The 144,179-nt window shown below is 36.2% G+C and overlaps 3 protein-coding genes across 8 annotated transcripts; all 3 read right to left on the bottom strand.

The window, feature by feature from the left end:
* Positions 1-61,898: 61,898 nt before the first annotated feature.
* LOC149786608 (uncharacterized) lies at positions 61,899-81,240 on the bottom strand. 6 transcript variants are annotated; one of them, XM_089977110.1, is made up of 10 exons: positions 79,289-81,240; positions 77,402-78,973; positions 77,030-77,228; positions 73,878-73,972; positions 72,219-72,296; positions 71,392-71,540; positions 69,718-69,875; positions 66,442-66,720; positions 64,335-64,455; positions 61,899-62,565 (listed from the first exon to the last, which is right to left on the bottom strand). In XM_089977110.1, the coding sequence occupies exons 2-4, from the start codon at positions 77,571-77,573 to the stop codon at positions 73,951-73,953; spliced, it is 393 nt and encodes a 130-aa protein (XP_089833236.1). In that variant the 5' UTR covers positions 77,574-78,973; positions 79,289-81,240; the 3' UTR covers positions 61,899-62,565; positions 64,335-64,455; positions 66,442-66,720; positions 69,718-69,875; positions 71,392-71,540; positions 72,219-72,296; positions 73,878-73,950. The 6 variants fall into 6 exon arrangements, 5 of the variants coding, with proteins under 5 accessions (XP_089833236.1, XP_089833233.1, XP_089833237.1 ...); XM_089977107.1 differs by lacking the exon at positions 73,878-73,972; XR_016424990.1 differs by lacking the exons at positions 77,030-77,228; positions 77,402-78,973; positions 79,289-81,240 and adding an exon at positions 75,750-75,844.
* A 59-nt stretch (positions 81,241-81,299) lies between these two features.
* Positions 81,300-104,801, bottom strand: LOC149786607 (cadherin-5-like). Its single transcript, XM_089977112.1, has 6 exons — positions 104,530-104,801; positions 96,889-97,020; positions 95,763-95,912; positions 94,193-94,412; positions 89,014-89,080; positions 81,300-81,404 (listed from the first exon to the last, which is right to left on the bottom strand). Exons 2-4 carry the CDS (start codon positions 96,925-96,927, stop codon positions 94,293-94,295), a joined length of 309 nt encoding a protein of 102 aa, XP_089833238.1. The 5' UTR covers positions 96,928-97,020; positions 104,530-104,801; the 3' UTR covers positions 81,300-81,404; positions 89,014-89,080; positions 94,193-94,292.
* Positions 104,802-105,015: 214 nt separating this feature from the next.
* On the bottom strand, positions 105,016-143,868 carry LOC149786606 (uncharacterized). Its single transcript, XM_089978230.1, has 12 exons — positions 143,750-143,868; positions 133,887-134,029; positions 132,923-133,081; positions 131,437-131,496; positions 129,966-130,087; positions 129,521-129,556; positions 125,859-125,960; positions 115,817-115,921; positions 110,671-110,802; positions 109,230-109,346; positions 105,994-106,093; positions 105,016-105,234 (listed from the first exon to the last, which is right to left on the bottom strand). The coding sequence occupies exons 3-12, from the start codon at positions 132,993-132,995 to the stop codon at positions 105,086-105,088; spliced, it is 996 nt and encodes a 331-aa protein (XP_089834356.1). The 5' UTR covers positions 132,996-133,081; positions 133,887-134,029; positions 143,750-143,868; the 3' UTR covers positions 105,016-105,085.
* Positions 143,869-144,179: the final 311 nt, after the last annotated feature.

Here is a 144,179-nt window from a genome sequence, read left to right as displayed (position 1 = left end):
CAGGTACGAGAGTAACGAACTGTTAATTTGTTGATTTCAAACAACAGAATGTACATTCTATACTATTTAAGAAACGATGCATATTGCTCAAGCACTTTCCATGACGATACCATCGAAGAAGGCAGCGTTGACAGCAAGATGGGTTGCTAACGGTACATTGCGGAGACAGAATGAACCACGTATTTGGTATGGGTAAATTCACAAGCTTGTATTCTGAAAATAATACCTTACAACTTTAAATCTTAGTAGAATTTTGCAAAAGGTGAGACAAAACTTATGAAAAGCATGGTATTGTCTTGTGGGTTAAACACCGTTGTGCAGTATGTCATAGGCTTTACATGGCAGCCAGTATATTTAGTGGAGAATAAACCTGGGAAAAAAACCAGGGAAGACTCCAGGAAGAAAACCAACCGATTGGAAATTACAGGCTGACGTTCGTACATACCGCCGTAAGTCCAGCAGTGACTCAGTCTCACGCCGTCAGAGGTGATCTGATCTGTAAAAGTGACTGACTTAGTCTAAGAGCAAACTTTGGATTCAAAACTTACATGTTGACTCATACTATGAAGCAGCCGTAGCAGAATTAACCATTGGAATGACAAAACGTGACATATATCTGAAACCATTCATTTATTCTAAGATATATATATATATATATATATATATATATATATATATATATATATATATATATATATATATATATATATATATATATATATATATATATATATATATATATACCCGTTCTAGACAGCTGTCCTGATAGCTTCTTGGTAAAATCTAAAGTGTAAATATTTTGCTCCCATCTGGGTGACTTGTAAAATGTATACCCGTACGAGACAGCTGTTCTGAGAGCTTGTTTGTAAAATCTAAAGTCTATATATTTTGCTCCCGTCTGGGTGACTTGTAAAATCTATCTTTTTCACATTACCTATACTACCATTGTCATGGTTGAATTGCCTATACAGATATCAGTAAATTCTGGGAACAATCCAAATGGGAAATAATTGTTAACTGAACCGACACATTACAGTAGCAAGCGACAACACATTTACTTAAAATAAAGTGTACTACTCCGATGATTAGAATCAAACATACATAGATAATATGCAAGCATTTTTTTAAACAATAATGGATCTTTTCTTACATAATGTTTGAGAATAAATTCGACAATACTGTGACAACAAATCAGAGAGCAATTTTGAATCATATGCTTTGCGTTAAAAAGAAAAGATTTATCATAAAATAAAAACGTTATATTGATGACTGTGGTAGCTTGTAGGACACACGGTACTAATTCAACTCCAATATTAAACATATGGAAAGTAGTTAAGTGGGATACCCTAGGGACAATGGGACTTAGCATTAAAAAGACCCCTGGGACACTCTAGGGACAATGGAAATTTAACATGGAGAAAAATCGTGGGTCACTCTAGGGACAATGGGAATTTAACATAGAGTTTGGGTCTGTCTAGGGACAAGGGAAATTAACATGGGAATAGAGTTTGGGTTTGTCTAGGGACAAGGGGAATTGAATATGGGATTTTTTTTTTTTTTTTAAAAAGTTTTTTTTAAATTTCAATTTAAATTTAAATTTAGAAAAGGGGTAGGCAATGGAAAGGCTATCTCTTTTCGAGAAATATGGCTGGCCCTGAAAAGGGCCTTTGGGTTGATGTTAATATTAATATTAACATAGATGGCATCTGTCACATCTTCTTCTTCTTCTTCTTAAATTCCTTCTAACTACCGGTCCATACACAAGTACCCTCTTGAGACATCCTTGTCTTTCTATGTAAACTCTCCTCATCCATTGACTAGTATCTGTCCTATCAACAACAGTCCACTTGGACCTGACATACATGAGCATGTCCGTCCTAAACATCATGGAAGACACAAGGGTGGATGACTCAACTGTGGTCCACATCTTGAAGCGACGAGAATAGGTGAATCAATGCAGTGAACTGTGCTTATTTATAGGTACAGGAAGGATTGAAACGGATTGAATTCATTCACCAATCCGAACACGCGTTACAAAATTCAGTCAGCTCGCATCCAATCCGAAGAGAGCAGTCTGTGACGTCACGTGGTCTATATAGATTCGTTAGCGCTTGTGTGCAGTCAATCTATGCGACAGTGATTCAACATGAAGGAAACTCAGAAAACGATCCATTGGGGTGCACCAGCAGGGGAGACTGCCCAAGGGAACCCGGACTTACTTTCAGAAGAGGTACACTGGGATTTTGTGGATTTTCTTACCTCGCAAGAATTTGTTCCAGAACCTTCGTTACCTTCTTCATTACCGCAAGTGGAGAATTTCAGACAGAGACAGAAAGAAGAATTGGAGAAATTTATGCAACGACAAAAGGAAGCGGAACAAGCTTTTCTCCTACAGCAACAGCAACAGCAACAAGAAGAGGTAAGAAAAAAACAACAGCAACAACAGCAAGAAGAAGTAGCAGCAAAGAAACAAGAGGGTGAAAATCAAACGGCTACGGTACTGTTGGACATTTTAGCGGAGTTAAGAAGTCTGAAACAAATGTATCAGACTTCTTTATCACGACCGAAGAGAATACGACCTTCCCGAGCTAAACACGCCAACCCTGTGACTAAGCCTGTCGTACCACCCTTAGTGATTTCAACCCAATCATCAGAAGTAGGCCTTGGCCGTGGCAAAGGCTTAAGGCAGTTAAAGTTGATTGGTTAAACTCACCCCTACACCAAAATAAAAAGGCCCTTTTCAGGGCCACCCACATTTCTCGAAAAGAAATACAATTTCAATTTGCCAATAACTCAAAAATAAACCCCACCCATTTTACCCTTATAGTACGTGTCTGTGTATGAGTGCGTGAGTGTAGCTTCTTATTTTAAAATCAAAACTCAAAGACACTTACCTTATATCATTCATGTATTCTTTTATCCATTTTTTTACAATCCAATTCACAATTCACCACAGAACACTTTAATTAAAAGTTCATTGACTTCTTCTTTCTCCTTGTTTAGTCTCTCTGTTTTTTTGAATTTCTTCACCGTTTTTACCTCATTTTCTTCCCTTCTTCTTTTCTTCTCCTGTTTCTTTTTCTTCACCTGTCTTCTTTCTTCCTCTTCTTCCTCTGAAGAATCCCTCTCTTCTTCCGAAGAATCCCTCTTTTCTGCTGAAGAATCCTTCTTTTCTTCTGACTCCTCTTGTTTCTTTTTTGGGCAATCTGGAGACCAATGTCCTTTTTCTTTACAATAATAACAGGTATCTTGACTTTTGTCTCTTTTAGTCCCTGTTTTTGTTCTTTTTTGACGGTCTGGACACTCTGAAGACCAATGCCCTTTCTTCTGACAGATATAGCAAGTATCTTGACTTTTATCTCGAAAGGAAGGAGAGTAGTCCGTCGGCTGGTCTGAAGAGAATTTTCTAATGACCCCTCGCAAAGCTCTGACGAAACGTTCCATCTGGGTAGTCTCTTCCATCGTTGTGCTCGGCTTGAGAGTGAAATGAATAGTGAAAGGACAAGACACACACCCTTTTTATATACGCTGGTTTGCCAAGACTATAAATTAGTCTGTGGTGTTTAAACTTGAGTCATTTGACGTTTTGCACTCAAGATGAAACGATCCCATTCATTCGAGAAGAAAGAAGAAGAAGAAAGTAAGAGGCAGAAACGTGATCTATCGCCTCGTACCAGGGCTGAAATCTTGGCACAAATTCATGCCAGTGATTTTGAAGAGGACATGAGTGAACCAGAATCCGAACCCTCTAAACCAAGTTCACCACCCTTAGTCAACCCTGAAAAGTACTATTCCATTCGAGAGACGGAAAAGCGCTCCTCTAGAAAATTTAGAACCACGGCTTACACCTACACGGTGAAGTTTAAAGATTTCAAGGCCGACGTACCCTTGGAGAAAGCAGAAGGGTTTATCACCGAGATGTGGGATTCTTTGCTCACCTCACTCAAGCGACAATGTCAACCCAAAGAAGACGATCGCTTGACACTATCCATAGATCACGACGGTTTGAAATCCCCTGTTTGGATCGAGTTTAGCAGACCCGCAGAACTAACCCCTTCCAAAGTCATGGACAAGATTCAACACGTACAACAATCTAATGACCAGTTTGACATCACCGATGGTAAAGCCACACTGAAAATGGCTCACGTCTCTCTTCCTCAAGGGACAGGACGCAGAAAGATGTTATTGGTGGACGACCTTCGCAACACCAAAACAAGTCTCGTCCGAATTAACAACCCTCAAGACCAGATGTGCTTAGCCCGTGCCATCGTGGTGGGACGAACCTATGCCAACAAGAACGACACGGTAGAATGGAAAAGAACCTGGGAGAACATTCGAAAATCGAACCGAACCAAACAACGAAACGAAGCAGAACTCCTGTTGCAACAAGCTGGCCTGTCCAAAGACACACCCTGTGGCATTCCTGAGATGCAAAAATTGCAAGATGCCCTAGCTCCACACTACACCTTGAAAGTGCACCCTCAAGAAATGCGCGGGTCTCTGTTGTTTCGAGGCCAAGACTTTAAGGACGGAAAATACTTTCATGTCTATCATCACGATGACCATTTCGATACCATTACCAGTATCACTGGATTCCTTGGATACGGTTATTATTGTGAGAAATGTGATTATGGTTATAACAATCGAGAGCAACACAAGCATTGTGGATTGAAATGTCCAGGATGTTTGGCCTCTCCACCCTGTCTGAGCGAAGAACCAGTGCCTTGTTCAACTTGTCTGCGTACGTTTGTCAACCCTGCCTGTTACCAGCAACATCTGAAGACGCAAGGTTCACAGCAGAAATGTGCTTGTCAACTCTTGAGATTGTGCCCAACCTGTGGACAAGGCATACTTACCAACAATGCCAAGGCACACGTATGTCGAGGAAAGAAAAAATGTCACATTTGTCACCACATCGTGGACTTGGAACACGAATGCTACGTGCAAAAATACCAACCCCCACCAGAGAAAGAGGACGGTCACAAGAAGAAAGGCAATTTCATCTTTTTCGATTTCGAATGCATGCAAGAGACTGGCATTCACATCCCTAATTTCTGCGTGGCTCATCGAGCGTGCGAGAAGTGCATTCAAGAACCTATCTTCAGTCATTGCCCTCACTGCAGCAAGATTCCTGGAGGGCGTGAAAAAATCTTTCGGGGACCAAACACGTTAGCCGATTTTGCCCAATGGGTCTTAGACCCCATCGACAAGACGTGGAGCCAAGAGGACATCGAACGTTACGGAGATTGTCATCGTCATGCCACGGTGATGGCTCACAATTTCTCCGGATACGATGGACAGTTTCTTTTGAGGTACTATACGGAACATGGCACCGAACGTCCTAAAGTAATTTTGAACGGAGCCAAAATCATTTTCATGCAAGTGGGACAAGTACAGTTTAAAGATTCGATGAGTTACTTGGCCATGCCTTTGAACCGACTGCCTAAAACGTTTGGAATGACAGAAATGGCTAAAGGGTACTTTCCACACTTTTTCAATACGGAAGCCAATCAACATGCTGTTCTACCCCATTTGCCTGAGGCTCACTATTACGACCCCGACAACATGCGTACCGAACAACGAGAAGCTTTCTACGCTTGGTACCAAGCTCACGCCTCGGACCCTTTCGACTTTCAGGAAGAAATGTTAAAGTATTGTCGTTCCGACGTGGGCATTTTACGGCGTTGCTGTGGAAAATTTCGAGAACTGTTCATGGAACAAGGAGGGGTCGATCCTTTGAAAGAAGCTTGCACCATTGCCAAAGCGTGTTCCTTAGTGTACCGCCAACAATTCATGCCTGAAAACACCGTGGCTGTCATCAGTCCTCAAACGACCCACTATGTCAAGCGTCAATACTCGGTCAAAGCCCTACGTTGGTTACATTACTTGTGCGACAAGGAAGACAAATGGATTCAGCATGCCCGCAACGGAGGAGGCGAAAAGACCATCGGAACGTATTCGGTCGATGGCTGGGACTTAGAAAACCCCAAGATCGTGTACGAGTTTAACGGTTGCTTATTTCACGGATGTCCCGTCTGTTACCCTGACCGTGGCACTAAAAATCAGTTTTTGCAACGAACCATGGAAGACTTGTACCAGGACACTTGTCAGCGACGCCTAAAGTTAGAACAGCAAGGATACCAAGTGGTGGAAATGTGGGAACACGAGTACGATCACCGTTTGAAAACCGATAACGAGTTTAAACGCCTCGTGGAAAGTTACCAGTTCATGGACCCGCTGAACCCGAGGGATAGTTTGTACGGAGGAAGGACCAATGCCACCTGTTTGCTGTACCAAGCCGACGAAGAGAAAGGAGAAGAAATCAAATACTTGGACGTGTGTTCGCTGTATCCCTACGTGTGCAAATATTGTCGCTTTCCTGTAGGGCACCCGCAATTGTTCACGGAACACATCGACCTGAAAAACATTCGACAATACGAAGGCTTGATCAAGTGTAAAGTTTTGCCTCCCACGAACCTATACCATCCCGTCTTACCTCACCATTGTCAAGGCAAACTGATGTTTCCATTGTGCCGTACTTGTGCCGAAACGTGCAACCAGGACCAACCTTGCCATCACAGCCAGGAAGAACGTGCCTTGACGGGAACCTGGGTCAGCGTGGAATTGTTCAAAGCTCTGGACATGGGATACCAACTGTTAGAAGTGTACGAAATTTGCCACTTTCCCAAGACACAACAGTACCACAAGGGTGACCCTACTCAGAAAGGCATTTTCGCCGACTACGTGGATGCCTTTTTGAAACTGAAACAAGAAGCCAGTGGCTATCCTTCCTGGTGTCACACTCCCGAAGACCAAATACAATTCAAAGAGAAATACTACGCACAAGAAGGCATCTCTTTAGACCACATCGAAAAAAACGAAGGCAGGCGATCGTTTGCCAAAGTGATGTTAAATTGCTTGTGGGGTAAAATGGCACAACGACCGTGTTTACCCAAGACGGAATATTTGACAGAACCTTCCCGCTACTTCCAGATGATTCACGACAAAACCAAATACATGAAACACGTGGACGTCGTTCGAGAGGATTTGATCTTGGTCAATTACGAAGAAGATCTGGACTTTGTACAAGACGACCCTTTTGGAAATGTCATCATTGCGGCTTACGTGACAGCTCATGCTCGCTTAAAATTGTACGAAGCTTTAGAACTGTTAGAAGAACGCGTCCTGTACTTTGACACGGACAGTTGCATTTACATCCATCACCCGATTCAACAGCACTCTGACATCGAAGGAGACCGTTTAGGAGCCTGGACAGACGAGCATCCCGACGACAAGATTCTAAGTTTCGTCAGTGGTGGTCCCAAAAATTACGGCTACGAATACCGGGACAAACAAGGAGAAGTGCACACGACGTGCAAAGTGAAAGGACTGACTCTGAATCATCGTACCAGTCGAGTGGTCAACTTTGGGGTATTGAAAGAAGCCTTGCTATCGAGAGAGGATGGAAACTTTAAAGTGACCACCTATCAACCGAACAAGATTGTACGTTTACCCACTCACCACATCGTCAGTCGACCCTTGGAAAAAGTCTATCAAATTGTATACCAGAAGCGAGTGCGACTTCCCAATCACTTCACCTTACCGTACGGTCACGTCGGTATTGGTCTGTATATGAAAAGGAACCCTAGGCAAGATCGATAGTTCATTGTTCATTGAAGTAACTTACCATGTCGTTGACGAAGAAGAAACCAGATTGGTTAGGAGTCAAATGTTGGACATCACCGAGACCAGGGTTTTGAGGCTTGGACACAAGAGGTGGACCAGTATGCACGAGAGTTATTCAAGGAAAAAAGTTACTTTTCAACCTGTGTTAGTGACGGTGCCAGAAGAACCCGTCACCCAGGACAGGACTGTCGTGGACAGGCCTGAAAGACCCTTTCGGGAGGACACTTGTGTGACCTTACCCCTACTATAGAACTGGTTAGAACTTTACCCAAAACATGTTGTACAGACACTTGTGTTTATTCCACGTTCATGGTTATCATGTGCCTTTTATTCTTGTACTTAAGCCTTTGGCTTTTATGCATTTTTGTCTTTCGTATTCATGTTTGAAACATTCAATAAACGTGTTCTGAAAAAGTATATAAACTCTTGTCTTGTTTGTTTTTTCGTGTCACAAGTGACATTTCTCACACCATGGCTAACTCTGCTGTCTCTGCTCCCTCTTCCTCTACTGTCAAAGTCATCGACGAACACTTAGATCGTGCAGTTGGGAGGCTTTGTATCTTCGCCATCCCTTTAACATGCTCATTGCTGGACCTAGCGGTTCAGGCAAAACCGAATTCGTCAAACGTTTGATCGAACATAAACATCATTTGATCGATCGACCCTCTCAACGAATCGCGTGGTGTTACAAAGAGTGGCAATCGGCGTACAGCCTCTTGCGAGAAAGTCAAGGCGATTCCATCGTGCTTGTGGAAGGCATTCCTAAAGAAGACGACGGCATCGTCTCTGACTCCCGTCTAACCCATTTGGTCATTTTCGACGACATGTTAGGAGAAGACGAAGAAGAAATTAAACTGTGGTTCAAGCGCAAAGGGCATCACCGTAATGCCAGTGTCGTTTACATCACCCAAAATTTGTTTCAACAAAGTAAAGCCCATCGCACCATTAGTCTCAATGCGCATTACGTGGTCTTGTTTAAAAGCCCTCGAGATAAATCGCAAGTGCAAGTCTTAGCCAAACAGTTAGGAACGCCTTGGCTGACTCAGGCGTACTACGATGCCACTCAAACTCCACACGCCTATTTACTCGTCGATTTGAAACCTACGACTCCCGAGGATTTGCGATTTCGTACCCACTTGTTTCACCACTGGTGCCAAGACGGAGGGCCTGTCCTGTACACGTCTCCGTCCTCGACTTCATTTCACTCCCCATAAAAAAATCTATAAAAACCTCAGACCCTTTTTTCGTCTGTCTCACTCTCAGTGCGAACATGACGTCCCTTCAGTCGCATCTTCCCGTCAAATTGATTCGTGCCTTGTATGGCATCAGTCGAGAAAAAGATCCACAAACACGAGCTCGTGCCTTAGAAGCTAGTCTCAAAGAAGTCTTACGATGGTTCACGGTGACGGCACGTCAATTACTCCAAGGAATCATTCAGATTCCTCATCAAACCAAACGCTTTTTCGATCGAAACAAAGTCGCTTTGGTCCAACTGGCCGATCCCCGCATCGACACTCAAACCAAAAAACAAATCATTTTGAAACCTGGAGGGAGCGGTACTCTAGGAGGGGTCATCATTCGCTGTCTCTTAAGATGGGATCCTAATGCCCCCAAAGTTATCCCCAAGACAAAAGTCCAACGAAGCCCCAAGAAGAAAAAGACCACGTCCCCAAGGAGAACTTCTCCAGTGGCAGGACCCTCCTCTTACCAGACACCACCACCCCGGAAAAAGAAAAGAAGCCCCCAGAAAAAGAAACAGAGAAAAGTCCCCAGAAATAGAAAAGTCCACAGAAGAAAGCTAGTCGCAAGAGAGGCACTTCGGCCAGGACGCAACCTTACACTCGCAAACCACGATCTGCCACGGCAGTGACTGCGTCTCCGGCATCCTCACGTTTGTCCACTTTTCCGTTGATGACACCAGGAACTGAAGAGTACTTGGAGACGTTGATCACACCAAGAACTTCTCCGTTGATGACCCCCAAAAGAACTTCCCCAGTGGCAGGACCTTCCAATTTAGTGGCAGTGGCTGCTGCTCACAAAGTACCTTCTCTCAAAATCAAAGTTCAAGAAAGATCGGGCATGTTACAAAGTTTACTGGATTTGTCCAAGCAAGAACTGGCTCGATTTAGTCCGTTACGTACCCCTGCACGACGTGTCATGCCTGTCCTCAAACTAATACGACGTAAAGACAATCAGTGGCGACGCGTTCCAGTATAAAAAAGGCCTGTGACCAAGTCGGGTATCAGTGTTTTTTCGGTGCTCCTGAAGACTCAAAGATGTCACCCTCCAGAAAACCCCAAGGAAAGAAAAGGAAAGGACTGCCACCACGTTTAGCCAAAAATGGGGACATGTTATCTGTTCTGTCCAAAGCTTCTCCACCCCTACGAAAAAAACTCATTCAAACAGCCTCCAAAGAGGTCATCGATACCGTGTGCGAATGTTGTTTGAACGTTTTGAAAGGCACGATCCCTTTGTCCAAACACCAGAAACAATGCTTAGGCAAACATCGTCACGTTCTTCGCCAAATGGTTCAAAAGAAAATTCCCATTCGTCAAAAAAAGAAGATGTTAGTGCAACGTGGAGGTATTTTACCTCTCTTGTTAGGCCCCATACTGAAAGGAGTCTTGGGAACCATGTTGGGAGGACTGGTGGGAGCAAGATAAAAAGGCCTCGGAAGTTCCAAGATCTCAGAATCGACCCCTGACAACCCCATGGAAGGACGAAAACTAGCTTTAGTACCTTACAAACGATGGATGGAATACCATCGGTGGCAAGAACAACACACCCCGCATTTACCTCCCAATCCCCATTTGAGCGAGATGTCCCAGTTACAACACGAATTGCAGTCCTTGATGGATCGCCAAGATTTGTCCGAAACAGAAAAATCGCAAAAGTACGGTCAACTCTTGCAACGACTGCAACTCTTTCACCAGAAAGCTTTAGACGAAACAGCTCTACCCACTCTGAAAGATTTTAAGACCTTGATGAAAAGTCCAGCACCATCACCAGTACCAGTACCAGTACCACCAGTACCCGTGACCAAGACAGAAAAAGGAGAAGAAGAGGAAGGGTTTCAAACTCCACCAGAAAAAGTACGCAAGTTAACAACACCACCTACCTCCAGAATTGGATGGATTAAAAAGATGATGGCCACCCCTTCTTCCTCACAAGAGAAAAAGAAAGTGAAGACAGAAGTGAAGACAGAAGTGAAACAAGAACCGATATCCCCCGCTCAGACATCCTTCTCCTCTTCGACACCTATTGCTGGCCGCACACGCAAAGCATTGCAATCCAAGAAAATACCCCAAGAGAAAAAGAGTAGCCTCCTCCAAGAGTGGGTTTCTTATTAACACACCAACCAACACACCAAAAATAGAAAAAGTCTTAGCCAGCATTTACTACGATCCCTCGCATCCTGCAGGTTACGCAGGAGTTCAAAAATTGTATCGTGCTGCCAAAACGCGACTGAAAAGTCTCCGTTTACCTCAAGTGCAACGATGGTTACAAGAACAAGCTACCTACACTTTACACAAACCCATTCGACGCAAGTTTGCCAGAAGTCGCACCCGAGTGGAAGGCATCGATCATCAATGGCAAGCCGATTTAGCCGATGTCTCTCATTTGGCCAGCTACAATCGTGGCTACAAATATTTGTTTTGTGTCATCGACGTCTTTTCCAAATTTGCCTGGGTCGTGCCCTTGACTTCCAAATCGAGCAGCGAGTTAGTGCGAGCCCTGCAACGGGTGTTGAAACAAAGCGGTCGTCACCCTCTTCGATGGCAAACGGACAAAGGTACCGAATTTCTGAACCAAGCTTTCCAAAAAGAATTAAAGAAACGTGACATTCATTTTTTTACCACCGAGAATCCCGAAACCAAAGCCAGCATCGTGGAACGTTTTCAACGCACTTTGAAAGAACGCATGTGGAAATATTTTACGCATCACCACACTCTGAAGTACATCGACATCTTACCGCACCTGGTGCAAGCGTACAACCAATCTTACCATCGAAGCATAGGACGTGCCCCGCAAGACGTGACTCCCGACAACGAAGTGTTGGTGTTTGAGGGTCTGTTTGGTACGTCCCCGACGAGGGCTGTCCCCGAGAAAAGTGGAATGTTGGCCGTAGGAGATTGGGTGCGCATTGGCAAAACCAAACGCAGTTTCGACAAAGGTTACTTACCTAACTGGACGACCGAATTGTTTCGCGTCACTGGACGAGTGCATGGCCGTCATCCTGCCGTCTATAAATTGGAAGACATGAACGGAGAAGTGCTCAAAGGAACGTTTTATTTGCCCGAGTTACAACGTGTCACCAAAAAGGAAGACGACGTGTACGACATCGAAAGCATTCTCGAACGCAGAACCCGTAAAGTGGGCAAACGACGTGTCAAAGAAGTCAAAGTATGTTGGAAAGGATATCCACCCAGTTTTGATTCTTGGATCGACGCTTCGCAAGTCATCGACTATGAAAAGAAGTGACCATCATGCCCTTTCACACAGCAGACGCAGCTACGTCGACCACTCCTCCTTCACCTAGTTCTTCTGTGCAAGATTTACAAAAACAACCCTTGTGGGTGTGGTGTGGAGAACGTGTGCCTAAAACGCAAATCGTCTTTTTCTGCCAAATCTTCGTGGTGTATTGTGTCATCGGGGCAGCCATCGCCAATTTGAGTTTGCAACAAGGAGACAAACAATTGTGGACCATTTTATTGAGCAGTTGCATCGGTTATCTGCTTCCCAATCCCTCCCTGAAATTCACCTCGAACGGGAACCCCGGGAACCTTGTGTCCAGTGCCAGTGCCAGTCACCACTTCAACCACAACCAGAACCCCATTTTAGACGGAGACACGCCTCTGACGTCCAGTAATATCCCCTCGGACAGCCACAGAACTCTGGAATTATGAGTCACCAAAACCAATTTTACTTAACCTTACCCAGTGACAGTTCCATGGAGGTGTTTCCCAAGAACACGTTGTGCTGTTACACGGCCAAATTACCTCAAGCCATCCAGTTAGATCACGAAGCCCATTGGGAAGTGGCTTTAGTAGAAATGATTCACCCGACCCAAGTCCTCAATGTCCTTCCCAATCAAAAGTTTTTTGATGTGGAAGTTCATGACGAGCAAATGCAACAGTGGATGGATAGCAATGTCAAATATGACAAGAAAACCCGTACACAAAATCAAAAGTACACCACCTATCACTTGTTCATTCCCCCAGGCTATTATTTTAGTGGTCAACATTTGGTCAGCACCATAACCTCCAGGTTTAATGTCGTGTTTCTGAAAGCTTTTGAGCATGTCAACAAAAGTGTCACCATGGACTACCACAAAGCAGCTCTTCGCTTCTTGATGAAATTTGAACGAAGTAAAATCATGTCCATTTTATTTTGTCCTGAATTGTTTGACATGTTGGGCGGAGACATGGACATGAGAAAGACCATGATGAAGAAAAACGAATTACCCATCGTTTACGACAACGAGTCTTTTAGCAAGTTATTTCGTGCCCCGGTAGAACTGAACCAAGGACTGAATTTGATGTTTGTGTACTCCGATGTGGTGGAGTATAACGTGGTGGGACGCACCTCCGTACCGTTACTGCGTGTCATTCCTTTCAAAGTAGATTCTGCCACGGGCGCTGACGAGGAAGGTGGAAACACTTACCACGTCCACCGCGAATTTGTCCATCCTCACTATTTGCCTGTCAGTAAGTCGTATTTGGACACGGTCAACATTGCTATAAAAGGAGATCTGGGACAAAATATTCCATTCACCAAAGGAAAAGTCACGGTGAAACTCCATTTTCGAAAACGGTTCTCTCACGACTCGTAAGTAAGTCATGTATGCAGTGTACGGAGGGGTTGCTCGACAGCGAGGACACGGCTTAGGAGATATGTTAAAATCGGCCTTTCGTTCGGTGGCCCCGGTGTTGAAACCGATGGTGACACGCGGATTGCACGCCTTGAAAGATGCGGCACTGACACAAGGCAAAGAATTTCTCCAAAATGTCATCATCGACAAACAAAACCCTAAAGAAGCCTTCATGAGGGCAGGCAAAAATGTCTTGCTGCAAACGGGCAAAGACATTTTAGGCCAACGAGAAACACCTATAAATGCCCTGCACGCTACCGAGTCAGGCATTCAGCAAGGACAAGGCAGAAAGAGACGACGAAGAAAACACCCTTTCACCAGACTTCAAGCGAGAAAGGCCAAGAAAAGAAGAACCGTTCGAGACTTAGACGTTTTCGATTATTGAGAAAAGAGACAAAAAAATGATGCACCGAGAATCTTGCGCTTGTTCCAAGACGGAACTGGACCTGTTTGCCATGCCCCCCACGATGATGACGATGCAAGAATCCCAGTGGGTGGAATTTTACCCCGTCTCCTCACTGACCGATTCCGCTCCCATCGAGTTTGAAATCAAAGGACAGCCCGAAGATTACATCGATCTGAATAGCAGTTACTTGTACCTGAAAGTCAAAATTCTAGATAAGACTGGAGGTGCTATAGACGATGAAGCAGTAGCTCCCGTCAACAATTTCATGCATTCCTTGTTCAGTGGAGTGGACTTGTACTTGAATAACAAACTGGTCAGTAGCAGCATGGATACTTACCCTTATCGTGCCTACCTGGAAAATCTCTTGACGTACGGAATAGATGCCAAGAACACTCATCTCAATGCCTGTGTGGTATGGGAAGCTGACGAACCTACCAAGTTTGAAATATTGGAAACTGATGAAAAGAAAGACAACAATGATGGATTTGTAGAACGAAGAAAGAGAATCACGGGAGTCGACACAAGTTTAGAACTGATGGATCGTTTGCATTTGGACATGTGGTTGCAAGAAAAGTATTTGCTGAACGGGGTGGATGTCCGTCTGAGACTGAATCGTAGCAGTGCCGCTTTCCATTTGATGGCTGATAGTGACGGTTACAAAACCAAAATCCTAGAAGCCAGACTCTACGTACGCCGTGTGGAAGTGTTACCTAAAGTGGGAAACGACATCAGTCAGACGTTGAGCAGAACGACCGCCAAGTATCCCATACGACGCGTGGAAGTGAAAACCTTCACCATTCCCAAGGGACAGCGATCCATGATCGAAGATCATCTGTTCCAAGGACAGTTACCCAAACGTTTGATCGTTGGTATCGTCGAGAATACAGCCTTCAACGGAGCTGCCGAAAAAAATCCTTTCTACTTTCAACACTTTGGCGTGTCCAAGATCGAAGTCAGTCGCGATGGCAAGACCTTGTGTACCCGACCTTTCGAACCTGACTTTACCAAGAAGAATTACTTGAGATCGTACTTGTCCCTGTACGAAGCCACCGGACAGTTAGGAACCAATACCAGTCACGGTATTACGTACGAAGATTATGCAGGAGGCTACGCTTTGTGGGCTTTCGATTTCACTCCAGACCAAGGCAGCGACGAGGGACATTTCCACCCTATAAAATCCGGCCAGATTCGTGTGGAAATTCAGTTTAAAGACCGAATTCGATAATACCATAGAAATCAACAGTTTGAGAGAAGTCATCCTAGATTACTAGAAACCATGGAAGACTGTTATCCCTCTTTACCTAGTGGAGAAACTTTTAGTGATTCATTGTTGTTAAAAAATGTTAGAGTTGTTGTTGTTTAGTGTTAAGTGATTTTTGAATAAAAAATGTTGTGTTTTGAAAAAATTGTTTGATGCTATATTGTTGGATTATTGTTAAAAATGTTAGAGTTGTTGTTTAGTGTTAAGTGATTTTTGAATAAAAAATGTTGTGCTTTGAAAAAAATGCCTTTGTCTTTTGTTTAGCTATAAGAATGTTGGATTGATGCTCTTTCATTTCTTACTATCCCTCTCATGACACTCACTAAACGTTGCGGCTCAAAAACCGTGTGGGGGATGTTTTCCTTCACGTCCGCGCTTTGACTTAAAGAACCGGGTTGTTTCCAGTCTAACCATCCATTGTTGACTCATCCTCCTAAGAAGATGTGCTCCAAACTAGCTAAACTCAACGAAGTCTACGTGAATTTGCATAGGGTCAGACACAGTCTGATACCGAAGCCAGAAGAAATAGAGAATGTGAGAATGTTAAAAATCACTGAAGACCTGATAGAAGAGCTCTTCAGAGAAGAAATGAACAGGGAAAAAGAAGAATGGACAGAGAAGTACAGACTTCAGAGACAGCAGCAACAACAACAACAAGAGCAGCAGCAGCAGCAACCTGAACCTGACAGAGGCTTTGTCGATTGCCGTATCGACACCAAAGAGTTCTTCTTTTCTTTCCGAAGAAGCAGACCTATCGCCAGAAAGTCTATCCTCAGAGGACATCGCATTCTTAGAAACTAAAAAAAGAATGCCATAGCAAACAAAAAAAAACAGCCCTTTTCAGGGCTACCCCAATACTCTAGAAAAGAAATAACAATCGATTTGCCAATGTGTGTAGGTAGAGTAGTGTGAAAATAAACACTAACTCTTTTTTAAAAAATGTGAGGGTATGTGTTTGTGTGTTAGTAAGTGCTTAAGTAAGTTGGTATGAATAGTAGATTAAAATCATGTTTTTTTGGTGTTTGAGGTGTATATTTGGAGTTACATTGGATTGCTTTGCGTATGTGGATAGTCTAATGAAGTGATTTATACAAAATTTTTAAATAGTGATGGGTAGCATAAAAAAGTGAGTGAGTGTTTCTTTTAGGTCCGCGCGTTGTTGTTTTTGGTCATGATGTAGGTAACATCAATTTTATGTTTTTAGGGGATGTTTTCGTTCACGTCCGCGCATTCACTATAAATTGAAACTCGTTCGGCAGTCTAGCTACCCTTGTTGATTGATCAACACCAAAAATGAACACGAGACTGTCTAAACTGTTGGAACTTCATGTGCATCTGGAATATGCTAGGCGCCTGTTGAATGAACTGGCCGCGGAAGCCATTGTGGAGGAGGGAAGGATAAGAGAGGAGGAGGAAAGAAGAAAAAAAAGAAGAGGAGGAGAGAAGATATAAAGAAGAAGAAGAAGAGGAAAGAAGATACAAAGAGTAGGAGAGAAGAAACAAAGAAGAGGAGGTGGAGAAGGAAAAGAAGAGAAGAAGAATAAATTTCAGAATCCCAGAGAGCGAAAATTGGGATTCTGAAGCGACATATCCTGCCTCTGCTCTCTCCCCCAAAAAAGTAAAAAGTAACTGGGGGATAAGATGTGTATGTGGCGCCAGGCCTGGAAGGTGCCACCATTAACCAGGTGTCCATGAAGTTCCAAAAAAAACAGCCCTTTTCAGGGCTACCCAATACTCTAGAAAAGAAATAACCATCAATTTGCCAATGTGTAGGTAGAGTAGTGTGAATATAAACACTAACTCTTTTCTAAGATAGTGTGAGGGTATGTGTTTGTGTGTTGGTGCTTGTAAGAGCTAAGGTATGTTTGTGTGAATAGTAGATTATGGGTTTCTTTATTGTTTCTTAGCGTATGTGGAGAGTATAGTTTGGGTTTTGTAACCGCTCACGTACGATTGTGTGGATAGTAGATTATGGATTTGTTTATTGTTTCTTAGCGTATGTGTTTGTGTATTTGTGTTTGTGTGTTTGTGATTGTGTGTTTGTGTTTGTACCCGCTCATTGAGTCATCCACCCTTGTTTCTTCCATGATATTTAGGACGGACATGCTCATGTATGTCAGGTCCAAGTGGACTGTTGTTGATAGGACAGATACTAGTCAATGGATGAGGAGAGTTTACATAGAAAGACAAGGATGTCTCAAGAGGGTACTTGTGTATGGATCGGTAGTTAGAAGGAGTTTAAGAAGAAGAAGAAGAAGAAGATGTGACAGATGCCATCTATGTTAATATTAATATTAACATAAACCCAAAGGCCCTTTTCAGGGCCAGCCATATTTCTCGAAAAGAGATAGCCTTTCCATTGCCTACCCCTTTTCTAAATTTAAATTTAAATTTAAATTTAAAAAAAACTTTTTAAAAAAAAAAAAAAAAAATCCCATATTCAATTCCCCTTGTCCCTAGACAAACCCAAACTCTATTCTCATGTTAATTTCCCTTGTCCCTAGACAGACCCAAACTCTATGTTAAATTCCCATTGTCCCTAGAGTGACCCACGATTTTTCTCCATGTTAAATTTCCATTGTCCCTAGAGTGTCCCAGGGGTCTTTTTAATGCTAAGTCCCATTGTCCCTAGGGTATCCCACTTAACTACTATGGAAACACCATCATATTCAAATTTCAATGATTTAAAATTTCTGGGTGCTGATGATGAGACCTATACATATCCATGCACATCTAACCTTGGTGCAAGCGTATGTGTGGAGAACACCACATGACCCGCGGCATTTTGTTTACATATATATGCATGGAACAAGTGTTATTGATTCTGCACCAAATGAATCAGGTGCTACTTTCATTATTGAGTACTCCTGAGTCAAGCCTGTAAAATTGCTAAAATTGCATCAGTAGAAATTTGTCTATATTTATTTTACATTACATATAGGATAAGCTCTCAAAGGATAGTTTTCCTAAAATTTTAATTTTCATAATTAACCAATTATGGACCACCAAACCCGTAAATACTCTATTATTTGTTCACCTATTTCTAGACTGGTTCACAGTTCTTCCGTATAATTAGTACCGTGTGTCCTATAACCAGATTCATTTTTGTTATAGAAAAAAGTTGTATTTTACTCATTGATATTGGAGCATAATTGTAAGAAAGAATTGGTTATGCTTGTGCATGGATAATAGTGCAATAGCATTTTATGTGATACCAATGTATATAGCTAAATTGCTTCCGCTTTACATGTTACTGTGTTGTACTGTACTTATTAGTGGCTTATTCTTGTTATTAAAATAATTGTTTTCTGCCTTTGTATCTTCATGTTATCTTTCTATGGCATGCATCCTACACAAAAGAAACACAAGCATGCTGACATCAGCAAGTATGATATCACAGGGTATCAAATTACATGACGCATTGTATTTTCATCTCTCACGGACTATAAGACAAGTTTTAAATGTTTTAAATTTCAAATTGCATTCCTTTTCTTGCTGACTCTCACAGAAATAAGATGCAGTGCATCCCTATTCACATCAATCAAACAAAATCAGGTCAAAATGATAAGTGGCCATTGCCCTTTTGTGACTAAAACAAATACACACACCGATGAAGCATCAAGAGATGCTGACATTCCAAACTTATTTAAACTATCATCACATGTGATTCATCACCCCAAATCTTAATAAAAAGGTATAAAAGCCAAAGAAAAGTTCCGTAAGCTTTATTATACTGAATAATTAAATAAGAGAGTGTTACATTTTAGTATAAAACTATGGGGAATGTTGATGAAGCAAAGAATAGACAGAGTAATTTCTTCAAGCCTGGTAATGTTCCCTACAACAAGGGGGAAAATGTGCATCAACCCAAAGGACACAGCAACATGAGGTCTATTGCATAAGGACAACAAGAGACAAATTTGAAAAAGCTATCCAAAGTTCCTATAATGCTTACATTGATGTTGGAGACAGAAAGTGTTTTACAAACTGTTGCGGCTGAAGCTATTAAGTAAAGTGGAGCTGGAGAAATGTGTGAAAACCTTTGCGATGCCAAGACAAGTCCATGTCTCTATGCAATATGCAGACACTGATAAAACTTATCACTGCATAAACTACTTGTTAAATTTAAGTAATATAATTGAATTTCATATTTAAGTTGTCTAATACATAAATATATACCTACATTTACCCAAAACTCATAAAAAGTTAAGAAAGAGTCTTAAATTCATTACTGTGGCTACTTTCCACTATACGCAGTGTTAAATTACTTACTTTTTAATTAAAAGCTGCATAAAATGCATAAAATATTGAAGAAAAGAGAAACAAAGCAAACCATGCAATCACTCAATTACAGTCAAAGGGGAGGTAATACACCTTGATTTGGCAAACCAAATAGCAAGCTCTAATTTACAGGTAAATGATTCCTTACTATTACTTGATAGTAAGTGCAGAGCAATGTTGGCTTTATAAATAGCTTTTCTTTCAAATATGAAACCATATTTCTGACATAAAGGTGGCGCTCGCCAGATAATATGTACTTTTGAGAGAGTGACGTATGTATGGTGAAGTAGTTCGCATTTAAAACATGCACATTGGAGAGAATGTTGGCATATCTCTATGCTACATTAATGTAATGTGGATGATATTTCTTTTGGATATTGTACTTTTGGAAATTTTACATGATTTAAGTACACTGCTAACTAAAATGACTGCTCCCTTGTGTTAAAAAATTACTCTTGATTTAGTCTAAAGTGCATTATACATAGCAGCTATTAAGATAGGGAACATGAATTTTGCCAGACTAGACAATACCAGCTTCTGAAAGCGCAATGAATGAATTATGCAATACATAAAATTTTAATTTTCATAATTAACCAATTATGGACCACCAAACCCGTAAATACTATATTATTTGTTCACCCATTTCTATACTGGTTCACAGTTCTTCCGTATAATTAGTACCGTGTGTCCTTTTGAAATGGTTTGCGAATTTGACCATTGCGACAACGTGTAATACTTTTCTCTTGTGCACTACACCTAAGTTTCCCGCAACTCTTCTAGGTGATTTTGTTATAACGCCGAGCAGAACTAGAGGATAGAATGGTATAGCTTGTCAAGCTTTCATAAAAAAGCACCTGTCTGGTGCCCCCCCCCCCCAAAAAAAAATAAACGATTGATTAATAACAATAATAATAATAATAATAATAATAATAATAATAAGAAGAAGAAGAAGAAGAAGAAGAAGAAGAAGAGAAGGATGAAGAAGAAGACATTTTTTTCTACAATACAAATATCTATTCACTTCCGAGTCATTGTATCTATTCACTTCTAAGTCAATGACATTTTTACATAAATTGCTAAATTATTGAGCTCCAAAACCTGAAGCACTGGCCAGTAAGGATGAACACCAAGACTAAAATAAAGCATTGATAGCAAAACAGCAGACCTTTACAGATTACACAGATTGTAGTACCGATATCAGGAAAGAATCGCGATCGCATTGTACATTTCACACTTCCTTTACTTATTTTTTTATCTCAGATTTCTTTAAAATGTTAGAAAACTTTGAAAATTGCAATTAAAACACGAATACAAGTCTGTACAATCACAACTCTTTCTCATGCATCCAATCTCAACAGAACTTGATGTGGCAGTTTTTATAGCGTTTACGGAGACACTCTCGACTGAAGTACCCCAGGCGATTATCTGTAAACATCAGGTGTACCGTAATTGTGACTCTTTTTTTCTCTTTAATCGTAACATTTTATTCATCATCAGTTTTACTTTTTGTTTGTATTACATATATCTTTTAGTGAACATTCGTTAGTTTAAGTTTTCTGATATTTTCAACATCTTCAACATGAATAATTTATGTATCTTTCAAAATTACTGTGACTTTACCTAAGGATGAAGATTTTGTAGCCAGTGACCTTGGATTATGTACTTATATAATGAAATCATTGCCATTTTGTTTAAAAAAGAGAAAATATATAAATGTGCAATATTTATAGATTTCACATTATAGTTTCCGGACCCGCAATGGAGAGATAGATGCTCGATTGCTTTTTCATGTAATTTTCTTACAAATGTTCAATTGCGCCATACATTCCTGTAACAATTGTAGATATAATATTGCAGTAAAAATCAAAATCAAAATTTTGTCCTATATGTTGTATTAAATCAAAACGTTTGAACTTTTCGTCACAAGTACAGTTCCATAATTGAACGTTTCTTTAAGCATGTATTTACGATTTTTATGTTATTGTTTTCTTTTCTTGAATGTCAAATAAAATCATTTGTTCTTATAAGACCTTTTGATAATCACATAGCTGATCTCGAATCGTAACACCGTGTTTACAAAGGTTTGGAAATTATGAATTAACTTTGAGAGCCATTGTGTGCAATTGTGTTGTGTTGTAATTTTTTTGTGTGCTGAAAAGTGAATATATATGTATGAATGTTTTATCGTTCGGTGATTATTTGTTGCTGTTATTGTATAATTTTTTACTATATTTTGCTATTAAATGTATCTGACAGCCATCATGTGCAATATTGTTTCAGTATTTTGTATTAGATTTAAATATTCATGTAATGGCAATAATTCTTGTTATTATTAACACATTTATAGAGTTTATTTGTCTTTTGTTGCTTATACCAGTTAGACATGAAATCGTTTCTTCTTTTGACTTTCTATCCCACCATAACAAGTTCTGTTATTTTGATTTATAAATAACCTCTTAATTCTCTTTCAATTTTGACAACTTTCATTGCAACCACAACTCAATAACGGTGCCTGCAAGGCACATAAGTAGTTAAGTGGGATACTATAGGGACAATGGGACTTAGCATTAAAAAGACCCCTGGGACAATATAGGGACAATGGAAATTTAACATGGAGAAAAATCGTGGGTCACTTTAGGGACAATGGGAATTTAACATAGAGTTTGGGACTGTCTAGGGACAATGGGAATTTAACATGGGAATAGAGTTTGGGTTTGTCTAGGGACAAGGGGAATTGAATATGGGATTTTTTTTTTTTTTTTTTTAAAAGTTTTTTTTTTAATTTAAATTTAAATTTAAATTTAGAAAAGGGGTAGGCAATGGAAAGGCTATCTCTTTTCGAGAAATATGGTTGGCCCTGAAAAGGGCCTTTGGGTTTTTTCTTCTTTTAACTTCTTAACTTTTTCCACCATCCTCTTATTTTGTCCATCATTCCTTTCTTCTTTTTCTTTTCTGTTTCTGGTATCCAGTCCGGGTGACCCATGGCTCGGAACTTGGCCTGTATTTTCATCCAGTTGTTATTCAGTTGGTCGAATTCTAATTTCTTCTTCTTATTCTGTTCTTCCTTTCTTTCTTTAGTCCACCTTTCCTTTATGTTTTCTACTTCTTGGGTCATCACTTGTTTCATTATTTCTTCTCCTTTTTTCAACCTGTTCAGTCCCCTCTTCATATATGACAACTCCGTCCAATACACTATATGTTCTAGGAAGCACCGGACTTGGATGACATAATCCAGTGCTTCCTTCAAACTCCCCACTCTTACATAAAGTGGGTCAATAAATCCTCTTGATTTGTTGACTTCATCTTCTATCATTCCTTCTATTATATGTCTGGCGGCCTTTATACGTTCGACTTGACTGGTTACCAAGTGTTCTTTATCTTCATACTCCCATTCCTTTTGTATCCTTTCTATAGCATATTCTGCATCTATTATCCAGAAATAGATATGCCTCAATTGATTAAATAAATCAGTCACTTGCGTCATCTTGTCTAGATTATTCTTTGTAGAATGGTTTGAACGACGAATACTGTGGGTTCTTATACGAAAAGCGCGGACGTGAAGGAAAACATCCCCACTTTTTCATTTCATATAATAAAACCCAAACTATACTCTCCACATACGCTAAGAAACAATAAACAAATCCATAATCTACTATCCACACAATCGTACGTGAGCGGGTACAAACACAAACACACAAACACAAACACATACGCTAAGAAACAATAAACAAATCCATAATCTACTATCCACACAATCGTACGTGAGCGGGTACAAACACAAACACACAAACACAAACACATACGCTAAGAAACAATAAACAAATCCATAATCTACTATCCACACAATCGTACGTGAGCGGGTACAAACACAAACACACAAACACAAACACATACGCTAAGAAACAATAAACAAATCCATAATCTACTATCCACACAATCGTACGTGAGCGGGTACAAACACAAACACACAAACACAAACACATACGCTAAGAAACAATAAACAAATCCATAATTTACTATCTACACAATCGTACGTGAGCGGGTACAAACACAAACACACAAACACAAACACATACGCTAAGAAACAATAAGCAAAATCCATAATCTACTATCCACACAATCGTACGTGAGCGGTTACAAAACCCAAACTATATTCTCCACATACGCTAAGAAACAATAAACAAATCCATAATCTACTATCCACACAATCGTACGTGAGCGGGTACAAACACAAACACACAAACACAAACACATACGCTAAGAAACAATAAACAAATCCATAATCTACTATCCACACAATCGTACGTGAGCGGGTACAAACACAAACACACAAACACAAACACATACGCTAAGAAACAATAAGCAAAATCCATAATCTACTATCCACACAATCGTACGTGAGCGGTTACAAAACCCAAACTATATTCTCCACATACGCTAAGAAACAATAAACAAATCCATAATCTACTATCCACACAATCGTACGTGAGCGGGTACAAACACAAACACACAAACACAAACACATACGCTAAGAAACAATAAACAAATCCATAATCTACTATCCACACAATCGTACGTGAGCGGGTACAAACACAAACACACAAACACAAACACATACGCTAAGAAACAATAAACAAATCCATAATTTACTATCTACACAATCGTACGTGAGCGGGTACAAACACAAACACACAAACACAAACACATACGCTAAGAAACAATAAACAAATCCATAATCTACTATCCACACAATCGTACGTGAGCGGGTACAAACACAAACACACAAACACAAACACACAAACACATACCCTCACACTATCTTAAAAAAGAGTTAGTGTTTATATTCACACTACTCTACGTACACATTGGCAAATTGATGGTTATTTCTTTTCTAGAGTATTGGGTAGCCCTGAAAAGGGCTGTTTTTTTGGAACTTCATGGACACCTGGTTAATAGTGGCACCTTCCAGGCCTGGCGCCACATACACATCTTATCCCCCAGTTACTTTTTACATTTTTGGGGGAGAGAGCAGAGGCAGGATATGTCGCTTCAGAATCCCAATTTTCGCTCTCTGGGATTCTGAAATTTATTCTTCTTCTCTTCTTTTCCTTCTCCTACTCCTCTTCTTTGTTTCTTCTCTCCTCCTCTTTGTATCTTCTTTCCTCTTCTTCTTTATATCTTCTCTCCTCCTCTTCTTTTTTTCTTCTTTCCTCCTCCTCTCTTATCCTTCCCTCCTCCACAATGGCTTCCGCGGCCAGTTCATTCAACAGGCGCCTGGCATATTCCAGATGAACATGAAGTTCCAACAGTTTAGACAGTCTCGTGTTCATTATTGGTGTTGATCAATCAACAAGGGTAGCTAGACTGCCCAGCGAGTTTCAATTTATAGTGAAAGCGCGGACGTGAAGGAAAACATCCCCCTAAAAAAACATAAAATTGATGTTACCTACATCATGACCAAAAACAACAACGCGCGGACCTAAAAGAAACACTCACTCACTTTTGTATGTTACCCATCACTATTTTAAAATTTTTTATAAATCACTTCAATAGACTATCCACATACGCAAAGCAATCCAATGTAGCTCCAAATATACACCTCAAACACCAAAAAAACATGATTTTAATCTACTATTCATACCAACTTACTTAAGCACTTACTAACACACAAACACATACCCTCACATTTTTTAAAAAAGAGTTAGTGTTTATTTTCACACTACTCTACCTACACACATTGGCAAATCGATTGTTATTTCTTTTCTAGAGTATTGGGGTAGCCCTGAAAAGGGCTGTTTTTTTTGTTTGCTATGGCATTCTTTTTTTAGTTTCTAAGAATGCGATGTCCTCTGAGGATAGACTTTCTGGCGATAGGTCTGCTTCTTCGGAAAGAAAAGAAGAACTCTTTGGTGTCGATACGGCAATCGACAAAGCCTCTGTCAGGTTCAGGTTGCTGCTGCTGCTGCTCTTGTTGTTGTTGTTGCTGCTGTCTCTGAAGTCTGTACTTCTCTGTCCATTCTTCTTTTTCCCTGTTCATTTCTTCTCTGAAGAGCTCTTCTATCAGGTCTTCAGTGATTTTTAACATTCTCACATTCTCTATTTCTTCTGGCTTCGGTATCAGACTGTGTCTGACCCTATGCAAATTCACGTAGGCTTCGTTGAGTTTAGCTAGTTTGGAGCACATCTTCTTAGGAGGATGAGTCGACAATGGATGGTTAGACTGGAAACAACCCGGTTCTTAAAGTTAAAGCGCGGACGTGAAGGAAAACATCCCCCACACGGTTTTTGAGTCGCAACGTTTAGTGAGTGTCATGAGAGGGATAGTAAGAAATGAAAGAGCATCAATCCAACATTCTTATAGCTAAACAAAAGACAAAGGCATTTTTTTTTCAAAACACAACATTTTTTATTCAAAAATCACTTAACACTAAACAACAACTCTAACATTTTTAACAATAATCCAACAATATAACATCAAACAATTTTTTTCAAAACACAACATTTTTTTATTCAAAAATCACTTAACACTAAACAACAAGAACTCTAACATTTTTTAACAATAATCCAACACTAAAAGTTTCTCCACTAGGTAAAGAGGGATAACAGTCTTCCATGGTTTCTAGTAATCTAGGATGACTTCTCTCAAACTGTTGATTTCTATGGTATTATCGAATTCTGCATACAGGATGACGTTCACCGTTTCATCAGGGTCTCGGTCTTTAAACTGAATTTCCACACGAATCTGGCCGGATTTTATAGGGTGGAAATGTCCCTCGTCGCTGCCTTGGTCTGGAGTGAAATCGAAAGCCCACAAAGCGTAGCCTCCTGCATAATCCTCGTACGTAATACCGTGACTGGTATTGGTTCCTAACTGTCCGGTGGCTTCGTACAGGGACAAGTACGATCTCAAGTAATTCTTCTTGGTAAAGTCAGGTTCGAAAGGTCGGGTACACACGGTCTTGCCATCGCGACTGACTTCGATTTTGGACACGCCAAAGTGTTGAAAGTAGAAAGGATTTTTTTCTACAGCTCCGTTGAAGGCTGTATTCTCGACGATACCAACGATCAAACGTTTGGGTAACTGTCCTTGGAACAGATGATCTTCGATCATGGATCGCTGTCCCTTGGGAATGGTGAAGGTTTTCACTTCCACGCGTCGTATGGGATACTTGGCGGTCGTTCTACTCAACGTCTGACTGATGTCGTTTCCCACTTTAGGTAACACTTCCACACGGCGTACGTAGAGTCTGGCTTCTAGGATTTTGGTTTTGTAACCGTCACTATCAGCCATCAAATGGAAAGCGGCACTGCTACGATTCAGTCTCAGGCGGACATCCACCCCGTTCAGCAAATACTTTTCTTGCAACCACATGTCCAAATGCAAACGATCCATCAGTTCTAAACTTGTGTCGGCTCCCGTGATTCTCTTTCTTCGTTCGCGTGTCACCATCGGTTTCAACACCGGGGCCACCGAACGAAAGGCCGATTTTAACATGTCTCCTAAACCGTGTCCTCGCTGTCGAGCAACCCCTCGGTACACTGAGTCGTGAGAGAACCGTTTTCGAAAATGGAGTTTCACCGTGACTTTTCCTTTGGTGAATGGAATATTTTGTCCCAGATCTCCTTTTATAATTATGTTGACCGTGTCCAAATACGACTTACTGACAGGCAAATAGTGAGGATGGACAAATTCGCGGTGGACGTGGTAAGTGTTTCCACCTTCCTCGTCAGCGTTCGTGGCAGAATCCACTTTGAAAGGAATGACACGCAGTAACGGTACGGAGGTGTGTCCCACCACGTTGTACTCCACCACATCGGAATACACGAATATCAAATTCAGTCCTTGGTTCAGTTCTACCGGGGCACGAAATAACTTGCTAAAAGACTCGTTGTCGTAAACGATGGGTAATTCGTTTTTCTTGAGCATGACGTTTCTCATGTCCATGTCTCCGCCCAACATGTCAAACAATTCAGGACAAAATAAAATGGACACGATTTTACTTCGTTCAAATTTCATCAAGAAGCGACGAGCTGCTTTGTGGTACTCCATGGTGACATTTTTGTTGACATGCTCAAAAGCTTTCAGAAACACGACATTAAACCTGGAGGTTATGGTGCTGACCAAATGTTGACCACTAAAATAATAGCCTGGGGGAATGAACAAGTGATAGGTGGTGTACTTTTGTGTACGGGTTTTCTTGTCATATTTGACATTGCTATCCATCCACTGTTGCATTTGCTCGTCATGAACTTCCACATCAAAAAACTTTTGATTGGGAAGGACATTGAGGACTTGGGTCGGGTGAATCATTTCTACTAAAGCCACTTCCCAATGGGCTTCGTGATCTAACTGGATGGCCTGAGGTAATTTGGCCGTGTAACAGCACAACGTGTTCTTGGGAAACACCTCCATGGAACTGTCACTGGGTAAAGTTAAGTAAAATTGGTTTTGGTGACTCATAATTCCAGAGTTCTGTGGCTGTCCGAGGGGTTACTGGACGTCAGAGGCGTGTCTCCGTCTAAAATGGGGTTCTGGTTGTGATTGAAGTGGTGACTGGCACTGGCACTGGACACAAGGTTCCCGGGGTTCCCGTTCGAGGTGAATTTCAGGAAGGGATTAGGAAGCAGGTAACCGATGCAACTGCTCAATAAAATGGTCCACAATTGTTTGTCTCCTTGTTGCAAACTCAAATTGGCGATGGCTGCCCCGATGACACAATACACCACGAAGATTTGGCAGAAAAAGACGATTTGCGTTTTAGGCACACGTTCTCCACACCACACCCACAAGGGTTGTTTTTGTAAATCTTGCACAGAAGAACTAGGGGAAGGAGGTGTGGTCGACGTAGCTGCGTCTGCTGTGTGAAAAGGCATGATGGTCACTTCTTTTTATAGTCGATGACTTGCGAAGCGTCGATCCAAGAATCAAAACTGGGCGGATATCCTTTCCAACGTACTTTGACTTCTTTGACACGTCGTTTGCCCACTTTACGGGTTCTGCGTTCGAGAATGCTTTCGATGTCGTACACGTCGTCTTCTTTTTTGGTGACACGTTGTAACTCGGGCAAATAAAACGTTCCTTTGAGCACTTCTCCGTTCATGTCTTCCAATTTATAGACGGCAGGATGACGGCCATGCACTCGTCCAGTGACGCGAAACAATTCGGTCGTCCAGTTAGGTAAGTAACCTTTGTCGAAAGTGCGTTTGGTTTTGCCAATGCGCACCCAATCTCCTACGGCCAACTCTCCACTTTTCTTGGGGACAGCCCTCGTCGGGGACGTACCAAACAGGCGCTCAAACACCAACACTTCGTTCTCGGGAGTCACGTCTTTCGGGGCACGTCCGATGCTTCGATGGTAAGATTGGTTGTACGCTTGCACCAGGTGCGGTAAGATGTCGATGTACTTCAGAGTGTGGTGATGCGTAAAATATTTCCACATGCGTTCTTTCAAAGTGCGTTGAAAACGTTCCACGATGCTGGCTTTGGTTTCGGGATTCTCGGTGGTAAAAAAATGAATGTCACGTTTCTTTAATTCTTTTTGGAAAGCTTGGTTCAGAAATTCGGTACCTTTGTCCGTTTGCCATCGAAGAGGGTGACGACCGCTTTGTTTCAACACTCGTTGCAGGGCTCGCACTAACTCGCTGCTCGATTTGGAAGTCAAGGGCACGACCCAGGCAAATTTGGAAAAGACGTCGATGACACAAAACAAATATTTGTAGCCACGATTGTAGCTGGCCAAATGAGAGACATCGGCTAAATCGGCTTGCCATTGATGATCAATGCCTTCCACTCGGGTGCGACTTCTGGCAAACTTGCGTCGAATGGGTTTGTGTAAAGTGTAGGTAGCTTGTTCTTGTAACCATCGTTGCACTTGAGGTAAACGGAGACTTTTCAGCCGAGTTTTGGCAGCACGATACAATTTTTGAACTCCTGCGTAACCTGCAGGATGGGAGGGATCGTAGTAAATGCTGGCTAAGACTTTTTCCATTTTTTTATGTTGGTTGGTGTGTTAATAAGACACCCACTCTTGGAGGATGCTACTCTTTTTCTCTTGGGGTATTTTCTTGGATTGCAATGCTTTGCGTGTGCGGCCAGCAATAGGCGTCGAAGAGGAGAAGGATGTCTGAGCGGGGGATATCGGTTCTTGTTTCACTTCTGTCTTCACTTCTGTCTTCACTTTCTTTTTCTCTTGTGAGGAAGAAGGGGTGGCCATCATCTTTTTAATCCATCCAATTCTGGAGGTAGGTGGTGTTGTTAACTTGCGTACTTTTTTTGATAAGTTTGAAACCCTTCCTCTTCTTCTCCTTTTTCTGTCTTGGTCACGGGTACTGGTGGTACTGGTACTGGTACTGGTGATGGTGCTGGACTTTTCATCAAGGTCTTAAAATCTTTCAGAGTGGGTAGAGCTGTTTCGTCTAAAGCTTTCTGGTGAAAGAGTTGCAGTCGTTGCAAGAGTTGACCGTACTTTTGCGATTTTTCTGTTTCGGACAAATCTTGGCGATCCATCAAGGACTGCAATTCGTGTTGTAACTGGGACATCTCGCTCAAATGGGGATTGGGAGGTAAATGCGGGGTGTGTTGTTCTTGCCACCGATGGTATTCCATCCATCGTTTGTAAGGCACTAAAGCTAGTTTTCGTCCTTCCATGGGGTTGTCAGGGGTCGATTCTGAGATCTTGGGACTTCCGAAGGCCTTTTTATCTTGCTCCCACCAGTCCTCCCAACATGGTTCCCAAGACTCCTTTCAGTATGGGGCCTAACAAGAGAGGTAAAATACCTCCACGTTGCACTAACATCTTCTTTTTTTGACGAATGGGAATTTTCTTTCGAACCATTTGGCGAAGAACGTGACGATGTTTGCTTAAGCATTGTTTCTGGTGTTTGGACAAAGGGATCGTGCCTTTCAAAACGTTCAAACAACATTCGCACACGGTATCGATGACCTCTTTGGAGGCTGTTTGAATGAGTTTTTTTCGTAGGGGTGGAGAAGCTTTGGACAGGACAGATAACATGTCCCCATGTTTGGCTAAACGTGGTGGCAGTCCTTTCCTTTTCTTTCCTTGGGGTTTTCTGGAGGGTGACATCTTTGAGTCTTCAGGAGCACCGAAAAAACACTGATACCCGACTTGGTCACAGGCCTTTTTTATACTGGAACGCGTCGCCACTGATTGTCTTTACGTCGTATCAGTTTGAGGACAGGCATGACACGTCGTGCAGGGGTACGCAACGGACTAAATCGAGCCAGTTCTTGCTTGGACAAATCCAGTAAACTTTGTAACATGCTCGATCTTTCTTGAACTTTGATTTTGGGAGAAGGTACTTTGTGAGCAGCAGCCACTGCCACTAAATTGGAAGGTACTGCCACTGGGGAAGTTCTTTTGGGGGTCATCAACGGAGAAGTTCTTGGTGTGATCAACGTCTCCAAGTACTCTTCAGTTCTGGGTGTCATTAACGGAGAAGTGGACAAATGTGAAGCTGCCGGAGACGCAGTCACCGCTGTGGCAGGTCGTGGTTTGCGAGTGTAAGGTTGCGTCCTGGCCGAAGTGCCTCTCTTGCGACTAGTTTTCTGTGGACTTTTCTTTTTCTGGGGGCTTCTTTTCTTTTTCCGGGGTGGTGTCTGGTCAGAGGAGGGTCCTGCCACTGGAGAAGTTCTCCTTGGGGACCTGGTCTTTTTCTTCTTGGGGCTTCGTTGGACTTTTGTCTTGGGGATAACTTTGGGGGCATTAGGATCCCATCTTAAGAGTGAGCGAATGATGACCCCTCCTAGAGTACCGCTCCCTCCAGGTTTCAAAATGATTTGTTTTTTGGTTTGAGTGTCGATGCGGGGATCGGCCAGTTGGACCAAAGCGACTTTGTTTCGATCGAAAAAGCGTTTGGTTTGATGAGGAATCTGAATGATTCCTTGGAGTAATTGACGTGCCGTCACCGTGAACCATCGTAAGACTTCTTTGAGACTAGCTTCTAAGACACGAGCTCGTGTTTGTGGATCTTTTTCTCGACTGATGCCATACAAGGCACGAATCAATTTGACGGGAAGATGCGACTGAAGGGACGTCATGTTCGCACTGAGAGTGAGACAGACGAAAAAGGGTCTGAGGTTTTCATAGATTTTTTATGGGGAGTGAAATGAAGTCGAGGACGGAGACGTGTACAGGACAGGCCCTCCGTCTTGGCACCAGTGGTGAAACAAGTGGGTACGAAATCGCAAATCCTCGGGAGTCGTAGGTTTCAAATCGACGAGTAAATAGGCGTGTGGAGTTTGAGTGGCATCGTCGTACGCCTGAGTCAGCCAAGGCGTTCCTAACTGTTTGGCTAAGACTTGCACTTGCGATTTATCTCGAGGGCTTTTAAACAAGACCACGTAATGCGCATTGAGACTGATGGTGCGATGGGCTTTACTTTGTTGAAACAAATTTTGGGTGATGTAAACGACACTGGCATTACGGTGATGCCCTTTGCGCGTGAACCACAGTTTAATTTCTTCTTCGTCTTCTCCTAACATGTCGTCGAAAATGACCAAATGGGTTAGACGGGAGTCAGAGACGATGCCGTCGTCTTCTTTAGGAATGCCTTCCACAAACACGATGGAATCGCCTTGACTTTCTCGCAAGAGGCTGTACGCCGATTGCCACTCTTTGTAACACCACACGATTTGTTGAGAGGGTCGATCGATCAAATGATGTTTATGTTCGATCAAACGTTTGACGAATTCGGTTTTGCCCGAACCGCTAGGTCCAGCAATGAGCATGTTAAAGGGATGGCGAAGATACAAAGCCTCCCAACTGGCACGATCTAAGTGTTCGTCGATGACTTTGACAGTAGAGGAAGAGGGAGCAGAGACAGCAGAGGTAGCCATGGTGTGAGAAATGTCACTTGTGACACGAAAAACAAACAAGACAAGAGTTTATATACTTTTTCAGAACACGTTTATTGAATGTTTCAAACATGAATACGAAAGACAAAAATGCATAAAAGCCAAAGGCTTAAGTACAAGAATAAAAGGCACATGATAACCATGAACGTGGAATAAACACAAGTGTCTGTACAACATGTTTTGGGTAAAGTTCTAACCAGTTCTATAGTAGGGGTAAGGTCACACAAGTGTCCTCCCGAAAGGGTCTTTCAGGCCTGTCCACGACAGTCCTGTCCTGGGTGACGGGTTCTTCTGGCACCGTCACTAACACAGGTTGAAAAGTAACTTTTTTCCTTGAATAACTCTCGTGCATACTGGTCCACCTCTTGTGTCCAAGCCTCAAAACCCTGGTCTCGGTGATGTCCAACATTTGACTCCTAACCAATCTGGTTTCTTCTTCGTCAACGACATGGTAAGTTACTTCAATGAACAATGAACTATCGATCTTGCCTAGGGTTCCTTTTCATATACAGACCAATACCGACGTGACCGTACGGTAAGGTGAAGTGATTGGGAAGTCGCACTCGCTTCTGGTATACAATTTGATAGACTTTTTCCAAGGGTCGACTGACGATGTGGTGAGTGGGTAAACGTACAATCTTGTTCGGTTGATAGGTGGTCACTTTAAAGTTTCCATCCTCTCCCGATTGCAAGGCTTCTTTCAATACCCCAAAGTTGACCACTCGACTGGTACGATGATTCAGAGTCAGTCCTTTCACTTTGCACGTCGTGTGCACTTCTCCTTGTTTGTCCCGGTATTCGTAGCCGTAATTTTTGGGACCACCACTGACGAAACTTAGAATCTTGTCGTCGGGATGCTCGTCTGTCCAGGCTCCTAAACGGTCTCCTTCGATGTCAGGGTGCTGTTGAATCGGGTGATGGATGTAAATGCAACTGTCCGTGTCAAAGTACAGGACGCGTTCTTCTAACAGTTCTAAAGCTTCGTACAATTTTAAGCGAGCATGAGCTGTCACGTAAGCCGCAATGATGACGTTTCCAAAAGGGTCGTCTTGTACAAAGTCCAGATCTTCTTCGTAATTGACCAAGATCAAATCCTCTCGAACGACGTCCACGTGTTTCATGTATTTGGTTTTGTCGTGAATCATCTGGAAGTAGCGGGAAGGTTCTGTCAAATATTCCGTCTTGGGTAAACACGGTCGTTGTGCCATTTTACCCCACAAGCAATTTAACATCACTTTGGCAAACGATCGCCTGCCTTCGTTTTTTTCGGTGTGGTCTAAGGAGATGCCTTCTTGTGCGTAGTATTTCTCTTTGAATTGTATTTGGTCTTCGGGAGTGTGACACCAGGAAGGATAGCCGCTGGCTTCTTGTTTCAGTTTCAAAAAGGCATCCACGTAGTCGGCGAAAATGCCTTTCTGAGTAGGGTCACCCTTGTGGTACTGTTGTGTCTTGGGAAAGTGGCAAATTTCGTACACTTCTAACAGTTGGTATCCCATGTCCAGAGCTTTGAACAATTCCGCGCTGACCGAGGTTCTCGTCAAGGCACGTTCTTCCTGGCTGTGATGGCAAGGTTGGTCCTGGTTGCACGTTTCGGCACAAGTACAGCACAAGGGAAACATCAGTTTGCCTTGACAATGGTGAGGTAAGACGGGATGGTATAGGTTCGTGGGAGGCAAAACTTTACACTTGATCAAGCCTTCGTATTGTCGAATGTTTTTTCAGGTCGATGTGTTCCGTGAACAATTGCGGGTGCCCTACAGGAAAGCGACAATATTTGCACACGTAGGGATACAGCGAACACACGTCCAAGTATTTGATTTCTTCTCCTTTCTCTTCGTCGGCTTGGTACAACAAACAGGTGGCATTGGTCCTTCCTCCGTACAAACTATCCCTCGGGTTCATCGTGTCCATGAACTGGTAACTTTCCACGAGGCGTTTAAACTCGTTATCGGTTTTCAAACGGTGATCGTACTCGTGTTCCCACATTTCCACCACTTGGTATCCTTGCTGTTCTAACTTTAGGCGTCGCTGACAAGTGTCCTGGTACAAGTCTTCCATGGTTCGTTGCAAAAACTGATTTTTAGTGCCACGGTCAGGGTAACAGACGGGACATCCGTGAAATAAGCAACCGTTAAACTCGTACACGATCTTGGGGTTTTCTAAGTCCCAGCCATCTACCGAATACGTTCCGATGGTCTTTTCGCCTCCTCCGTTGCGGGCATGCTGAATCCATTTGTCTTCCTTGTCGCACAAGTAATGTAACCAACGTAGGGCTTTGACCGAGTATTGACGCTTGACATAGTGGGTCGTTTGAGGACTGATGACAGCCAGGGTGTTTTCAGGCATGAATCGTTGGCGGTACACTAAGGAACACGCTTTGGCAATGGTGCAAGCTTCTTTCAAAGGATCGACCCCTCCGTGTTCCATGAACAGTTCTCGAAATTTTCCACAGCAACGCCGTAAAATGTCCACGTCGGAACGACAATACTTTAACATTTCTTCCTGAAAGTCGAAAGGGTCCGAGGCGTGAGCCTGGTACTAAGCGTAGAAAGCTTCTCGTTGTTCGGTACGCATGTTGTCGGGGTCGTAATAGTGAGCCTCAGGCAAATGGGGTAGAACAGCATGTTGATTGGCTTCCGTATTGAAAAAGTGTGGAAAGTACCCTTTAGCCATTTCTGTCATTCCAAACGTTTTAGGCATTCGGCTCAAAGGCATGGCCAAGTAACTCATCGAATCTTTAAACTGTACTTGTCCCACTTGCATGAAAATGATTTTGGCTCCGTTCAAAATCACTTTAGGACGTTCGGTGCCATGTTCCGTATAGTACCTCAAAAGAAACTGTCCATCGTATCCGGAGAAATTGTGAGCCATCACCGTGGCATGACGATGACAATCTCCGTAACGTTCGATGTCCTCTTGGCTCCACATCTTGTCGATGGGGTCTAAGACCCATTGGGCAAAATCGGCTAACGTGTTCGGTCCCCGAAAGATTTTTTCACGCCCTCCAGGGATCTTGCTGCAGTGAGGGCAATGACTGAAGATAGGTTCTTGAATGCACTTCTCGCACGCTCGATGAGCCACGCAGAAATTAGGGATGTGAATGCCAGTCTCTTGCATGCATTCGAAATCGAAAAAGATGAAATTGCCTTTCTTCTTGTGACCGTCCTCTTTCTCTGGTGGGGGATGGTATTTTTGCACGTAGCATTCGTGTTCCAAGTCCACGATGTGGTGACAAATGTGACATTTTTTCTTTCCTCGACATACGTGTGCCTTGGCATTGTTGGTAAGTATGCCTTGTCCACAGGTAGGGCACAATCTCAAGAGCTGACAAGCACATTTCTGCTGTGAACCTTGCGTTTTCAGATGTTGCTGGTAACAGGCAGGGCTGACAAACGTACGCAGACAAGTTGAACAAGGCACTGGTTCTTCGCTCAGACAGGGTGGAGAGGCCAAACATCCTGGACATTTCAATCCACAATGCTTGTGTTGCTCTCGATTGTTATAACCATAATCACATTTCTCACAATAATAACCGTATCCAAGGAATCCAGTGATACTGGTAATGGTATCGAAATGGTCATCGTGATGATAGATATGAATGTATTTTCCGTCCTTAAAGTCTTGGCCTCGAAACAACAGAGACCCGCGCATTTCTTGAGGGTGCACTTTCAAGGTGTAGCGTGGAGCTAGGGCACCTTGCAATTTTTGCATCTCAGGAATGCCACAGGGTGTGTCTTTGGACAGTCCGGCTTGTTGCAACAGGAGTTCTGCTTCGTTTCGTTGTTTGGTTCGGTTCGATTTTCGAATGTTCTCCCAGGTTCTTTTCCATTCTACCGTGTCGTTCTTGTTGGCATAGGTTCGTCCCACCACGATGGCACGGGCTAAGCACATCTGGTCTTGAGGGTTGTTAATTCGGACGAGACTTGTTTTGGTGTTGCGAAGGTCGTCCACCAATAACATCTTTCTGCGTCCTATCCCTTGAGGAAGAGAGACGTGAGCCATTTTCAGTGTGGCTTTACCATCGGTGATGTGAAACTGGTCATTAGATTGTTGTACGTGTTGAATCTTGTCCATGACTTTGGAAGGGGTTAGTTCTGCGGGTCTGCTAAACTCGATCCAAACAGGGGATTTCAAACCGTCGTGATCTATGGATAGTGTCAAGCGATCGTCTTCTTTGGGTTGACATTGTCGCTTGAGTGAGGTGAGCAAAGAATCCCACATCTCGGTGATAAACTCTTCTGCTTTCTCCAAGGGTACGTCGGCCTTGAAATCTTTAAACTTCACCGTGTAGGTGTAAGCCGTGGTTCTAAATTTTCTAGAGGAGCGCTTTTCCGTCTCTCGAATGGAATAGTACTTTTCAGGGTTGACTAAGGGTGGTGAACTTGGTTTAGAGGGTTCGGATTCTGGTTCACTCATGTCCTCTTCAAAATCACTGGCATGAATTTGTGCCAAGATTTCAGCCCTGGTACGAGGCGATAGATCACGTTTCTGCCTCTTACTTTCTTCTTCTTCTTTCTTCTCGAATGAATGGGATCGTTTCATCTTGAGTGCAAAACGTCAAATGACTCAAGTTTAAACACCACAGACTAATTTATAGTCTTGGCAAACCAGCGTATATAAAAAGGGTGTGTGTCTTGTCCTTTCACTATTCATTTCACTCTCAAGCTGAGCACAACGATGGAAGAGACTACCCAGATGGAACGTTTCGTCAGAGCTTTGCGAGGGGTCATTAGAAAATTCTCTTCAGACCAGCCGACGGACTACTCTCCTTCCTTTCGAGATAAAAGTCAAGATACTTGCTATATCTGTCAGAAGAAAGGGCATTGGTCTTCAGAGTGTCCAGACCATTAAAAAAAGAACAAAAACAGGGACTAAAAGAGACAAAAGTCAAGATACCTGTTATTATTGTAAAGAAAAAGGACATTGGTCTCCAGATTGCCCAAAAAAGAAACAAGAGGAGTCAGAAGAAAAGAAGGATTCTTCAAAAGAAGAGAGGGATTCTTCGGAAGAAGAGAGGGATTCTTCAGAGGAAGAGGAGGAAGAAAGAAGACAATTCTATTTAAAAGAAGCAAAGAAACAGGAGAAGAAAAGAAGAAGGGAAGAAAATGAGGTAAAAACGGTGAAGAAATTCAAAAAACAGATAGACTAAACAAGGAGAAAGAAGAAGTCAATGAACTTTTAATTAAAGTGTTCTGTGGTGAATTGTGAATTGGATTGTAAAAAAATGGATAAAAGAATACATGAATGATATAAGGTAAGTGTCTTTGAGTTTTGATTTTAAAATAAGAAGCTACACTCACGCACTCATACACAGACACGTACTATAAGGGTAAAATGGGTGGGGTTTATTTTTGAGTTATTGGCAAATTGAAATTGTATTTCTTTTCGAGAAATGTGGGTGGCCCTGAAAAGGGCCTTTTTATTTTGGTGTAGGAGTGAGTTTAACCAATCAACTTTAACTGCCTTAAGCCTTTGCCACGGCCAAGGCCTACTTCTGATGATTGGGTTGAAATCACTAAGGGTGGTATGACAGGCTTAGTCACAGGGTTGGCGTGTTTAGCTCGGGAAGGTCGTATTCTCTTCGGTCGTGATAAAGAAGTCTGATACATTTGTTTCAGACTTCTTAACTCCGCTAAAATGTCCAACAGTACCGTAGCCGTTTGATTTTCACCCTCTTGTTTCTTTGCTGCTACTTCTTCTTGCTGTTGTTGCTGTTGTTTTTTTCTTACCTCTTCTTGTTGCTGTTGCTGTTGCTGTAGGAGAAAAGCTTGTTCCGCTTCCTTTTGTCGTTGCATAAATTTCTCCAATTCTTCTTTCTGTCTCTGTCTAAAATTCTCCACTTGCGGTAATGAAGAAGGTAACGAAGGTTCTGGAACAAATTCTTGCGAGGTAAGAAAATCCACAAAATCCCAGTGTACCTCTTCTGAAAGTAAGTCCGGGTTCCCTTGGGCAGTCTCCCCTGCTGGTGCACCCCAATGGATCGTTTTCTGAGTTTCCGTCATGTTGAATCACTGTCGCATAGATTGACTGCACACAAGCGCTAACGAATCTATATAGACCACGTGACGTCACAGACTGCTCTCTTCGGATTGGATGCGAGCTGACTGAATTTTGTAACGCGTGTTCGGATTGGTGAATGAATTCAATCCGTTTCAATCCTTCCTGTACCTATAAATAAGCACAGTTCACTGCATTGATTCACCTATTCTCGTCGCTTCAAGATGTGGACCACAGTTGAGTCATCCACCCTTGTGTCTTCCATGATGTTTAGGACGGACATGCTCATGTATGTCAGGTCCAAGTGGACTGTTGTTGATAGGACAGATACTAGTCAATGGATGAGGAGAGTTTACATAGAAAGACAAGGATGTCTCAAGAGGGTACTTGTGTATGGACCGGTAGTTAGAAGGAGTTTAAGAAGAAGAAGAAGAAGATGTGACAGATGCCATCTATGTTAATATTAATATTAACATAAACCCAAAGGCCCTTTTCAGGGCCAGCCATATTTCTCGAAAAGAGATAGCCTTTCCATTGCCTACCCCTTTTCTAAATTTAAATTTAAATTTAAATTTAAAAAAAACTTTTAAAAAAAAAAATAAAAAAAAAAAAAAAAAAAAAAATCCCATATTCAATTCCCCTTGTCCCTAGACAAACCCAAACTCTATTCCCATGTTAAATTCCCATTGTCCCTAGACAGTCCCAAACTCTATGTTAAATTCCCATTGTCCCTAAAGTGACCCACGATTTTCTCCATGTTAAATTTCCATTGTCCCTATATTGTCCCAGGGGTCTTTTTAATGCTAAGTCCCATTGTCCCTATAGTATCCCACTTAACTACTCACATACTATATCAAATGTCTATTTAAAGCATAAATTATAATCAACAAAAATAAACTACGCATACACATGTATTAACGATGTTGAATTGATGTGAAACAGGAAGAGTCAGTATTCTTCGCAAATGAAAAATTCACCCATCATTAATAAAATTGTCATTGCTTAATAAAGGCAGTACCATAACAAAGTTGGCATGCACAATAGACACTAATTCGTATTCAGTCTTGACATGTTATAACAAAGATAGTATTGATTCGCTTTACTTCCAATCTTTTCTTACACAGTTATTATTTGCCTTCTTTTAACGTTCTCACATTCAGTAAATTGCGTTATTTTCTTCTTCGTTCATTTTACATAGAACAAGTAGTAGCGTGTCGCAATTAATTTCATGATCATTCAGGTACGATTGTGACATACTGCACACTGATTCTCTACTGCAAAGTATTTCACAGTGAAACAAGGATTCAATAATTAAGTATTAGTAAATTTTAGTAGAGATAATACTAGTAATTGGTATTTGATACATAAATGGATCTTTTGGGTCGTGCCTTGTCCGACCGGGCCTTTTAAGCATTTGTCCGTTTTGGTCGTGAGCCTTTTTGTTACCGCTCCATTTTGACCCTGATCCTGACTTGATGACATTATTGAACTACGTCTTTTTCATAACTTCAATGAAATGTGTCCTTTGACTTTTAATCGTACACCTCTTTCACAACTGTGAAAAGCAGAATTGCGACGTTTTGTCAAATGATTTTCTGTCCTACAATTGTATATCTAATAGTTCAGTTCAGCTAACACTGCACCATTCACAGGTTTGGGGTGTTATGTGTGCTTTATCTGAAAGATCATAATTGAGCGATGATTGTTTTTTTCTGGAGCATGTGTCAAAACTATTCAGCATTATGCATTTGAAGATATAAAGTATATCATTTGGTTTTATTTATTTATTTTTGAAAATGCAGCTCTTGATGATCATTCGATTGTTTTTTTAAATAAATAATTCATCATGTCTAAAATGTAAGGGCCTGACTCAGTCTGGTCCACTAAAATGAGAATACATCGGAAAAAGAAAAAGACTTAATCGGCATTGTCCAGGGATCATATTTAATCAACGTTCTGATCATTCCAATTGTATTTGGGAATTATTTTATATTTTCAGCTGTTAAACATCATTTATCAACTCACATAAGTTTTATGCTGACATGACTGATCGAAAAAATCGCTATTATTCAGGTTCAACACGTTGGAAATATTTGCCTCAAATTAACCGCAGGGATTAATCAGCATCTTAAAGGCGGACGGTCACGTGAAATAAATATTACCGCACCCGTGGAAACAAAATATAGAAAGGTCTACATGGATTCCTCCAATTGCGATATTAATTTGCATATTCTCAATTTATTTTCTCCGCAATGAGTTAGCTATTCAAATTCCTTCCAACAAATAGAAGGTGAACAAAGTAAAATAAAGTAAAACAAAATCAACAACAAGATTAGCAAACTTTACAAAAGTTAAATACACAACTCTAACAATAATGAAGAATCTAACAGCGTGGAAAACTTTCACAAGAATTTTAAAATAATTAAAACCACAAAGTTTATTGAATACTGGAACAAAGTCATTTTCAGGACATTTTCTAGCACAGTGACTAGAGAAAACCCAATCATACATGGTGCAAACAAAACACGCAAAACAAATAATGCAATTTATCTTACCACATGTAAGATCTGGATACTTCGATATGTCGAAGAAACTTAAAAGCTACACAAAAGGAGCAACCTTCATAGATCTGACTTGATGACAAAGAAGCTGTACAGAAGTCCGGGCTCAGAATACTTCTCCCTTTGCCACACTTTCGGTGATATAACACTTATTAAAACTGCTCATAATCGTAATTGGAGTTCCGAAACCAGGAGAGAAAAGGAATCTTACTGGATATACCGCCTTAAAATCTTGAAACCAAGCGGTTTAAGCCAAGAAGACTAGACAAAGGCAGCCATGCTCAAATACAATTATCTTCTGCAGCCTTTATTGGTACGGTGCCTCTCAGAAGGATCATAGAGATGACCCATATTGCCGATAATTGAATGTTTTTTTATATCTGTATGTTATTCCATTAACTGCGACTGTGCATGTTTAAAAACAAATAGAATTTTGGTAACATGTTATAAAAATTTTGATTAGGGTTCATGCACCACTCTAATCCAATGGTTTCTATACACTCCAGTTTTGATTAACCTAGGCTGGTTTTATGAGTCTTCTTTAATTAGTGATCTTTGCCAAAGATCATAGTGTCCAGTGTTAGTTACATGTGTATTGCTATATTGCTATGTATATTTGTGGGTTTTTTATGGACGTCTTTTTGAGAGATAAAATCTTTGTTCAAGATGCATTATTTTAGAAGGGGTATCAAACAAAAATTGGTTGATCTGGTAGGTGCATGGCTCCTCGCAAATGGGAGTTTATTGTCTCCCACCATGATTCTATTTAATTATTTTGTTTATATAGAAAGTTTCGATGAAAATAAAAGGAAAACAATCAAAGTTATAAACAATTGTGTGAGTGTAAGTTCTGTGTGTGGTTTACTATAATAGTTGCTAGTAGTTTTCTAACTTATGTTCCTAGTTTTGAAGTGTTCGTAATGTTCTTACTTATTAACCGCCGCTTGGGGGAGATCAGGTATGACCCGTACTACCTCGCGTTATCCACATATCACTGGTATCACACCATCATGCACTTCTTACTCGGTTCGGTCAATACCCTGTCCCCAGTGTGTTTCTTGTTGTGCTATCAGTATTAAGATTAAGAAGGTTCTAGCAGATATTATTGTTAATAGTCAATAAAGTTAGCTGTAATATAATACGGTCTGCCTCCTTATAGGTTGGGCGAAAGAAATAAAAATAGTAGGGAAAACAAAATTGAAATTAAAGTTGGTCAAGTCCCTCATGGCAGGATAAACCAGTTCCATCCTCCATCCGTCCCTGTCTCCCATCTCATATTGTATTAAACAAAATGTAAGGGGCAGCCATGCTATTCATTTGGATCTTTGTGCCTTCTATAATATATGTGATGAAAATGTTGAAATGAGTATTCATTTCGTATAAAATTTGAACAATCATCCGCATAGAGAAGGGTTTTAAATCCCCTCTCCATGTTGGGAATCTTAATTCTTTCCATGTTTTTATTTATTAAGATATTTTTGTTTATCGCTCCATGCGCTATTACATATAAGAGAATGGACAGGGTGCGCAACGGCCTCACCAATCGTACTACAAGGGTGTCTCCCGTCAATACTCTATTAACTACAATTCTTGACGAGATACCATTGTACATAGCTTGGATCCAGCTGATACAATTATCACCGAATCCGCATTTATTCAGGATATTCATAATAAAACTTTCTCCTGATCGAATATGAGCATGGCGTCTCTCTCACCCCTGTGTTCCACAAATCAGAGATGGAGCCAATTGAAAGATAGTTGTTTAAAATATTTCTTCCTTGACCTCCACAGCTTTGATTGGGGTAAACTAATGATCCTATGCATCTTTTGCAGCCGACACATTTTCTTTTGAATACCTTTCGAAATTTGCTTACATACATTTATATAAAAGCAACATATGTCGTTATGGCTCAACGATTTCTAGGTCAATACATTTGTTTTCTTCAGCATCTGCAACAAATTAAAATAAACTAGTTGAAACATAACAAATTTAAAGGTATACCTCCTGTAGAAAGAGTTATTTAAAGGTTCGCAAACATAACGGTTTTTCTGTTTCATTTGTCTTTTATATGCATTCCATGTATTTGCCTTTGATAAAGACTTTATAAGAGTTGAAAGCGCTCAGGCCAGGTAGATACTATAGTCTGACTTTACATCCCTGTTTGTTTGTACCTCCCTAATGTGATAAAAAGTGCACAGAACTAAATCAATTGAATCATTGATTTATAATTTCTAACCTGTGACCAGAAAGGCACTAATGCTGGCATCCGATGCACCATTTCATGCTTAACGGACTTCCCATACTACCACGCCGCCATATTGCGTACATTATAGGCTAGTTTATTTCCATCAGACAACATAATTACGTAGTTCATCCTGTTCGGCAATGCTGAATAATTGCGTAAATTACATAACTTTGAGAGTTTGGAATTATATCCCTATGCATACATGAACATATAAATTAAAGCGCTTGTAAAATTTACATGAAAAGCGTTGTTGTCATTTTCATTTGCTTGATTTGACATCGGAAGCAGACTACTTGTGTATGTACATATGTAGTCGTTATACACCCCTTTGCTGAAAATGGACTTGTCCAGACACTGGAAATGGATCCGAGCATGTCCGTCTATTGCACTGAAAACTTCCGTTAAGCATAAAACGCGCATAAGATGACGGTGTAATGGCCACTCTACTCAGAGTCAGGTTGGAAACTATAAATCAGTAAATGAATTTACTAAGTTTCTTGCACTTTTTATAACATTAAATATTTCCATTATTTAAATCGGTAGGGGGGTACAAACAAACAGGTTTGTATTATAAGACTATAGTTTTGCACTGTTCTTTGTCAGTTTATTGCATTCATCTTAATCAATCCCTGACGTTCGTGATTCCTTGCTGCATCAAGTGCACTTGAAAGGACTGTTATTCGCCGTAAGATTTGTATTCTTTTTACACACACACACACGTATATATACGAATGCCTGTGTGTATGTCTCTTCTTCAGTTAATTCATGTTCAAATTCTTATGAATATTTACATACTTTCATTCAGAAACATTCAAGAGCTATTAATTGAGAAAGCCATTTTTAGTTTTGCAATTTGTGTATAATGCGTACCTATTATAATCAATTACACTACGTAGATATTGGAAGAATGTAAGATTTATACGAGGATGAATAAACACATGAATGAGAAGTTTTATTTATGGAAGGAGTTAAACAATTTAATAAGCTGATAGACCGGCCTATATTAAGAAAGACAAGGTGGCACAACGACTAAGTATACCAGGAGCCTGCATTATTAAGAGAGAGAGAGAGAGAGAGAGAGAGAGAGAGAGAGAGAGCTTAATTAATGGTCGGGCGGTTTACTACAGGCTAATCATACAATTCCGTCGAGCATTACAAGTTTGTCGCTATTCTCTAGTTTGCAGAAGGATTGTATATCTCGTTTTATGACCAGTTCAGCTGATAAAAGTAAGACAACATTTGGGATAGCCTCGTATAATGAAGACCATAAAACTGCTCAGAAGTACCAGGTACCGCGTGCAACTCATAATCAACTGATATGGAGGCTTTTATAGCATTCGAATATGACAATCAATGTATGTTGAATTGGGGGTATATTGTATATGGGCTGATTGAGAATAGCTAATGGCCATTTTAGAGACATACTATGTAGACGGAAAGGTATTAATAGTGCATAGTTTATTAGTACTTCACAACATAAATCGACTTCCTAACAACGGAAGAATTACCCATCACTCGAAAACGGACTTATGACATAATGACGGCAATCGCGCAGCTGAACGCAGACATTTGAGATCTTGATTAATACTGCGATCTGACATTGCTAAAACTAGTTATGTGAGAAAGCTATATATTTATGATATGGAATTGTGCAACGTCACCCTCTTGGTAAGAGGGGTGGTTAATTGGATTTGGATGGCGTTATCTATAGGATAACTTCCCTCGATGTTTTAGCCCGGTGTGAGTGGGGAAAAATAAGAATTTCAACAGAGAATTGATCAAGATTACTGCGAAGAAATAAAGCAGTACGAGCCCCTTATACAAAAAAATATAACACATTTAATCAAAACAAATTAACGGCAATTGCAATTACATCTAAATAATGTCAACATAATTTAATAGCCGTGTCCAATTTTGGATTTATTTCACCATAATAACGAGTGGTAAAAAGAGCGCAATGTCCACGACTGAATTGCATCACCTTCCTCCCTTGACCGTGTATTAGAGTCTTTCTATTTATTTGACTTCCTCTTCTCTATGCTTCGTCCATTCATGGACTCCCTGGTTCTTTATTCTGACCTCGTCCCTATTTTTTCGGATATCTGTCTTCAGACTGTCCCGTCTCTCTCTTAGAAAGCTGTTCCTTAAAAGACAAAATTACCCCTAAATATATGAATGACCACTTTCTACAGTACACAACCTCTCTCATTTACGTTACTCAGAAGCATAAATAACTATCCGAGCATTGCATACATTCTGACTTAATACGGTAGTACATTACCCTCGCTTCACAGCGACGGTCATAAATTACCATGTTAGCGTCTATCGAACATTACCGTATTCTTTTGCCTATGCTGTTACTTGTTCAATTCTCAAATTCTAACTCACAGCACTCTCTAACCTACAAGATTATTTAAACATTACAAAATCAAATATAAATATTAACTCACGATAATCAGTATCGTCCTAACAGACAAATGAAATCCTACACATATTAAAACACCAATGAACTAATAACTGTAAAATTAAAAGGTAAATTGCATAGCAACTCTAGCATCGACATAGTTCCATGAAACTGAATTAACAAAAATTGCACAACAAATTTAGCATCAACACTTTGTCATGAAATTGAATAAAATAAATTGCATAACAACTCTAGCATCAACACTTCCATGAAACTTAATAAGCGATACATAATATGGAACATAGTCATATCAAATACATGTGCATGAAACAAAGAATCAAAGAAAAAAAAAATATTACGTGAAACTAAAATTGCGTACCTTAATGCCGTTCTATTTCAGAACTTGTACGTCCTAGCACTAAACCCTGTCTTATTTACAAGACAGCTACCTGTTCCTTTTCTTGTTAAACGAGGAAAGCGCTATTCTCTTTAGGTTTCCCCCGGAGTTAAACTTCTCCTCTCAGGAATGTTAAGACTAAAATATGTCGACTAAGGTGGTCACTTTAAATTCTGATTGCTTATAAAGTGTACTCCTTAATTTATTCTGGCCAATCGTAGACAGCGGTTCCTAAATTTTCCCCAAGGCAATGATCTATTTCGTCAGACTTCCAGACAGCATAAAATCTGTGATGTACGGCATATCAATTTCCCTTTAAAAATGATAATTTGACATGGGTTCCTATCAAGCGGTTATAGCTGGAAGCTCAAATGTTTACATTATCAGGACAGCGTAGCAATGCCCCTGGTCAAATCTCACTCAGTCATAAAATTTAGTCTTTCAAGTTTTAAAACTGACACAGGGGAGAAAAGAAGAAAGGTGTAAGTGACCCTTCACAAAGACTTTTGTGGCTTAAATGAGATAAAAGTTTAATGCTCAATGCATTCAACGTTACAGTTAAATACAATTCAAAATTCGACACTTCACCAATTGAGGCTTTCAAAAGAAGTGAGATAAAGAAAGACAGTTATGCGTTCAGACGGATGACTGGAATATATATATATATATATATATATATATATATATATATATATATATATATATATATATATATATATATATATATATATATATATATATATATATATATATATATATATATATATATATTAGCCATTGTCGTCTCATGGTTGCCTGTTTTTATTCATTTAAAGACATCAAATGTTCCACGCAGAGTTAGGAGAAGTAAACATATACAATTGGTTATGAGCTATGTGTCTAGGATGCTGAAATGTCTTGTTCCTTGCAACATGAGTATAAACTGGAGTTTAAGACGAGGTTTATTAATGCAGACGAGACCTGGTGCAACATGTTGTCGAAGGCAGGGCGACTAAACGAGTCTAGAATTCATTAATTCGATGCTACATTTATTTTGACGCCAATCCGGCATACGGACGACTAATTCAGTTAGTAGGCCCAAATGGCAAGGAACCGCGCCAGTGGCCTTGTGCTTACAGCATCTGCCTCGGATGTGGGAGGTCGCTAGTTCGATCCACAGCCGATTCATACCAAAGACTTATAAAAATTATAATAGCAATTGACTAGCTTGGCGCTCAGCATTAGGAGGTTAGTGTTAGGACTGATCAGCCTGGTGTCTGGAAAATGTGACTGGGTTGGACATCATACTACATGTCTGCGGCATGATGCCCCAGTGCTAGACATCACTATAAACCGCGACACTGCAAACAACGTAGCGACATGACTGAAAAACTGTAAACGTTATGTTAGTTTCCTCTTTTTCAATGGACGTTCTTATATTGCATTTTAAATATCAGCCTTATGCTCACTTCAACAATTATTACACTCAATTTCTTTCTTTCGTAACCTATTCCCGAGTGCTCAATGATCCATGCATAGATCGATATTTTTGTTGGTCCATTTTAAGTGTGCAAGAATATGTGGTGCATTCGTTTTTTAATACTAGTCTTTGATAAAGATTTCAATATGAATTGAGAACTTAAATCAAGTATCATCAATAAAATTCTAGACAATTGCAAAACTATGTTTTTAATTATCCGCTGAAAATCTCATTTGCCATTCATAACCTGCCTTTGTCACTTCTCCCTCATGATATAAACATGTTTATGTTCATAATCCTGAGTTATTTGTTATATGGTGGCAAAGTCTCATTTGAGATGTTTCTTACTTTGTTCTATGCTGAGGATAAATATATTCACCGACAACTCTGCTCTCTCGGCGACATGATTTTAACGCCTTATGATATCAATGCGTTTTATGTTTCCATTCATTGCTGGATGTGATCGCCCTTTGATGGGGCTGCCCGAGTTATGATTACAGTCTCAATACAGGTGCGTATAGAGGAACTGTACATAACGCGTGCAATTTACAATTAAGATTTAAGACAAGTCGAAGACATGTTCGTTTAGTGCTTCAACATCTGTGTCGGTATGATTGCCATGTAATAAACAAGCAGTCTGAACGCCATCAAGGGCACTTTTAAATGTTATTCCAAACACCATGGAAACATACATAATTTTAAACTCGGAAAACTTAAGTTCGTTGATTCGTTAGTTTTTGAATTCGTCATCGGACAAATTATTTATAAACTTAGCGGCATAAACTTAAAACTCACTAGTAGCTATGCTACCACAAGCACTGACCTGTTAAGTAGAAAAGGCGTGTATACATAAAATATATGAGCGATTAGGGTAATTTTGAAGAAACTCAGTTGCCACCAATCGAGCAAATTTATTCATCGTTTTAATTTCGACGAGGCGAGGGGACCAACATATAGTGGTTTCTTTCATAGGTCAAGACGTTACAGTTATATAAGATACCTGGTGTTCGGGCTTCGTGGTAACTAGGAGACTCATTATGGATGACAAAATGCCAGAATTCGAAATCCTCATCCTTGTTGTTGGATCAAACGAATGATCAAATTCCCTTTTCAAGGAAAGAAATCGAGACGTCCTTCCGGAAATATCAAGGCGTAGTTCGTGGGCTTTCCATATACGAATTAACGATTGGAAATGACGGCAGAACTAGACTTCCAGCTGTTACGGATATTCGGTTTCTCAATTATACACGTTGTCCAAACTAAGTCGCAGACTTGAACGGGAAAACAGTCACTGAGTAAGGTGAAGGTTTTGGAAGACGTGACTGATACTCATACGAAGAAGTAATGCATGAGCAAGAGCGTGACGTGTCAATGAACGCGACCAGGGATAAAATAATTTTTCTAATGTGAACAATTTTAAAATCGGGTTTGCTCTAAATTCTTTGCAGAATCGGATTAATGTACAGGGAATTTACCACGTCGGGTGGTAGAATGTTCTTGCAACAGATTATCCCCCATAAATGTAGGTCCCAGTCCAGTATTCCATGCCATTTAGGCATGATGAGAATTACGGGTAGGTTGCTTGCGGCATAAATTGTTTGATTCTGAGGTAATAACGACATAACACGACGTTTGTCAATAGATCTTTTGTAAGGGAAAGATAATCATATTATCATTAGGTCAAATGAACCCAACGGAAATCGTATTTAGAAGGGTGGCTTCCAGCATTGTATAACATATTTCCAATTATAGATATATATACTATCAGTAGGGAACAAACACATAGCCTAGGCGGTAGTTGACATGTTCATCACTGTAGGGGGTACCTGAGATGGTTCATACGGATAGTCGGGCTCAGTTTACCTCGGATGCTATGAGATAAATTGCAAAGTACACCGTAGGTGTTTTTCTCTTGCCCCAATAACCTTGGACCTATTTGCGACTGTAAGTGAATTGAATACGTCTCACATATTAGGTTGATTGCTTTACACATGCGTGATTAAATTCATCACCTCTGGATGTAATAAGGCAATCTGAATATTTCCATGAATCTGTTTGGAACTATTATTCGATTTAAATAAAAACAATGTGGCAATTATATCTTAATTTACATATCACTCAACATGGCTCCCTTTTACTGTTTAATATATCTATAATTATATATCACTGTGTTTAAAGAATAAAACTATATGCAAGATTTGACATAAACTAAAATATCCTTATAAACTGGACATACTGAAACTTTTAATTACACTACAACTAATGGAGGAAAAAGATTAATCAACAGTTCAAAGTTAATGTGTTAGATTTAAGTAAGAGAGCATTTTTAAATTAAACAATGAACTAACAATTAAATTCGGAAAAATAATGAAACATATTTTAGTGACCATTACTTAAGTTAATATATCTTGCAACTCGTTAATCTTCCAAGGTTTATTTCGTTATATAAATATTAAAGGTGTTTGAAATGTTTACAATTACCTCAAAAATAATACAATTATACAACAATACCGAAAGAGGATGTATATTCGATTTCTTTCGGAAAAATGTGTAAGCATATCATCATCAACAATCAATATGGTTCCTGCTGCGGGTTCGGGGTTGTATAATTGACCCGACGTGCCTCGCTACGTGTCGTAAAAGGCGACTAGGAAGAGGCAACCTGTTTGTCGTGGGTTGCGTCCCGTGTCGGGGGAGGAAATGATCCTGATAGTTTAGCAGAAGCTTTCTATGCAATACACTACTTTGGCCTATACTTCTCTTAGACGGGTGGTAGGGATTGGCCCGGTTCCGACAAATCGGCTGGTCACGCCAAGCCCTAGGAAGTTTATATTTGCTCTCTTACCTTCTTCATCTTTCTCCTTGTCTCTCTCTTGATACCACCGTTGCCCCTATAGTATATTCCTTTATCTTTCCCTATCATATGCCTTAAGAAGACTTCCTAGAAGGAGGTGGCTTAATGGGTTAATCGGGAGGTAATTTTACCAACCCTAGAAACTAGCGACTTCACGGCTCAATCAAAGGTAATTTTATCAACTGAGTATGGCATCTGTGTATCCCTGGCACTTGAAATTGTCCCCTTGTTCGGCTCCATGGTGGGCGGGGAACACGGGTGCTAAATTTTAATCAAGCCATCATGGATAATTCCAAAATAAATTTAAAAAAAATAAACGTACCGAAACTGGATCAGAGTCGGATGATTACTCATGTAGTGTGGAATTCTTTCCTCGCTTCATGGTCATCCGATCAAAAGACGAATCAAAACCACTTGCAGCTCCATCGGCTTTTATAGTCAAATAGACTATACTTGGATTAGTCGGCAAGCCCAAAAGTGTCAGAAGCTAAACTCAGGCGACCTACTTGTAGAATGTGAGTGCAAAGCACATACTGAAAATATCCCCAAAAATTAAAACCTTTCACGATATTCCAGTAACCTGTTTCGCCCTCTCTTCAATTAACACATCAAAAGGCCTAATTTTTTGCCGTGACCTAGCTGGAGTCAGCGACAAAGAAATCGTCGAGAGGATGAAAAATGAAGGTGTCACTACAGTCCGCAGAATTCGTATCAAACGAAACAACAATCTGCAGGACACCAGCACTATTATACTCACCTTCAACAAGCCAACAGTACCTAAAGTGGTCAAAGTTGGATTCATACAAGTTAAGGTTGAGATATACATACCGAATCCCCAACGATGCTACAAATGTCAAAATATACGGCCATGATGAAGACCGATGCTCTAGAAGCCAAATATTCTTCCGATGCGGCGACCTATCTCATCGGGAATACGAGTGCAAAGCCACTCAGCATTGCGTCAACTGCGGAAAGCAGCACGATGTTAATTCAAAGGAATGCGACACATGGAAACAGGAGAAGGAAATCCAGAGGGTTAAATACACGTCCAACATTCCCTATCCAGAGGTCAGGTAGCGTGTACAAGCTAAAATATCACTCCCCAGTCTATCCTTCTCAACTGTAGTGAAGAGCAACCAGAAAGCAACGAAAGACACCCAAACCCAAACAAACCCACCTGAATCCCCTTCCGACTCGAACATTCCGCATTACAAACCCCAGAAAAACTCAATATCGACTCAAACAACATTTAACAATACTCCGACAACAATATCACCAAACATTTAAAAATGTCGAAGACAATGAGGCAGCAAAAGGGGTCTGATGACCCCATAAAGCTCCACAATAGGGTTGGAGACTTCGGGGATATGAATGCAGAGGAAACTGCTCCATGTCCTCAAGGTGGCTCCAGACCTAAGGACAAACAATACACCCCCGTACTTCCTCCAGATAAATAACCAAACAGATTGCCTCCGCCAAAGGTCTTACCTAGCTCTAGAATCTTCAATATAAACTTGCAATGAAGAACACCATCATACAAAGGAACTGTAGAGGACTTAAAGGAAACTACCATGATATTCTTCTGCTTTTGAACGAACATAGTCCTGCAGTACTATGTCTTCAGGAAACATTTTTGAAAGATACGGAGAACATCACACCTAAAAACTACTCCCTGTTTAACAGCTACTCTCAAAATGTTGACAAGGTCTCGGGAGGAGTCTCTGTTATTGTGAACAACAGAGCAACTCAAAGCGTCATCCATTTAACATAAATCTACAAGCCATTGCTGTAAGCGTCACTCTGCATCGAGTGATTACCGTCTGTTCTATTTACTTACCACGAAACACCAACATAGTACCAACCGATTTAGACAATCTTGTTCAACAACAACACGCACCCATTGTTTTACTCGGGGATTATAATGCCCATAACATTTTATGGTGATCAAATCACATAGGTAACAGAGGGCACAAAATAGAAGACTTCAATTCCAGACACGATTTGTGTCCATATAACACCAAATCACCTGCATATTTACACTTAGGAACAGGTACATACACATGTATCGATTTGACAATTTGTTCTCCTTCGCTGCTTTTGGACTGTGAATAGAAGGTCGCTGATGACCTTCACAGCAGTGATCGCTTTCCAATCTCTCTTAACAACACAGACGGTACAATTGACGAAGCAATTCCATATTCCTTTAAAGAAGGCCGACTGGGCCAAATGTGAAACACTTTGTACAACTAGACTTAACAGGGATACTGTTTTAAACAACAATAACGATTGTGATTATTTTACTTCTGTTTTAATCGACATTGCAGAAAAATACATTCCCAAGTCCTAACCAAACCGAAAAAGAACCTCAAATCAGTGGTTCACAAAATAATGTAAAGAGGCTATTAGACAACGCCTAAAACCAATGAAAAATCTTAATAATCGTCAAATACCCGAAAATTTAATTAAGTACCGTATTGTTCGGGCAAAAGTCCGCCGCACGATTAAAGAAAGTAAAATAACATCATGGAAAAATATGTTTCAACTCTAAATTCTCGTTCGTCTATAAAGAAAGTTTGGGACACGATCCGCAAAATAAATGGAAAGAGAAAATACAATTCCTTTCAACATCTCAAACTAAGCAACAAGAATATCAGTTCCAAACATGACATAGTTAATATACTTGCTGATAGCTTATCAAAAAATTCCTCATCTTCTAATTATTCAGAAGCCTTCAGAAGATTAAAAACTCACCAAGGAAATACACGGTTGAAATTCACATCAAATAAATCAGAACTTTATAATCAACCGTTGACGCTGTTTGAGCTGATGGAATCTCTGAATAAGGCCCACCATACAACCACTGGGCCTGACGAAATACATTACCAGTTTTTCAAACACCTCCCATAACCTTCATTAACAGCCCTTTTGGAAAGTTTCCATGATTCATAGTTTTACATTTTAATGTATCAAACATTTGGAAAGAGGCAACAGTAATACCAGTTCCCAAACCTGGCAAAGATATCGCAGATTCTAACAGCTATCGACCAATTGCACTCACAAGCTGTGTGTGCAAAACAATGGAACGAATGATCAATTCTCGGCTTGCGTGGTACTTGAAAACTAACAATTTAATATCTCCTTTCCAAAGTGGCTTTCGATATGGCCGGAGCACCAACGATCATCTGGTTAGACTAGAAAGATTCATTCGCGATGTATTTATCAAGAAAGAACACTTAGTAGCGGTTTTCTTTGATTTAGAAAAGGCCTATGACACGACATGAAAGTACGGGATACTAAATGACCTGCACGATCTAGGTCTAAAAGGCCGTCTGTCCTCTTTCATGTCTAACTTTCTCTCAGACAGAGAATTCAAGGTACGAGTGGGCTCTACTCTCTCAGATGATCTGCACGAACAAGAAATGGGTGTGCCCAGGGCAATAATTAATAACATCACCAAGCGTTTGACTCCTAGTTTGCATTGCTAGCTATATGTTGATGATTTTCTCATATTTTATCTATCAAAGCAGATGCATACAAATGAAAAACAACGACAGCAAAATATAAACAAGATACAAAATTGGGCAAGTACGAACGGCTTCAAATTCTCGAAATCAAAAACTGTATGCATACATTTCTGTCAGTTTCGAAGACATCACGATGAACCTAAGCTCACGTTGGACGGAACACCTATTCCATTTGTTGAGGAAACAAATTAATCTAGGTATAATCTTTTACAGAAAACTGACTTTTATTCCACACCTAAGGAACTTGAAAGCTAAATGCTTAAAATCACTTAACGTACTTAAAGTATTAGCGCACACTGACTAGGGTGCTGATAGAAAAGTCATCCTGAATTTATATATAACTTTTATTCTCTCCAAACTGGACTATGGTTGTGCTGTGTATGGTTCAGCCAGAAAATAAGATCTTAAAATGCTTGATCCAATTCATCATCAGGGAATAAGACTGGCTCTAGGAGCACTTAAAACATCCCCTTGTGAAAGCCTGCTAGCTGAAGCGAACGAACCACCGTTATCGCATCGTAGAGAAATGCTTTCCGCACAGTATGCTCTCAAATCAATATTAAACCCTCTGAATCCTGCTTCTGAGGCTGTTTTTCGATCCAAATACAAAACTTTATACGAAAATAAACCAAACGCCATACCTTCCTTTGGCATTAGAATACCATCCAGCCTTGACAGTATAAACCTTGATCTTTCTAAAATTCAGAAAACACCCATCTCCGAAACACCGCCCTGGCTACTTAAGCAGCCAAAAGTACTTTTTACGATACACGATGAACACAGTCTGAGACAAACCTTTCTGTCTTCCACAACTGTTATCATAAACTCCTCACCGAATTTAAAAACTACACAATAATTTATACCGACGTATCGAATTATGAGGAAAATCTTGCTGCAGCCTTCGTTTGTAGGAATCACACAACGCAAGTTAGCTTACCAAATGGAACATAATTTATTTCAGGCGAAATCAAATCAATAGAAGTGGCAGGCATCAAGGAATGATGCAGTGAATAACACATTTCATGCAATCAAGCCAACTCTAGGAGAATGGACTCCTTCCTACAGAACCATACGTAGGGAGGAGGTAGTTATTGCAAGAATCCGAATTGGTCATACTTATATCACCCACTCCCACATAATGAAAGGTTAAGAACTACCAGAGTGCGTTTCTTGCAATGAACCATTAACTGTCAAGCACTTTATGATAGTGTTGTGACCTGCAACCTACGCGCGATCAGTATTACATTGTGCATGACATAAAAGACTTTTTGATTCTATAAACATGACTCGTATTATAGAGTTCTGGAAAGCAGTGTATATTTACTCTAAACTCTAACTTTTATGTTATCACCTTGCGCAGTTTTATGCAATATATATATATATATATATATATATATATATATATATATATATATATATATATATATATATATATATATATATATATATATATATGTATGTATATATACCGTCCCTTTTTAATACATTTTCATCAATTTTCATTAACATAAAAAATGTATAGCCCCCGTTGATCGGGAAGCTTTATTTTGCACCGTTACCATTTTACCGTTTTAATTTCAACTAATTGTTTTTCTCTCGCTGGTCGATATAAGACTTTTTATAACTTTTAAAAGTTTATACATATAACATTTTGTTTGGCGCTAAATAGCCTAACACTGCTGATGCGCCGTTAAAATAAAATCAATCAATATATCAATATTGTTAAAGACTTTCATTGATTGAGATTTTAAAATCTAGATAACCACATTTATCAGAAAATAGTTCATCACTACAAAACATTAAAATCAAACTTCGATAATAAGACTATAAAAAAATCAAAAAGAGATGTAAAACATTGAGAAAGAAAAAGCAAGCAGCGAAGAATCTGTAGACAAAAGAGGAAAACGATTAAAAAGTAGGAGCCAGACGGAGATACGTTTGCAACTACAACAACATGGAATAGAGATAGAAAAGTAACCGATGTTTAAAGGCACAGTCAGTTTCCATACATTTATATGAGGTAATAACACTGACTTTCACTAACTTTGTATGAGTTTGAGCCAGATAAAGCTAAGACTGTAATCCGAGAAATATAATTAATCAAACCTGGAAAGGTGCAGCTTACACTAGGTTGTGTTTCCAAAACAAAATATAGTCTCTTGCAAAGTCGTAAAAGAAACCCAAATTTACTACCCAATACGCATATTTGATTATGTGTTTAACAATCTAAAAAACTAGTTTGCTCAAATGATCACAGTGAATATGAATTGGTTACTTGATAAAATTCATGGAGTGTACTTAAATCATTAAAAGATGTAGCTATTATATATTCTACTGATTAGGTGAGAAACAAAATAAGTATTTGTCAATGTCTATTCTTTTTTGTACACTTTTAGACTATTTATTCAATGATAAGTAGAGGTCAACAATCATCAAAACTAGACTTTATAATAATATTTGAGGAAGTATTCAAAATATACTTTATGGTCGACGAATCAGTCGAGACAAAACTATATTAGACCATTTAGGGTAATTTAAATACAGGGATAAACACTTTTACAAATTTTTGGTTTGAGAGTGTGTATAACATGGTGTCTAGGATGGTATCAAGCCGAAGAGATAAACAAAATCCACAAAAGCAGATGTAAAAAATGGTTTAATCATTTCAGAAAACAAGACAAGTGTTACAAGATAGGTAATACTGTTGACGCCATTCCTGACAATGTCTCAGCTAAAACAATTCTCAATGGTTCTTTTTTTCATTAAATTAAAAGTTAGATTATGTTGGTTCATGAACTGAGGAAAAACCCCAGCTCAATACCAGAATATATTTAATGAAAGTTGTGATTGCGTTGAAGTATACTTCAAGTTGTAATGAAGGATTAAAAATACAAATCTTATGATGATCAAGGAAGAAGGGATGAATCATTTAAATTCACTCCGTAGACGCAACATTTCTAGAGAGCGCTGTCATTTTACAAGGAATCTAGGAAGCTAGCAATAATTGAGTGTTACTTAATATGCATGTATCTATACTAATTTCACTGCTTACTTATTGCTTGTACTAATGCAATCGAAAATTGTTCATCAAATACGATTATTAGGAAGCCCATAACTATTATGAATGAAGATTACATTTTCTTCAGTAAGGATTGAATTGTGGATACATGTATTCTTGAATGCAAGTAAATAATAATTAAATGACTGCTGAAAGAACGATTCAATTTGTTGAGATCTGTTGTTTAATTTGGCACGCTGTCATACAAAAAACTAAGCAGTTATAAGTATATATATATATATATATATATATATATATATATATATATATATATATATATATATATATATATATATATATATATTCACACAGCTAAACATTCAAAACCATGTATACTCCATCGATATAAAAGTATACCTACCAATACAAATACTTTCACTTTCTTGAAACAGTTATATCAAAATCTTGCCTTCTTGAATGTATTCTTTAGATTTAATATTTTTGATGATATTTGTTCTCGACTAAAGCTTCTTATCAGCATATTTTGACATAGTCACTTTTCTCACTGTTATGCTGCACATCTGGTGACTGACCTAAGCTAATGCATTATCTGGTAAATTTCGTTTTTTGAAAATATAGTTTTGGTGCATTTAAGATTCCCGTTTACCGTTGATAATGCATTTTATGATTCCTTTGCAAAGTTTCTTTACATCCTTGTCATCCCTCTATGTATAGGGACATACCCTACTGATCTGAAAAGATATTAACTGACTTTAATTTTCATTTGTGGCATGCCAATAGGTTTGTCGCTGTAATAGTTTTAATGTCGCGGGACCTGATGTCGTCCCTTGTGTCATTGTAAACAAAGTTTGAATCAGCATGAATCCATTACGGACCTGTAGCAGCCATTAGCTGTTTCATCATATCACAATATATGCTTTTCAGTTTGTTGTTCTATATGGGTAGCCGAAGCACAGTAAAACCATACATCATGTATTATATTTGTAATGGCAATGCTATATAGTTTTTGTAGTTAACATAATCATTTTACATGTGGATATTTTAACGGTTGTCCAATCTGACGATTTTCCATCTGCCTACCAAACAAACAATTATTCATAAACATATAGTAATGTTCGAAGTCATCTATGTCTCAATTCTTTATTGAGTTCCACTTATTATCTTTATGTAATTGTAAAACCAATTGAACGTAAAGTTTGGGTACTTCATATGTATGACAGATGTTCGTCTTTACATTTTCCCTGTACAAAATATGTGTTGAACCTATGGCCTAGAATCCTTGAGGTAGTTAACAAATGTCGATTGCAAATCTGACTAATTATTTTCGTCTTGTAGAAGGTATTCTGCTTCGAGGTGATGTCTTTGGGATGTTCTCGCAAATGTGTTGGCAGCTCCAAATTTACCTTCAAGGTGAGAGTCTTTGAAATGTTCTCGCGAATGTGTTAGCATATCCAAATCTGCGTTCACGATGATAGTCTTTGGGATGTTCTCGTAAATGTGTTAACTGCTCCAAATCTATCTTCAGGCTCCATCCTTAGTTTATAACACCAAAATTGTTTTTTGGCTCTAACCAGTCAATTTCTTCATCATTGCCTCATCTACAATGTTAACCAGCTTATCTTGACTAATTGCACACACATACTATTGCTGGCGAAAACGACATTTGGAAGTCATCATAACATTTGATTTTTACATCATCATCATTATCATCACCACCACTATCACCACCATCATCAATCATCATCATGGTATTCATTCGTTATTATTTACATTGATAATATAAATATACCCCTTCGAAACCAAGGTGACTCTTCGTGAACTGAAACTGCTTTGGGGACCCAGTGTTCTTGACATACTTGACACACCAACGTCCGGGACTATTAGTACAGGTATTCACAATCTGTCGCATTGGCATCATAGGCAGTTCCGCAACCAAAAGTTCTCAAAGAATGCAAGCATGCCGAGGTTTGAACACTTTCCTGCTCTAATTCTGTATAACAGCAGATAGTATCTGTCCATGAGATGTAAATATACATAATTATATTTAGATTAGATTTTTTTCTCCTTCAGATGTTTACAAAATATACATCAGAAAACACATCTTGCCCGAAGAACTTAGATTTGATAATGAGAACTCTTTAAATAATTTAAATTGGATTAATTTGATTGTTCAACAAGACTCTTTGATTATTCTGTGTTGTAGAGTAATGAAAATATGCTTGAAGGTATGTTTTATTTATCCATGTTGTATTCATAACTCTTCGGATAACAATTTAGATTCTTATTCTTCAAACGTTTGCTCTTAAAAGTTCAATGCAATGGTCATTGACTCATTAGTTTCGAAACCTTTGGGAAGCATTGAGTTTCCATTATTAACACCAAGGTTATTATATTTGTTCCTTGTAAGGCGACCTGTATGCTGCACGAATATAATTCTAATATCTCCTATCGCAAGACAATTGTTGGTAAACATTACCCTTTGTTACGATAATTACCATTTCAGGAAAAAAGAAATGCACTTGGAGAAGTTTTAATATTGAAAACGTGATGTACACGCGGCATAAATACTACGACAAAATAACTGGTTACTGAGAAGATTGCAACCAAAGAACGATTTCATTGGATTTTTTCTGAGTGATTTATATGTCTCCAGTTCAATTATTGCTAAGCGCACATCAGAGTAAGATATAAATGTGTTTAGCTTTACCATTCAGAAAGAACTGAACCATACTTATTTGGAAAAAAACCTCATAATTGCGTCATATATATTAGGAATATGAGTCTTGTATAATCAAAGTTCGCAATCAATTTTAGTCCAGCTTTTCTGAAGAGTTAACATCAAAGGAGGCAATGAATTCATAACACCAACATTATTTAACATGTGATGTACGTTTAACAAGTAATGTATGGTTGGACATTGTGCATTTCAAGATACGTAAATACACATTTATGGGCAATTTGATTAAATATTCTCTATTTAAAATGGTTACCCATTTTATAAAGTGTAAATATTTGTCCTTTTTACCATATTTCTACATCAGATAGCCAATCATGTTTCCGTTGATCCCAGAGACCAGTTTTTATACAATTCCTTATGGTTCTAATTGTATCATTTGTATTTTCTAACCGTATTATATCCGATAGATAGTTGCACTTAGAAATGAAACCACTTATTTCAAAGTATATAATTTGCCCCAATTACACTGTTTAAAAACAAACAAGCTGACAAGCGGGGAATTTGTAGAAAATAGGAATTTGTAACATTAACTTTGTAACTAAAAGAGAAACTTTCAGTATGTTTGTAATTGCAGTTATATTTCTGTACTTAAAACTTAACATATCAAATATTCCAGAGAATGTCTTTTTCTGTATAATCCTGATAAAAAAAAACGTGTTAGAAAAGTTTGAATGCATTTGTCCTGAATTTGTAACTGCTCATATATATATATATATATATATATATATATATATATATATATATATATATATATATATATATATATATATATATATATATATATATATATATTACCTGTTGCAAAAGTCAGTGGAACCCCTTATAGCTTCAAGATCTGGAAATTCTGAAATCTTAACCAATTTTCCATACTAAGGTGCCTACTACATATTTCATGAAATTAATTATTTGTACAAACATAAATGGCTTTAAACTAATTTGTAACGAACAAGGGAAATATAGACAGGAAAATATGCTGGGTGTGCTTTCCTCTCACGAATCTCGTGAATTGTTTATGTGCAATGTATCATGTTAAACAAACCATAAAAGCCAATCTATTGATTTATTGATCTAATACACTTAACAACCTCTTAATGTACTACTATATTACCTTTGACACATCAGTTTATTTTTATTGACAGAATACTGTGATAGCCTGTTGATTTATTGATATAATAACTATGCCCATCTGATGATTTATTGATATGATACATTTTTCCGTCTCTTGCTTGTTGAGATTACACCTATTGCTTATTGATATGATACGTTTTTCCTTCTCTTGCTTGTTGAGATTACACCCATTACTGATTGATATGATACGTTTTTCCTTCTCTTGCTTGTTGAGATTAAACCCATAACTGCATGTTGATTTATTGGTATAATACATTTGACCACCTGTTGATTGATTGATAGAATATGCATGACTACATATCGATGTATTTATAGAATATGTGTGTTACTACTTTTTGATTTATTGATACAATACGTTTGAACACATATGGATCTTTTGATATAATACGTATGTCCACCTGTTGATTTATTGGCGAGAAACATTTATAAATTTTCTTTCTTCATTTAATAAAAATTGCTAATTGCAAGCTCTAACTAATTAATAAATGGGTGTGATATTTTTTTTTTTAAACTGAAGGAATTCTCATACTTCAACGACTTTCAGCTCGGTTTTCATGTATTAATTTATAATTATTCTGCTTAAGTTGAATAATTGAAGTTTGATTGATTCTTGGATTAGCGCTACGTCTTAGTTAGTTAACTGGTGTGTCTATATGAGTGTGTGATTTGGATTGTTAACGTGGCTTTGAGAATTTTTCATTCATGTCGCTACGATGTCTTCACTGTGCCAGTTTATAGTGATTCTAGTACTCGGACATCATACCGCAGACATGTAGCATTATGTCCTACCCACTCACTTTATCCTGACACTAGGCCGACCAGTCCTGGCACTAAAACCTCGTAATTCGGAGCGGCAAGCGAGGCATCTTATAGTACCATTTGTATAAGTCTTTGGTATGACTCAGCCGGGGTTCGAAACCGCAACCTACCGCATCAGAGGCTGACGCCCCAACCACGTAGACCATCGGAGCTGTCAGTTAAATGTACTAATCTTGAATGGTAGAAAAGGTCATATGGAAATAGACTGGTGAAAATAAACACCAAATGTCATGAAAGAAGTTGAATAGGTTAATACGTTTGAAGTATGTTGGACACCAACTTACAATTTCGATATGCGTCATTATATCTGAGAAGGGTCGTAACTGCCTAAATATTGATTGCATTGTTTAAAAGGAGAAACACAATAAGAATGCAGAATTAGAAGAAATATATTTTGATTAGATTTATACCTTTTTTCAATTATCAAACATCTACAAATAAATGCCATTAAATTGTATATTTCCAATGTACAATTTTCATCATGGTAGTAAATGTTTAAACCAAGTACTTTTTTTAGAGTTACAAAACTAGAGGAACATTTATCTGCAATGTGCATACTTAATCATACTTTTGTCTGATTATATGTTAATTACTTATTACATAAAATACATATATAATTAACAGCACAGAAACCAAGTCAAGAAAGAAAATGCTCATTTATAGTCGTACATCCTCGTCCGTGTTTGTATGGTCATCATCGGGCTTTAGATAGTGCATACTGGTCTCTCCAGTGGAAGACCTCTGTTCTTTGTTCTCATGTTACATGGTTTTTGACTCACATGCATTAGGTGTGAGGGTGTTTAGATAGAAATATCCTTCACACACATTCTTTTCAGCATTACTAAATTTCTCATAACTTCCTTCGTGGTTTTCTGACTCACCAACCGTATATATATAGTGTCCTGGGGGTTACGTAATGGTAAGGCAATTCTCTAATTTCATCGTAGACCTCTTCTATATTTGAATGGTTCTGTTTTTGTTCCTCCATTTCTTGCATTTATGCGTAAGCAGCTTCTTTTGTTTCCTTTTCGTATTTAGCTCTGGAAGTAAATATAGAAGGACTCATAGTGGACTGTTGAATTGTCACACACAAGAAATATAACATAAACAGTTTCGAGTTCCGTACAGTTTGATATTTGGTTAGATATGTCACGTCATGTTAGGTTTGTGTTTGTGTTTGTTATTGTAGAACCATACACTCATTTATCCTCGTTTCTCTTAAGCATAAGTTACATCAGGACATTTGTCAGAAATCATGCTACCATTTAGTACCTTTGAATAACACTTGGTTGAAAGTAAGTTACAGTTACTAAATATTCGTTTTGATAAGGGCAGGATAGTGGACGTATCATGGAATATCGAAATGATATAATCATCCGATAAAGCATTCTCTATTTTTCGACTCTTTTTTATTGTTTTTGTGTTCTTTGGGTTTTTTCATTTGCTTCCAATGTTTTGCTTCATGTAAAGACGTCACGGACTTAAATACAAATCTATTCAAAGCATGTCAATACCGAAACAGGCATTTCTCATCCACGTGATTGTCATATTATTTTTGAGAGTCCGGCAAGCTTGAAAATCAAGTCTTTAGTTAGTAGCAGATAAAGAATTTTGTATTTATTCCTTTCCTTAGAAGATGTGACTGCACAATTGTAGAACAAATGTTTAATATAAAACATTTGCTTTCCATAAAAGTGATAGAAAGGAGTCAATACTGAAATACAATTTGAAAGGAGATATATATTTTGTCATTGTTATATATATCTATACTTTGTTTAATCTTTTATACATGAATGTATCTACATTATATTTAATTTTTGTTCATGACTAAAAAGTTCAGTGATCATCTATAAATAAGTTATATTAGTGCTACGTTTTGTCCATGGGTATATATTATATTTTAATACTGTTGCATAAACTCGATAAGAAGGTGTTTACGATCCTTTATAATAATATTTTTAATAAACATTGTACGAGTTTAGAGTTATTTCGGATTGGATAGGTTAATCAAGTAGGTTTTTAAAAGAATTAAGTTATGTCATATTGGGTTGAACAGGCCGTTCATTTACAACGTATTTGTGAAATGTCACGTAGTGAGAAAGAGAAGATTATATGTGAGGACTCTATACCTGTGTATATGTGGGTAGATCTGGAAAATTAGTTTATTCCTTTCTCCAATGTTCTTGTTGTAGCATCAGCTTGTAGATGTGTTTCATCTTATGTTTCAAAATGATTTGAGAGAAAACGTTAATTTGGATTATTCAATAGAATTAAAAAGTGGTCATTGAGCTAAATATTATTCTGAGACTATTGTGAATTTATTCGAAGGACTTCTGGACAAGGGCATCAGAACTATTGACAGACCAGTACATTCAATGATCTAAAATGCCTTCAGAGCATTGGATTAGTTTGGACTTGAGTAGAACATTTTACGATTATTTTCAATTTAATTCATCATGCTATAGTTCCTCTTAAATTTTAATTTTATATTTTTTGATAACTATATTATGTGTTACGTTTTGCAAAACCTATTGAGCTTTCTTCCTGTTGCGACGTAGTTAATGACCATAGAGTCGTAGCAACACACACACACACACACACACACACACACACACACACACATATATATATATATATATATATATATATATATATATATATATATATATATATATATATATATATACACTCAAATGAAAAGAACATAAACACGTACGACAATCCTTAAGTACTAATAAATGGCAAAACAGTGTAATCTAAATGCCATGATATTTGTTATATGGAAACAATAGCTGGTTGTTAAACTTACACTGCATTATTACCTTCCTCTTCTAAGTATGAGACGGTAGTGCATAATATCACCAACCATAGTCATCACCAGTAATAATCCCACCACTGTGGAAATGATCAAGACTGTCGATCCTGAAGAACTGAGATAACGAAAAGTATATGCAAGAAATCGGCCTTTGTTCGAACATCATTGCTGAAGAAGATGCCTTTGTTTTTCTTTTTTGTTATTTTGATTGTTTGTTTTGTTTTTCTGTCTAAACTCCTGATAGATTATATATTACGTTCAGGTTCCAAATAGCATCAGCACAACTGTAAAATTAGCACTTAAAGGATTGAAATAACATTAATACTTATAATTGTCTGCAGGTACATTATAATTATTGTAATTGTTGCTAGACTTATCCTAACATTTTTTTAGTGAATATATACGAGATAATTAGACACAAAATATAATGCTTAGAGAACGACATGACTCGTTTCCTTTTCTGCAGACTTCGTCTTGATCCAACGTTTATCAATAAACGTATCTCTCAACTATGGACAGATTGTGTATCCTTTAGTAAATTCGAACTTTTGAAAACATTATGCAACTATACGAGATACATATAAAACGTTCTGAATGTTTGCTTATAGGTTCATGTTGCTTTGAACATGTCAATATATTTATTGCAGATCGATAAACAAAAGAACTGACTAATTTATTTATAACTTCACGTGTAGCAAATATATGCATGCGACGTAACTCTGGTCATTGTCATAAAAATGCGCACAATAGCAATTCATGTACTGTGCAAAGAACATTGTTTCAAATCAGGATAATGTAAGGGTACACTCTGAAATAATGTCCGAGTTTGACCCAGTCTACATGTGCATATCTTTGTAAAGGTGTATAATTTTGATGTGATTTCATTATTTTAAAGATGTTATCTTCTCTGTGGAAGACGACCCACGTTCTGCAAGACAGTCCTCATCAGTTGGTGAGCGGAAGTGGCTGTTGAAGAGGGGACATGATGGAGAGGAAGATAGTGTTATTGTTATTATTATTATTATTATTATTTAGTCAGCTGTATTTGGTATATCGCCAAAGTTCATGAAGGTTTGTGTTGGACGGGTCCCGCATTTGTTGATGGCTGATCAAAAACAGTCCTGGATTGAAATTGTCAATTTGTCCAAATCGATATAAACGAAAAGAGTACCAAGTGATATTCGAATGAGACTGTTACATGTGATGAAATATTGAGTTACTGTTTTATATTCGATTCTAGAGATAACAATAACGCTTGAATCGGAGCATACGAGCAGAAAGCAAATATCACATGGCGTAGCTGGAATGTCAAAAGAGATTTGTGCGCATTATTGTTCGAAGCAAAGACACAGACGTGCACGTATCCATCAGACCTGGTTAGTGTCAATGGACATTGTTGTGTCTCCAAAGTGTTGCCAAAATCGCGGAATATTACCAAACCGCACGTCTGCGAACAGGTACCCGAGGTATACATCAACTTTAAGACAGCGTACATGAGCATAAATCTACCTAGCGATATAATTCTTGACAGATGACAACATTCAAATTTTGCCATATCCTTTCAGCCCTGATTTAGCTACAAATGATTTTTTGAATGAATCTCTTTATCAAATATTCACTGACAGATGCAAAGTCGACATGTGGTTGGAAATGCAGTCTTCCAGTCCTACGATTAACATAACAAAATGTAAATACGAAAGGGCTTTTAATAATTTTATAATCAGAGCAAGAAAGCATTTAGAAGTGTATAGGGATTACGTTGACAGGATAAATGGCCAACTATTCCCTATAAAGAACGTTGTTGTGCAGCGAACTAATATCCAGAATCCTTAAATATCCCTCATACATTTTACTTTGTTTTAATTTCAAGCTAAAATACTTAGGATGCAACATATTTTGTGCACTTATAAACCTTACAATATTATTATCCTGTGTACTCAAGAAAATGAGTATGTATGTATGTATGTATGTATGTATGTATGAATTTCAATATGCCTGTATATGCATTTATCAAATTCTTGCATATTTACATTAATGTCTTTTATAACATATCGTCGAAAGACTAAAAAAATGTTTTTATTAAAATTAATCAAATCACTACCTTTAGCGTTTCTGCAATACCTTCAACGTGCACACTATACCAAACGATGCCTTAATACAATCCACGCATAAGGAATCGACTATTAACAAGCTGATATTACGTCGAAATAGCTTTATGTTGTTGCCAACGGCGACACTGTATTCAATGGCAAGTGCGTCAAGATCATCAGGGAATTTTACCGACCGCTTGGATCTGACATGATACTTCGGCAAAACTGATCCAGTTTGCTTTGAGGGTTATAGAACTATTGTCATGAAATCTTATCTCATTTCCTTTTACCTGAAAACAGACAATTGAGAAACATTTTACTTTCCGTTTTAAAATTACGACAAAGTGTATTGATTGACATCATGTAAAACATACATATTATCGGTATTAAGTTATGTGAGAATGTTTGTTAACAATTCCTGTCTCATGTTTATAAATGTCTTTTGATAGAATTAGTAATTCAAAGTATTTTGGGGAATGTCAATAAGTGTTATATAATCTTACAACTTTAGACCGAATCTGAAACAAAGAAAATATTGTCCGTGAAAGAGGGATTGCTTTAACTTCAAAGTTGCGGTTACTTCCTTTGAAGGTCTTGCCGCGGGGTGAGAAATTCTGGTTGTTTACAGTTAGCAGTGATGTCACCGGTCGGGTTAGGCTTGGAGGCCGGAAACCCGACCTTGTAATACCTCAGTAATACTACCCTCATACCGTTTTCAAAGAGACCACCGGTATCCAATAAAAACTAAGGTAATGAAATTTTTTTTTTCTCGCACGCAACAAGACAGTATTCAGCTTAATCCGTTGTGACAGAAACACTGCATGTCTGGTCATTGAAGGGAGCAGATCATAGGGCAATTGAAATACTTGACTGCCCTCCAAGTGCCGACGTTTTGCTCTCGTTCAAAAGGGCGGGAAGTTAGTTTTTTGTACTTCAGAAAGCTTGGAACAAAGGCGTCTGAGGTAAAATATTTTCACCCGATCAGTCTCACTTACTAATTGGGTGTTGTAATATTTATACGTTATTATGTGCATATAATTTCGTAGAAATTTAATCTTCAATGCGAAGCTGAATTATAAACAGGTCGTAATGTAGAATATATCGAATTAGTACTATTCAAGATTAATATATGTATTCGTTAGCATAAAATCGAAGGGGATGGTGTAATCTGCTACGGTGTTGTACCGTGGAGCAGAACTGAATTTAATAGTCAGTAGTTCGACCTTGTACTTGCTAGTATTTGAAAATATAGTTGTGAATTGTGCAGAGTTAGGCTTTGTAGGTCTTGTGCTTGTATAATTATGCGTTTCTTTTTTGTGCCTTTTATAATTTGCAAGGTAAGGCATGCGAAGGAATATTATTGATGCTGATATTTTACTAGAAAGAGAATTAGGTGTATGTATGTATCTATCATAATTCGTGATATTGTTGTTGTTATAGCATTTATTATAGAACAACAGTATGTGGAATATTTAGATGTGAGTGAATGAAATTGACCTAGTGATTTAATTATTATTCTGATGAAAGATCGGTGAGAGCGTTTTAATTATCCTGTGTTTGAACAAGGCGGCACCATTGTACGTCCCTTCTAATCCACATGAAGCTGTATGGGTGGGAACGGACACCACCCAAATATCAGAGATGAGACGATTTGGAGAGCACTTAGTGATAAGCTGTTGTGCAAGGAAGGAGGGCCGTGAGAACGGAAACGAGATTTACCGGATGTACCCACAAGGAAAGCCGGGAAAGGAATAGAAAACTGAAGTTACAGATGAGTAACAGAATGGACACGGGAAAGAAACCCTCTTACCTTTAATTTCGATGGATGAGATAATCGGCAATTTGGATTATTCGTGTTGTGGTTGGAAGCAATTGCATTGAATAATTGTCGTGTAACTGTGGAATACTGTGATATAGTTTATTAAAGAGTTATATATTTTAACACATAGACCATCGATTTTGCTTTCTGTGGTGTCGCAGCTATTTAACCTTTAATTTGGCCGTACGTCTCCGGGGTTAGTAAAATAATTCCGTTTGGGGCAAGTGACAACCTTATATATGCATTTGACAAATGAAAATTATTTAAAAGGTATTTTAAATGCAAAATATTTGACTTAGCAAACATTATGCAAAGTTGTTTGCGCTGACAATATTTAAAATGTCAGACAGTATAGTAACACAAGAGAGAGAAAGAGAGAGGAGACAGCTAACGTTTATCGTTGAAAAAGCACAAACGTTTATCATTAAAAAATCATACATTAGCAACTGGCAGGAAACATAACCGGATATATTGGTTTTGGCAGATGGAATATACAGACTGGAGTGACATCATACGTTTGTATTTGTTCGTCTCTGCGTGCTGAGGGGCGTGGATCATATTCGTTCAACATCAGTCTTTGGCATATGTGCCTAGTCCAAACACTGTATTGAACAAGCGTCCTTGTTTGGACGAACAAATTACTCGTAGCAAGCGAAATCAATTTACCAATGAGAATGCATGCTACATGACCTGCTTGACAACTTATCGTTATACAAACCATGGATTTGGACAGTTTGAAGTTAAGGAACTTATTTGTGATGTGTTATTATGTGGCATGCATGAGAAATAATTTGAAAATATTTTAACGTTATGCCAATTGATGTAGCAAGCTTGCATAAATGTTTGAGTTGACTATACTAAAATATCCACCATAAAAGAGAAGATCAAAGTAAGCCAATACATCCAAACGAGATAATGAGTCACAGAAAAGCAGTTTTACAACTGCCAAATATATTAATTATCCTCATACTTCACGAAATCGATTCCGAAATCGCACTTTCTGAAATATACATTTGCATATATGTACTTAGGAGGTTCAAATCTTTCGAGTCTGCTTCAATGTTAGCAATGTGTTTTTTCAGGGGCTTATCTGGGAAATGTTAAGGGCAATATTATAAAACATGGTGCTGTATATTGTATACACGATATGTTTGATATCGTATTTTAAGTAAAAAGCAAATTTTGATTAATCTAGCAAAATTTAATTGATAATCATTTACGTGTTTTTCACTTTCTTAATTTTAGTTACATTTATGATTTTGATTTTAATATTAGTTTTAAAGAAAAGTGAATATTTATCATAGAACAGTCACTAGTGTTTTATTCTCTTTCATCGTCCACTTAATTAATCTGATAATGAAAGATTATCGTAAAGCAAACTATTATAGTTTCTTGTTATTTAAACTAAACGTTCGAAATGAATTGCAAAAAAAAAAAAAAAAAAAAACGGAAATAAATTGGGTTTCACCTGAAAAAGTGAAAGACGACAAGACAGTAATGGGGAATCTGCAAAATAATCTCCACGGATCGAAGTGTAGTCGCAAATCGTTTCGTTCAAATCGCAGACTCTTCTGTTAGGAATGTCGTATACTTCACCTCAAAAACCATTGTAGCAAAGGCATTTACCTGTCCATTAGAAAAATGGATAAACATCATCAATTTTGTAATGTATCGCTGGCACTTTGTGCCTTTTACATTTCGTTCAATCACTCCATCTCCCCTAAATCGCATTTATATTTTATTATAAAGTTCTACATATTATCTGTTAACATGAAATAACTGTGTGTATGTCCATGTTTACAATGTAATTTTACATATAGTCAGACAATTTTAATCTGCGTATAAGTATACAAGTGATGAGATTACTACCACACGTGTACTCTATATTTCTTTTAAATTCATGACAACCTAACAGAATAGTGGTTTGTATTTATCATGATCCATTATATATCAGTTTCGATTTTGTTAACGATACGATTCCATTTCACAATATTGTACTCTGCACACTGTTCATTTTGGAATATAAAGCAAATCCGCATATTTAACGGGAGAGACCGATCCTGATTTTAATATCAAGCCATACATGTTATTTTAGCTTGCATTGGTCTTTTTCCGAACATTCCATCTGTACTAGGTTATGCATTAATCTCGCTTGACATAATTAGAATCGAGGTGCCACACTATGTTCTCATAATCAATACCGGCAGTACCGAATGTTGTCAAAAGAAAGATACATTTAAGTTGTTTCTATCTCCTTCATTTGCTAGATGATCAGTTTATTGTAGCAAGGATTGAGAACATTTTATCATGTTTGAAAGCTGAATGTTTAGTCGTTTAAAAGTTATGACGAACAATGGACATGTAGTCACCAGCCAGACAGTTACAATTTTATTTCGACAGTTAGAAATGTACATTTCGATTAATTTGACCGGTTTGCTACAATTAACTATTTTGAAATATATGACATACTTGTGAGGACATGAGATTTTGCAACAACCTCTAAGCCGTGATGTACAGCAACTTTAATAAATAAATGACTTGGTCAAAATTAAACGTTCTTTCTAGTAAGTGATGTTTGAATATATAAAACACGTAAGGCTATTGTTCAAGATAATTGCCTTCTATTATATCAAGTAACATGTCCTGTTGTTGCAGGGTGAAATGATGAGTAACATCGCACCTGCCGTAGGTATGCTTATGCTATGGCAAATAACGTGACATAATAGTGGCACTAAGTTGAAAACTTTGCCGGTGCTCTTATGATCAATTAACGTACTTGCTTGTTAACTGTCCTCATTTCTTTTCATTGATTTGAAGTTTTAAAAATAAATAGGAACACGAGGAAAATATGTTTTTTTATTATTCGTTCCATGAGATTGATCGATGCCTCTTTCACACGAGTCTGTCGAAGAATACTGGATGTTAGATACTATTGTGATAACAGTCTGACTTAAAATTTACATATTGGTACAAGATGCGACAGTAGAAGTGGTAAAACATATTTTTGTTCTCATTCTGAAAATAAAAGTTGAATAGTTGCAAGAGAATCATAAATCATTATAAATTAAAGGAGTAGATGATTATTTTAAATAAAGCAACGTTCATTTTAAGTAATCGATGCATATTATATTGTACAATTTACCTTTGATACAGTCTCCTTGATCAGTGCAATTCGTAGGACAAGCCATGTCCTTCTACTCTTGTAATAAGGCAGAAGTAATTACACCAGTTTCGTTTGTTGTTTCTTTGCTTGGATTCATTGCGCTATGGTAGTGGTTGGTTTACTGTAACCTGGTAAATAATTTATTCTTAGCGTTGTCCAGGTGGGTAGGTGCCCAAAAACATTGTATTGGCAATCTGCGTCTTAGGAATAGTAATTTAATTATTGTGCTATAATGATCGGATAATTGTTTTGTGTTGTAGCTCTGGATTTTAGTGCTGGTATAGTCCCTTTGAAAATTTAAAATAGAATGATTATTTGATAAATAAGGTAAATAGCTCCCAAACCAAAAACGAGGTACAGAAAGGCACACGGGCAAGCTGGCAATCACACCAACATATAACTATATATATATATATATATATATATATATATATATATATATATATATATATATATATATATATATATATATATATATATATATATATATATATATATATATATTTATACCATATCCATTCAAAATAACATGGCCTTTGAAGTGCTGGTATAAAGCAACTTGACATACCAATAGTATTGGTATATCAAATTGTGATTTGCCCATGGCGTATGAATACGCATAATGAAGATGTTTTTATAGCTTTTATACTCTCTAAACATGGATATGAATTTCTTGTAATATTACATTTAAAAAGGAAAAAATAACAAGATAATGGTTTTCTTGTAAAATGTTTTATAGAAACTAACATTTTTATATAAAAAACCAACAATACTCAGTTCAGGAAATAAACATTATTGAGCCCCACCCTGTGTCGTCTGCTGTCATCTCTGTCAACACTGCTGTTTCAAGTCTCTCCCTCTGGCAAAAATCAAACATTGCAACTCTGTGGAAAAAAGAAAACAATGACATCAGATAAGGAGCAGATCAAGAAGTGACATTTAATCTACTAAACTGTGAGCTAATTGGAGAGTTTGATAGAGACATGGCTGAGACATTTGTAAATGAAAATGATCATTGTGTTAGGGAAGACAGATTTGTACACCATGAGCCTGATGATATACTGAAATTTATAGAAAGTAAGCAGAATGCAAACACCTTAAAAAATATACTTTTTGATGTAAGGCTAGTGACAGAATTCTTGCAGTCAAAAAATGAATTCAGAAAGTTAGACAAGATAAACCCATCTGAATTGGATCAACACCTGGCTTGTTTTATACTCAGTGTTAGGAGAAAAGATGGATCTGAGTTTGAACCGAACAGCTTAAGAAGCATCATCAGCTCCATTGATCGCCACCTTAAAATCAAGAAATATGCAGGTACAATCATGAGAGGAACAGACACAAATTTTGCATTAACAAGGGAAGCTCTTCAGGCTAAGCAAAAAGATTTAAAATCTAAAGGAAAAGGAAATAAACCCAATCGGAGTCAACCGATCACAGATGAAGAAGTAAATGCCTTGTATAGTAAAAAACTAATGGGGATGGAAACACCTGAAGCCATTGTTAACATATTGTGGTTTAACAACTCTGTACATTTTGGTTTGAGGGGAGTGACTGAACATTACAATCTGAAATGGGGGGGATGCTACACTAAAGAAAAATGTGAATGGCCTTGCATATCTTGAACTCAATGAAAGGCAGACAAAAACAAGAACAGGAGACAATGTCAAGGACATCAGGGATATTAATCCTAAGATGTATGAAAACAAAAACAACAAAGAGAGAGATCCACTTGCTATCTACAAACGGTATGGTGAGCTAAGACCAGCAGACTTTTGTCAACGTGAAGATCCTTTCTATATTGCGCCCATCACTATGCCAATCTCAGCGACAAACCCAAAATGGTTTAGGAAACAAGTCGTTGGAATTAACAAACATGGAAGCATCATGAACAAAATGAAAGAGAAGGCAAATATTACAGAAAGAAAGAAATTAACAAACACAAGTAGCTGCGAGTACTTAATTCAGAAGTTAAGAGACAAAAACATTCCCCCAACTGATATCATGCAAATTTTTGGCCACAAAAACGTGCAGTCTATAAACAGCTACTTAAACATTAGTGAAAAACAACAACAGACGTACTCCAGTTACCTGAGCAACACCGGCCACCCAAGTAATGATGATGTTAACCCCCACCCCCACAACAAAGAAATTTCCAGCTGCACAGCTGCAGACTGCAGTATATCAAGCTCCCAAACGTGTAATATTCAGCAGAATAAGATTATCAGCAACCCATTCTACGGATCAAACATAACCGTACAAAATATGTTTGTTATGAACCTAACGGAAAACATGAACGACATCCCTAACTGGGTCAACTTTCAACAGGCGAATTCTCAAATAGGGCCCACACAGCGGAAACGTAGGAGAATTATTGACGGTGACACTGACAGTCAATAGAAATAGCGAAATATGGACATAAACGATATCAATGAAATGTGGTTAAGGTTAAATTGTTTAATTACCTATTGTTCCTTCATTATTTTGACATTTCCGGCTCGAATAGTACGGTTGATATCGAAGCAAATGGCCGCACTGTTACTGTCCATGACAACAAACGCTGCAAATTCAATGTTTGCATGCACATTATTAAAAATATTTTGAATGTTAACTATCAGCCTTGTGTTTTCATTTTATTAATAGTGCTATAAAAAGAAACATATATAAATTAATATGAATGAAGTGTACAGGAAATTATGAATAACTACAGAACTTCTTTTTTGAGCGTGCATACATGCGAGGGGTTGTGAAGAGTTCACTCCCCTAAAGTGCGCTGTTTGTGGCCGTCAGTTTTATCTCCCATATAAAATGAAAACCTTGATGTGGTATAAATAAAATATATGCATAGTATGTACGCTGTATCAATGATATACCACTCGTTGTATACATTTTTCATTAAAAGGAAACTCGGACAAGCCTCGTTTCCTTTTAATGAAAAATGTATACATCTCGTGGTATATCATTGATACAGCGTACATACTATATATATATATATATATATATATATATATATATATATATATATATATATATATATATATATATATATATATATATATATATATACTCTCTCTCTCTCTCTCTCTCTCTCTCTCTCTCTCTCTCTCTATATATATATATATATATATATATATATATATGTGTGTGTGTGTGTGTGTGTGTGTTTGTGTGTGTGTGTGTGTGTGTGTGTGAGTGTTTAATTTAAAAGAAGTTAATGAACGCATGCGGAGACGTTGTTATTTCGAACTTAACAGGATTCATTTTTTTAATTACAACAACAATTAAGAATATCTAAGTCAATACTGAATATCTGACCAGAGCGTCTTTCGTACACTTATTGCCGAAGGATTATGGAACAATGTAAGGACTTCTGAGCATTTCTTGAATAACAATGAACTGTTTTATTAAGACCAGCACTCGTAGTTGGCACTATCTTCTACAACGTTTCCCTTAGTCTGGGTTGCATGCACCAAGAATAGCAAAATGACTATCCACTGCAAACAATGATGTATTCACAAAAGTATAGCCATCTTTAAAATTGGCGCAATATAATTTAATCAAGAGATTTAAATTGAATTAAGGTCATCACGTTATCTTAGTAACTGCATAGTTGTGAATGTCTAAAAGTGTACATTATAATAATAATTTGTCTGCCAGAAATACAGCTGCATGCACATATATCTACGGGTCCAGTCGCATTAAAATATGGCCGGCGCCTGATCACGATATTGCTTAAGAACAGAATAAAACTCTGCGTATCCTTCTAAGTTGGCCACCTCATTAGTACCGAACTCATATAAATATCGGTTACACTTTAGTGAGTTGATTTAGACACCCTTGTACAAATTGACTACAAAGTAAGACAATTATCAAAGAGGATATTGTTTCTGGTTACAGCAACATTAAATGATAGCATTGTGTTTTTCATATGGCTCTCGCTTAAAACTCAACCTAAACGTTAGTTTGTACTTTAACGAAGTTGACTTGTCCAGTACTTAATATATAGCACACGTATTCCTATTATGATCAATCTTTAATCTAATTATATTTTAAATAACAAATAGTAAAATAAATCAGACATAAACACAGGTAATTCATATCAAATGACTTGTCTCTATTATGACTTTAATACCTGTCAGTAAATTGCACAATTATATATGCCATTAACCTGTACATTATAGGTCCATAAAGTAATTTTGTTCTAGCGTTTAACGCCATTTTTCAGCACAAGATAAGCTATACATGGCGACCAGTATAACTGGTGGAGGACGAACCCTGGAAAAGCCAGGTAAGAACCACCGAACCACGAGAAGCTACTGGCAGGTTTTCCCACGTACCCTTGGACTCGTACCCACGCAGACAGAGGATGGCAGTGATCCGGAAAGGTGAGCGCTTTAGACCACTCGGCTACTCGGGGCCCCGGTCAATAAAGTAATATATATATATATATATATATATATATATATATATATATATATATATATATATATATATATATATATATATATATATATCGGTGGCTAGATAGTTAGGTCAATAACTTAATCTCTCGGTAGCAAGGTACACTCTTTAGCCAATAATCTAATACAATTAAATATACCGAGTGTTAGAAGATAGGATATTGCATGTTATATAATATCTTGCAAAGTCATTTATTTCATTACTTAAGTTCTAATACCAGGACCTATTCAGCGTTTTGACATGTTTAATTCAGATACATAGCATAAAGAACAACCATTATGTTTAAGTTGTTGAAAACTATGATTTAAGTTCAAATCCAATTCGAACATGTTCATCAATTTTGAAAAGAATATTGCTGATTAAAGAATGTTACAATTTTAAAATATATAAATTATTACAAAACCAAAAATATCACACGATCTTTATTTTAATGGGTTTTTCCCTTACCTCGTTGTATTATTTCTGCTCAGACTGACATTAACATCACTAGAATCCAGCTGAATTGTTACATTTACATTTATGCCTAGCTTTCTGTTACCATCTGCTGCAAAACAGACTTTAAGCGCACTTTCAGGACAAAATTTAAGTGAGTTATGACTGCAGTTGTCAGATTACAAAACACGACCATGTTGATATTCGCCACAGAGACAAAACAAGTCTTAACGGGGCCACCTTGGCAGGGACCAGTAGTTCGAAGTATTAAACAGATCCTCGTCAGGCTTCAGGCTTTAAGGAAACAATGTAAGCATGCAGGAGAGAGAGAGAGGTAATCAGATCGCTTTAGAAATATATGTCTTAGTTCAAGATGACATCTTTGACAAAGAGATTGGATAATTCAGGAGTTTGTCTCACGTGTATTAATTTTAAATGACTTTCATTCCTAAAGTAACTCCAAATACGATTTAAAACATTTTAAACTCATTTTATATATAGGTCCAAATTCAATCCCTATTTGCTAAATAATTTGTTATCGTAACACTGACTTTTAGACCAACATAGAAGCAGTTTTACACAAACACACACACGCACATACACACAGGCTCATGTCTGACATGAATATTATCTTTACGAAATGAATTGCCCATGAATCCAACTTTCGCTACGAGAGAGTTCGTTCGTTTTATAATTAAAATTCGAATAATTAAACGTTACTTACAGCCAATTAGAGGTAAAGTCTTCAAATTTGTTGTCTGTAACGGTTGTTCCATTTCGTATCATGAAATCGTTCTGTACGTCACTATCTAGATAGCCACAGAGTACAGATGTTGCCGTGCGGTAAGAAATTGATGGATACATGTAAACGTTGAAAGAGATTCCTCTAGTTATTTCATCCATGACCCACTGGGAAGATATATCTGAAGGAAATAATGATAATAATAATAATTGAAAATTTAGAAAAATAACATTGGATTCTACAGAACTTGTACCACACTTTAAACACGAATTTAAACCAATAAAAACAATATGCGATGTATACTGTGCTACATCGGGGATATCTGCTTTGGATATTATACCTGGTAAAAATTACCATAACGTTTCATGTTTCCTTGACGGATGCATTCGTCACACTGAGGCATGTATATCTTAATAGGCATACTGCATCTGTCAACTACAAACACATCTCTTGCAGCAGGGATGGCTACGCCGCATGGGTAGAACGGAGGGCCTTCCTGGAACACATAGCAAGGATTTGTTCTCATTCGATGCTGTGTTGGTTGAAATGTTATTCTTACTAGTGAATATAATTGTACATTCTCAGACTTCTAGTGAATTCTTCAATGTGTTCCATGACACAATATTGTCATTTTTAATGTATTATGCAATATTGCACATGTTTAATAACTTTTGTTGAATTTACGATTGACTTCATGATGTTATCCAAGTCAAAATGATATTGCCCCATGTATACTCTATGGTGTACAGTCTTTTTAGTTCATGTGAGTTTGGTTTGATTGAATTATATGTATATTTTACCATGTGATTAACAAACTATTGTATGTAGGCACATCTCAAATGATATAATACATTCTTGAAATAATTTATATATTTGCTATCACAGCTTTCAAAGGAAACAAACTATTAAATATCATCTTTATTACTTTGATTTCAAATAAGACTATATAATATACGTTCTAAAGAAAATTCGAAAATATGTGAATATCTTCACATTCCTTTTATAACGCTATAATCAAAATAACTCGATTTTGTTTTGGAAAATTATAGAGATTCTTACCTGAACAGGAATCTTCAAATATTTGTAAAGTATGTAAGTCTCTTTGTTCTAGTTTTCATAGTAACTCTAAAAAACGATTAACAAGTACATATTTTGGAAGAAAACACAGTTAAAATCAGGCATGATCATTCAACTTTGTCACATTTTAACATAAAAATACAGGTAAACAAAGCAAGAATGATGCGGACAACCAGAAAGTGTAGTGCAAATTAGGTTCAGACATACTATTTTTTTCCACGAATACCTAAAACATATATTCTTTTTTAAGCTTGTGATAATCATTAAATAAAACGTAATAAATTCTTCTTTCAAAAACGTTTCTTGATCAAATCAGAGGTTAACAAACAAATTCAATGAACCATGTTCGTTTCTTAAAACCTGTGGCATTAAATGTATTTATATCTGTATTATTTTGGATAAGACAGTTATCTTATCTCAATAAATTTTAAAGCTGTCTATGTACAATATCAATATCATGAATTAAATAACCTAAATACATACTCAGACTCTATCCTTTTATGAGATTTATCATTTATTTAGATCGCCCTTTGGTTAAAACTATTCATTAACTCAGAGATATTGTAGCTACAATGCATTAGATGTTTATAGTTTATTTTACATCTACCATTATTTTTGCTACTACTGCTACTTCCATTGTTTATTTGAGTTTGGATGTTGTTACGTAGGAACATTATTATTGTGCATGTTGCTTCTGTTGTACATACCGCCCATCGAATATTTGCCTACGAGGATCATAGATAGCACGACATTCTTTACCATTCAAACTGGAATAATCTAAGGCTGCCTCAGCCTAACATACACGAACTATGGTTGAGTTCGATCTAGTTCTTTCAATGGTGCTTCTGGCTGGAAGAAAATGAAACTTAAATTCCTTTAGGTCAGAAAATGTATGTCCCTCACATAATGTAGTAAAATTGGAGTCGTGTATACCTAATTAGAATTAAAGTGGTATGCCTATAGATATCGTGAAAAGTTACAAAGATACAGCCCGATTATTATCAAACGGGAAACTGGAATCATTACAACTGATGTGTCGTCATATTCCTACTAATCTTAAAGAAGTAAATTCATTATATACAGTGAATGCTATGACATTCAAATGCAGCTTGAATGATTAAACGTCTAAATAATACTATATTTAACACATTATCATATTAGTACCTGGATATCTCGAGGCATGGTTTAATTATGATCGACATTGTGGTCAAAATGTTCATCTCTCTTAAATCTGATGTAGGGTCTGGATATACTATGTAGATTTTGTCCATGTTTGAGGGCAAGTCTTAGAGCATATGACTCATTCCACCTCCAAGAACTAATCCGATCACCAGTTTTGCAAGGCAGCTGCCACCGGAAGTAAGAAGTTGTCCGACCCTGTTTCCATATAGACCCTATTCACACCAGGAAAACACTCTTCACGTTGGCGTTGTCATCTGTATATTGTAGCTTTAAAGCGTTATTTGATGTCATCTGTATTTTTATTGATTGTCACATTTAAAATTTAAATAAAATGATCGTGGATTGAAATAAAATTTTGATATGTCTGATGTTGTTATAAATAAATGTAATTAGAAACAATATCATGAACATGCAAGCTAACACTTGAAAGCAATGAACCCACACTAGCGTTGTTAAATATGAATACATTTTTAACACTTACATTATTGTTATGTATTCATTATTTCTTGATGTTTTGCGAGTGACGTAAGGGATATCAGTTTCAATAGAAAAACCAAGATCATCATTCTTTTAAACTAAATGTTCTCAAATATAGAAATTTTATACCTAACATAACCTGTCATAATCCACGTAATTCTGAAATTGAACATACTGAACCAGCGCATAAGCATAATCGTTACATTATATGCCATTTATGTTTGTCAAAGTGGACGATGTAAATTCAAAGTATACAAATAATTCAAGAAGAATATTGAATATAGCTCTGATATTAAGTAGATAAAAACAACAAACGCACCTCAAATCCAGCAAAATATGATTCACATGTTCAGTTTTGTTGCAGATATCGAACAAAATATTTGAAGTACCCAGATAAATACGCTTTCAAATCGCGTTAGAACAAACCAAATAAGACTGTTTATGCATGAAGAAACAGTTGCAGATATATGTCTGCTTTTGAATAACAAGGAGTAATGTACAATAAGTACATTATATCTTTCATTTTTTTACCCAACTTGTATTTCAAGGATCTTACATATTTGACAATTTAGATGCTTTTTAAAGAATATCTTCAATATATAGACATCAATTGCATGCATTAATAAGTGTAATCCAAAACTGTTATGATCGTAAACAAATGCAAGTGATCCGTTTTGGAACTTCTATGCTGGAGAGAATAAAATCAAGACTTCGGCAGAAGGCTGAAATATCACTTTCTAAGAATATAAGATATCGAGTATCAGTCGTCTTGTTAAAATCATTTACAAAGCACGTAAACATAAATCATTCGGGTACAAGAGAAACTATCTAAATATAATCATGAAAATATATTTCTAAATAAACGTCCATACTTTGTCAGCATAGAAAGTATATAGGAAAAGGATAAGAAACAGATGAACATCGTACTCACCATTGTTGACATGTTGCGTGGATTGGTAGCGTGGTTGTTTTCTATTGTGTACTTCGGTGTACACAATATATTTCATATAATCATGCAAATTTAGGTCGCCCTGATTCTGCCCGGGATCTGTCGATCACTGCCGAGCGCGAGTTTCAAGATGGACACGATAGATTCGTTACGCTACGTAAGATAATATCTGAGCGCACGCATGCTATACTGAGAAACTACGTGGCATTTGACTTAGTATTAAATGTGTATGTATGTTGCAACATTACATAGATATGTGGCTCGTAACTTAAGGTGACAATGGATCATTTAGCTAAATAGGAATGAATTGTTTACTGAAAGGGACTAACTGTCAGTAAAATATAGGCATACAAATATTGATCATGTTTAACACAAGGAGGACCACAATTTCGATATGACAGTACAAAGAAGTTACAATAACCATGCAAGTGCTTTCTCTCTCTCTCTACCGTTTTTGTAACTGATAGCACAACACACTATAACAGTTACGCATGAATACTGATCTAAATAGTCAAAATCCTACAAAGTAACGGACAGGCACACACTGCGACAGCTATGCTGATACAATGTGATTACTGGGTTTGTTTTACCTGTTGCTTTAGACGTTGGAGTGCTTGTCGAGTTAGGGTAGACTGGGGTGCAGTGGAGTGATGTGCTCGTATTTTCGTTTGCCTGCAAATAACAATACCTTACCAAGTAAGCATTCTTACCAACGAAACAAAGTGTCACGGTTTCGTACATTTACATTTGTAGAAAACAATAATCAATGGCTACGTGAGAGGCAACTAATGTCTAGTGTGACAAACCACCAGCACTAACATTATCTTGTGCTGAATAAATCATTAGCACAGCTTTTAATGCATAACCAATGTTGTTCTCTAAAACATTTACAAGTAAGTTGTCTAATAGTGATAATTTCACATTCGGATGTATACATAGTAAGTTTGTGAATATTGAATGAACACAGCGCCAGCGAATATAATAGTTGCAATCATCTTACAATAATAATACACATTCTGTTTTAATTGAGAAAAGATTGACCCGCATTATGTGTGTGAAGATTCGTCAATGTCACTGAATGACCTTTTGCTTGCTGCTTTGAAATATGCATGTGTTATCGTGCAAAATCAGGGTTAACCTCTTTACTGTAATTTTGCTATGACAAAATCTTGAATTTGGTACAATTTCACTGATCAATGTATGCCGTATACAGCCTGACTCATTATATAGGACTGTCTTTCATGTAATACATTAAACAGAAATTCAGCGATACACATATCAAATATAAAGAGCGAATACAATGTCGAAATAATGTGTTTATACTTGTATACATACAGCTCACCAGTGCAGACGTCGATGATGAGTTTTCTACACTTGCGAATTTAACCTACTATGCATACACAATGTACATGATTCCCAGTGGCATTCACAATGTGATTTGCCTTGTTTAAGAGATACATTGGCTGATCGTAACTTATGCACTATGTTATCAGGTATTGGGCCTTTATTAATCATATCTATCTTGTTATAATACCTTGGTCGTCTTTTGTTCGTCCATGTTTGTGTGTTAGAAAAGTGTTTGTATTTGCTGATAAAATTAAATTTGCACGTGGCCGATTTTGTGCCAGTCAGATTTAACCCTTAGTATTTATATCTTTAGTAGATAGTGATTGCTTTCAATATTCATTAGACATGATCGCATCTATATTTCGTTATCAATATGGAGTATGCATATTTTGTAAAACAGCACGAGTCCAAAGGTTAGATTTCATGTGATTGAATTTATTATTGAATCATAGTGTGTCTAGATTTTGATATAATTTGAGCACATTTTAATACTGTGTTATGAAACTGGTTGAGCAATTTCCGCCATTCGAGCAAGAGCTTGAAATAATTTCTGGTTCTGATGTTCATGTACGTTTGTTATTTCATGAACCAAATATCAAGATATAGTTAGAAAAACACATAATTCGCTTTTACATTTACTTGTACTTCGAAAGCCACGAATGGGAATTACGGTACTATGAAAAAGTGATTTAGTGGCAAGAAGATATTAAGTATTTTTTTAAAGTATCAATTAACGTTTTAATAGTTGCCGGAAAGAAAATGTTCAGTGAAGCATTTTGATATTATGTTGCATTTTTTTGTACATATAACATAATATGTCCCTTGACATTGATTCATTGAGATGTTCAGTTAAAAGCTAGAACTATTCTGAATATAAAATGGCTATACGTTATATACTCTTCACACAGTATAACTAATTAAAACGCTGACACACTTCAGTGTAATATATTTGGACTTGTTTTGTTTCGCAACGTTTATCTTTCTCATAAATAAAATGGTTTGAAATCATGCCTTTATCTGCAACATTCTTATCACAGCTTGGTCACTTTTGTCGCAGTTAGCTGCAGCGTTTACCAAACAGTACTCATTTCCAATCATGAAAGGATGTTTTATGCAACTAAATGTGGCATCCGTTTCGACCCAATCATAGTATTATGACACCACCGACCAGTTCTAACATGACCTCCGCATTCCATATAAGAGTAAACTTATTTATCTGCAAAAGCCTGAATTACAATTTGGAATTATTATTAAGCGAACAATTAAAATGTGTAACACTATAAGGTACAATATGAATATTACACGTAGTGTCCATCTACCATACGACTCATTAGTCGGCAGGTGGCGACGACTGGGAAATGAACTGCAGCGAGTGGAAACAGATGCAATTGTATAACGCTGTGTACATATAACAAATTAAATGGGATTTGGACGTAATCGAGACCATGGTGTATGACTTGGAAAAGGTGAACAATGCAGCAGAAAATACATTAAGAATATTATAACTTATATTTGCTGGTGTTATGTAATATTCTAGTGGCTCAACCATGTCTTAAATCTGATAATAGGTTTTGTCGGTCTTGTGGATCTGCTCCCGAGTTTTATCGTCCGTGGGTGCGAAGATTTGCCGTATTGTAAAAACACCCGTAGCAAACGAGGAACAAAAGTAAAGGAAATACTAATCATGATTAAAGCAATTGCTGTTTTTGATCCTGGTAGAGTAAAAGTGGAAGCCAATTTATTGAGATAATTTGCAGCCAGTGAATGTTTTTCCTCAGCTATAGGTATGGTAACTGTGACTGGACGAACGCAAATCGCGCAATAGCATCGATTGCGAATACCAAACCGTGTGAGAAAATGTGACATACTTGCTTTATCAGGACCCATAGTTGCACCGGATCAGTTATTTGTCCTTGATAATGCACAACCGTTTGCAAATAAAACATCGACGGTACAAAAACTGAGACAATCTGTACGTGAGCGTAATATACAAATACGGAGTGGTGCAGAAACAGCGAAAATACTTGTGTTTTTATGTATTACAGTTGGAACACGTTAGAACGTGAGAGATTCTTAGACTTGCAACATAATCGAATATCCAGATTCGTCCATGAGCACAAAAAGATGAATGTGCACGCTTGGTCGAGAATGAATCTAGTCTTAGTCGTATTGTAGATTTGGCTGATGTAAACGTTGCAGTATCGCACATACCATTACCACAAAAGTACAGAGGTTTCAAGCACCCAACTTTAAGTTTCCCCAGCGCATTCGTGATTTTGAAAAAAGTAGGTGGCAATCATCCAACACATTTACAAACCAGGCAAAGATGCTAGACAACTTTTATTAAATACGATTTCTCGGATCATATCATTCTTACAGCGCTCAGGTAGGTCAGGATTAAGTAGGATATTTAATTATGCCGTTTCATCGAAGAACTTACGGATTTAAAGTCGCAAAAAATTATGTCGCCTAGCAACAACATATCAATATGTACTAGCTTGCTTCATGCATTAGGAATACTCTATGTATATAAAAGCCTTTATCAGATTTATCTATCCTTGCTAAGCAGCATGACTGGTTCATAGTCGCTATGCCATTACACATTGATAAATAACAAGCACTAGATTAAAACATGTCCATGCAGATGTTGCATGCATGTATTTAGCATCAGAAGCTGCTCGTTGATCATGACTTTTGCTCAGGTGGAATCAATGAAAACCATTTATTTTATCTGTATTAGTACATAAACGAATGGGAGAAGGATATTGAATCTTATTTATCACTGATATAATCATTGTTTTGATACTTGTATGGCTAGTTTTTCTTTCTTCCAAATATGTGTTATGAACATGAAAATAAAATCTGGTCTGCGTTTAATTGCAAAAACATTAGTAACTATCATGATCTGCGTTTGTGCACCGATGTACTGTTGCTCGCGGATGTGTTTTGAAGTATTTCCGTGACATGTGAGTATATGAGCTCGATCCAGTTTATATTTCCAGAAATTCAGTCAGGGACTGGCACCGCAATTATTGCTAGGATAAGTTTTTTTTTGTAGTTGCTGATGCAATGCATGTATACAGCACGTTTTGCACCGAGGACCAAAATGTGTTTGGAGTAATATTCTCTCAGAAGGTTTAATTGTGCGCGATGGGCATATGAATTTGGACATGAGCAAGCCTTCCCTGCACGCAAATAATACTTCATCCGCATTCAATTCATTACCCAACGCCCGACCATCAATCAGTGGATCGTGACTGACGAGTTAAATCCGGCGAAGGTAGAAACGCGTAGGGGAGTGACCCCAAATATAGTTACAGGTGAAACAAGCCCAATGATTATTATCGGCATATATGGGGCTTAATACGTAGTGATCACAGGGGTGTATTGCAGTGCAGGATTCTCATCCTGCTAATCTGCCTACCCACACAAGATATCAAGTTAAACTGCGTCGTGGGCAGCGGAATGCTATACTACCCACGTCAGCGAGCAGCACTCGCATTAGTAACATGGACCAAATACTGTAAAGCATACGTAATGGCCACCGATGTGTATGACCATTCAAGATTCTCACTCTACTAATCAACCTACCCCCAACCCCCGATATTAATTTAAACTGAGTCGTGGGTAGCGGAATGCTATACTATTTTCATCAGAGAGCAACATTCGCATCAGTAACATGAAGGTGTGGGAACGGTGGATCACGAAATAGGTGCGACCGTCAAAGACGTGGCCAACCTGGAACAATTTCAAGATATCCGTCATCCTAAGGGTCATTAACCTACGAAGATATCAACACCAACGGAAACTACTGCTCACGATACTGGAGGTTGAGCTCATGTACAACAACTCGTGAACTTCGTCATTTCCTTAACACTTCAAGCGGTTTCTGCAGTCGTGGCTATAATTTTCTTTACGAGTTTTCTTGATCAGCGGTTACGACGTTTGCTACAAGCCTGCAGTGGGGTATTCCTATACAGATTATCGAGTCGGTAACATAGCTTTAACACGTTTGCGTGCATCCATGTACGGGTGAAGAAGTGCCAGTTGATCATGTGAGGTTTTGCCATGACATCGCTGATAAATTTCGTTATGGTATATATTTATTATTGTTGTTATACTGCTTTATCACATGGCTGTGTCCAAAGCAGCTCTAAATTTCCTTTTGGAGACAAATCCAATAGTTAATTGAATAGTGATGAATCTGTATGGTGACCATCGCGAACATATATGGAGTCCCATCCCATTAATAGGCAGCAGCATGACAGGTCCACTGAAGGTTTGCAAGGCCATACACGTTGATGCAACGAAATATCATTTATATGTTACATTTGTCTGGGATTACTTAAAGCAAGTGTGCGTATCACTGTATGCCATAAATCCCGTCCGTTCTTTTGTTTTCAAGAGTCAGAGTGTCTTACACAACAAGAGTATTCTTACCCTAATCAAAAGTCGTCAATTGTAGGAGCTACATCAACAGTAGAAAAGAAATCAGTGATTGACAATTTGCAACTTTGTCACGACTTGGTTCATCGTCCATCGATGCCACAGTTAGTACAACCGATCCCATGTTAACCTTTTCAAAATCGGATTCATCCACATTTGTGGGCTTTGTCTGATCCAGCTAAACCAATAATCAACCATATATTTTTTATTGGAAACTTGCCCACATGCTTGGATTGGCTAGAGGTTTGCATGTGTAGAATAATCAATGACGGTAAAGGCAAATCTTTTTCTTCTGTGATGCCAAGTTGAATATAACATGATGTACAGCATACTCATGTATTCATACTGTGTGTCATGCCGCGTAAAAACTAGTAATGCAAATCTCACTTGAGTTTAAACAAATAATGGTAGGGCCGCAATCGTTAGAAATTATGTTCGGTGTCGAACAAAGACGTCCACATAGTTAATGTCGCCACTGAGTTTGTAAAACTATAGGAGACATATCCTGGCGACAGACGCATCCCTGGATACAATCAATGTTGGCCTGGAGCACCGCTGGATTTAAGACCTGATATTAACAACCAGCAAAAGCTCGGAGAAGCACTAATAAATTGTGTCCATGCTGGATATAACTGACAAGATCTTGTTTATAAGGCATCAAATGCTATTCATGCGTATCAACTACAATCTTAGCAGTTGTTAGGAGGGTGAAGCAGTTGTTGAAACATTAGAAAGCGAGGCAAAATTGACCAATGTGATTGCTCGAGCAGGGTTACCAAAATAATGGTTATGATAAATTTACAACTGCATCACGATAAATATGGAAATGGGCTGTTGTTGAGTTGTTAACAAAACATAAGGAACTCGTTCATGTTGGACATTTTGACCTACACTAGAGATTAATACGCTATGGAACAATTTGACAGCAAAAATGCGAAACTATTATTTGGAGATCAATACGCGAAAAATTGTTAATGAAGCCTCAGTCTTGGATTCTTATTGCTCAGTAACAAATATTAGAGAGACCTTTAATTAAATGAAGATTTTGAGGGCGTACTATTTCCATCACCTTGATACGCGGAGGAATTTTGATTCTGAATCGTGCTGCAGTTTCAAGAACCTCTCTTATAATCTGACGCAGTTTATCCACGAATCATAATAACGCATGACAACTTTGAAATCATAGTCCGTATACTGGTATATAAGGGGAAATAAATCTCTAATTGCAAATACCGTTAATGAACATTGTTATTATTGTTTAACTGCCACATAATTTTATACACTCCCTTTGAAGGAAGGGTATATATTAGCAACTCACTTCGTATAGAAACGAATTCTATCTAGATTGTACACCTGTTCAAAAAAAAAAAAAGTCATGACACTGCTGACCTTGAACTTGTTGCAACGTGTTGGAAGATGGATATCGTTTTGTATTAGAGTGTCAATGCTGTTTGCTGCTAAGAAAGAAGTATATAAACTCCTCTTTTTGGAAAACACAGAGTATGCATAAATTCCTTAAGTTTCTAAATTCCACAAAATAAGCCGAGGTTAAAGATCTGTTAAATCACATTTATAGAGCACTAAGGTGTGCTTTTGCGGAAACCGTTCTTGATACTTTATCTTTCATTTGTTTCCTGAAGTTAAATGTTACCAACCAACAAACACTGTATACTAATCATCCCTACCCTTACGATCACTTGCAGACAATTGCATCGAGAGCTGGAATATCTCAATTAATAGAGCATCCACCTCATATCAGATGGGTCGTGAATTCAATGACGGCCCATAACAACCAATGTAGGTTGCATCGGAATGTCCTTTATTTAGGCATATGGCTCACATTTCCTTGATATTATATAGCCAATAACGTGGTAAGGGTGTGATTCAAAGTTAAACAACAGAGCCCAAAACTGCCAAAATAATCAAACCCCATACAATAACATAAGCATCGAACAACGGTATTGTATGTAAAAACCGATGCGGAAATGGTATAGCGTATGTAGTAAAACGTATCCCTGTTTTTGGGACAACCTCCGAAATTATTTTATGATACTTTTATGCAAACTAACTTTCCTCAATGAATATTAATTCATTCAAGAAACATCAGTGATAGTGAAAAATATTTAGAAAGCAGGCTTCACAATTGTTACCTTAACGTAACTGCAGTGAACACATGTATCAATTTAATTGCTTTATTTAGCGTCAGCTTTCCAAGCGAAAAATCGGTCTATAGAAAAGATGAATATCTTGTCAAACGAGAAATAACACTTGAGAATATAACATACAATCAATGAACAAGTGTATCGATTTGGTTGCGAGACCGTACAATGAAATAATTTTGAAGTGTCAAAGTATATACGAGTCACAAAGTGTCAACGGATGAGGATTTGAGTTGTGTAATTTCCGGGAATCTGTCTTACAACGGGATACTTACCGGAAACTGAACAACCTGTCAATTATTAGCAGCATTCTCTTGAACTGAACTTACCCTGTTCAATATCGGAATGGTCGAACTGTCCTCCACTCGTATAACTAATAAAGTTGTGGAGCACCGTCTAAATAATAATAATACTAATAATATTAATAATAATAAAAATAATAATAATAATGACAATAATATAAATCATAATAAGAAACATCAATATGATGATTGTATGTCTAATATGTGGGCATTATGTAAGAAACGGGAGTTATAATCATTGTAGCAATTTAAATTCATACTAGTGTCGTTAAGTGATACCGTTATAAAACAATGTCAGCTAAATCGATGCTAGCACTATCCTAAAACAGGTTTTATGCATCGAAAGTTTAGCAGTACATTAAATATTCATAAAACACTGATGTCACTCTCAGTGCTTTGCAATAAAACTCTGAAGACAAAAATGTTTGCACAAAACTACATGCAAATCAATTGTCGTGTGTTTATTTCTCTTCTTTATATGCACTTGTACATACACCACAAGACATATAAGTTTAAACAATTAGCGCTTCGGCAGGTAAGGGCAACCATATATCCTTCTTTTTATAATCTAAATTTTTTTATAAATTGATGTTTTTACACAGATTGTGTTTGATGCCTAACAATGTGCATATTAAACGTGTGTTTAACGTTGCGTTATTTCACTTCATTTTGAACGGATGCATGTGAAGCTGCGGGTTAATTTCAAATTTATATTATGCCTCAAAGAAGTTTGACTTGCTCGGGTATCTAACTGATTATTTACATCATTCTGAAATTCCAGATAGACATAATTGGAAAGAAATTGTAAGGTCAAAAAGTGTTGGTCTTGAAAATAGCCTCTGGAGAGTTCGTATGTCTAATCAAGCAGATTTTGATAGATTCTCTTCAATACACGAATACTTACGTCCTGCCTCAGTGTGGCAGTCGGCGAAAACCAGACAACACACTAAGGTATTTACATATGTAGCTAAACTATGGACTGCTGTTCCACAAACACAGCTTGATATGTGTATTAGATGTGGGAATGTTTATACAGACTTGATACTTCATTGTTGTGTTAGTTGTCCTTATATGTCGAACTTTAGAAATTCTTTCTGGGATTTCCATACTGATAAGTTTCCCCTGAGCCTGCATATTACGTTATTCAATGCAGAAGATGATCTGCAACTACAACATATTTTAGGTAAAAGGTTACCATAAGAAGTATTCGACAAAGAAAACTCTGCTATTCGTCCTGTATGCAGCATACTTTGTTATAGTGTATAGCTATCTTCTGTAAATAAGGTACTGAAACCTGCAACTTATGCAGTTGACGAGCACTTTGTTGACTGATATTGTGTAAGAATTTGTATTCTAATATATAATAATTTTTTTTTAATAAATATTTATTGATTGTATTCAGATGATTTATTCTTATATCATGTAATCTTCCTTGGAATGAAATAAAGATGATGATGATGATGACTTGCCAATGTCTAACGTGAATCAACTACAAGTAGCTGGCGGATATCTCGAAAAGACGTTTTCGGGTTATGTTCGATGTACTGGTAAATCTTTTTTTATCCTAGCCAGTATATCCATTCGTCAACGTTTGCTTGATGTTGTCGCTACAATAATGTAAAATGTACAACGAATACAAACGGATAGTTCATGTTTGATTCTGAAATGTAGTCATACGCTATCCAGAGTTTAAAACAATCACTTTTGTTTATGCAGCATCAACAAACTGTGATTATTACATATAATTTGTAAGCAGCCAAGAGACTTAATGTCATTTGATTTATTAACCGTATGCAATGTCAAAAGTGTCGACGAATCGATGTCAGTATGTTTATTTAATTATTGACACCCCTGTCGGAGAGTAACAAACACATAAATGTTTTATTCAATCGTTCGTTACATCAAGGTCACGCTGCTTGCAGTTGATCACATGATCAATATAGAACGTTAACATACCACTAGAATTTGACCAATCAGAGACTGATAAATTGTCACCCCTCCATATTTCTGTAGGTGAATCTATGTTATCCGACTGACAGTATTGCAAGTATGATTCTTGCAATTTTTTTATTTTTGGACGATTGTTTCGGAATATCGAGCCACGATTTATAGTAATTGTTTGCTTAGGTTTCCGATTTTGATTTATAGATGCGTAATGAGGACTTAATGGAGTAACGGAGCAAACTATCATATATATGAACTCTGTTTTCGGTAAAGGGCATGTAGATGGCGAGATTTCCGAACAAATGGAGTCCGGAATACAACACACACACACACACACACACACACACACACACACACACACATATATATATATATATATATATATATATATATATATATATATATATATATATATATATCATATATATCTTAATTTAGTCCGGAAGACTTTTCGTTGAATCTTTATTTGACAAAAGTTTCTCTTTAAAATTTTTCAATAGTCCTTGAATAGTATGTCCATAATTTAGTTCAAAAGGACTAAAGCCCAACAATTCCTCTATAATTTCACCAACAGCAATTGAAACCAAACACTGAATAAAGGTGTTCTTTATTCATTATATTTATGTTTGTTAAGGAAGCTCTAAACAAAGTTTGCGACCATAAATGTGATTGTGAATGCTTGTTTCAAACAAATTCTCTCAAATGTTTGGAACTTTACAATGGACAGTGACAATTCCGAAATACAATCAATGTCAATTTTAATGGCGAGTAAAACGTTTTATGACCATAGGTCTTGAAATATACAACATAACAAAGTGGAACCAACAGTTTAATTAAAAACAAGAAATTTACTTCATTAAAATATGAAACGAAAACTCAAAAGACGCTTTAAGTATCGTGAATTAAATTCCATATAATCCTAAATATCCTATCACTTGTAACAAATATAGAAGGTTATTCGGAAGGATTCACTTTAGATGGGCCAGTTTTTCCTGATGATTTTACCTACTTTGGGGTTGTCTGTATGGCAGGTCAGGATACATGGTATCCGAACAGCATTTTCTTTCCATATATGAGTAGGTCATTGCGGTTCGGTTGTTTAGCCCATTGGACTGCGTCCGCTTTCAGTTTTTGTCGTAGCCTTGGTTAATCAAATTTTCAAATCCTCCCGAACAAACCTGTAGTCGCCTACCGGAGACTATAACACCTTAAATAAATCCTAGTCAGGGCGAAGATAACACCAATCACTAGCCAAGACCAACCTAGCAAATCTGGCCGTGTAATTTTATCTCATCACATGTAATATCGGTATCCTTCAGAATGTTGGGTAAACTGAAAAGCTGCACAAAAGGATCAACCCTCACCGATCTGATTGGATGACAAAGAAGCTGTACAGAAGTCTAATCGCAGAACACTTCTCCTCTCTTGAAAAGATTTCACTGATATAACACTTATTTTAATTGCTCACAACCCCAAGTGGAATTCCGAAACCAGGAAAGAAAGGGAATCTTACTGAATACGACGCCTTAGAATATTGTCACCAAGCGATTTAAACCAAATGGACTAGAAAAAGACCATCACGCGCAGATAAAATCATGCTTTTTGCAGCCGGCACATTTATAAAAAAGAAATTCTCTCAATTTGCTTATTAGTCACCCAATAACTATAATTACTAACATAATAATAGAATATGCGGTAAATAATTTACGGTTACATAAATTTACATAAAATAATAGACGGCAATATGGCTCATCTACTTCTAGGTCGGCATACAATATTTCTCAGCATTAGCATTAACTTAAAATATACTAGTTGAAAGAAAAAAGATTCAATGCTTTTATTCCTATGAAAATAGACAAATCAAGGTTTTAACCTGAATGATTGTTCTTGTACCTTTTGTTTTCCGTATCTCTGTTTTGTAATTGTCTTTGAAAATTTGTTATTTGGAGCCGAAAGTGCTCAGACTTTTGTGTGAATATACTTCCCAGTTCGTTTGTACCCACTACCGATTTAAAATTTGAAAAGCGCAAATGAGGTAAAAGATGCACATAATTTAGTTCATTTATTGATTTATAATTTCAAACCTGATTATGAACTTGCGGGGGAGGGGAGACGAACACGGATTTCGTCTGCACCTTTCAATCCAAAAGGAAGATTTTAGTGCAAAATTAAATCCTTCTAGCCTGTCATTTCCAATTCCTTGAAAAACCCATTTTCCGCGAAGGGGTGTACGTACGACCACATATATATTTACAAACAAGGAAAATAACGTCTCTTCTGCTCCAGATATTTACAGTGTTGAATCAAACAAAGAAAAATAATGACAACTAAAATTTGCCTTTCACGTGGATTGAACAAGCGATGTAATTTATATGTTCAAGAGTGCAGAGAGATATAATGCTAAATTCTCAACATTATGGTAATTTACGGAATACTGAATGCACTAGGTCACAGTGTTTTCTGAGGTAGACTTGCCCATTGTGTACGCAATATGGCGCCGTGTTAACATAGGTAGTCCGTTAAGCATGAAAGGCATATAGGATGCATTTGTTAGGGCCACTCTGGTCACAGTCAGTTTAGAAATTATAAGTCATTGAATTCATTGAGTGTGTGTGTGATTTTGATTTTGATTTTTAACGTAGCTTTAACAATTTTTCAGTCCTATTGCTACGATGTCTGCAGTGTGGCAGTTTTTAGTGATGTCTAGCATTGGGGCATCATGTTGCATACATGTAGCGTGATGTCCTACTCAGTCACATTTATCCTAAAACCAATTCCAACCAGTCCTAACACTAACCTCGTAATGATTTGCGCCAAGCGAGGATGCTTTTATTGCCATTTTTGTAAGTCTTTGATATGACACGGCCGGCGATCGAACCCACGACCTTCCGCATCCGATCCGGACGCTCAAACTACTAGGCCACCGGAGCGGTGAATTAATTGACAAAGTGCTGTGCACTTTTTATCACATTAAAGATTCCCGTTATTGAAATCGGTAGGATGGTACAAACATATGAGGAGATATATTTAGACTATAGTTAGAAATTAGTCTTGTACTTTCGGTTGTCAATTTTGAGCGGTTATAATAAACAGATCATAACATTTTAAATTTCGAATATTCCAAAAAGAATGTCCAGATAATAGATGCCTAAACTTTTATGCAAATTAGAAACACCAGTAAGTAATGTATCATTCAATAAATGAATATACTGATTTATAATGATACATTTTCTTGTTCATTGAATGTTCAAAACACTCATACCTCAAAAAATAATGCGATGAATCACACACTGAAACAAGTGTGGAGTATATACACCCTGCAGTACATCCATTCAGGGTTATATTTCCGGATCCGTGATCAATTAGAATGGAAAATGACATTTCATGTTGTCGCCACTACAAACTCCAATATTTGATAAACACGTGCCCTGAGTATAGTTCAATTTTTGGTCATCGCCGGAATCCAAGTCAAAAGCGCTTATCTGAAGACAGAAGAAAGTTATATAATTGTTTAAAACAATTCTAAAGTCCCACAGTCATTTGGTAGTAAAACATCTCGTTTTACAACGTGATATATTTCCAGCAGAATCATAACTCACGACTGCAATATATAGTCTGACAACAAAGTACCTTGTTCTAGCATTTATCACGCTTCATCCCCGTTGCCTGATTTCAACTCATTGATAATACCCATGTATATATTTCCCGACTATACAGTAAACGATCAACGACGTTTTATATAAATGAAATTGCAATTAGATTTAGGTCAAATATAGTTCTCTTATTTGATGATATTTTGACATAAAGCATAAAACGTAGATTTATAAGCATTATCGGGGCATAGAATATCAACACAATATTTCGCGGAAAACCAGTACATGTAGGACATTTGTTAAAATGAATTATGAGAGTGTACATAATTAAACATAATTTTAATGGCATATGTAAGCAATGCTGAAATAACCTAATGTTGGAAATTATTATTTAACTTTCTCCTGTCCTCTTTACTGGTTCTTCTGTATTTCTTATCGTAATTTAGTAAGTTTTCACACACACACACACACACACACACACACACACATATATATATATATATATATATATATATATATATATATATATATATATATATATATATATATATATATATATATATATATATATTTGTTGTTTTGTGCTTTTGTTTTTAAAGTCATTTTTCAGTGCATAATAGACTATACAATGCAGCCTGTAAAACTGGTGGAGGAAGAGCCCAGGAAAAACCTGGTATGCACTTCCGTCCCAAGGGAAGTTTCTGGCAGGCTTTGCCATATATTCACAATGGCAGAGCCCAAGACTCGAGTCAACGGGGACAGAATGAGATAGTATTGATCTGTATAGGCGATTGCTTTAGGCCCCTCTGCCACCCGGGACCCCTTATATATATGTAAATATATATGTAATTTTTATGCAGGAAAGTTAGTTCATTGTTATTTATTGCTATCATTGTTGATTTTCTTAGTATGATTATAGATAAAGCACATATATAAGTATTGCATGTTTTCCTATGCCGATCAAAATATGTAATAAATAAAACGAGATGTGCATTTTTACATTTTGCGTCTTGAGGCGTGACAATGGAGTGAAGAGCTCCATGAGACAATACCCCTAATAATCATCAATAAAATCAAACAGAACTTGAAATCACATCATTTATAAATTGGCTTAAATTGTAACATAATGCGTCCAGAGTCATAGGAAAGGCGTTACTTTGTAAAACTCTTCAGCTATCCTTGTGGGTGTATGTAAAAATGTTTTGATATAATTGGAATATAATCGTCTACTATGATTACCTTTCCAACATAATCTCCAATACTTATATTTTGCACGCTGAAATTAAATGATGACTGGTTGAATACCGGATTGTTATCGTTTATGTCAATCAAGTTGATAGTAACATTAGCTGTATCCGTCTTAGTCCCATCTGAACTTTTCGCTAGAACCTGTAATAATAGACACAAGAATAGTTGTTACCTCTGCATAGTAAAATGAATATAATATATTGATTACATGAGAACAGTATTGAAAATATTCCTTTATCTTTCATACGAAAATCATATAATCGTTGTAAAGTGTGTTTGTAAATATTTGTTGTTTTAGTCAGTACAAAATTTATATTGCTTTGTTATTAAATGTGCCCTATATTTGTCTTTAAATCATAAAAAGTTGCTAAATATTTTAATCTAAATAAATGAATGCAAAAACAACGAGAGAATGCATTAAATTCTATCCCATCGTAATTTGTAGAGGAAAAGATTCGATGAATGGAAGGAATCACAGGTTGCCCCTGCATTACACAATACAGATTAGATTCGAAGAGATACCAGAGAACACATTGCTAAATCTTCGGCATCCAGCTTCCTTAGATTATATAACCTTGATAAAATAAATACTAATTTATGACATTTTATTCAGAGGACTGGTCAGATATGATAATTGACATGGACTGTATCAACGAATAAGACAAATGTGAAACATCGGATGTCATAACAGATATCACAAAGTTTGTTCTGATATCTCTACCTATGTTGTAATCTAAAGTAAAATTCTGGAGGCTTCGTCATATGACATGTAGTAAATATGACATAATAACTTATAACGTGATGTTTATCTTGGCATATATTAAATCAAAGTTCAAATTCAGCTGTAAGAGGCATTATTTGCTTTACTTTAAAATATTTAGTGTTTCCCTTGCTTTAATAAGCATATATTTTTTAAAAATCAAGCCAAGATTGAAAATATTCAATGGATCACTGTTTATTTTGTTGGCGCAAATTCAAACAACAAGATATTTCAGAAAACACTAGTAAAATGCATCAATTAAATGAAGCATTTGAACATAGTTATGTTTAATTTGTATGTTAATTTTTCTAAATTGAACCTGAAGCGAATTTGATATTTACAAGTTTACAACAATACCTTGAAAAAGAAATATGACTCCTTTTCTCGATCCAACATCTGTGAGTCCTTGACGTGGATGTAGCCAGATATTGGATCGATATCTACAGCATTTCCATTCGCTAATTCGTAGGTGAACTGTCCATTTGCATCCTTGAAAATAAAATGCATGGTCACAAGAATATATGACGAGTGCACTGAGGAAGAATTCAAAAGATATGGTAAAAGTGGTGCAGGCTTGTGTGATGCAAGAAAAAGATTTTATTTCAAATGTGTATGAAATTAAAAAATACATGATGGTAAAACTTTAGTTCAACACCATGCTTTGCGGATAACATATTGAATATCGTGGAAAATAATCTTTGTCAGCCTGATCATAGGCGCATGCGTGCGTATGTAAGGTAGCGCTAATGATTATTGGTTTTTCATATTAGTGATTGTTCTCTCGATATTAGTACTTTTTATGATAGGATCTTATTCATCGTGTTAGTAGTATTGACCATAGTTTACATGTTGTAATCACTGCCTCCTGATATGGCGAAGACGTGCACATAGCTGGAATTCCCACACCCAAATTCAATATTGGAACTTATATGAAGTACCAATGGAATTCAGTTGGAACTTTATACCTATGAACTTGTTTTAAAAGGCTTACAACTATTTTGGAATTTAATTCAGAGTAATGTAATCCCTTTTATATATTCACTTTGCATTCATGTGAAAAACGTTATTTGTTGAATTTTACCAAACTTGATGTTTCGTTCTGTTCTGTTGCTTAGTTTAAGACTATTGAGTCGTGCCAGCTGGAAATAAAACGTTATGAACATTTAAGGATGAATACCAACCTGGTGGACTTCAATCGTACCAAAACGGAAATAGTGCTAGTTTCCCATAAATTAGAACCCGCCTTTCATAAAAAATGTGCGCTTACCCTTAGTCGACAATAATAAAAACCATTGAGTTACTTGTAGTACCAAGAGCAGTTCGGCACAACATTTCGATTACTTGTTTATATGTGCCTTAAAAATGATATATGCGTTTAAAATACAAATTCATTAGAAAAGGTCTTTAAAAAATACATTTCATTTCTATTCAATATTAGCTTGAATATATTGTCTTTGCATGGGATGACTGTGATTATGAGGAAATCGACTGGCCTACATCAGCAGACAAATGAAAATTTCACAAGCTTTGCTTTGATATATTCAATAAATTATTTATTGCACATCTCCCTCGTGTCTATCTGAACTATTGCTCTCACTGGTTGGTGATTGAAACATATGTAGTCTTGTAAATGAACCCTCGTTTAAATATGTGTAGGAGTTCATGTTTAAACTCTACTGTGCGAACTTGGAATAATCTCCCCAATTCAATTAAGGAAAAATTAAAGGAGTATATTGAATAAGGGCCATTTTCTGCCCCCGTTTTTATGGGGAAAATATTTCTTTGTAAATATCACAACTATTGTATTATTCGTGTAGAAATCACCCTATTCTGCATTAAATAGCATACAAATTTCTTTTTAATGCCTAAACAGGATCTTTGAAGGTGGGCTGGTACGGGAAATTTAAGAGAAAATGCTACATTTGAGCAACTTGAAACTACAAATAAGATCTAAGCGTAGGCTTGCTCAAACAAGATAATTACACTGCTTTATTAATTTCTTACGGAAATATTTGCGTTCTCATACTAACTTATGTGAGCACGTTTGCGCTAATCACTAAAACTTAAAAAGTTTTGAATTTTGCTGTCTATGTATCATTGTTGTTGTTGTCCCCGTTGCACGGTAGCTGCCTACGTATCGCTACGCGTGAGCAATTAGACCAGCATTTCTAGAGTTCGCTATAGTATTTCCTTTCATTAATATATTTAAAAAATTCCGGAAATAATAACTATTAATATAGTTTTAAAACAATTTTATCCATTAATTTCTCTCTTTCTTCTTTCTTTCTAAATTGCATTGGGAACACGAAGAGGCGCTGACGAGGCATTTGGAGCTACATGTAAACAAAGACTACGTGGAGCAAACATTAAATGGAATTGTATTGTTACATTGCCAAATGTTTGCAAAAGCATCCTGTAAATAATAGGATAGGTATATGTATATTATTTCTTTTATACATACACAGTAGTCTTCTTTCCTCACTTCCACCACGACACCGTTTGCTACGTTTAATTCACTCACTATTACAGCGTAATTCCGTACAGGTAACCTTTAAATGAATCCGTCAATTTCCTGATGGAAATAACGGTGACAAACAGCGCATTTGTTTCATTAAATTTTGTTAACTCGATCTTTCTTCATATAGTAACAATATTAATTCTTTAAACTATTGCAATAACTGCAAAGAACAAAGGATCGTCTGCGGTTATATAAATCTGCTTGGAAGAAATGAGTCATCTGCATCATATACAGACTGACCAATGCAAGAATCGATAGCTCAAATTGTATAGCAAATTGTCGTACCTAGTTCAAGTCCCCGAAGCTCTCTGTATTGTTGTCTTCTTTCTTTTTTAAGAAATAATATCTATAATATTAACAGCTGTCAAATTGCAGGTTTGAAATAAAATAAGTAACTGCTCAGTTTTCAAAATCTGCAAAAAAATGCGCAATTTGAAAATCATTTTTTTTATGTCGTTCAAGGTAACATTTTTTATCAATATGTTATTCATCAAAAATGGAACTATACAAGGTTGGCCAATCATGTCCGCATCAGAAAAATTGGTATTTGAACCAGTGTTGTGAAGCGATTATTCTTCCATAATTAGATAGTATAACTTTCATACAAGTTTATTTATATTCAGTTTCTTCATACAGAATATTTATCACATTTTCCGGTGCACTCGTCCACATGAAGAAAAATCGGTTTTAGACTGACATGAAATTTTTAAACTTGCTTACTACATCAATTGTGTTTCTAAAAATTACTGAGATTAAAAACCATTTCCAAAACCGTGGGAACAGTGTCCATAGTCGCAATGGAAGCCAAGTAACTGAATTGATTTATGATTGTTTAATTGAAAATAGTATCGTAAGTACCTGCACTCTAAAAACCATTAATTATATGATTAATTAATTAATCATTTGCAAGTCATTTTACTTTTATGTTCCTCAAGTGTAATATTTTTATGGGTAAGGTATTCATCTGAAAGGAAACTAGAGTACAGTGGCCAAATAACTTTGAATCAGAAAATGATTGTGGTGGAACCAGTGTTATGAAGTGATTATTATTCCTTAGTTATATTCGTATACTTGTTTTACATGTTTGTTTATGGTAAATGTTTAAAGAGTTAATGTCTTATCACATTTTCCTAATCACTCCTCCAAATCAAGAAAAACTGGTTTTGGACTGACATAAAGTTTTACTTGCCTACTAAATCAATACTTTTCTAGCAATTGCTGCATATGGAAATTACACATTTAATTTCCAAACATTGGGAAACATGTTCCAAGGTCAGGATGGAAACTAAAGTAACAGAACTGATTCATGGTGTGTTACTTGAAAATGATAATGGTATTATTGATACCTAACTAACAGAAATAAAAATAAACATGTTTATTCAATCTATTTATTGAAATACTGTATATCTATCGCAACAGCATATTTTCTTTATTTCATTAGATGTTAATCTCATAACTTTATACACTTACTGATTATAACAACAGAAAATCAGAAATATAATAACATATTTACAAATTAAAATCTTTTATTCAAAGGACATCCTGCTTAAATATAAGCACCACTACTATGACTAATAATACTATTAAAACTACTACTATTAATACTACTACTACTACTACTAATACTAATAATAACAGCACTAATAATAATGCTAAATAAATGTCCATCTATCTATTTTTTTTCTAGTGTAAACAAACATGGGGAGGGGGAGTTGGCACTAACCACAAAACATATCAATCATAGAATATTCAGACCAAAACAAATCTGAAATGTAATTATTTTGGGATGTAACATGGCATATTGGATGACACAAAGATGTATGATATAAAACAAGAATATTATGATAATTAATACATAATAAGCCGAGTTGTTTCTTTATATAGACTGCTCAGAAAATCAGAGAAAGAGCACTATGAGGTTATGGCATGCATGGACTTCCAGGTCCGTTACATGTAAATATCCGTTCGCTGTGGGTATAATACAAGCTGGAATATTCCTTGGACTCCATCAAAGGATTGTATTGTATCTGCAAGGTTGATGATCGGGTTGTTGGGTGTTGTACCCATGTATCTAGTTTCCAATGGTTACTTGGCTGCAAAAAATAGGGAAATGATGAGTTTTCAAAGAAGCCATCACTAACTAGTCATATTAAGGATGCATCATTTATTCCAGAATGTGAATATGACAACGGGGAATCAAATGATTAAGTTTTCTTTCTACACTGTGACCACTACTTTTATCAGTAGTCATCTGGTCTCTTTCATGTTTATATGACAAATGATAATGTTGTATAATCTTAATTGCCACCCATATCATGATGTTTCCATTATTATAACATCTTATTTGTGTGAAATTGAGAAAGAGAGAGTGATAATACATAACAATTGCCAGATTAAGGCCTTCCAGAGCCTTCTTCACTGAATAAGTATAGTACCCAACCCACACTACTAAATGTGAAATTAAGAAAAACAAACAAATATCAAAAGCTAAAAATGGCTGGAATATACCAGTGGTGCCACCATTCCAAATCAAAATACTCGAACATGCGGATCGAAATGGTCATATATAATTCATTCAATTTTATTAACACTAAATGTTTATAATTGTTTTTCTTTTTCCCTTGTTGGGCTGGTGTCCTAGGCATGTGCTTAGCATGCTTAAATGTTAATATGGCAATGTACATACCACATTCAAATGAATACAGAAAGGTATGTTATTAAGACATATTCATTAATAATGTGACTTTTTATGTCCATGTTGGCCTGACTAGTTTATTTTAACGCTTTCGTTCTCTCCAGTGACTGTGCAGTCATTGCACGTTCTGTCTGATCACCTTCCAGTGAATCTAAGAGGGTCCAAGGTCAAATACACAAAATTGGCAACTACAGTAACAGTTGCTCAAACTGTATAAACGGTAGGAGTGTATCATCCCTGGGTCATAATGTGGGTAGATGAGTGGGGACGTTACAATTATCAGGATTTGATATTAGTTTAAGTTAACTGCTGCCGTTAGCTAGTACCTGTTTAGTGAGTGCAGTTCTTTTATCTGATGCTTCGTCGTCTCTTGCTTGCATATATTTTCATTGTAACACATCTCTGAAACTCCAGGTATATGGAAAGCCTTACAGCGAGGTATTCGACTGATTTTTGCGTATGAATACGAACCAGCATGTCGGCCTACATGTATAGTATAGAGTACTTAAAATATTTATGCACAAAATTTGCCTTCAGACCTTTGTCAAATTATGATAGTCAATTTAATAATGTGACTTGCTTTTCTCTAATGGTATATATGAACACATATTCGATTAACGTTATTTTATTCGTTAAAATATTTATATACGTTCTTGAATTTCTTCATTGCCCCCATTGAGGGCTCCAGTTTTGAGACACTACAAAGAATTGAATATAGGCATACATGTGCATAGGAGGAGGAAGAGGATGAGAGAGAGAGATAGAGGGAGTGTATAGTCATATATAGTTTCCTTAAGCAATGAAAAGGTAACAAACTACTTACTTTGACTCTTTTTTCATCCAAAGTTTAGGTGCGAACGTTTTCCCAAAAGTTCATTGAAATCCACGAACTTTGCACGATGTAAATCACCATCTTCGCAGACTCTATGCGCTGGTATATAGCATTTCCGAAATGAATAAAATGATTGTGTTTCCATTTATTTATAGGTATATGTTCTTTATAAACGTGTACATCCTCTCATTTCACAGACAACTGTATGCAGTCAGTGTAATGCAGTATTCCCCCGCTGGTTTAAAACTGGACGCGAAAGGTCTAAAGAGTACAATACCTATAGTCTGTTTCTTTCGTCTATTCGCCAATGCCATTACTTCTAAAACATATTTCACATTTTTGAGTTTGACTATAGACTACCTCAAGGGTTGTAGAACACAAATATTTTTCTTCTAAAGATAGAAACACATCAGCGTGTCGTGTGTGTTGTATAGCCATAAAAATATAAGGATAAAATTACATAAATACATAAAGAACATTTATCATTTCCAGTGAATGTAACAAACCCATGTATTTGGCGAACGTACAGGCCCCTGTTAACGCCTCCTTTACAGTCATATTCAATAATATCAAACGCTCATTTAAATAATTCAATACTATTAAACATCATTTAATAATATTACGAATATTTTATTGAGGTACAGTTTTTGTATTTTATGATTACGTACCTTTTTATCAATGTATTTTAGAAACAGTTTTCAGTTGACGTATAAGTTAGATATTCTATTTTTTTCTACGATGGACTATTTTGGCATAGTTTTAGAAACTAAACTCTATTTATAGAGCTGTATAACCTCTAAAATAATAAAAATGCATATTTCAAATTTGAAACTTAGTGAATAGCTCATGGTAAAAAAGTATCTTTGAGAAGTAAATGGAAAAGATGGCTACATTTCCTATCTTATTTTATAGTGTTTTGACACTATGTAGCCATGGCAACGGACATGGAACACAAAACTGATGTCAAAAATAAATGTTAGCCAACTCGTGTATACAGTATACATCATATAAGGACATTTGGCTGGGGGTGGGGAGAAAATGGCTCTTATTCCATATAGCCCTTTACAATATTTAGGAAGTCGTTGTCTTCATTGTCAGTCAAACACAAAATTCATGAATCCTAGATGGGAGGGCCACAAGTATTGTTCTTGTCATTAACCAATGCATGCTTATTAGGCTCTATCAATTCTATCTGAGCATAATATATAGTTGAATAGGTCTAATTTCTGCTAAATAGGTGTTTCACACAGAGCAATGTCTAATTGACCTACATTAAAACATATTCTGCTCCATCCCAGACTTGTATCCTACCGGTAAAAATACATCATCATTAACTCATAAACTACTATATCTGCTCAGCTTTAAACGGAAACAAAAATAAAATAGATTCCCATTACTACTATATAATATATCTATTTGATCATACTTTTACTATTATATAGCTCGATTTACACGCGAGCATTTTGTCTCCATTTTACCCATTTTATAGTCTGACTGTACCAGTTAAACATTGGAAACAAATAGAAATAAAATATAACTAAGCTATCCAATATCGCAATGGTGGCACCAGAAAATCTCTAAAAAATACGCAAAGGAATATATTGATTTTTCTTTGGATAAAATATTATGCATATTGTATATCATTCATACTGATGGTTACCCTTTCTAAAGTCTTTACGACACATCAGTTCTCTTGAGTTGATAGTCACTATAATTACTTCCATCTGCTAGGTTCCAATTATGTCAGTCTCTCATTCTGTCTGTCTTACACGCACAAGAAACATATTTATTGTTTTCCATAATATCATATTGTAGTATTATTTTGCCTCTATCCATACATAATGTACAGCCTTTGCAGGGAAAGGGTGCCCTTCTAAGTTGAGATAGCTTCTAGCCCAATCTTCCTGTAGCAGTAACGTAACTAAAATATGTTTGAACTGAACTAATGAATACCTTATCTTTATCTGTAGCTGTGACTCTACAGATGACCTGTCCCACTGCACTGTGCTCAGTGATATAACAGTTGTAGATGTTAGGTGAAAATATCGGTGGATTGTCATCTATGTCAATGACACTCAAAGATAACGTGGATGTTGCGGTTCTAAACGTATTGTTCTGTTGCGTTGCCTAAAACAATAACATAAAAAACTAACATTAGATCTATATACTTGATTTAGAGAGTTTAAAGAGCTAGTGTTCGTTTTAAAGCATTACAAACTACATAGTTGAAGTGATATATAATGCAAACATTAGAAATAGTCCCGGTTTCCTTTGTTGTGTATAAGATAAGATTAGTATGTCACATTAGGAACTCTGTCCTCATTTATTTATGATGAAGTATAATAATTATAGTTGTAGGTTGGGTCGTTTAAATGTTATTATCCTACACTGGACGTGAAGGGATAAAGGCAGTTGCATAGGCTTAATTGCACCAAAGTTATTAATAAGTTCAATGACATGAAATATGTTTATGTCACATTTATGTTTTTTATTAATACATGTGTCTAAATCACGCAGTAAAAGTAATGTTTTGCACCATCGGAAATATTGCCTTTATAATCATAACATAAAGGTCTCTTCCTCCGTCTGCATCCAACTCCTGAAGAACATAAATCTCTCCACTCATGTTGTTAATACTAAACATGCTCTTCATTTCATCTGAAAATAAACCCCAAAATTACTCATTAAATGTTCAATATCTGTTTTCTTCCAAGCGATCTAATATTCGAGTATATTGTTTCTCAACGATCGAAAGATAACCTATTATATCTGTCTTATTAAACGCGCACGTCACAATTATGAGTTTGCTTATAAAACAGCCGATTAAGAAATACGTTGGTATTTTTCTCTTTTCGATACATCCAATAACTATGCATTCATGTTGTGACAAGTTAATTACTCATTTCCCCATATCTGCATCCGTGACGTCGACAGGCAGTAAATTTCTGAAAGGTAAATATTATTAATCGCAATGATTGAGAACGGTCTTAAGAATGCGTGGCTTTATGTGAAAATAAGGAACTACCATCTCAAGGATTGAAGACAATTTACTGTTCATAAATACTGCGACTCCCGTTTACCTATCACCAATTGACGGGGCTTCCTCATCCATGTATTGCTTACATCTATGAACATGTTTGATAGTATTGTCATGAATGAAGATTGAGTTTTTCAAATTTATTTTTATTTTAATGCAAAAAGTTATGTCTTGTGTAATTTTCTTTCTTTTGTCTTTTATTTACAACGGATAGCTGATTCGAAAGAATTTGGGGAAAATGGTGCATCTTATTGTTTGCAAAGCCTTATGTCTACGTAGCTAATGCTACTCGGAAACATTTATAAAATGATTCACTGCTACATGGTATTTGTAAAGAGAAAACGGAACTTAATGTGAAAATATATTTGTAGTGTACTTACCTTCAATGCTGTATATGACAGTTTCGTTTATTCCTCGGTCTCCATCGTATGCATGTATCGGAGGAGATGTTTTATATGTTTTACCAGATAATCCAGAGTTCTGGATGGAATAAATTATATCTTTAATATGAGTTGTTGGTTTTCACAAAGTATATGCCTGATACCTTATAAAGTTATAGAAGTCGGAAGTGAATAGGAGAAATGAAAAATTCAAGAGAAGGGTCAAATCCGAGCCACAAGCCCTCCTACTATTTGTTTCAGTCCACAAAACACGAACAATTCTATCTACCACAGCTTGACGTGGCCTACATCTTTACCAAAAGTAACAGAAGTCACACACACACACACACACACACACACACACACACACACACACATATATATATATATATATATATATATAGAGAGAGAGAGAGAGAGAGAGAGAGAGAGAAAGAGAGAGAGAGACACAGACAGACAGACAGACAGACAGACAGAGGCAGAGAGAGAAACATAAACAGAGACAGAGAGAGATAAACTGATAAGGACGCAAACTCAAACATGTTCGGGCTCAACAAAGCTCTTCGTTTGGAAAAAAGCAACTTACATAATGCAAAACAAACACAAAACAATTCTGGTCTGCTACATGTTAGAATTACTAAAGGAAATTTACAACAAGAGATCTAACACTACAAAGTGTTGCAAAATTAATAGACGAACGGGTTCTAATGTGTATCGCATAGCGAACCAGTATGTTTCGACCTAACTCTAAGTTGTGATCAAAGAACACATACAGAGCGTGGAGAGAGAATAGTGTCATCTACCGGATTTTTTAAAGAATGATATCCCCGTAGAGTTATGCAAGGAGGTTCTGAAGGATTATGTTAAGACGACTGTGTGTCGATATAATGTATAAGAACTATAACATCAACAACAACCACAATAATAATAATAATAATAATAATAATAATAATATAAATAAATAAATAAAAACGAAAACAAAATCGCCGAAAATGTAATTACTTGGTATATACTAGCTCAGACTTTGCGTCTTGTGCAAAACGTATGACTCGCTGTAATTTTTATAAGACTGCAACAAGAAGGTTAATATTCTTTATTTACGCCTAACTCCTCATTGGCTTTCAACTGTTGTATCCTGTATCGCTCATTACGTGTGTGTCCTATGTCTGTACACATAAAGTTAAATTCAATTGGTAACATGTCGAAGGACACGATGGAATGTCCGTTTGAGCTGTAGTGGTTGGCCACGTTTGCGTTGATTTTTTTTGCGAATTCGGCTTTTATGATTATTCATTCGCTTTCTGAAATTAATGGTTTCGCCAACATAAGGAGTAGTACAGATAGTGAATGTCGGGATATATGTTGTATTATTGGCGTGAGAGCCTAACTTCTGATTGATCCTGTAGTTAACTACTGTAGTCTAACTTCTGAAAGATTTGATCTCAGGCACATGTTTGCAAATTAATAAACACCTGTACTTGTAACGGTAAGTACCTCAATGTTTTGTCTTGGTTACAGTCAACTTGGTACGTACCAAATGTCCATGAGCTGTTTAATGTCTACGGTGCACAATCATAGAAATGTCTTGAAATAGACCCTTGAGGCGTTCGTATGATTTAATCTGGTAACAGTGCTTGCGTATAATCTGTTGTACGTTTCTGGCATCGGGGTGGAAAGTTAGTTCGAAGGGGACACGCTTACGTTTATATTTCAGGAAGGTCCTCTATCGAGGAGTTTAGCTTTATTAATAGACTCCTCCGTTTGGTTCAGGAGTAGATACTGGTGTGAGTCAGTAGGTTTACAGAATATGTACGTTTCTATGTTCCCTTTCAGAACAGTAGATTGAGTATCTAAACCTGCACTGGACCTATTCGATAACTCTGGCATGAATGTAATCGTAGGGTGAAAGTTATTGACGAATTAAAATAATATTTAGCAATTGTAGCCTGTTTCGATTCATTTCAATTCTATGTCGTCCATTAATCTACACTAGCGTAGGGATCTATATGTTGCTTTGTTGATAAGCCTATCCCATGGAAATTTCGTCACAGGAATGTATAATTGGAGTGCCCATTGCAGTCCCATTCATTTGTAGGAAGCATTCATTGTTGAAAGCCAAGTTGATAAACTCGAGAACCTGTGTTGCAAGTTTTGCCAAAGAGAACGTTGTAGAGAATGGGTCAGTACGACTATCCAATGCTTCCTTGTAGGCTGTTTTTCCTTCATTGCGTGGATCGTTAAGGAGGAACGAGTGACGAGAAGAGGTTTTTGGAAGGTTAAGTTTCTGGTGTTTCGTTGAGATAGTCAGTGGTATCTTGCATATATGACATAAGTTTTTCCACGAACGGCCGAAGGTGAAAAATCCAATTCAGAATTTGTCAGTGTGATCTATGTTTCCGGAAACTATTAGCCTCTTTCTTCATAACAACTATTTTCATACCTTCTGTGCTACCTATGATTGACAAGTTCCCAACTCTACAAATAGTGATTATATAACAAAACTAGATATCTCCTAACACTTCTGGATAACTTAATGACTTAACCTAATCCACTTCTGTGACTAAAGAATATAAAATGTATTTTCATCAATAACGCCCAGAATATACCAAACATTGCGACATCCATACATAAATAGAAGCTTTTGCTAACATTATTAGCCCTGAAAACACAACATTTCCCCATCTAATCTGTACATTTTAGCATTGTTTAAGATATCTTTCGTCTGACATTTTTACAAATTCTAAGTCATCTTTTCAGAATGCGTTATAGTGTATACTCTGCATACAATTCTTCCTAATTTATTATACAAAAATGTATTTGGAGTAGACCTCGACATACCAATAATATATGTACAGAATAACAAATGAATTTTGTCAGTATCATTGGCCTCATGAAACCCCCAAACGTCAGTCTCATAATTAAGAAAGGGAGCTATTGGCACGTTTACCAGGTGTTTTTGAAGCAAAATGTTAACCCTATAATAATAATAATAATAATAATAATATATCATTATTATTATTTCCACGTGCATTAACAATGTCAATGATTAGAGTGAAGGTGATGTTTATGACAACGATTTGTGTAATGCATGAAAAAACAGGTAAGACAATGGTATTGTATGAAACTCACTATTTACTGAGGAATGTCTTTGGTATTTATAAAAGCTACATACCATTCATAACATATAGTGTGAAGATACGTTGCATATTATCATTTCACACATACTATCTACTTACATTTTCTGTGATGTTAAGATGATATACTTCACTGGTGAATTTTGGATTACTGTCGTCTACATCCATGATTTCCACATCCAGTGTAGTAGTTGCATTCCAGTCAATCACTGAGTTTGGCTGGAACAAAAATATATTTATTTGTTTTATTATAGGCCTCAGTGAACTTATTCTCTAACTTAACATTTGCTTTGAAATTAACAAAAGTATCAACTTATGCAAGATAATGATTTCATAACCTGATTAACTTGCATAGTGTACGTTGTCTAGGATTGCGTAAGTTTTGATGAAAAACAGCTTGAACTATCTAACCTTTTAATACGTAAGATTTTAGAGAGTTTAACTTACTGTATATGTGTAATAAAAAGATATTTTGTGGTATATATTTGCAATATTGAGTTGAGTTTTATTGGTTGTCGAACAAATTATATTTTCATCTGATGAAATTGTGACTTTCTCAATGGTGATAAGTTTGAATGGAATCATAGGAAACTTTTATTTTCCTCCTGATTTGCTCTCCGACATAATCTGTTTCCATCATGTAAACTCAATCGAAACTACAATATCTCGAACAAAAGAGCTCTTTTTTATCGAAGGTGTGGGACACATGTGAGAAGAAATATCTATTTCCTTAAATTATGATTCAGTGTCATTAGTTACTGTGAACACTATATTGTGTAATTGTCACACGATTTAAGAACTATCAACTAATAAATAAAATATCCGACCTGGAAGAGAGTTCATCTTTATCACAGTAAAATACGCATACGAAAGTGCTTTAGTTCAAAATGTGACTCGTTCATATTCGTTTCTTTCTATCTTGAAAACGTAAGGTTGTTTTAACTGAACCATTTGCGCTGCACGTCTTTGAGAATAGAAAAATATACAATAATAACAGGCAGAATGAAAATCTTATTGTTTGAAAATTGACCAATTTGACATTAATACAATTTATGGTATGATAAAAACGATTAACATCTTTACAAAATAGTAAGAATATAACATAACTTTACAAAACCACTATTATGTCACGACAGTTGCAAAAGAAGAACCTTTAATTCGAGGAGTCAGACATTTCAATGGGTCGCAATGTGCTTGCATACTGGAGTATATATGATTTCATATATATTTATAGTTCCGTTATATTAAAGGAACTGCATCGATCTGTATCACAGAATTCGGTAATTGTTATTGTTCTTGTACTCTCTAGTCTTTACTCCTCGTTACACAGACAAACAGGCATACAGATAGATATAACGACAGATAGATAGACAGATAGATAGATAGATAGATAGATAGATAGATAGATAGATAGATAGATTCATTGATTCATTGATAGGTAGATAGATGGACTAGCATATATATTCTAAATAAGTTGGTACTGTAGTAACGGGATTTGCATTGCCTGAATAGTTAGAACGACATATAAATACACATACGTTACCATTCTCTGTGACGCTTGAATTACTAAATGTACAGTGTGCGTCCCGTTTAACTGTTCGTAGTCCAGCATTGACTTAGCAAATACTCTACCACTAGCGGTGTTTTTTATGTGAAACCAGTCGCTGTAAGGCTTCTGAAAAACAACAGAAATTCATATGAGTTCCATTTTCTCCAGAGTCTCGACATGTAAATGATGACGCACATTCAATTTATGTCTTGTGCTTTGTACTAATTCTCCATTTCTTGGCGTTGACCAGCCAGTTGCGGGATTTAACAATACGGATTTATGATATAGTATGAGTAACCATTGACATTTGTGGTTAACTCCAAATTCACATTACGTTTGCAGCGAGCTTCCATCACCACGTTTGCAAGCAGTAGCAGTATTGGGTGCCCGATGCATTTTCTTACTTGTAGCAGATATAACAACTAAGGAAAATTTGCTATGTATAAAGCATATATTTAAATACGTTATAAATTCAGTCTTTGCAAATTATGCTTTCGTTGCTTCACCTTCCAAGCTGTTTTTGAAATCCCTTTAAAGCGGATGGGGTTGAGATTTCGAAAGACAAATGAAAGCATACTACTTTTGGAAATGAGTTATTTACACTACATAGTTTACTGATGACCATACTATTTCACACTGAGCATGTCCACGTCTATTGTAATATGTTATAAATTGTATTTCTGTATTATTAGCAATGAAGTAGGCATGATAGTTCTGTTATTTGGTTACTTGTCACCGTTAGGAATTAGTACCTAATTTGGATAAAGTAAGTAAGAAATAATGTTATCGGTTTATATCATACAGCAATATAGCTACATAAGTTATGGTTGCCCTTGAGCAAACGAATTTGAACGGTAGCATGCATTTGTTTAAACAAATAAAGCACAAAATGCGAACCCTTTCAATCTAGTTTCGAAATTATTAAAAGATCAAGGGGCACTTAACAGTTTTGTTAACTGTCAGCTTCATAACCACTTTTTCTCCAGTTCGTCGTTTGATAGTAAAATATATTGATTGCGTATATCTTGCTACTATTATTACTGCTACAAGACTGTTATACATCCTGTATTCTGGTGGAACTTTGCATGTTAGTATTACAAGCCTGCTGAAATCAAGGCCCAGGTCATCCACAGCAATTCAGTTCATATAGCAATGACTAATGGTTTGGGTTTTCATGAAAATGTATTTACAAAAAACATAGTTGAAAAGTATTTGAACTGCTGTAGTATGTTTCAATTAATAGAGACGCAGCAGCAAAAGGAGAGCAGGGAGAGGTGGATTAAGGTGGCTAACGGATGATAAACTTTTTGGTATTATTCAAAGTTCAGAACTTTGATCATGGGGACACATACATTAATAGTAATTATTGGCTATGAGTCCTAAGAGCTATTTCGTAATTTCGGCTTATTAACCCAGCTCAAGCACAACATTAGTTCAAGGGAAACACTAGTCGGACTGATTCATACTCATGCATGGACATCAATAAGGGCTACTGTGACTCTTATCAATGAAAAATCAAACATTCATTGAACTGTTTGCTACTTCTCCACATGACATATTCGCTGCCACAAAGATGAGCTTAGACAACTTTCTGAAGAAAGTGCTGCCAAAAATATTGCAAGGCTTTCTGACAGGATATCCATTACATTAAAGTGGTTCACGATTATCTATTGAATCAAAATATTGAAACATCATTTGAAACAAATGTACAAATGGTATCCACATAAGTTGTTACATAAGTGCAGGAGGGAAGAATAGTGGGGCCATTTATTCTACAATCCATTTCTACACTATTTGTAAGACAACTTGACCTAGTTCCTAAAATATCTCCAAGGGAAGTTATATAAAGGCTTTGTTGAGACCGAACATCGTTCAAGATTTTTCAAGGCACTATACGAGGTAAAGGTGACATAAAATCAGTTTCCCGCTTACTGCCTGTTAGGCACCCTTATTTGGGTCAACTAGACTTTACATCTAGATTTGTTACTGTTATGACAATTTATGACCCATGAGTTGTGCAATTATCGAACATTTAATGCTTACCAGTCCTACTGACTCTATAATTGTTAATCTGAAGAGTTACATAGAAAGATGAAAAGAAAAGACATTATTAGTGTAGGTCAATAATTCTAGTCTTTTCCAAATATTTTGCTAAGTTATGAGCATTTGTTGTAGATGAGGAACAAGTAAAGACAACGAATGCAATACTGTTCCTAAGTCTTGGTCGCGAGTCTATTGTAATGGAAGTAAGAATGCATTTGGAGAAAGATAAATAAATCAAGAATAAAATAATGTGGATACAGATCGCATCCGATTTGTGTAATCTCTGAAATGCATGATGAATTGAGTTTGTATTGTTATTGTTCCGGACAGCCTATTTTGCAGAATGTTGATAAATACTGGCAGAGGATTGTCACTTCTTCATTGTCATTTGCATGGTAATGTGGAAGAAATTCAGGATTTGAAAATGTGGCTGATGTTGTATAATTTATAATTTCAATGGTGTATCTGTTTTTCGTGATATATTTTGAGTATTAAATGAGAATGCTAACTTGTTTACTGGTACTTTAGCTGATATATGGCGAGGGTTTGATGCCAAGTTTAATGAGAGGTGGATCTTTGAAGCTTGACATGATACGTAGCACATTATAAGCGTTAGCAAAGACATTACAGATCTTGAATTTGTTTCTGCTCTTGGCACGCTTATACATTTAAATCAGAGCCTTGCACTGAAATATTTGCAGCTTAATATTGTTGCAAATTTCAAACATTTGATAAGATATCCTTTCTCGTTTATAGATCAGCGAGTTTAAGAAATTTATGGAGAATATTCGAAACTGGAGCAACTGTCCAGTATTTCCGGTAAAATACATGATCATATGCAAAATGCATTGTCAGAATTTTAGCAGTCTATTGGTGTATAAAGAAAGCGGTGTTGTTATCTTGCGTTGCCATTCAGGGTAATTTTGTTATATTTCTGCTAGCACAGCTATTACATACGAGGTTTAAGTTTCAGAAACAAACTTAATATTTGGAAGGATCGAACAGAATTATTTGTGGTAATAAAATGTATAGAAGGCCTCAAACGTTTAAGAAAAAGTAGTGATGTTACCTTTCGAATTCAAAGAGGAAAGTTTGGTTGAAATGTATTTCATCCGAAGGTTTGTCTGTACAGACAGTCTTTAGTTTGGTTTACTTTTTAGTGTTTTGCGTGGAAGTGTTAGTTCATATGAACAATCAACTTGATTGAGCACTAACATGAGAGGATATCTTTTTAATAACAATTGTGAAATACAGTATTGTTTACATTATGGAACCGAAAACCAATTAAACTGGTTGGTCAGAGTATGCATGAATTATGTGTGAGAATGATTAAAATATTTGTTTGGCCTCTCAATATGATCTAAAGAGGAGATAAGGTATTAATAACAACTGTTTCTATCATGCCAAGGTTAAACCATTAATCAAGTGTGACTTTTGTGCTGCATTGTTAAAAGCAGGCAAACAGTCAGGCTTGCCTACAGGCTTGTTGACATCTAGTCTTGAAGAATTGAAAGCCAAACTATATCGTCAATGCAGCGTGTGATGCCATCCAGACAATCGATAACGGTTAAAGGCATATATTGCATGAATCAGAAAGAAAAAGAGTCTCCACAGGTAGAACATATTAATTTGTTTGATTGATAACATTATTTTATTTTAAAAGAAATAATTGATTTCCTTAAGAAGTGAAAGGGAAAACGGCATTAATTTAGGTAAAGATCATTTTCTTCTATTCTGTTAGTTCGATCATCTCTCTCATATTCCGCACTAAAAGAGCTAACGAACATAGGAAGCCTAATTTACATTGGATGACAATTAGTACTTTACATGGATAAGGAAAGAGGGTGTTGTTGGTATGATCTGCTCCCTTCAATTATTCCATCGAGGACCTCCAGGTATACTGTTGATACATGTTGACGGCAATGATATAACATCACACAGCAAAAGTTACATTTGTGGACTGATCACTCGGAATTTATCTTATATTGCCATTTTGTGAAGCTAACCTGATATTCTGCCAAGACTGATATGGCAGAGACCTGTTGGATTGTAAGCTGAGAAATTGCATCAGAAGGACGACGTGTGACCATGCATTATCAGAAAGTGATAACTCGTTTTGTCAATGGCTGGCATATTTCTCTTGACTGATCCAAGTATACACCTGACCCGATTCGCGAATATAGAACATATTTATCTTGTATAGGGAATTATGTATTTGGTGAGTCTTTGAAACATTTTCAAAAAGTGAAATGAATGTTTTGTTTTCAACGACTTATGGTCTTGATGGTCACAGTGATGAGGTGAAAAGGTTGTATGTGAACGGACATACATATATATATATATATATATATATATATATATATATATATATATATATATATATATATATATATATATATATATATATATATATATATATATATATATATATATATATATTTAGCTTAGCCTAGTATATTTTTGCCAGTTTTGTTTATTTTCACAAACATTTGCTCATAAATAAATGCGATACATTCAGACAGAAATTTAATTGAATGAACGAATTTTGGCTATCAAATATTTGAAGTTATAAAGCAGTAGCTGATTTCAGTCTCTGATTTGCCTCTTGTTATACAGCCCAGTCATCATAATGACATTTGATGTTGTTGTTGACTGTAAAGAGTTCCACATAAGAACAATACTAAAGATGGAACGTAATAATATGGAGGTGGCTTCTAGTATGCATGCAGACAAGTGTACTACTGTTCCGAAATGTATATCACGGAAAATGAATATGTATTTTATTATTGTATGCAACACATAAGGTTTGTGTATACGTTTTTTAATTGCTACATTTAAAGGGTACTTGGGGTTTATGTACGCATCTCTCTATGTCTCTGGAGGATTTATACAATTTATGTTTTTGGATAAAATATTTAACTTGATCGTTGGAATGCTCTCCATATGTCAGGATATGGTTAGTTTCCAGCCACAGTATTCCTACATACAGGATTTTCATCTCACTTACTGTGTTATGGTTTTCAATTATAATACTTTCTTAAAACAAAAGTTAAAATATTTACCGCGTAACGTTTTACTACAACAAGACCGTACATACCAGTTCCTGTATGCGAAAGACTGAATAAATCTGGTCAGAAGATACACTACACTCTTTTAGTACTAGTTCCTTTGTTAAATCAGCGATTTCTGTTTCTGCTGTTAGCTAAAAGTAAAAATAGATCAATAATAATGTTAATAATAATAATGTTAATAATAATAATTTACGTATATAACAAAACAGGCATCTGTTGTAACCGAACGTTTCCAAGGATAGCTCTTCACCGGTGGGAAAAAGTCACTTATAAAAGTTATGCGAGGATTAATTATTTTTACGATGGTACAAATGAGAAAGATGCCATAAGAAAACAAAGGGAAATATTAAAAGATTAAATACCTTAAGATTTTAAACACCAGATTGGTCGGTATATAGAACTAACAGTTACTTTGGTAAATTAGCAAAAATGAAATTAAACAGGAAGTACAACAGCTATCGACTTAAATGTATACCGGAAGTGACGCAGTGGATATAAACAATAAACCTATAGGTCAAGTCCTACAATATCTATATTTTAGCTTGAAGTTGTATCCCATGCAAAAGTGGGAGACATGGAGTTGCAGTGAAACATAGTTATTTGTTAAGATAAATTTTATATCTCTCACAATTCAAGAAACAGCCTTTTCAAACACAAAAACGTAACACAAAAGTTGAGGAAAAACCTTAACCCAAAATAATTAGCTCGTGAAAAGCGAATCAGATGCAAACCAGTATCAATGTGATTTTGTTCTGTGTAGGAATGGCAAAAGTGTATCGACAACAATCAAACCATCAATCCGATATGCACAATTGTGTGTAATCCGAACTGAAAACCAAACTACCTTAACCTAGATTAAATTCAAAAGATGAAAACTACGTGTAGTGGCAGAAAGATTAGAAACTACAATATATAAATATGGTATCCATGTTTGGGAAAGGTAATAATGGAAATGTGCTTATGAATGATGGAGTTAGATAATTAAAAAGATAATAATAATAATAATAATAATAATAATAATAATAATAAAATAATGACGAAAAAGCATAGCCATCAAGATTGGTGTACATTAGTGTTCCCTATAAAACTAACAAGACTGTACTGGGTAGGTTAAAACCTTTGCATTTAGTACTAAGACCCCTTGTGTTCTCAAGTGTAGAATCCATTTTCGTTCCTTACTGGTGCATTCAATATCGGTCACACCTGGTTACACTACATCATAGACAGCTTGCAGGATTCAACTAAATATTCAGCTAAATTCTAGCAACTGACGAGTTTGCGTTGATTAAATTTTAAAAAATGACTAGTTATTCATGCGCATTTTGAACACTTTTGCCAACATACTGGAATGCAACGAGTTACATCTGATAAGACAGATAACACCAGAGGCGTAGCTATGATATTTTGCGCCCGGGGACGAACTATAAAATTGGTGCCCCAGCCCCATCCCCGTTTAATCACATTTTTGAATATTACCCTTGTTTACTTATTATAATGTAACGTTGTATGACTCATTTTGGCGCCCCTGTACCTTGGCGCCCGGGGACATATGTACCCCCCTGCCCCCCCCCCCCAGCTACGCCTCTGGATAACACGCAATTACATTTTCATGAAACGAGCTGATGAAGCAGGATAACAAGATGGGAGATAGAGACTTCTGTCACCTAACGAGGCCAAATATATGAATCGCGGTGAAATGTTACAGGCAAAATTCAGACAGGACTAGACGAAAGCACAAGATGGCTGTTTAACGGAACATACTATCTGGAATGACAGATAGATTGTTCAGTCGGTTTCCAGGCAGCACACATTGATTTGCCATACTAGGTATAAGACAAAACAGTTTGTATGAATGCCTTACCCCACAAGAAAACATAAATGAAAAAGAAAACAAAGTAAATCCAAGAGAAATTGTTTTATTTATTTGTTTGACTAATCTTTTGGCCTGTGAAATCTGTGTTAAGCATGCATTGTGATCATCTAGATAGATGAAGATATAATTTAGATACATACAAATAAGTTCAAAGATATCCCACAACATGAGAACGTATTGGAACAGCTGACGACGGCAAAACTGAAAGAAACGATAGTAAACCCCACAGAGCAACTACAAAGGAAAACGAAAGAATGGGTGGCATGCTTATTGTGTTTAAATCTGTTCGTATTGAATAGAAGGACAGAAGGTATCATTATGTTGAAAAATTTGTCAATATTAGACGCATCACAGAAAGAAGCAAGTTAAAATTAAAGACTATTCAGTCAGGTAAATAACTTGATAGAGATAATGCCTATAGAAGATTAGTGTGCAAATGTTTAAACAAGGTCACCAGTGTCAAATAAAAACTCTGTAAAATGTGAAAACGAAAATATTATTTGTATCTCTGTTAGGTGAAAGAGTACGAAGGTAAAAGACCCCAATCCTTCCTCTGGCACAATGAAAACGATACAAGATTGTAAATATTACCCTTATGGTTCATGATCAGTGACAACAGCTAAACGCATACCTTTCGGAATTTTTAAAATCTATTTTAAAGTAGTCATTAAGAAATACAAAGCAATGGTTTACAAAGAAATTGACAGACTAAGGTTTTTATATTGCTCTCTTCATCAAAAGGCAAAACGTTTGTTTGAATAATTACATTACGACTGGAATAATGCAAAATCTAATATATTTGCATAAGAAGATGAAAAATTGTTTAACGCGAAAAGCAAATATTAAAACTGTGTGCAAGGTTTAATTCAACTGAAAATAAAAGAGCACGATAACAAGAGGGCCAGGTGCAGTATTCAGCAACACATCAAGGTAAATCACAATTACGAGCATTCGAAATATATTCCATTGTTCACATATCAGGTATAGAGCTATAAAAGAAAATCAAAGAGCGTTACCACTCTGTGCTCGTAAAAAATAAAAAAACAATAAGTTTCATAAAATTCAACAAATAATTTATTTCTTGAAAGTGCAAATTTACAGGAACTTAAAGTACTGTGAAATAAATTCCAAATAATTCGTAAACTTTTATCACAAGTCCAAACGTGTTGAGTGTTCCAAATGAAATCCAGTGATGTTCCAAATTAATTCCAATCTGAATATACTAATGCACCAATAACTTTAAATGTGCGTTTGAGCTAAGAGTCTTCGTGTATCGCAAGGATATTATCCAGAATATCTGTGAAAGAATTCACAATAAGCCCAAAACAATAATTTACTCAAAACATTAATGGGAATTTTGTAATTCTAATGAATAATTTGAATAAATGATTCCTTCCAAATCATAATTAAACACAACTTACATTTATTCCACAAAGGCGGCCAACAATTCGTAAACAAGGCCATGAATGTTTACTTAAATAATAGCAAACTACATGAGAAAGATCAGGTACATTATGTTGTTCCCTTTTGAACGGAAAAAACAACATCAAGAATTCAAACCTATGGAGCACGTTTACAAATATCATCTGAAAGTATTAATCAAGAAAATTGGAAAGTAAGTTATGTAATATATTGCTTAATATGACCCATACAATCCACAGTCATTACTTAACGTTCAGCACTCAGAACAATATATATATATATATATATATATATATATAAATATATATATATATATATATATATATATATATATATATATATATATATATATATATATATATATATATATATATATATATATATATATATATATATATATATATATATATATTGCATTACTTACTAGCTTGTTTTGTCCATAATCAAAATCATTTTTCCATCTGATCTGTATGATTGATTTTGGTTTCTGAACCAACGCTCAAGTCTAGAACTTTTCCGTATCTGCCTGTTATTTATTATATAGTATATCATAAATTTAGAAACAGACTTTATAATTATATCAAAGATTTTATTTTTTAAACTCTTAGGACCTTTTCAAATGAAAATTTCAATGAAGTAATAGTTATTTTTCAGAAAATGTTAATTGTGACCCGACGTCAAGCAGAGGACTATGTGATCTTTTCTTTTAGAAGTTATTATTTGTGCTGTAAGACCTGAGCAGAAACAATTTTATTACTGTTGTGTTCAGCATTTCATTTAGGCTGGAGGTTATTTATTCAAATAAATTAACTCAAGTTATTCTTCTCTGGAAATACAAGTTGCTCAAAAAAAACTTTCTTTGAAACAAAGAGTTTGAGTTTTAACGAAATTACAAATAAGTATATATTCTGGTATTGTAATATTTTGATTCAACTAAAGACTGATCACACATTACTACAATACAGGCCACCGCATGCACGTTAACACTTCAAACACTGGATTTATTTTAGAATAGCGCAAATGTTTGTTCAGAGCTTTAATCATTAGGATTTGCGTTCGAAATTCTCGGACTAGAGATTTATTTCTCAACACCGTAACTTCGTTATACATGTTTCACTTAGTATTATATGGAAATAAATTATTTGCTAATTCTAACAAAACTTGTTGGTTCTCACTCTTTTGTGTGAATATATATATATATATATATATATATATATATATATATATATATATATATATATATATATATATATGATAGCAGTTGTGTTTGGTTCGCACTCTTTTGTGTGAATATATATATATATATATATATATATATATATATATATATATATATATATATATATATATATATATATATATTTGTGTGTGTGTTTGTATGTGTGTGTGTGCGTGCGTGTGTATAGTATGTGTGCTGTTTCAATGATATACAACGAGATGCGTAAAGTTTTCATTAATAGGAAAATGCGGCCGAGGAAGAGACGGCCATAATCAGTGCACTGTAGGGGAGTGAACTCTTTACATCCCCTCGCATATATGTACGCTCAAAAAAGAAGTTCTGCAGTAATTCTTAATTACGTGTACACTTCATTCATATTAATTGCAATATGTTTCCTTTGGTAATATTAAAGGAAATGAAAACACAAGGTTGATAGTTAACATTCAAATTTTTTTTTAATAATGTGCATGCAAACATTGAATTTACAGCGTTCATTGTCATGAACTGTATCAGGGCGACCATTTGCGTCTATAGCAACACTACGATACGAGCCAGAAACATCAAAATAATTAAGAAACAAGAGGTAATTAAACAGTTTAACCCTAACCACATTTCACTGATATCGTTTCTGTCCATATTATTTCATTCCTACTGACTCTCCGTGTCACCTTCAATAATTCTATGTTTCTGCTGTGTAGGTCCTGTTTGAGAAGTCGCGTGCTAAATGAAGTCGACCCAATTAGAGATCTCGTTCACGTTTTGCGGGAGGTTCATAACAAACATAGTTTTTTCCGTAGAATGGGTTGCTGATAATCTGATTCTGTTGAATATTACAGGTTTTGGAACTTGATATACTAAAGTCTGTTGCTGTGCAGTTTGAAATTTCTTTGTTGTGGGGATTGACATCATGAGTCTTTGGGTAGCCGGTGTTGCTAAGGTAATTGGAGTAAGTCTTTTGTTGCCTGTCACTAATGCTTGAGTAGAGTAGCTATTTATAGACTGTATATTTTTATGTGCTGAAATTTGCATGGTATCAGTTGGGGAAATCGTTTTGTCTCTTAGCTTCATAATTAAGTACTTTCTACTGCTAGTGTTTGTTAATTTCTTTTTTTTAAATATCTGAGCTTTCTTTCATTTTTTATGATGTATTTAAGTTTGTTAATTCCAACGACTTGTTTCCTAAACCATTTTGGGTTTGTCTCTGAGATCGGCATAGTGTTGGGCACAACATAGAAAGGATCTTTAGGTTGACAAAAGTCTGCTGGTCTTCGCTCTGCGTATCGTTTGTAGATAGCAAGTGGATCTTTGTTGTTGTTTTTTTTTTCATACATCTTAGGATTAATATCCTTAATGTCCTTTTTTATTGTCTCCTGTTTTTGTTTATGTCTGCCTTTCATTGAGTTTCTCCAGGCCATTCACATCTTTGTTTACTGTAACGTTCACCCCATTTCAGAGTGTAATGTTCAGTCACTCACCTCAGACCAAAATGCACAGAGTTGTTAAACCACAATGGTTTAACAATTGCTTCAGGTGTTTCCATCCACATTAGTTTTTTTTCTATGCAAGGCATTTGTTTCGTCGTCTGGTGATTGATTGCCTCGATTGGGTTTCTTTCCTTTCATTAGAATTTTAAGTATTTTTGCCTCCCTTGTTAATGCAAAATTTGTGTCATTTCCTGTCATGATTGTACTTGCATGTGTCTTGAATTTAAGGTGGCGATCAATGGAGCTGATGATGCTTCTTAAGCTGTTCGGTTCAAACTCAGATCCTTTTCTCCTAACACCGAGCTTAAAACCAGCCAGGTACTGATCCAGTTCAGATGGGTGTATTTCGTGCAACTTTCTAAATTCATTGTTGGACTGCTAGAATGCTGTCACCTGCCTTACATACAAAAGTGTCCCTTTTTACAGTGTTCGCATTCTGCTTACCTTCTATACATTTCAGTATATCATCAGGCTCATGGTGTACAAACCTGTCTTCCCTAACAAGCTCATATTTTGACTCATTTCCATTTACAAATGTCTCGGCCTGTCTCTATCAAACTCATCAATAAACTCAAAGTTTAGTAGAGTAAATGTTGCTTCTTGGTCTTGATTATTATCTAATGTCATTGTTTTCTGTTTTCCACAGAATTGCACAGTGTTTGAATTCTGCAAGAGGGAGAGGCTGCCAATTACAGTGTTGACAGATGACAGCAGTCGAAACAGTGTGGAGCTCAATAATATTTAGTTCTTGGATTGAGTATGATTGTTTTTTTGTGTACAAAAGTGTTATTTTCTCCAAAAAAATATTTTACATGAAAATCATTTTAGTGTTATTTTCTCCTTTCTAAATGTAATATCCAAGAAATGCATACCCTTGTTTAGAGAGAATAAAAGCTATAAAAACTTGACCCTTATGTGTATTCATACGCCAGGGTCAAACCACAATTTGATATTTTGATATACCAATACTATTGGTATATCAAGTTGCTTTATATATATATATATATATATATATATATATATATATATATATATATATATATATATATATATATATATATATATATATATATATGCACATTTGGTTATAGCGCCCCGTTTTAAGGAATTCTTAGATTTCTGTGATTACTTGTCTGGTTACTGGAATTCGGCGCAATGGAGATTTACCTTTGCCCGAAATAATTAGCCAATTATTAGAAGCAAACGTCACTGAGTAAAGTGTTAGTGAGATTCCATGATGCCATGGTTCACTAGTAGTGGATTAAGTTTCAAACCGAATGAGTGTCCATGTGATAATAAAGTCCCTACTAAACTCTAGTGGTGTACATTGGTGGTGTAACTGCAATAGCAGTATGTACGGTAGGAAACCAGTAAATTAAACAATATATATATGCTCCACGCCACGTCTTTATGTACAAGTGCCCGAAACCAATCTGGCGTGCACGCATACCACCCCAGCTGCCTCCGATTTGTTATAAAGTTCCTTTTATTGTTCTTGTTATAACTCAATCTAGGACAAATTTTCCAAATCAATCACGTCTCAGGTAGATATTCACCCTCATAATGAAGTTTAACGTGACAGCGCTACCGATATGCTTTTTTTGTGTGTAGTTATTATTCACAGCACCTGACCTAGAGGAGATAGAATAATAAATATATAGATGAATGTGGTATCATTTTCACTCCACAAAATGTTCCAGCCAATTGGTCTGAGAAAGCGAGTTTTGAATTGAGGCATATTCTTTTTAATAACTAGTAAGTTCCTTTCGGTAGGGACATAAATTTGTTAATAGGAGAAACAAAATAAACAAAAAATATATCTGCGAACTTAAAGGATATTTGTCCTTTATTTTATGAAATGAAATATCACATAAAAATTCAAATAAGACACATGAATGGTATACATGTTTAATACTTTCGTGTGAAGTGGAAAAATTATTGTACAGATCAAAGTTGTAGAATAAACAGAGATGAAGAAAACTACAGTCCATCTGCTTATATACACCAAATACAAAAGAAGAAAAAATAAAAAAGTAAATAGAGAAATTTGATTAATATTGGGTTTCTTAAAATACTAAAGAATATATGGACTGTATTGACAATGTATACATAAACTTTTGTTGAATGACTGGGCTTGACTATTGCTAGGCCAATGCTAATGTTCAGATGCAGATTTATACAAGCTGTCATTGAGTTGACTTCGAGAAACAGGAATATAAACATACTGGAACTACAAGAAAGCTCACAAGGAGGTTATCTCTTAAGTTAACATATAAAACAATACTTCGATAAAGGAATTTGACATGGACCCATCTTTCAGATTGTATCCATAGCGATAATTTTGACCCACAAAAGATGTCTTGACGATATTAGTCTAGAGGAATCACAGAAATATGAGTGTTCTTATTAGTATAGGCTATATACAAGAGTTGGTAAGTGGACCGATTTCTTCAAGGATCTGCATCAATTGAACACCTATATAGAGATCATTTTAATTAAACCCTTCTTTGACAGCTACTAGTTAGGAACAGTTATTGGCGAAGTTCGGAGAAATAGGATGGTCTTCATGGATACTGGCAGCATGAAACCGTAAAAATATTTGAAAAGATTATACCACATTTTGCGATACGTGAACCCCTACGTTATGAAGTTTTATTTCAATTCCTGCATGACAGTGTTATGTTAGTGATCCTATACAACAGCAATCAAAGTTCATAAAATATTGTCGAGCCGATTTCGAGAAGCTGGCAGTTAAATATATGGGTGTGGTGCGGGTATACCACACAAACTGTAAGAAGATTAAATCGTACATATTCACATTGGCCCTAACATTCCCGCTTTAAAGAATTTTGACATGAACCCTTCCTTTTATCTCGGGGGATATTTTCGGGCACAAAACAAGTGACGAAATTTGTCGAGAGGAATCATCGACATAATGGGCAACGTACGGGAACCGGGCATAACCTGCAGGTACAATGTTGGTTGATTCTATAAATACTTAGTACTAACTGAACTCCTACACAATGGAGTTTGATTTTAACGAAGTGAATTACGACTCTCTGGACCTATTACGGTCCATTACTAATAAAATTAATAAAAAATAAACTTTGCAAGTATTTCATCCAACAGACATATGAAAACATTTCTTATTTAGAATCAGATGATTTGTGATTAACCTGTGCTGAGGTTATGCAATAAATGTGTAGCAAAATAAGAACAGAACTTTTTATAAAGTTTTAAACGTATGCAAAAAAAAAAACCAGTTGAAAGTGGCTTTTATAGGAGCGTTTCTACTTTTGTATCTTTTCCAACGGAAGGAAAGTGTGAATTATCTTCATTACAGCCAGTTTCAAGAAATAGGAAGATAAAGTGTTAACCAATTCATTGTTGAATCGAGAATAAGGAATAAATAGCCAGCTCGATGACAAAACATTACAATCGGGCATAAATAACCGTTGTTCACTTTTGAACATGCTAATAATTTGGAATAAGGAATAAATAACCAGCTTGATTTCTGAGAGCGAATATAAATATGGACTCTGACAAAACGCATGTATGTAGATATAAATAATCACAAGAGTATTTGTCAATTGATACGAAATATATTATTCAGGATAATTCTTTACTTGCTGTTTCATCAAAGGATGTGGGGAATATTTATACACACAATATTTATCACATTTCTGCTTGCATTTAAAATGTCACAGGTCCATAACTCTAAACGTTAGATCGTGTCGATAGAGTTTTATGCGCATGTTCATCCCATTTCAATAATATGTTCGATGTCCCAACACAGTGCACTGAAAGATTTTGAACAAATGAGTTTCAGCATTTACGTATACACATGTATGTACCTAAAGGACAGACGAACCTAACGATATACGTCCCCGCCATATTTATCGTGTGTGATCCTTCAGCTTGGAAGAAGTTGCTCCATATTCTCTAAAACATTAATGATAATATCGTCAATACCATTGCTGTATTTGTTTTGGCAAACGATCAGTTAAATATGTTGATATATATACTGGTTAGTAATTAGATGTCCATTTTTAAAAGTACCACAAACTTACCTCCCTGGCCGTAGTTTTGTATGTCTCGTGTTTAAACTTCAGCGTGTAGTTAGCTTCTCTTCTTATGTACAAAGTAAGTATAGCTGTTGTTATAGACAAGCCCTGAAAAACATGAAATGAAGTTACGAAGTATGGGAACTACATAATCCTATTCACGAACTGTGCCATTCTTTCAAGGGGCGTTTGATCAAAGTTTCGTAATAATAATTCTTCAAGAATATTTTCTTGCATATAGAGAACAAGCAGCTTTAAATGCGAAACATGGAAGTAACATCCTAACATGTTAAATGATAGAAGCTTTTGTTTTATCAATTAATGTTTTGAAGTTTTGGTTGATGAAGCTTGCCAGCTCTGAAGAGGAAAGTTTTTATGGTAAGGGTTGTAATGGAAATAGACGCGAGGTCAATGTCTGCCTCAAAACCATTTTCATTTTAGTGCACTCTTAAATTCCCTAAACCCTGAGTTCTGTTTCTAAACTTTCAAAACATACTAAAAAATAGGAAGACACCCAATATTACATTTTTATAGTAACTTGTGTGAACAAAATAATAATTCTACAATGCTAGTACACTTATGCAGTAGAACCGGAAACGAGTAAGCGCGAGACAACTACCGAACGTGACGAGAAAAACATGATGTATTTTCTATCTTTAGAGTAATTATTATTTTGCACAGGCACTCCTGCTGAACAAGCATTTAATTTTCTTCGAGAGTATTTAGTTCCAGACATTATAAGAGCCTGGAAAATGGCGGAAGAACATTTCTATGTAACCAAGATAACGTTTAGTATAAGCATCGCAAATATATATTTTAAAAAGGTTGTGTGCATGCGCCTAGTGTGCCACACGCTTTCAAACGCACCATCTGTTAATCCTGAAAATCCGATGAAAGTTAAGATAAACAATTGCAGTGCTATAGACTAATAGATGATTTCGCCTTATTCGTAAGATACCAACCTTAGTGTAATCAGTAAAATGTGAAATTTTATTAGACTGACATACTCTGGACTAATTACGCCTCTTCATGACTTTACATTTAAAACTGTCAAAGACATAAGGCTCATTATAATATATAAATAATTGATTTTTTAAATACGTGTGCATGATTTTAGGTTTTATTTGTGCTACCAAGCAGTACGACATAGAACGTATTAATTGAAATAATTTTATGAATGGACATTCAGTCCATTTACCGAACTTATATGATTGGACAAGTTATCGTACCCAAGAAAATGAAATAATTGAAGACTCTTGCAACCACTTGATCTTGGAAAGTATGTTAATAAAAAGGACATACATATATTTAAAGTAAGAATATATATATATATATATATATATATATATATATATATATATATATATATATATATATATATATATATATATATATATATATATATATATATATATACTTTAGTATTAAATAAACGCAAGACTGACGTTGATAAAGTCAAGAAATTTAGTTTTTTAATTTGTCACAATTAGAATTTTGATTATGCAGTAAGGAATCTACCATATCAATTCTGAAATCTTCATTCAAGCGAATATGGACATATGCAGTTCTCATACTGCATTATACAAGAAGACTTAAGTAGAGATAAAGGTCTCATCTAGGTAACAAAAACATTATCGTGTCTTGAAATGCTCCCCAAAGAAGTTTATGGCAGTTGTTACGAAAATATATGCAGGAATTACGAAGAAATATGTGCACACAATGCTAATACTTTGGATAGCGTCTTATGAGAACCTTCAATTTTTAACCGTGACTTTAAATATACCATCAGTTTGACAAAAATATATCGATTCACGATATACCACAGTGCAATCGTAAATGCGTATTTAAGAATACTTAGCTGGACAATTTCAGAGATACATTGAGCACGGCCAAAATCTGACATTAACCCTCATCCCAATGGGAACGTTCACAAAAATAATGTGTCCTCCCCTAACCCTATTTTGTAGAGGTATGGCATTAATACGAGTCACGCGTAATTCTGACAATGTTTACATCTGTAACAAACGTAGAGTCCCTCATAACCAGATAAATAATAATGTTGTCTCAGTTCTGTAACGAATTCCAGTCTGTTTTTACTTTTACTTTGCACGTCAGTTTCACGAATCCCATATACTTCTGAGAATTAATTCTAATATATGCTTCAAACCTATTAAAGGAATACTTTGAGAATCTAAGACGCTTAGTATAAAAAAGAAACTTTGGCACAAAAAAGCAGATGGAAAATAAGTAACACGATAAAGGGAAGCATCATAAAATTAGCAATGTACGGTTTGCTACGAATCTAGGCTTTACTCTACGTAAACTGAAGAAGAAAAAACATGTTTCTTAAAATTAAGAAACAATTTATTTCTTTAAGTTAGAAAGTTAAAATTTAAGAGACACTTAAGAATTGTGAATTAAATCCTAAATAATGCTAAACATCCTTTCACAAGTTAAAATATAGAACGTTTCGATTGAATGTCCTGAAGTATCACAATGATAAAATCTGGAATGTTTTTGAACGAGTTCTCAATAATCCCAAAGTAGTGTTTTAATCCCAAACGTCAATGAGCACTTTTTAATTCTTTGAATAAGTTAAATAAATATTTTTTCTAGAATTAAAACTTTACACAACTACAAACTCTGCTCATAGAATCTCAAAACCGATACGAAACATGAATAAATACTTGTTTACGAAATCTGTATATCGACAACTACCAGCTTGATCAATACATTTCCAACGGAAAAACCCACTAACTTCTAAACATGGCCAGCCTTTGAACTCAAATTCAAGTAAACGTTTTGTGTACTACTTAAAATGACGATAAAGGTCGGGTCGGCAAAACTCCATTCATAACCGTCAATCACAATCATGACAAAATTCAGGTGTGCACATAATCTATCTCCAACCCTCAATTACGGACAAATGTAAGCAAACACTATAAATTAGATAAACATAACATGTTAACAAACAGACTGAGTAAAAGAAACATAAAATACATGCTGACCATACAAATGTTTCAGAATAATTTCTAGACATTAGTCCAATATAGCATATTTACAAATAAAGAAGAAAAAATGTTTCTGAAGTTTATGAAAATTTTAAGGATGTGTGCCTTTCGCAATGAAAACTGCAGTGCAACTGTGAATTTATATGTTAAACTATGCAGAAAGTACGACCGAAGAGAACATGTGGTGATGATCTACAAATTTTGTATACCGTGGTAGCCATTGGGAGCAACGTTCATGGTCTTTGGTTGGCTGGGGATGACAAATGTAGTATCATCAGCTATCACTAAAACGCAAAACTGCTAGGTACTGTCTCGGAAATGTGATTGTGAAAAATTCAATGAAAAATTTGAAGAGGTTTTTGAATTATGGAGTATCAACAGTAGTAAATGCAGATTGTGAGAACTTCATGTAAAATATACACACATTTTGAATTACCTGCAGACATTGAAAAGTACACTCTATGGAGGCGGCCTAAAATAAAACAAAATGTTTTTAACGAAAATACACTTATTTTATTCTTTGTTTTTTTTAATAAATATAATTTTGCTGTTTGATTATGTCTTTTTTCTTTTAGAAAGAAAATGTTATGTAATCAACCATGCAACCCAGTATTTTATTCATCACTTGATGTAAAATATACACACATTTTGAATTACCTGCAGACATTGAAAATCACACTCTATGGAGGCGGCCTAAAATAAAACAAAAACATTACAAATATACACTTATTGTTCTTTGTTTTTTTTAATATAGTTGTACTATTTGACTATGTCTCTTTCATTTTTAGAAAGAAAATGATGTGCAGTCATCCATGCAATCCAATATTATATTCATCAATTGACTGAATAATAAGAAAATTCACTTACATGTATTACGATTTCGGAGCAGACATGAAGCAATAAAACTGATCACTGGTGAGCGATCATACAATTCTATTTTCTGTTTTTAGAATATCAGTTATTTTTAATAATAATATCATGTAGAAACTCGAAATGAATAAGGCGAATGTTTATTGATAATAAAATACTACAATTACGTTTTACAATATTTTGACCAAATTGATCGAGTCATGAAATGCATTCATAACAAGAATATACTCACACAATATTGCGTCAGATTTCCACTTAGGACGATGGTATTGTTTTGGAGTTTGAAGTAACCATTATTGCACCTGTTCCCCAAACGTAATGATAACGGAGGATTCGTTTCAATTATGGGTATGTCTGAAAATGGATGATTTGATAAATGTATATATATGTATAACTACCACCATATTATTTATAGTCATTTGATGTTATGAGCATATACATAGTTGAAAAGAAAAACACAAGAAAGTTTGTATTCTTGCCTTTACTTAATAACCAAAGGCTCCCAAAAACCTCTGTCAACTAAACCTCTTGTTGGGCTATTGAAATTTCATGTGAGTAACCCAATTTTCTAAGCAAACAAAATAACCGAAAATTGGATTTTGAGATCTTTATCTAGGCGCTATCCTTGCCATTGGCATTTATATCTCACAAATACTATAAAATACACACCTAACACTCTAAAAAGTCGATACATTAACAATATTGTTCGAAAGCTTATATACAGAAACGAAGATATACACTGATGAAATCATATACTCGAAATTGTACAATGATATATCAAGTTTAGACTATAAGATATTATTAACCTGATCTGTCAAAATAGAATGCAGACGATCAAGAGAAACTCATTTTCTTAAAGCAAGGTTCCAATATGTTAGCCGCTGTACATCTTGGCGGATCGATAAGATATTTCAGAACTTCGGGTCTTTGAATTTCATCAAAATTAAGTTCTTCAAATTTGAACACCGTTCCTCCATGATCTAAACGAGCAGTGCACTTAACTGGAATGGACTCATAAATAAGCGATGTTCCACTGTCGGTCCTTGTTTGTACAAATACACAAATTCCTTCAAATACACCTAAAATGGTTTCGTTCTGGTAAGTAGTCAGATTTTCGATATTAAACTTACAAAGTATTATTTTCAAGTCAATTTCTACCACCATTTTCGTCCATCGCTGTACCACGCTGTTGGTTAGTTGGCATTGCATAATACGGGAGGGGGGATCGTGACTCCACTAGATGTCGCTCGTGCAAAACACTGAAATCTCTGATCGATCAGCCATGATCAAACAGGCTAACATAAGAGAACCTGGGCTTGCGAAGATGAGAGAAGCTATACATCTTAGTACCATGAAAGAGACAGTCCTACGAAAGCAACATCCATTGTACACATCTCAAATCAGGTGGGTAAGTATTTGTTCTTCCCTCAGTACCAGACTGTACAACCTGAACCTTAACTATCAAAATATATTCCATTCAATCATTTCAAGTTCTATGACTCTCAGATGTGGACCTAAAACATTAAATGGGGATACATGTCTTGTTACTATAAATGGTAACATGGATTATTATAAACATGATTACTAAGTTGTGATGTGCCTGGTTATCACTAAAGCCTACTACTAATGCCAAAGTTTTCATATAAGCATAAAATATCGAGCTTTAAATCTTTGATACACAAAAGCTGAAGATGAATTATTACCAATTCCAGACGTGTCTATTATGTTTCTGATCACAAACTGTGGACAAGTCGTTATGTTTACTGAAACGAGAAAGGTAAAAATTGCATAGCTTAGTGTTGGATATCATTACAATCATCGCTTCATACTGTATGGTATATATATATATATATATATATATATATATATATATATATATATATATATATATATATATATATATATATATATATATATATATCTATATATCTATATCTATATATATCTATATATATATATATATATATATATATATATATATATATATATATATATATATATATATATATATATATATATATATATATGTGTGTGTGTGTGTGTGTGTGTGTTTGTGTTTGCGTATTTGTTTTTTTGTGTGTTTCATTATAATCCTCCATTCTACTTTAATGAGGTCAAGCTATATAAACCATCTTATAAATGACTAAAACACATTTAATAAACTATATATATATATATATATATATATATATATATATATATATATATATATATATATATATATATATATATATATATATATATATATATATATATATATATATATATATAATTCCAAGCAAAATGTTTCTTGTAAAGTACTGAAATGGAAAATGTAACAGTTGAAACGTTAACATATGTTAATTCAAAAATGGTGTTTTGATAAGGTGAGAAATACTGCAGAGATATCACCCTGGATTATTAGTGTGCCATAAAACATAAAAAATAAGTAAACACTCATACTCGGCAAGATTCGAGCATTTGCTAATTCCTACTGTATAGCATTAACTTATCCGTGATTTCGGAAAACTGGAAACTACCGAAAACCAGAGCAAAAGTATTATATCTTCTCTGATTCGAAAGAAGAAAAAAAAACATTTTTTGTCTTTTTCCCCATTTCCAGGCATGATAATTAAATTGTAACATGTTAGAAGAGTTTGTAAGAGTATATTTTATATAAACTGAATCATCCTTTTCTTGATTGCTTTCTCAAAGAGTATGCGTGTGAATTTATGTATGCACACAAATCAGGCCCGTCAGGAATTTGGTCAATAATGCATGACATTTTGTTACCTTGACACTTATGTACATTCTAATCCAGATCCATTAAAGTTGATCCATAATAATAATCAGAAAATTTTGATTTCTGCTGCAAAGCTCGAAGGAAAGGTTCAGCAGCCTTGTATTGTATAGGGAGATAATGCATGCTGATATACGGTTGTGAGGTGGTACAATAAAATGTGTACACTGTATCATACTATAGCTGTTAATAATCTTTCCCAATAGTTGGAACAAGAGAAATAAAAGTAACTTTTGTCACATCGTATATATGCTTTTATTGTCACTAGACCGAAAACGATTCACTCATAAAACTTTTGAAACTAAGTTATATTAAGGGATATACATACATACATATATATATATATATATATATATATATATATATATATATATATATATATATATATATATATATATATATATGCTTACCTGGTAATTCGTAGCATTTGTATAAATCTGTTAGAATAAATATCGCAAGGAACAGGTAGTATACAAAGGCCATCGTGCTTCTCCCTTGGTGTGTAGTCTTTTGAGCTTTAAAGAACTTTACATCGGAGCTTATTTAATAAACAACAATCAATGTCACACCTGAAATACATAGAAATACATAACTATTTTATAATCAACTCATTCTCTTTCTCTCTCTGAAAACACTCATGTACTCTTGTTAATGGTCAGTTAAATTTAATTTTGCATTTTATACGATGAACATAATAAACTCACTACAAAAGACTATTTCGCAAATATGCAGCTTATATGGTCTTTATAAGAAAGCTTTGATTTAACCAATCTGTTGTTTTCTGCGATAGCTCTTACAAAAGGAGCCCTCTTGAAAATGTCAGGTGAAAAGGAATTGCACGTGTTTCACGGGTTTCGGTTCGCGAATTTGAAAATTTGGTATGAGTTGGTGAATGAATAATGGCTGGCCTTGGTGGTTCTGATGTATAATTCCTGTCAGAGAGAGAGAGAGAGAGAGAGAGAGAGAGAGAGAGAGAGAGAGAGAGAGAGAGAGAGAGAGAATAGTTACCTTTGCAAAATATTCTTGTTCAGTTTGTTTCCAATGCAAGTAATAATAACAAAATAGAATCACTCCCTGTTCGGCGGCCCGAAGAACGTAAACAGCGAGTTGCTATTTGCTTTGAAATATGTGAACTTCCTGTGTGCGGAAATTGAATACTTAAGAATGAAGGAAGAAAGAGAGGCCATAACATTATTCTAACTAAGAAGATTTGCGTTAGTTGATATGATGTACACAAAAGAAGAAATGATTGTTCTAGAAATCATTGCCTGGTGCAGATGTCATCGTACAGCTTAACTCATTTTGTAAAAAGAAAAATATAATACATATTTGAAATATCATATAAATGTAAGGATAGTCTACTAGACAAAGTACCTGTTTTATACAGCCACCCCAGGACAGTAACAGAAGTTGCCTTTGAAGAAAGGTGAATGCTTAATACTGGTTCCTCCTTTCCCTCTCGCTACCACCCTGTCCTGATAACGTTCAAAGTCCCAATATAAATGGTTGTAGAAACACTGGAAAACAAGAAAACAATGAGTCAGATTTCACTCCTTGATGTTTCATTTCTTTATATCAGAAACTACATTTATTAGCCTATACCACAAACTGACAAAAAAGCTGGTTTCAAATCTACAATAGCAGTCACTATTTAACCCTGTATTTATTGTGTCTTTTTAACCGTGCAGTTGTATACCAATAAACTGTTACATACAAGAAAGGTATGTTTCGGCAACGCCATGCCAAGTTGTGCAAGCAAAATATGGTCTTGAAACATATGAGTGTTGAAGAATTAACTCCAATAATTTGTCTACCTGTCTTATACATTTCTAGCTTATTATTGTATGAAAACAATATCTTTCGAAAATGCATGATTGTCTCTCTCTCTCTTCCCTTCCCCTTCTCTCCCCCTTCACGGAAATTGATGTGTCAGCAGGTATGGCATTTAAGTTTTAAACTCTTTTCGCATAAGAGAATAACACACCGCGATAAAGCGTCCTAGACCTTAATCATGTTACTGGATAACAGTCATGGTTTTCTAAAACTCCAAAAGTTTATTCGTGATCAAAATGTATTTACCTGGTAAAGACTTGGAAATAGTTTGATGTACAAATGAGTCGACATTAATGAGTCTTGAGAGACTCCACAAGGATTTTGACTAATAAATGTATTACCAGCAACTACAAGAATTCAAATTGTTATATCAGAAAACAGGATTATCTGTTAGAAGTGAACAAAAATTATACATCCTTGTATCAATGTGCCAGAGTTTTGAGGAGGAATTATACACCGTTAATCACTTGTTATTCACAAATAGATAACTTTATTGTATGATAGACGTACATTACTAGATTTTCAGAGGGATATAATGTCGAATATTCACTGGACTGAAACAATATATACTATATTTTCTCACTGCACATCAATACACATTGACGCTTCTTCTTACTGACGAACAGAGTTTAAAATCAAACATATTTTGTTTTACTTTAAAGTGTGAAGGATAATTATCTCGCTGCTATTATTTTCTGTGAATAGCAGCATAATGTAGCAGAAAATAACATGTAAACCGTTGATATTGCGCGGATTCTGCTACGAGTGACTAATGGATATATTTCATCTCATGTTTGCAAAACAAAAAATATGTTCACTTGTGGGTTCGGTACACATGAAAATATTGAGTGTTTCAACCACTCGGTGATTTATATCCGTTTTTCACTCGTTTCAAAATTTCGTCTATTTCTCTCTCCTTGTATGTATGTATGTATGTATGTATGTATGTATGGCTGTATGTATGTATGTATGTATGTATGTATGTATGTATGTATGTATGTATGTATGTATGTATGTATGTATGTATTTGTGTGTGTGTGTGAGTGTGAGTGTGTGTTCAAACGTGTGTTGTTACTAGACGCATAAACGGCTCTAATTCCTCCAAATCCTTTTCAAACGTGTGAGGACTTTAATTCACCAATATTTAAGAAGAAAGATTAAAAAATGAAGTCAAAGGGAACAATGTATAAAACAAGCATGTGTGAATGCTTTGTTGTTACAATATATATATATATATATATATATATATATATATATATATATATATATATATATATATATATATATATATATATATATATAATTTTTGCATCTTTTCATTCGTTTAAGGTCCGTGAATATTTCCCACCTGTGTCAGGGAGAGGACGATTTGAGGATTGGTGTTAAGTAGAAAACAATTTATATCATGCATAGGAAACTTGACGAACGTGCTTTTTCCAACGACATACCATTGTGACCGATTTCTTCTGGTCTAAGTAGGAATAGAATTAGTATTTTTCGGTTCTCGAATCCCGCATGCTAACCACTGACCCATCAAAGCATCAATAGAAAAGACAACACTTATCGGAGGTGGGACAAAACGTTAAATTTTCTTGCAGTACTAATATGTAGATCGTTACGAAAACCAACTAAGGTGCATATGAATTGGAAGGGCTAATAATTTTTCATGGAAAGAAAGGTTTTTGTTGCAGGAAGTGTTTTTGCAAAGCTAGTGAATCATCTAAAGCTGTTTCTGTTGCTGATTTTGCATGTAACAGTTTAATTTCATCTTTAATGACAAGCAGTTCCAAATACTGGAACGCTTTCTGCATTATAATTTAGATCTTTTAATCAATCATCAAAGACATATTTCATGAAGTCAAGATATAATTGCAATATATATTGATTTGATAAATAATCAATAAATAATCAATACTGCGACTGTAGTTACAAAGGAAAATACCTTTTTGAAATACTAGAAAATTGCATGACATTTATTGTGCAAGTCAGTTTACTTAGGTAATTATTCTGATGACACATTTTCAAGACAATTGAGGTGAACAAAACTAGTCAATAAGTGACCAGAAGATCTCAAACGTCTGAGTTCGTGATTCGACTTTCACTTCTATCAAATGAAAGTGATTTTCAAACGTTTAACATCTCTGTTATTTCATGACACAAAATCTCATGTACAAAGTAAGTCAGAAAGTTTGTGGTCTCTAGGTCTTTTACACATTTCAGAACAGAGAGATCACGTGGAAGTACTTGGGAAAGCATTTATAAATTCAACTCCTAATTTTCTTAGGATAAACTGCGGTCGGGGTTTTAAACGTCACGACTAGTCCCACAAGAACCTGTTGATTTTTAGCTTTAGACATTGAAGTTTTGCTTTCGTAACTAAGATTCGAAGAAAAATATCACCTGTTTCATGTGATCCAATGCAGACACACACATACACACACCCACACCCACCCACCCACCCACCCACCCATATATATATATATATATATATATATATATATATATATATATATATATATACAGAGAGAGAGAGAGAGAGAGAGAGAGAGAGAGAGAGAGAGAGAGAGATTATATGAATTTATCAGGGAACACAAGTATTAGCCTGATATTCGCTCGTTCATATCATCGAATTTCTAATGGACGCATGTGGATTAAATGGATCCAAGAAAAGTGCGTCCGACTGTTAGTTTTTACTAAAATTCATTATAAGATATGGTTATTGGTACGCATCGGAAATACGCGGCCAGCACCGGGTTTGAATGAGCAAAGTTCGTATTCAGTTCTGAATTCCCTTATTTTCCAATCGGAATTATACTAAATAGGAGAGTATTACTTACTAAGATAGACTCAGAAATTAGAAATTTGGATTAGATTTACAGGATGCTGTTCCCACCTACCGTGGATCTACTTTGATTATCCATTATGAAATAATAACAAGGATAACATATGCGTGTTGAACTGTCTGTTTATACATAGTCTTGTGAATACAAGTGTCAAGGGGCTTTTATCGAGTTAAACTTGGCTGACACAGATTCTATTCACCCTGAGCTTGTATTTGCTTACATTTGTTTGGTATCGCACGTTAGGCTTGCATAGATTATTTACAAATGATTAGACTATATAATGAGTATGGTCAGATCGTCATGATTCTTTAATTATGATTGATTAGTTTGTGATTCATGTATGCCAAATTATTTATTACCCCATCTGTATTCACCGACCGAAAATATTTTTGTCACCTTTTTAATGTATCCTTCTTTCCCCTCCTATATCCTTATTTGTATTTCTTTACCGTAACAATATAACAATATATTTTAGTTGTACATAATATCAAAATAGTTATAATTTCATGATTTTATAGTTTTCTTTTTAATTTATGCTATTCCGTTATAAATAGGTGTTGTAATCTGAGAGTTATTTTCCCATATATATATATATATATATATATATATATATATATATATATATATATATATATATATATATATATATATATATATATATAATAATATCATACAGGTTAGATACTTTTTATTCGTACTCTACGGAGATTCGAACCCAGGTCCGCGGATAAATGGCACCCATCGCATTGCCTGCACACACAAGCCCATATTCCCTCAGGACTAAGCATTCATCACCAAAACAATATGATGTTACTCAATCGGTGTTATATGCACTCGCGTGTAGCATACGTGTGCTTGATCGTGAGGGAAAATCCTCTGACCGGTATGATAGTATTATTTGTATTAAAATATTAATTCTGCCTACTGTTATCAAGCAATCTTTTATAGGAATCCAGGGATAGCACTTTTCTTTCTGTCTGCTGTATATTTATAATTCTCTCTCTCTCTCTCTCTCTCTCTCTCTCTCTCTCTCTCTCTCTCTATATATATATATATATATATATATATATATATATATATATATATATATATATATATATATATATATATATATATATATATATATATATGACCCTTCCTTCCATTATAAACATTTATTCTGTAAATAGACTGCTTCTTAATGTTGCAAAGGTTCCTACAACAGTTCACCACTTTATACTATAGAATAAAAAATAAACCGTGTTGTTGTTTTATGCATGCATGAAATCAATATAAAAATCCAAGCCCGACAAGACGTCATATCTCTGTGAATAAATCGTTATCTCGTCTATTGCAAGATCAGTTAGGTATGCTGGACTGTCATCGTCAACACGTAATACTGTCAAAAGTTTTCGGAATGAAAAAAATTCGGATATTTTAAAAATAAAATAGGTCATTTTTAGAGACAAGTCAAACATTAAATGTGCAGGTAGTTCTATAGTATGGTACACATGAACTTTAAATAATATATATGTCCACATTAATACTTACACATTTATAATGTCTTCACGCTTTGATAAAGTTTTTCAAAATTTAAGAGTTATTTTATGATCAGATAAAGTTGGAAAATTTGATACATCAGTTATACGATATATTATCGATTGGCATAAGTGAACATTTGACTAAGGAGGAGATATACTCGTGACTTGCCTATGAAATATCGTTTAATTTTATATTTGTTTTTATATAGTATTAAAGATGTTGTAAGAGTGAATTAAGTTAAATGATAATTACACTGTCAATATCAGAGAAACGACACACATGAAGTCATTTAAATCTCTATATTCGCGTGATTCGCGAAAAGAAATGCTATGCTTAAAAGGGGGTGACTGAATACTTCATAATAATACTGCTCAGTGTTTTTTTGTTTTTTTTTTTGCACTGATTACACCTGCAGCAAAAACTAATCGTGATTTGACTAAAATAAGATCTTTACTTTATTACCTGAAGATCTGACAGCGACCACTTAGGAGTCAGGAATGAACCTTTTTTTAAAAATCAAATCTCTATTTAAGCAGATATTGACTAGATCTATAACGAAATAGAATGTGAAACTTTCCAACTAAACTTTTATTCTAGTTTAGTGTAAACAAGACTGGCATTGAACTCTTGCCTCGTAAACATGTTGTTTATAACTTTCAATCACGGACAAAGGTTGGAGATTTTAACATGTTGTTAAACAATTACAACATTGCAGTCAATACGAATGTCAATATAGATGTCCATATATAATCGATTGATTGGCAGATATGTAAAGAACCGTTTATTTTCTAAAATATTGGACATTTAAAACAAATACAAACCATTGTCTTTACGTCGTCAAAAGACATCAAACAGCCATGAGAGTTCGCCCATAAAATTAAATATGGATATTGTAATATTCTGTGACATTATGCTTGCGACTGCCTTAAGAGTGGTCGCCCATGTCATTCGTGGCTTCATATGGCCTCGGAGGGATTGGAAGGTCATATCCATCTGAAATGTGCGAGGTGTTTCTGCCCGCTGGCTTTTCTATTCTTTGAGTCCTCTTACGTTAGAATCTTTGACGTGATATCAGGCCAGCTGATATTCATTTTCAGTAAAGACACTATCTAATTTTTATGGGTAAGCAAATACTTTCAGGTAGAAGTGTAATCAAGTTTCAGTTGGAACCATTTAAAATAATTAACTACCGTATACGTATGTTCAATACGTATTTTCATTTGCAGTCGAAGACTAATATAATAAGCATGTATAAAAGTCCTCGCGATTGTCTGCAGTTGATTCTAGCTCAACGACCGATTTCCACACACTAATCGTTAGTGACGTATGAAAATAACGCTAATAAGTATTAATAATCCTCATTTTCGAAGCTGATTTAATATGGTACACATTTTCATCACAATTCTTTCTGTTTTCTGTTCCCCTCCCCTCTCATGCATAACGGACAAACTACGCAAAAATGTCAATTTCTTGGTTACATGGTACACATACTGTGATGTATTTAATATTTTGTTGTTGTTATTTCTTAGAAATGCTATGATGTTCTAAAAATCGCTTATTATTAATTAAATATGAAAACGTCCATAGGTTGCTCTCTCTCTCTCTCTCTCTCTCTCTCTCTCTCTCTCTCTGGAATACCGTAGCAAGATAAGGGCTAATATCTATGAAATGACGAACGTAGAGAATTTTCGTTTGTGTCATCACACGATGTATTTGGACTTATGAATGATGGTAAAAGTTAAGGAAAACCTACCAAAGGATGAGAGAGAGAGAGAGAGAGAGAGAGAGAGAGAGAGAAAGGGATAGAGAGAGAGAAAAAGAGAGGGAGTTTGTAGTACACAACTTGCATTATTAAAACCATATTTTATGTTTAAATCATAACTATGTATTAAATTGATTTAATCAATGTGAAGGAAAAAAGGAAACTAAAAAAAGAAAACAACAAACCGATCAAAATGCAAGGGTGGTTGTGAATAGCCACAAAATGCAGAGAACTACATTTTGTAGCGGACACACTCGGGCATGCGAGGAGTTCGTTCACTCGGTCAATACACAGCTGCCTGTAGTAAATCCTAACTAAGTTTAAAGGGCAAATATATGTTTTTGCATGTGATATAAATAAAATATATGTACAGTATGTACGCTGTGTCAGTGATATACCATTCGTTGTATATAATTTTCATTAAAATAAAACTTGGCAAGCACTGCATTTCCAACAATCTCACGAAGCAAAATGAGCGTATAGTGTAATAGCGGAAGTATGTTACCTGCAACCGCGTTAAATATGAAAGTATGGCAAAATTTAACTGTTCACGGTTTTTACGAAATCGTGTGTATACAAAATTCCTATACATTGGGTTTGAGTGAAAAGTTTGATAGGTTTCTTCGGCGGATGCAGCTTTATCCGTGACTGTATTAATTTTAACCTTCATATAAAAATGTTAATTTCTGTTGATTGACTGACTGCAAGCACAATGAGCCTGGAGTTTATAGGCCCATTTAACTCGAGTTCTCTAGCCGTGGATAAGACCACGACGATGGTACTTATAGCCAAGATTCTGTCTGTATTATCAGTTGTGGAAGTTGGTGAAAATTAAAACTGTATTATTTATTGCTGTCAGTTGTACGTGTGGAATCTTTTGATATATTGAATTTTTGGGGTATTTTTGGTAAATGTTCCAAAAGCCCAGAAGGTCAGATATATGTCACATAACGTCATGCTGGCAGATAGAATAGTCAGTTCTGCCTTAGAGAGATTTGTAGTAGTAGTAATCTAGTACAGTCGCTCTGTGAAAGAAATTACTCTGCATGTGGATCTGCCTAATGTATATCATTGCATTCATAATTTAATGTGTCTTGTGTATTACACTACTCGGTCGTTGTGAATTTAATTGTTACGAAGACTCGTCTAACTCTGATGGTGTTTGTAAACCGGATACTGCTTACAGTGTTGACTCGGGTAAACTCGCTATGTGGGACCAAATGTTCTGAACTAATAGGTCTGTCGGGTAAGGGATTCATTGGGATACTTCAGGTTACACAGAGCGGATAACCCTTAGCAAAAGTTTGGCAACTGTGGATTGGAAATATCTCCTGATTATCAGGTGAATGCCAAGCTATGACACCAATAAATATGTTAATGTTAGATATTGATATAAAAACATTGATCACATTGGACTGGGAAGTGAAGATTTAGAACAACATTCGTATCGCTTTATGGCACAAATTATATTTTCTATTCGATTTCAAATCTGCATATTGTAATAAATATGAAGTGCTTTGATTCTGAAAGAAAATTTAGAACACAAGCTTTGACAATATACTGACAATATTGAGATAGCATTATTCAAAATAATTCTATAAAGATGTCCTTAAACAGCAATAAAAAGTAAACACAACTTTTATAGCAATAAAATGATTTTTTTTTTCCCCCGATTATAACAGTGATAGGATTGGAAATTTTAACAGAAAACTACAATCAATCTGTCTTTAGATGCTTGCCTTTAAGCATATATGTTGAAATATTTTGTAAGAAAGGATATCCCGAGGAAATTAATTTTGAAGAGAAAGAGAAGCTCAAGAGAAAATATAGTGTAGTATAGCAGACAAAATGGGCAAGGAATAACAGACAAGTAAACAATTACTTATCATTTAAAGTGAATAACCTTTCGAACTAAAGCGGAGAATAAAAACAAAATAGATATAGCCGTTATAAATTTTTCGAGCTATCCAAACCGATTGCCTTATTTCGATAGGCAACGTGCATCGACTAAGGGAGCTAACCGATGTATTGTCTATTATGTATTATATACAGCATCATTATTATCAATTGTAGATAAATTAGATAAAATCGTAGGAACGAAATATAAAATATTTATTCCTCCCAAACCAAATAAATACCCCAACATAATTAAATGCAACATAGATTACCCTTTGACAATTGATTACCCATACCCATCATCAAAAAGCATAAATCACACGATGATTAGTTCATATCGGTCATTGATGAGCCTGTGTGCATGCCATTCACATATCTGGACCCGGCCCGACTCTCTTCTTAAGGAATCCTCTAACAGTCTGGTAAATATTTTCTGGACTTCTCTGATGAAGTACGATGGAGGAAAATATATCAACTTTTTATGAACTACTTTTTAAACGTAAAATGATTCTTTTCAAGCTCCTTTATCTCTTTATCCGCTTTAGTTCAATTACTGTACACAAATTACTGTACTTATTCTCTGTAAACTTCCCTTCTTTTAAATCGTTTTATCTCGAACTCCTCGACCATAATTTGTAAAACTGTATACTGGTTTATACTTCCTTTTTTGTCACCTTTCTCTTGTCCTGTCTCTTCGTTCACGAGACTTTTAAAAGATTCAAACTCACACTTGAGACCTTGGACCAATTTATTACAATTTGAATCAATTGTTTTGGTCATAAAATGTAAAACCTCATTCGTGTGTTTAAGCGCTTTGTCTATACAATTAACTGTCTTATGCCTTTTTTGGGGTCCCACTTGGATCCCTTTGACTTAAATTGAAGAAATATATGTTTACTGATTTCTTGTCAAGGAAAATTTGACCTTTTAAGGGATGCCTACATTGCAATCCCTATCGTGCAAGAATTATTCGAGCACGGCAGGAATCTTCAGTTTTAGAGTTCTTTGTGGAAGATTTCTTCCTTTATTGTCATTCAGCGGATGAAATGTCTCTCGTGCAGTTCGTATATAAACTTTCTTAAAGAATAAACAGGTTTAAACATCGTATCAAAACGGGTGAAATGACTCATTTTACTGTCACTACTGATCCAGAATAATGCAATAGTTTCAACCAAACATAGATTGTGTATTGCCAAACGTGCGTACCTGTGCACATTCAATGGCGAACCGGTAATGTAACATCTTACAGCTCTTTTTGACATGTTTTAATAACCGTATACTGAAAATGACACAATTATGCCGAATACAAAACAATCAATGTATACATATAAAAATTCAATATTTTAGAAACATACATTTGTTGGTGATAGGAATGATATTACCTTGTCAGTTTATTCCACTATATGGAGACATTCCCTGGATTCATTCTTGTCAAAAGAGTAAAGTGTATTAACCACACCTAGCGGTTTGCTCTATCCTAGGTAGAATAAACTGAATGACTTCCCGACTGCAATGTTCTTGCACACGTGCACATGCGCGTTACTGGCTGTAAACTCCAAAGGCACCTGGTTTGCAGGGACGTTTGAGTATGACGCCAAATTCTCCCTTGATCTTAAACTAAGTCCTATTTACATCGGGCTTGTTAGCAGTATAAATTCATAAATCAGCATGTACAAGCAAACGTATCGGCATGAGCTGATTCAAGGCACCTGTCAAGCAAAAGAGGAAAAAGAGATACAACCCAGTAGGATTAGGGTAAAACTTAGAATTAATTTACTAACGAACTCGCTATCCAGGTATTACAAACCACTT

Source organism: Sinohyriopsis cumingii, chromosome 12 (assembly GCF_028554795.1).
Source record: "Sinohyriopsis cumingii isolate HCF-2022 chromosome 12, ASM2855479v2, whole genome shotgun sequence".
Classification (NCBI taxonomy): Eukaryota; Metazoa; Mollusca; class Bivalvia; order Unionida; family Unionidae; genus Sinohyriopsis; species Sinohyriopsis cumingii.
This window is presented reverse-complemented; position numbering and strand designations above follow the sequence as displayed.

What these genes read in the sequence shown, in the direction of transcription:
- LOC149786608 (XM_089977106.1), bottom strand. Translation starts at nt 77,573, where the DNA reads ATGAGAACAAATCCTTGCTATGTGTTCCAGGAAGGCCCTCCGTTCTAC. An exon ending in AGGAAACATGAAACGTTATG is followed by an intron (nt 77,229 to 77,401) that starts GTAATTTTTACC and finishes TATTTCCTTCAG; the next exon opens with ATATATCTTCCCAGTGGGTC. An exon ending in GACTTTACCTCTAATTGGCT is followed by an intron (nt 72,297 to 77,029) that starts GTAAGTAACGTT and finishes TTTTTTCCACAG; the next exon opens with AGTTGCAATGTTTGATTTTT.
- LOC149786607 (XM_089977112.1), bottom strand. Translation starts at nt 96,927, where the DNA reads ATGTTGGATCGAGAAAAGGAGTCATATTTCTTTTTCAAG. An exon ending in AGTCATATTTCTTTTTCAAG is followed by an intron (nt 95,913 to 96,888) that starts GTATTGTTGTAA and finishes CTATTATTACAG; the next exon opens with GTTCTAGCGAAAAGTTCAGA. An exon ending in TTGGAGATTATGTTGGAAAG is followed by an intron (nt 94,413 to 95,762) that starts GTAATCATAGTA and finishes TTCTGTCTTCAG; the next exon opens with ATAAGCGCTTTTGACTTGGA.
- LOC149786606 (XM_089978230.1), bottom strand. Translation starts at nt 132,995, where the DNA reads ATGGCCTTTGTATACTACCTGTTCCTTGCGATATTTATTCTAACAGAT. An exon ending in AATAGACACGTCTGGAATTG is followed by an intron (nt 130,088 to 131,436) that starts GTAATAATTCAT and finishes ATCCATTTTCAG; the next exon opens with ACATACCCATAATTGAAACG. An exon ending in TTCAAGCGTCACAGAGAATG is followed by an intron (nt 109,347 to 110,670) that starts GTAACGTATGTG and finishes TTTTTGTTCCAG; the next exon opens with CCAAACTCAGTGATTGACTG.